The sequence below is a fragment of the Colletotrichum truncatum genome (genome assembly GCF_014235925.2).
Source record: "Colletotrichum truncatum strain CMES1059 chromosome Unknown Contig_0001, whole genome shotgun sequence".
NCBI lineage: Eukaryota > Fungi > Ascomycota > Sordariomycetes > Glomerellales > Glomerellaceae > Colletotrichum > Colletotrichum truncatum.
Genome location: NW_027222398.1, coordinates 10332415 through 10471432, shown reverse-complemented (window position 1 = coordinate 10471432; position 139018 = coordinate 10332415). Strand labels below are relative to the sequence as shown.

Genomic DNA, 139018 nt, shown 5'->3' with positions numbered 1-139018 from the left:
GGGTGACCTACGCAACAAGCTGCCTGACTGCTCAGCGTGTGGAAAAGGGAAGACAAGACGAATTGTTCGACGTGCCCCACGCGAGTCTATAGCGTGGGCAAAACCAGGATCAAGAGTGGCGTTCGACTTTCACTCGATTAGCCCTCAAGGATACGGAGGCTATATGTCTACGGTAATACTCTCTGACCGACTAACAGGATACTCGTGGGACTACTACCTTAAGGACCGTACAACAGAGACGCTCCTCGAGGTATTCGATCTCTTCATGGCCATGATGAAGACGCAATATAATATACAGGTCAAAGTCTTCGAATGTGACCGCGAGGTTGCAACGATTCATCAGCAAGTCGCCACTCACCTTCAATCTCAAGGGGTGGTCCTCGAACCCTCTGCGCCCAATACGCAGGCCCAGAACGGAGGCGCCGAGCGAATCGCAGCAGTTATCAAGGAGAAGGCTAGGACCCTTCGCGAGGCAGGCAAGTTCCCTGAGATGCTGTGGCCCGAAATCGTTGCCGCCGCGACGTATTTATACAACAGGACGCCGTCAGCGGCGCGCGGCTGGAAAACGCCCTTCGAACGGTTCCATAATCAGTTTCGCGGCCCAGATCTCGGGAAGCCTCATCAAGCCCACCTTCGAGCGTACGGCTGCAAAGTGTATGCGCTCACAACAGACGCACAGCTGGGCAGGAATAAGTCGAGAAAGCTTCAACCGAGAGGATGGATAGGCTACCTCATTGGGTACAGTACTAGCAACTCCTACCGCGTGTGGAATCCGCTTACTGCCCGCGTTATCACAACGCGAGACGTTGTGTTCAGGGAAACCGAGTTCTTTAATGGAGATATCAACGAGCTGCGGGATGACCTCAAAGACCTCGACGTAAACGAGCTCAACGCTCTTCTCGCGCGACTAGAGGTCTCGCCCACAGGGATAACATCTCCAGAGTACGCACACACCGCAGACGAAGAAGTCGATGAAGTCCAGTACATTGAAGACGAAGAGGCACAAGAATACACCGCACCGCCGTCGCCTAAGTACGTGGAGTCACGATTCGAACTCAATACACCACCGCGGACGCCACCCACCTCGTTCTTCGCAGGCCTTAAGGAGGCACTCGGAGTGAAGGGGTAGAGGAAGAGACGTGCTTCGATCGCTCCTGAGGCGGTTCATGCACGCGAATCGATCCACGAAGAGTTTCCAATTACCACTCCGCGTACCTCCTGGCAAGCCGCTTTCCTCGGCAGCACCAGAACGGGTAGAAAACGAGTGAAGATGAAGCAAAAGGCGAAGAACGCCGATACCAGCCTGGAAGCGGTAGTATGTTGGAACAACAGACTCGAAGGTCTCACCGTAGCCGGACGTGGTAATGGTATAAACCCTGCCCCTGGGCCCAGGAGGAGTCTTAGAAACCCTGGGTGTGAGCGTGCCTTCGACCTCCGTCAGGGAAGAAACCACGTTTATTCGAGGGTAAAGGAAGACCTTCCCTCTGGGCTAAGCTCCCACAACGGTAGGCCCGTGTCAGGTGACGGGGGGCCCGCGGTTGAGACCGTGGCCTCTAGCGTTCCGGGAGAGGACCGTCCTCTGCCCCAGCGAAAAAGCCAAGCAGGCGTACTACCCCCAGTGCCTTAGAAACATGCCGATCTATACGGCCACCCCTACGAGAGGGGATTCCGAGAAGCGGAAGAGAAGCACCTCGCGAGCCACGATGAGATGGATACATACGTCGTCGTGGACCGTAGAGAAGCCGCCGGGCACCAGATTCTGGGTTGCCGGTGGGTATACGTCTATAAAACGGACGAGAAGGGAGCACTCCAGAAACTCAAGGCAAGGATCGTTGTTCGAGGAGATCAACAGGCTAAAAACGCTTTCAAGGATACATACGCTGCGACCCTCGCTGGACAATCGTTCCGAACCCTTATTGCCACCGCGGCCCAGCAAGATCTTACCTTACTGCAGTACGACGCAGTTAATGCCTTTGTCCACGCTCCGATCGACGAGACAGTATATATGGAGTTTCCACCGGGCCATGAGCAGCAGGGGAAGGTCCTGCGGCTGAAGAAGGCTCTATACGGCCTTCGCAGGTCCCCTCTACTGTGGCAACGGCATCTAGAGAACGGTCTGAAAGCAATGGGGATGGAACGCGTCGCAGGCGAGAATTGCTGCTGGCGGAAGGGACGCGTGCTCTTCTTCTTCTATGTCGACGACTGTGTTCTCGCGTTTCCCCCTGAGTGTAGAAACGCTGCTGAGCGCCTCATTAACGGGCTCAAAGAGAAGTACTACCTGGAAGGCGGAGACCCTCTTCACTGGTTTCTAGGAATCGAGGTCACGCGCGACCGAGCCAAGAAGAAAATCTGGCTATCTCAGGCAGCATACGCACAGAAGATCGCACGGTTGATTGGTCAAGGCACACATAAAGGATCACAGAGGAAGAACACTCGATTTACGACACCTATGACGAACGAGGAGCTACTGCCCGCCGAGGAGCACGCCTCAAAGAGCGAAATAACGGCATACCAACGAAAGATTGGATCGATCCTATACTTGGCGGTGATGACGCGCCCCGATATCGCCTTTGCTGCAAGCCGTCTGGCGAGGTTTAACCAGAATCCCTCTCAGAAGCATCATCGCGCTGCAGATCGAGTATTGCAGTACATCTTGGACACCTGCTTCCTTAGTCTCGAGTACGATGGCAACAACAAGAGTTTCGAAGTCGCATCAGACGCCAGCTTCGCAGATAACTCGCTAGATCGAAAGAGCTCTCAGGCGTACGCACTACGGCTTGCTGGAGGATTGATCGGATGGAGAGCGAACAAACAAGACACAGTCACAACATCAACGACAGAAGCAGAGCTTCTCGCCCTCTCACAAGCAGCACGCGAAGCTATATTCGTTAGCCGTCTGTTGAGTGCTCTTAATACGACGATTCCAAGCGGCGGAATAACGATCCAGTGCGACAACCTCCAGACGATTCGAATAGTAACTGAGGAACTCGTGACTCTAAAGACGAGGCTTCGTCACGTTGATATACACAACCACTGGTTGAGACAGGAGGTTGAGAACGGCACCATCAACGTCGTCCACACACCAACGAAAGACCTTGTTGCGGACGGACTCACGAAGAGCCTCGCAAGGCAACCGTTTGAAGACTTCATAAAACAGCTCAACTTGGTGAAGAAGGAGACGGAACCACTACGCGAAGAGAGGGACCCTCTCGCAGAGACCGCATGGAGCGGAGGGATCTTTGAAGGAGGAGAGGAATAAGGAAGAAGTCGGTTGGCCTGCCACCCCTAAGGGTAGCCTCCGCTGCTGCGTATGAAGCGCGCAGGAGCGCCCTAGGACCGAGGTCTCGAGCCGCGAAGGCTAAAGGGGTGTGTCAAAAAGGGTGGTAGGCCAGGGGCGCTGGAAGCGATGCACACGCAGAGCGCCTAGGATGCCAGGAAGGCGCTAGGAGGAATGTTTGGCCGAGGACCGCGCTAGGTGCGCTTAGTCACAGGGAACACGCCGGAAGAAGGCGCGTAAGGGATACGGACAGGTCTTAGGAAAAGAAGAAGCACAATACACATCACGATTGACCCCTGAATGTGCGCCTACGAATATTCGAACAACAACATCCGCCAGGTTAGCTTCGACTGCATCAAAAAGGACCCGTAAGGAAATAGCATAAGCTCTTGTATCTATCAGGTAAGTTATTCTTATAAAATATAAAAAGATTATTAGATAACTAACGCAATCTCTTTATTTAGTACTTATGCTGCACGAAGTAGAGTAATGTATAGTAGCTTGGTATTCTCTTATAAATAGTAGAACAACTTTTTAAGTAAGAGAAAAAGAAAGACATATAAGATATCCTATGCTTTTAGAAAAACAATACTTAGTTTAATAACTCTCCCGTTAGCTTAATAAATACGCTCCTAAAGATATAATAAATCTTAACTATCGATTCTAGAATGGAAAGCTTTATATCTAGAGTATTACTAGGAATTATTTCTTATTCATCTGGACCGGCTACCTGATTGCTTTCATAGATTCCTTCACTATTAACGGTGCTTTATCCTAGACTATGACCGTCTGATTATAAGTGCCCCCACTGATCTCTTTAACATGACTTTTGACCTATTTTTATGTGATTCCGCTAGCATTATGCTCTTTCATATATCTATTTCAGGAATTCTCAAATGAAATATATGTTAGTAGTCTTGTCGGGTATGTAAGGTAGTTTAGTTTGCTTATTTTCTCTTTGCACTTGTTTTGCTATCTCCTTTTACATTGTTCTTCTACTACCTAAGCAAATAAAAACATCACTCTAGTTCTACCCTACCATATGTTAGGATCATTAAAGCTATTCTATCTGCATGATGATAATGCTATAGCAGGTGCAAAATTTGGCTTTATTTGTAGTGGCCCCTATGCCTTACAACCTCGACGCACTTTGAATACTTCTCACTCTGAAACGTTCTTATACCATTGTAGCCATCAATATACACTAGCTTTGACTTTTCACATACACAACGATATGCATTATGCATTGATCTGACAGTTACTCGTAAACTTCGTCACAGCTGAACCAAGTGTTTTGGTACTGCTGACATCCATTTCCACTAGGACCAGCAATCTGCTTCCAGTATCCACACTTTCCATTGTTTCCTCTGTCCCAGGTAACAGAACATACACTGCCCATTCCTGCCCCTCCCTGTACCTTCATATGTCCATGAATCACACCTGTACCGTACGCAAAATCGCCGGTAAGATACTGGCGAGGTGCTTTCGCATCCTTTCCAGGGACCCACCTGAGAAGTTTGTCAGTACAATGAAGAAAATAGCCACTCAAAAATGTTGGGATGTACATTTTGCAGTTGCAGTGATCAAGTGATATACAGCGCTTGTCGATGGTGCCATCCCCATTACGCTTGCATCTGGACAGTGGGTTTGCTAATGTTGAGGTGGTTATAGCAAGAAAGATAATAGAGTTCTTCAGATTCATCGTGAATAGGACCGCGAGGTAATACCCATATGTCAATTTAATGAGCTGCGAGATATGTTTGACTGCTATTCCTTTTTTCTTACAATCGACTACACTCCTTTATATGAAATCATTGACTTGCGATGGTAATAGTTTCGGAAATGACCGATATTAAGATTTTCCACCACATCTTTTTTACTTTTGACAATCTTAATTGCTCTGTTATAGTTTGCAGTAGAGAATGCATAATAATGCTAACAGTAAGCTAGTCACAGCGTCACTACCCGTATACGCTGTCTCTGGTACTATGAAAAAAAGCAAGTGCAAAGACGCAAAAATTACAACAGATGAGGTCTCGGGGTTGCGCTACTTATCGTCCCAGATCAGAGTCATTCAGCGGGAACTATTTTTAAAAACTTCTTCCGATAGAATTCGGGCTCTCCAAATATAATGTACTCCACCTCTCAAACTATTAGATACTGTGTGCATTTGTAATGATTGATCAGATGCCGGAGTCGTCTTGAAACGGCCACACTTTGGGATTCTTTTCATGGTTTTCCTCACAAGCCTTCCACGTTGTATTGCCTGAAGTATTCAATGGACCAGGCCATAAGTTTTTGCATTGGCTTTGCCATGCACGCCAATTATCGCATGTTTTATTTGCTGCAGCAATTGCATCGTCGGTGTGAAACGGCCAGATTTTGTCAGCATCTTCCTGACGTTCATTAATCTGAATTCCCAACCCAAAGGATGCGTGGCGGGCAATATGGCAATGTAGTAGCCACATGCCTGGGTTATCTGTTTTAAAAGCGATAACGACGTAACCATCTCTTGGTAGTAGGACGACGTCTCGTCGTGGAGGGTTGTCCCACTTGAGATTGAGATTACTGACATTGTATGTCTTGTTCTCGGCCTGTTCTAGAACGGCAAAATCGTGTCCGTGGAGATGAATCTGTTGAGAATGAGTTAGAAGTTAATCTAATCGGTTAAAATTTAATAGATTAACTTGCTGGATGTGCGCCGATTGAGTCGCCCTTTCGGTTACCAGTGAATGCGAGAAAAACCTGTATCTCATCATAAACAATACAACCCTTTTAAGCAGCAGAAGAATTATTACCCAGTCCAAATCATGCCCGTTTTCAGGTGTCATAACCCATGACTTTGGCCAATCGCCAGAGTAGTCGGATAGATGCAAAAAGCTTGGATCGCTGTAGTTAATCTGCAACGGAGTAAAGCCATCATTTGCGTTTGGCTCGAAGGAGAATCTCGCAAGTGGGAAATTATCAGGCTTCAAGTCTTTGTTGAGCTGAACACCAAAGATCTCGGGATCGGCTCCAGCTCCATCATTATGGCTTCCCTTTGGACGATTGATATACCAGGGAAGTTTTGGTTTCAAAGAAGTATAAGTCTCATCCGAGCAGCGCAACGAGATACCATTCCATGGTTGACTAGTCGGCGCAGTATCACTTAAGTGATTGTATCGGAGAATACCTGTTCTCTCATAGCCTTGGCGCCCTGGCTTTGTTCCACAGTTCTTAGGAATCCAAGTGCGGATCCAAAAGTTGCCATCTGATGGTATGGGATTTGTTTGGCCAGCTGACGGATCCGCCTCGACGATGACGTTGTATCTCTGTCCTATACCTACAAGCACAGACGTGTTAAAGTATGGTTCAATTGGCACAAAGTCAGATGAGATTATTTGAAGCCAATGATTGTCAATCGAAAAAACGAACGTTGAGTCGAATGAAGTGTTGATAAGACGCAAGAGGTAGCGTTTCGATCTTCCAGGGCGGGATATTTCCTTGGCCTGAAAATGTATTTCCCACAAGGCTGGAAGCTCTAGCCCTGGCGTCACTTCATAGCCAAACTTCCTAACATCCCCTCTGCCATTTAGTAGGATAGTCGTGTTAGTTTCGGCCGGGGTTGGTGATGCCATGGACTCAAAAGAGCTTATATGAGCTAGACTAATGTTAGCAGCATTCCTGGCGTCAATGCCACGTGGTAGTCAAAGTAGACCAGGGGCGTTGAAAGGCGAGAAATTTTGGTGCTGTTACTTACTCCAATCTGTCATAATCAGCGGTATTTTAGCTTCATCATAATTGCCGGAATGCGGTCCATGAATGGTCTCAAGTCTTGTTAGTCTAGACGATTGGCTGACACTTGATGAAAGAAGACAATCACTTACAAGAGCACCTTGTAGGCCGTCTGCATACTGAACAGAATAGTGGCTGTGATACCAAGATGTTCCGTATTGGACTGCTTTCCATATATAGGTAAATCTGTCACCCTCAACATTGGGCCAGCTGGAATCAAGGCGGCTTTTTGGCGCAATTGGGCATTGTGTGATACCGTTTACTCCGTCCATATGCATCGTCTTGTGTTGTCGAATACCATGCCAGTGAATGCTGGTGCCATTCCATGTCATGTTATTAATGACTGTGACATTTACTGTCTATATTAACAGTTAGTTTGGGCCTCCTAATTTCAATGTGCTTATAACCTACATCTCCCCAGCATGCTTGCAGCCAGGGGCCTGGGTAGGTGTCGTTAAAAAGCTTCGCTGCCTTTAAGTACTGACCATCACCGTTATACCAGCCATCTCCGACAACCAGGGTATAATTTCTAGTTATACCAGTTGGGGCTTCTACTTCGTAATTGGTGTGGATGTTGTATTCGCTCCCATCCTCCACATTACGGAGCCAGCACTCGCGGTTGTTAGGATCTGAGCATGGGACGTACTTTTTCATAGCTGGATACTCGCACACGAAGTCATCCCCATTGGAACCTGATGGCGGCTTGAATGGCAACGGTGCGATATTTGTATGACTTGGGATGGTCTGAATAAAGTCTGTTTTGCCACCAAGGGGAACTTGATCTGCGGGAGGCTCAAATGAGGGCGATAAGTTGAGCCACGCAATAAGCCTGGCCCAAAAACTTCCTCTGTAGTACATTTTGCCGTGGCTGGTTTTTAGGATAGAATTGTATGGCAATAGCGTTTTTCCATCGACAAATATGAGAGCTCGAGTTAAATAAGAGAGCTTGCCCCCTATTTTGAACGCTTATCGGTCGTAGAGTATTTGTCAGTATAGAATACAATTATTCATTTCACTGTTTGGAAAGCTTGAGATTATATACTCTGGTATTAGTTCATAAGCAAAGTCATTTTGCTGGTATCTAAAATAATGACTATACCGGATGCATCACAGTAATCGGGTAGCATGCCGAGGAACACGCCGATTGATTACGCTGTTGTCTGCAATCACTCAACATGGATCAGAAATTATTTGCTTTGTGCGCCAATTAACCAATGATTTGTTCCTATTCTGAGTCGGGCGCTCGTTGAGGACTGCTGAACCAGCGTTTCTACTCCAGCTGAACATTTAAGAAACTGCGAGTGCCACGGTAGCGTTCTGGGGCGAGCATTCAGCTTACAACGAGACGCCACAGCGGGGCTCCCCTATATACCTCCTTACTTTCTAGTGCGTCACATGTCCTGGTTAGCAAGCCAATTGCGACACTCATGTAGCCCAACAACGCTTTTTTTTTTCCCTCTCAGCAGACTTAAGCTTTCGCAGAAACACATTTTGAAAGTGATACGAGGCGCAAAAGCCAGAGCCGTACCTTTATGCCTCTTTCGGAACGTTGTTTTAGATACTAATTAGAACTTTCGATGTACATTGCGGTCACTTCGGGTCATACTTATCATGGTTATATTCACCTAACCCTCCTGCTTTCGTCGAAGCACTAGTCATGTGTCTAGGGTACCTTTATAGGGACCTAAGGAGAGGTTGTTAATGCCGAATTGAATTGGAAACTGGTTCCTCGGAAAAAGTGTATATACGCGGTTCTTAACTCCGTATTCCATCACTTTTTGGCTGGTAAAGAGCGTTCATCGAGACTAAATGTTTCGTGAAGTAATCCGTACAGGCCGAGAGCTATGAGATTCCTACACCGTTCTAGGAATGGCTGGCATCTTTTTTATGACAATATATACATAAATGACATTCTATAGGTGACGGCTATTAGTTGGGCTAGTTGCGTAATCGTGTTAGAATTCAACAAAATAAAACCTCAATCACTCGTCATGCGTGGCAGTTGAACAGTATCTGTGCCCTCAACACGATAGAGTATACTAAAGGTATTGTGTTTTTTGTTTTCTTTTTAAATACAATTAATCACACGAAGTTGAAAGAGCCACTGCAACTTTTCCCATGGAACCCTGAGCCAACTGACCGAGACCACACCTCAATCAAACTAGTTAGGGGAACCAGTATGGGCGCTCGCTAAAGGCTGATGACTTTCCTAACAGGTATGCCTCAAGGCGTTTGTTCATTTTGGGCAAATTCGCCCAGGGCACCGTTTTCTGTCGAGTTAATTAGCGTCTCAGAGGTAGCTTTAACATTTTAAGATAGCAGGGCCTAAACTGAGTGGCTTCCCGTCATCATCCGTGACCTTTGGTTGGCTGTCTAAATGCCGTTGCATGCAGTGGTGATTGGCATTTGAGGCGACGTTCAGACTGGCAATTAACTTGGTACTGAAGGTTATGCGTTTCCATTTGATGCGATTTGTCGCGACTCACGAAATTTACTATTATAGGTAAATGGAATAGCTGTGATCCAATGGTGATTTTCCATACACCACCTGCAATTTAAGATCAATTCAAATTCCGAGCTGGAAAACCCTAACGCATCAAAGTCCGTCGACAGTCGAATTACGTAGCCAGCAGGTGGACGGAGACGGCGCGATAAGACCACGATTGCGCAATGGTGGCTGCGGCTTTGTGTGATGTTCGGAGGTAAGCTAATGTTAGAAACCCCGTAAAGCCGTAAACTAGTAGGCATCGGAGCTTACATGCGTAAATTGACGGCACACTCACAAAGCCACCGTTCGGACATCTTTTTCTCATAGGCTGTTTCTTCACCCTAGTAAGAAAATATTCCAAGCTTGGCCAACAATTACGTCGACGACATGTATAGATCCTTTAACGCGCGGACTTTAGGCAGGAAGTACAACAAACATGCACTCTCAAGAGTTTGTCCTGCGACCACAGCATATAAAGACAGTCGGAACTCACTCACTATTCCAGCTTCCATCTTTATTACAACTCATGATATAAATTAATTAGTTCCTTAACCATTGCATTCATAACAGATGAGTTCTCTGTGGAGCACTTTCTTCCCGTCGAAGCCTAGCTTCACAGAGACGAACTTGCCCGATCAAAGTGGCAAGGTAGTTGCGACCCCAGCCATGTACAACCCACCAGTTGACTGATAAAACATATAGGTGCTTATGATCACCGGCGCTTCTGGAGGCTTGGGAAAAGAGCTTGCGAAGATCCTCTTTCAAAAGAATGCAAAGATTTACATGGCCGCTCGATCAAAGTCAAAGACCACGGCCACCATCGAGGAGATAAAGAAGTTGTATCCACTGTCGAGAGGGACTTTGGAATATCTCTATCTAGACCTAACTGATCTTGGCACCGTCAAAAAGTCTGCTGAAGAATTTCTGGCAAAAGAATCTCGTTTAGATGTTCTTTGGAACAATGCCGGAGTCATGATTCCGCCACAAGGTTCCCAGACAGCACAGGGTTATGAACTTCAACTAGGAGTGAACGTCCTTGGACCATTCCTCTTCACGACTCTCGTCCGACCTGCCTTATCTACTGCGGCCAAGTCAGCCACCAAGGGCTCGGTTCGAGTAGTTTGGGTATCATCAAGCGCCGTGGCTATGGCCCCATCTCCTCCGATCGACTTTAACAACATGGATTATGACCGAGATGAAAGTGCTATGACGAAGTACACAAGAAGCAAGGCCGGTACAGTTCTGCATGCTAATGAATTTGCGAGACGCACTATCGAAGATGGAATCATAAGCATCGTAGGTACTTCTATCCCAACGTTCAAGTGCTCTTACTGATGATCGTGGGTTAGAGCCTTGACCCTGGCCTTTACATGACGGACCTGCAACGCACAATGCCACGATCACAGAAGTTATTTGTGGTACGTAGCTTCGATGTACCGAATTTTCTTCACAACTGATAAGCATTGCAAATTAGAAAGTCTTTGGAGGCGAGCCTATTAATGGCGCCTATACTGAGCTGTTTGCTGGACTTAGCCCGGCGATCACTGAGAAAGATAGCGGGGGATGGGGTAGGCAACTTCACCACATTTCAAAAGAGTTTACTGACACCTAATCTCTAGTTGTTCCTAACGGCCGTTTGAAAAGTGGCCGGGAGGATTTTCGCGATTCGAAACTTGGGAAGCAATATTGGGAATGGACAATGGCGGAGTTGCAACCTTATCTCCAATGATAGACAACGCCTTCCCCAAAGGATACACCCGAGTATTTGTGTTCCTTTTAGACGATGTGTCTCAGTTTAATTGTAACAATAAATCTGGCTATTATTGGGCACTAAGGGTTGTTCTGCCTGGCACACATAAACTTGAGCGCAGGATATTGTAATCGAATCACAGCGTTTTTTTTTTTTTTTTTTAAGCTGGAATTAATTGTATGTGCTTTTCTCCAAGCTGCTAAACTTCGAAAATTCTGCTTATCTCTTTCCGGGGTTCATTCCTGCTTTCTTATTCTATATCATGGCACTTCTTGCAGTTCATAAACCGTGTTTTCCAAGGTAATAATCAATGCGTAAATCAACACAAGATTACCTACTCTTGTTCTAGAAATATACTAAAGAGCCACCTGCTTTAGCGGTAGTGGGCATCAGTGGGTGTATTATGTGCATACCAGGTCCTACAATGCCGCTACCTCGTTGAAAGCCCCCATGTGCTAACAATCAACGCGCCACGGGCGGTGGGCTCAGAATGTCCAATTACCTTCCTTCCCTCAGTTATACTGTTAAGTCAATTGGATATAAGCAATGCCATCTCAACAGCATCATTTGCACTGTGGATTCTGTTTAAAAGGGAATTGAACCTGGGCCACGTAACACATAGCCCTTCAAGCCACTACCTCACGGTTCCATTCTCCCTCAGGAACCTTTTGTTGTTCCTAACAGTTTCCTATTACCCTCACCATAATTACCCGTGCTGTGACCCGACGCACCTACTCCTGCCTGACCAACCACTGCCATGCCGTAGTTTTCAATTGCCCTTTCGGCGAAGACGTGCACAACCTGAACTTCGACGTCACTAAAATGTTCTGCACGTCTTGAAGGTCTGTTGCTGTTTTTCTTGACTTTGAAACCCTACTTACTGGTCCAATTATATATTCTTGACCCTAATCTGCAAGCTACCTTATGTTATGTTGTGACCACCAGAAACGCCTGATTACCTCTGTCAGGTACACAACATTTAGGCGATGGTGGCTACAACAATCTCTCAAAATAGATTCTGCCAAGGAAAGAAGGTAACTTCCAGGCAACTAAGAATTAAACAACAAATCGTCTTCTTCCAAGTTAGCCCGCAGGCCCTAAATGCCAAATTGCGTGAAATAACGTTGAGTATGATAACACGGGCGAGCACATTTGCAGCGAAAAAGCTCAGTAAACATCTCCTTCTATTGAACTTTCCCTCTGGAATCAACCGGCCATATCTCCTGAATAACTCCATTACGGTGCGCGTAATAGACATCATGTAGATTGATCGTCGGGTCAATGTGACTGGGGATCATTTCCACTCGGTCTCCTATCGTGAGGGCCGGAGTTCCTTCTTCCCAGGTCAACGAGCCATGCTCGTCGCCGAGATTTGCATGCTTGTACCTAGGGTCTTTGCACTCCGCTAATCCACAATCTGTCGTCAGCGATTTAAGGCCGGTATCAATTGTGACCTGACGTTCTCCTTGCTTGCTAATAACGGTCGCTAGTAGAGATAAGCTGTTGGAATAAAACGTTCCAACAGCATTGCGGTAGTCCGTGTCCATGAAAATGAACGAACCAGGCTGCAACTCGGTAACTCCGGGCACAGTGGCGCAGAACTCGCCGGTACCTGTCCCTCCTGTAGTGACAACATCTACTGTAAAGCCTTCCCTGCGCAACTGATCGGCCGTATCGGTTAGAGTCCTCATCGATTTGAAGCATTGCTGCATGCGGTCTTCTCGGTCGTGGAGATGCTGAAGATGGCCTTCATAACCTTGGATTCCAATCAAACGCAGATGCGTAAGCGTAGAGATGTGCTTCGCCAGGGCCAGTGCTGGTTCTCCAGGTGCAACGCCCGTGCGATGCAATCCAACATCTAGGTCAATCAACGTGGAAATAGGCTCATCAATGTTAGATTGAGCAAGCGCTTGGTTGATTGCTGTCGCGCCGACTTCGCTGTCTACCACAATTCGGATGCCTCTGTTCTTCCGAAAAAGATCAACAAGTCTCTTCACTTTTTGGGTTCCGATAATTTCGCAAGTGATGAGTATGTCGTCGAAACCAGCTGCCGTTATGGCTTCCGCTTCCGAGACCTTAGCTACGCAGCAACCCGTTGCCCCGGCGGCCACGAGTTTGCGGGCGATAATGGCGCTCTTTGTGGTTTTCAGATGGGGACGAATGTTTCGTCCAGTTGGCAAAAGGGTGTCGAAAAGCTTCTTGATGTTCCCTTCCATAAGGTCAAGATCTACGACCATGGAGGGCGTGTCAAGGCTATCAACTGCATCGCCGACGCGTGGGGAATACATGGCAGACTTGGAAACCGAACAGGAGAATCAAGTTGATGAATGGACGAGTCACAATTCAAGTGATAGGGGATTCGTGACAACTTGTGAGAGTTGTTTGTTGACGGATACTACCTAGGTAGTTGAAGTGAGGGCGGGGATCAAAGTTCTGGGTCTCCGATTCCGACGTCAGCTCCAATCTAATAAAAATTACATAATCGATATACGGGACTCGATCACATGGTAAGATAAGCGATCTGGTGCTAGTTTTACCTTCCGCTTAAAGAAGGAATCGGCATCTCAACCCACTTTAAAGGCCAAGAACAGCATCTAAGGGGGATATCCAGAGGAACAACGATTACACCAATGATACACTCTGTCTTGCGACAGAGGTTCTCTTTACGGTTTCCGGTTTATTAACTCTTAGCTCGTTCACTATAGGCAGTTTCATTACTGGAATTTGGGTTGCTTGCTTAGTGTGCGACTTGTCGCTTTCTCAATCTACCTCGCACTAGGTAGTTGACACGATTCTTGGCATAAAACGCGCTACTTTGGCAATAGTCTAGCCTTCCTACAGATGTGAAGGGCTTGCGTTCTGTTTTTGAATTCAGAACCACATAACGCAGTTGATGAGGCATAATGACTTTCAGCTTCCTATGACTGACCAGATAGCTGTCGGAAACTTCACTCCTTTGCCTGTCTTCAATCATATGTGCAGTTATTGGCAGTTCTGGTAGATACCTTTTCGTGAGGCGGAAGAAGACTAAGCGCGTGTTTTCTTCTGCTTGGCTAATTTCAAAGCTTCCGGTCGGTAAATAAAATGGCAATTGTTTAGTTGGGAGGTCAAGGGGGGTTGAATTGGCAATCATTGATGTTGTTGGCTGGCAATAACTGCTATCTCCTAGTTATGGGGCCACTCAGGTGGTTATAGTCCGGAGTGAGCCATGCAGTGAATTGTCCCAAAACTACCCCATTGGCCCAAAAGATGCGAAATGGAATATACCAGACGCATCTGGAACATATAAGAAGTAGCGCTCCCATGGATCGCCTTCTAGTCGGCTGATTTCAGCGTTGAAATTTCTGATTGACCCAGATATAGAGTTGTTACCGAGCCCTACCATGACAACGTCTTGCGAATCATCAAAGTAGACCTTATAAGAGCCGGGCAAAGAGACTTTCAAGTAGTCACGGTGAACAAGAATGTTACAAAGCCTAGTGCTGGTCCAGACTGAACTGGACTCGCCTTTGGAGGGTGTCTTTGAGTGGATATTCTCCCGCTGTTACATATGATTCCTTCAGCAAGTTCGTGTATAGGTTAGATTTCTCTTCAAGAATATGAAGAGCAACCTCAGCACCGTTGGTGCATGACGGCAGAACACTTTTGGAAGAAGTTACGCTTGAACGAGCTGCTGTGACTGTGCATCCGGAAGTCGGGGATGTTATTTTGATTCTGGTGACCTTGATGCCATCAAAGCATTGACATGCGGAGCAGTATTGAGTGATATTGCGGAAGTTGTTGGTGTAGGTAGGCTTTGTCCTCCTAACGACGGGCGTAGGGGTCTGTCAGGGGCTATGCACGTTTGTAACTTTAATATCAGATTCATCTTCCGGTGTGACTCCCTACTGCTTTGGATATGGGTCTGGATTCGGCTCTGGTGGGGGCTAAGGCTTAGCTTCTAGTTCCTTAGTAGGCTCTGGTCTGTTATTGAGTTTAGTTTTGCTTGTAAATAGTGTGATGTCTTGCTGACCTCAGTGGGATTGTGATTAATGTCGCTATAAAAGCTGTGTAATGAGCAGACCTTGAAGCTAGGGAAGGGTTACCTGTGCCGGCAACTTGGCGACTATAATTATTATTGTAAATTACAGCGAAAGTCAATCCGATTAGTAGCAGGACAGAGCTTATAAACACCGGTAACTCTATCTTTAGTTCTTAATTAAAGATAGAATAGGTAGTTATGAAAGGGGTTAGCTGTACTTCTAATAAACTGAGTTAAAGTATTACAGCCAGCTAGTAATAGTAGGGTTTCTATTAATAGAAGTTAAGGCTATGTTTACTAATAATAGGTCTTGCGTCGTATACTAGTAGGTCGTACTAGTAGATCGAGGGTTAAGATAAGGTAATTAGTCTTATACTAGATAACGAGGTAGAGTAATATTATAAATTATAAGCTAAGCTAAAAGTTATCGGGGATGAATTATAAGTTAATTGTTAAAGAACTATCTAAGAGGCTTTAAGTAAGTACTTAAGTCTTAATCTATATATAAGTCTTTATTCTTTAAGGCTAACTCTTATATTATCGCAAGCCGATATCTTAAAAGTCGGCTACTAATATGCTAAGAGTCGTATTAATAGCTATTTATATAATCTCTACGTAACCTTTCCTTTAGTTAATAGTTCTTCCGTTCTAGTAGTAACTTATTATTTCCTATATATCCTATATATATCTAATAGCATAGTTGCTAGCTTAAGTAGGTTTATTAACCTTCTATTAGGCGTAACGAATAGGTTATAATATTAAGTCTTTTCCGAAAGGTCTTATCCTTAAGGCTTATAAGTAGGTATATTAGTCTTAGGTTAGGGATCTTTAATTATACTTCTTTTAATAATACTAATACTATGTTAGGTTGCGTTGCGAAATCGAAATTAAAGAAGCCTTGTTCGGAATCTCTTTATTAGGTAGTAGATATAGCTTTTACTTATTTTAGTACTTCCGCGGATATGCTTTATACTTATTATTTTCGTATAAAGCGTTCTTATACTTTCGCTAAAAGCGTAAATCGCTATCGTTTATATACTTATAATAAGAAGCCTTACGATAGCTTAATAGTCGCTTTTACTTATATATAGTATCTATCTTAGACTTTCTAATTATTTCTAATTATTATAATATTAAAGCTAAATTTATAATATAAGGAGTAGGATAAGAAAGAGGAGGAAGCTAGTAAGGAGGTTTTATAGATTTACGAATAGCTTGCTTATCTTTAATCGGATATAGCTTTTATTATAAGCTATCTATCTTATATTTATTAGATTTAAAAGAAAGTAACTAAACGTTAAAAAGAGACGTTTATATATAGTATATAAAAGTTAGATAAAGCTAATAGATTAATAGTTGCTTTAGATGCTTATAAGGATTATATAGTTAAAAACTTTCGTTTTATAAGCGTTTTTAATAATCCTTCTTAAGTATCTTTTAGTATTAGTAAGGAGTTTACTAACTTAGGTCTTTTATCTAGTCTTAGTATTTCTAGTTTTAATATTATTAGTAGTTAAGCGTTTAACTTCTTATTCTTTTAACTATTTCCGTTGCTAAGTATTACTTTCGTCGTCTAGGTACTTCGTATCTTTCCGATAGTTATATCTTGCCTTAGTCTATATTTTTCTTCTTCTTAGTATTTATATAGCTTTTCTAAAGCGTTTTTTAAGTATTTTACTAGTTCTTATAAGTTATCTTTATATCTATATCTTTTCTATTTAATAAAATACTTTAGTTAGTAGTCTTCCGTTATATAGTAGTCTAAGATCTTCTTAACCTTATATTTATTTTCGTCGGTATCTACTTTAATATAGTCGCTTATATATAAGCCTTCTAAGGCTAGTTTAAGGAGTAAGATATAAAAGACTAGGTAGTATTTTATAATATCTAATAGTTTTAACTTATAGTTAACTTTAGAAATTTTCTTAGTAATTTCGAAAGGTTTTAGTTTTTTAAAATTAAGTTTATTACTTAGTTACTTTGTTTTAATATTACGTTTAAGGAGGTAAGCGTTATCTCCCTCTTTAAAAGATAGTCTCTTTATCTTTAAACGGTCTACGTATTTCTTTATCTATTATCGTACGAATTCTAAATCTTTTAGTAGGTTTTCTTAGATTTTTTTAAGTTTCTTAATATTTACGATAGCCTTTATTACTACTAAGCCTTATTAAGGTTTTCTATATACTATTATTACAACCTATTTATTATACCTAATAGAGGGTTAATAAACCTACTTAGGCTAGCGGCTATATTACTAGATATATATAAGATATAACGTACATGATAAGCGAGTGAGACAGACAAGCGAGTGAGACAGTAAACCGCGACCGTCGCACCTTGACGCGACCGGCACCTTTTCCTCTACAATAAATCATGGAATCAGCTAGTATTGAAAGAAGGTTACAAATTGCCCTTCAAGCAATGAGAAATGACCCAAAACTTAGTGCTCGGGCCGCAGGTGCACTCTATACAGTCAGTCACGCAACATTAAGCCGGCGACTAAAGGGAATAGTCTCACGACGCGACAGCATGCCTAATTCACGGAATTTATCAGATTTAGAAGAGAAGACAATAGTTGAGTATATTCTCGACCTAGATGCGCGATCATTTCCTCCCCGGCTGAGTGGTGTGGAAGAAATGGCCAATCGACTTCTCGCAGAGCGCGACGCGCCTCCAGTTGGGAAGCGCTGGGCTTCTAATTTCGTCAAGCGACAACCACAGCTTAGGACGCGTTTCTTTCGCAAGTATGACTATAAGAGAGCTCAATGCGAAGATCCAGAGGTGATTCGTGGCTGGTTTTCGCTTGTGAAGAATACAATTGCGAAGTATGGTATTGCTGATGCTGATATCTACAACTTTGATGAGACCGGCTTTATGATGGGCGTTATTGCTTCTGGAATGGTTGTTACAAGTGCTGAAAGGCGTTCAAATACGAAGATGACACAGCCTGGCAATAGGGAATGGGTTACAGTTATCCAGGCTATTAATTCCCAAGGGGAGAGCATCCCGCCATACATCATCGTTGCAGGCCAGTATCACCTCTCAAGCTGGTATACAGAAACCTCTCTTCCGGGCGATTGGGCTATTGCAACGTCTGAAAATGGATGGACAACAAACGAGAGAGGTATTGACTGGATCAGACACTTCGACATTTATACAAAACCACGTACGTCTGGGAAATATCGCCTCCTCGTTGTTGATAGTCATGAAAGTCACCACTCCGCAGCCTTCGAGCTCTTTTGTCAAGAAAACAACATTATTACACTGTGCATGCCGGCTCACTCGTCTCATCTACTTCAACCCTTAGATGTTGGTTGTTTTCAGCCGTTAAAGAATGCCTACGGTCGGCAAATTGAGAATAAGATGCGGCGAGGCACAACCCATATCTCGAAGGAAGATTTCTTTGCAGCATTTCACGAAGCTTTTAAGCAGTCTTTTACGAGGAAAAATATCCAGGGAGGTTTCCGAGGAGCTGGACTTGTCCCTTTGAATGCAGAAAGTGTTCTCTCAAAGCTGGATGTAAAGTTCCGAACGCCAACGCCTGAGGAGGGGGTCCCTCAGACACCAGACCCTTGGATCTCTAGGACGCCGAGCAACCCAAGCGAAGCAAGATCACAGTCTACTTTTATTAAGAGTCGAATCTCACGCTACCGAAGCAGCTCTCCAGCATCAATTTATAGTGCTGTGAGTAAGCTAGCCAGAGGGACAGAAGGACTAGGGCATCGGGTAGCATTACTAGAGTCAGAGGTTCAAATCCTTCGAGAGGAGAATGCAATATTAAGTCGGCGTCGAAGGGCTAAGAAAACACGTCTACAGAAAGGAGGAAGTCTTACTATATCTACTGGAGAGGATATACAGTCGCAAAGAGAGGCAGACACGCAACTACAAGAGGAAACGCGACGGAGTAGTGGTCGCAAAGTGAGGTCTGAGACGACTCATCGTCGGTGTGGCGTATGCGGGAATACAGGCCACAACGCGAGAACATGTCAATTTATTGAGGAAACATCCGAAGAACAGGAATCCGAGTAGTATTAATCAATCTAAGATTTCTTGTTATAGATTTCGATATTATTGTCGCGAAGGTCTGGTTTACTGTCTCACTCGCTTGTCTGTCTCACTCGCTTATCATGTACGTTATAGGAAATAATAGGTTACTACCGGAATAGAAAAACTATTATATAGGTTACGTAATGATAAGAAGGTAAGTATTAATAAAGAATTAGTAAGTACTTATGCTAAGATAAGTAAGCGCTTATAATAAGTAAGGTAAGCGCTTACTAAAGCTACCTAGAATGCTTACTTTAAGATTTATATATAGACTAAGACTTAAGCACTTACTTAAAAGCTTTTAGATAGTTTTTTAGTAATTAACTTATAATTTATCCTTAATAACTTTTAGCTTAGCTTATAGTTTATAATATTACTATACCTTATTACTTAGTATAAGACTAATTACCTTACCCTAACCTTTAATCTACTAGTACGATATACCTATATACAACGTAAGACTTATTATTAGTATCGTAGCCTTAACTTCTATTAATAGAAACCTTACTATTACTAGCTAGCTATAATAACTATAAAGTTAAATCTATAGTTAAGAAAGAAAGGTAATTCCTAAATACTTTCTCCTACTATGCTATTATATACGAATTATACTATAAGTAGTAGTTTAACTTAATTATCTTATTTATAATTAATATAGTATCTTAGATATATTTCTAAAATCTAGTTAATTCTTTCTATTTACTTATCGGTTTATAAGTAGAAAGAGGTATTAAGTTTATACTTCGCTTTTAGTTATAAGATTAGGGATCTTTAGAACTTAGACGTAAAGGTTAATCTTTTATTAAATATAATTTCTTATAATAGTCTATATTAGCTAATAATAAACCTAAGGAAGGTATATACTAAGTCTTTAGCTATACTTAACTTTAAGTAAGGTATAAAGTAAGCGTATTTAGTAAGTCGGTTTATTATAACTAGTATACTATCGTATTTTACCTTAGTAAGGGGTTTTTTTAATTAAGGTAGCTTTATTATAAAGTCTAGTAAAATCGAGTATTATAGTATAAAAGGTATTAGTAAAGGCTATAGTTTTCTATATAGTTTATATCTATTAGGCTTACTTTTAATATAGACTTCGTAGTCTTTAATTACTTTAGCTATATCCTTATAAGTAGTTTGTTTATTAAAGTATTATCTAATTCTCTTCTAAGTCTTAGTAATACCTTAATAGCTATATATAAGTATATTATAAATTTCTATAATCTAGTTGCAAGTTATCCTTCTAATCGTATTAGTCTTAACCTTTTTACTAATTATTAAGAGTTTCTATGCTAATATAAGCCTTCCTTTATATTCTTTAAAAATAACTTAAGTTTCTTCTAAGACTAAGACTATAAGGTTTAGTCGTTAGCTAAAAGCGTTAGCTTTACTATTTTCTAATCCTTTATAATAAATAATCTTAAAGTTAAATTCTAAAAAGAATTCTAACTATCTAACTTATTATTTATTAAGTTTTTTAGATATCGTAAAGTATATTAAGTTTTTATAGTCTATATAAACCTTAACTTAATACTTAGTTTCTAAGAGTTATAGTCTTTATTCTTTAAATACTTCGATAATAGCTATAAGTTCCTTATCGTAGATTTAGTAATTAAGTTCCGGTTTAGAAAGTTTATAAGAGTAAAAGGTATAAAGGTATAGAATACTATCTTCGTCTTATTACCTAAGCTATCTTCTTATAATAAAATCTAAGGTATCGGTTTCTAGCTTAAAAGGCTTTTTAAGATTTAGGATTATAATAACGGGTTTTAAGCTAATATAGTCTTTTACCTTTTAAAACGCTTTTTACTATTTTTCTAACTATTCCTACGGAATATTCTTCTAAGTAAGTTTTATAAAGGGTAATATTATCTTAGAATAGTTTTTAAGAAACCGTTAGTAAAAGTTAATAAATCTTAAGAATACTAGGATGTTTTTAAGGTTTTCCGGTATTAGCTATTTACTAATAGCTTTAACTTTATTTATTAATATCTTAATTTATCTAGGTATAATAGTAAATCTTAAAAATTCGACTTTCTACTTATAAAATAAGCTTTTATTAGGTTTTATAAGTAGTTTTACTACTTTTAATACTTTAAGGATCTAGTAGACGTATTTTCTATATTTTTTAGTATTTTTAAAAATATAAGTATATCGTTAAAGTAGATAATAATAGTCTTATCTAGATATTCTTAGAATACCTAGTTAATTATAGTTTAAAAAATAGTAGGTATATTAGTAAGTCTAAATAGTATAACGAAAGTCTTAAATTATCTTCGTCTTATCTTAAAAGCTATTTTTTATTTATCTTCTTTAGTTATCTAGATAAGGTTATAAGCTTTTTTAAGGTTTAAGGTTATAAACTATTAGGTATTATAAAGTAAATCTCTTAGTTCCGAAATTAGGGGTAATAAGTAGTAGTTTTTAATAGTAATATTATTTAGTTTTCGATAGTCTATATATAGTCGTTTCTTACTATTTTTCTTTAATATAAAGAATACTAAATATCTAGCTAGTAATATCGAAGGTTAGATAAATTCTTTAGCTAAGTTTTTATTTAGCTATTTATTAAAAGCGTTTATTTCTTTTTAGTTAAGGGGGTAGATCTTACTAAAGGTAGGCTTATAACCTTCTTTAAGTTTAATCTTATAATTATATCTACTATATTTTAATAGTTTAGTCTTAAGCTTTAATATAAAAAGCTTGCTATAGATCTTATATTTTATAAGTATCTTCGATAGTAGGTTTTTTATAACTTTATTAGTTACTATTATAGCTAGTATCTTAGTATATATATCTTTCGTTTAGAAGAATAAGCTTAGTCTAGTTTTTTATACTGCTAGTAATCCGCGTAAAGGCTTTATTAAGCGTTACTTAGGGGCTAGATCGTTATAATTTATTAGGCTTCTTCCTTAATCTATCTAGGGGTTATTCTTTCTTAGCTATAGAATTCTAAAGATAACTTTATATTATCTTATCTTAGTAATATTAAAAGTAATAAGCTTAGTATAGTTATAGTAAATTAAAAAGAGTTATACTATTTCTAAATTAATAATACCTTTATTATATTCGACTTACTTCCTTTCTATATTATTTAATAAGTATAAATATTATTTCTTATTTTATAATATTTCTCTTTCTTATATTATTCTTAAGGATATAAAATTTCCTTAGGCTTTTAAGTCTATTAAAGCCTTTATAATATAACCTCCTAGGTTTACTATAATCTTAAGGTATATATTATTTTCTATAGTTATATATAAAGACTTTTCCTTAAAGCTTATCTTTTATCCTTCTAAAAATAGCTTTACTTATTTTTTAATAACTTTTTTCTTTTATATTTATTTCTATATAAGATAGTAAGGTTAGGTATCTCCTTGCTTAGTTACTAAGATATTCTTTATACTTTAGATTTATTTTTATAATATACTTTATAAGTATCTTAGTTATATTCTTCTTATAATATTAACTTATCTAGTTAATATCTTATAAGGTATTTTAGGTTTAGTATAAAAGTAATAATTCCTTTATATTTTTTAAACCTAACTATATCTTATATAAATAGTTCCTTTTCTATATATACCTAAGTAATTAGTTTATTATTTTATTACTTAAGGTAAAACTTATACTTATATTTATTAACTTAGTATTTAAAGTATTTATTAGTAATATATTATACTTAAAATACTTCATAGCATTTTTTGTTTTTAACTTTAAGTAATAGGTAGTTATCTATCTTAGCGATTTCTTTAAAAAATAAGTCTTTATATCTTTCTAAGGTTTTAAAAAAGTATATTTATTAGTTATTGTTATAAGGTTTAACTTCTTAATACTTTAAGACTTTTATAAAATACTTAATCTTATCTTATTATTTAGTATTTTTATTAAAGCTAGTATTATTTATATTAGTAACTTCTTAGTTATTAGCGTCGATATAGTTATTTTCTATCTACGCGTTTTTCTAAGCTACGTCCCGGGGTTTGTTAGAATTATAAAAGGTATCTAAATCTTTAATACTAAAATACTATTATTTAGCGATTTTCTTTAATTTTTCTTCTTATTCCGGATCGTATTTATTAATCTCTTTTTCCTTAATTTCGTTTATTTTCTTAAATTCCTAGTTAATCTTATAGATTTATTTAGGGTCGTCTTAAGCGTTAATCCTTCTTTCGATCTAAGCGTCTAGCGCTCTAGTCTATTATTACTAAGTTAGGTTACTTAGTTTTTCTTAAGCTTATTATTAATAAATATCTTATCTTTACTATAGTTAAGCGATTTATTACTTATTATCTTAATATATTAAGCTTATATTAAGTCGCTAGTTTTAAAATATCTTATTAAGCTACTTAACTACTTTATATCTTAGTTTATTAGTAACTACTAAGGTATAGCTATCCTCCGCGATCTTATTATTTAGTATAAACTAAGTAGTCTTATACTTAAGTATATATTATCTATAAGGGTTTTTTTATAGTTATGTTTATTTATTTTATTTTTTTATAAGGTATTAAGTAACCTTATTATCTAAAATAGTTAATTAGGTTTTTAGTCTTATAGCTTTATTTAGCTATTTAATAACTTATTTATTTTCTTTTTTTAATTATTAAATTTCTCTTAAGGTAAATAAGTTAGGTATTATAACTAGGTTTATTTAAGTATAGTTAGTAAGTTACTAACTATCTTATAATAGTCTAAGGTATTATATAATTATCTTATTTATAAAGGCTTAGTTAAGCTTAGTAATAACCTTCTTTTATTCTTTATAGTTTAAAGGTTATCTATTCTTATTATAAAAGTTAATATCTTATTTATCTACTATTACGAAGGTTTTGCTATCTATTCCGGTAGTATTATATCTAAAGCATCCGGAAGGGTTTTTAAAATATTATCTACTATTTTCTTTAGCTTTTTTATAATCGTCGTAAAGGTTATTAAAATAGTTAGTTTATTTTTCGTTATTATAGTCTTATAGTTTCTATATTACGTTAGCTTATTATAATAGTCTTTAGATCTTCTTAGGTTGTCTATAGTCTCTAGCTATATATTTAGGTTTATTATAGTTATAATACTTAAAGTTCTTTTAGTATTAAGGTTTTTAACTCCCTCGGTTGTCTTTATTAGCGATACTAAGGTTTATAAGTCTATTATAATATCCGTATATAATGCTTTTTTACTAATTTTACTAGTTATAATTCTTATTATGCTAATAGAATTTCTTTTAAGGTTGTTATTAGTATTTCTTAGCTAAATTAATAAGTTATTATCTTTTGCCTTTTTCTCTCCTTTATTTATAAAGTCGATTATTAATCTTAATAATAAGTTTAGTATAGCTAAGAAAGTCTATTAGTTTATCTAACTTTATAATCTTATCCTTAACTTTATTTTTAAGTCTTAAATAGAAGATAAATATCTTAGACTTATTAGTTATATTTAGAATAGTATAAAGGCGTGTTACGACCTGTAAACAAGGATAACAGCCGAACGACCCACTTAGGCGTCAGGCGGCTAGGACAGGACATTTATACTACAGGATCACGGGAACAGCGGGAACTTACTCGGCACGGAAGAACTATAGTATAAGTTACATAACGATAAGATAAGGAAACGATCAGTAGAGCATAAGACGGGATGCTTAGTAATTAGTTAGCATTGCCAACTGATCGCGATCACCTTATACACCTAGGTGATCACCCCTAGGTAGACAAAGAATACTATTCAGGACTTATATATAGTATAACCTAAGCCTAGCTTAAGGTCAGACTTCTATAGCTCTTTAGCAATCAACTTAGTATTCATCCTCAGGATACTCTCAGCTTACCTTCACTACGAATTACTTATTAAGTCTAAGACTAATTACCTTAGCCTCTAAAGACCGATCTACTATCAGTCTACGACCTACAACCTAACCACGACCCTAGTATACTGTTACTATATGTCAATCCCTAGCTTCTGTTAGCAAACCCTACCGTTAGATAGCTAACCGTAATACTTTGATTGCTCTTGTTTAGTAAGTTGACTATTGACGCCTACTAATAGTAAAACGATAAGCATATCTTCTCGAGCCTCTGCTAAATCACCTACCCCGGGAAGCTCCTCTTCCTCTAAGCAGCCTGTCAGAAACCTAGCTAAGGAACTCGAGGGAGCCCCGATGGTAGTAGACTCGGATAACGAAGTAACCCTTAAGAAGGAGACCTATGACAAGCTCCGAGCCTGAGTTAAGAAAGGAGACGACGATATTGCTAAAGTCTAGACTATGTATAACGAAACGGCCGCCGAACTCTAGGGTCTTAAACAGATGATCTAGGAACTCGGTAATAGCCCTTAACGCATCCTAGACCTCGAAAACAAAGTATACCGACTTAGAGAATAGAATAATACCCTCCGGACCGCCGCTAACATCATAACAACCCCTACTAGAGGACGCTAGAAACTTAAGCTTAGCTCTCTAATCACCTACGATAGTACCCCGGGACAACTTAAGCTATACTTAATCTAGATCAAGACCTACTATAATTTCTACTATAGCGACTTTGCTAACTAGACGGAGAAGGTTATCTACGCGGCTACTTATCTTCGTAGACGAGCCCTTAAGTAGTTCGAACCTATCTAGGAAGAATTCCTTAAGTGCGAAACCTTGGACGAATGCTCTATAGAGACGCGCGACATCTATAGCAGCTTTCAAGGATTCGAGGATGCCTTACGATCCCTCTTCTAAGACCCGGACGAAAAGCGCTAAACTAAACGCAAACTAGCATAGCTACGATAGACTAAGTCAGCTAAAGAATATACTGCTACCTTCTAGCAACTTAGCATTTAACTAGACCTTACTAAGGAAACCAAGATCTTTATATTCTACTAAGGACTTAAGGACGATGTTAAGGATGAAATCGTTAAGCTAGACGAACCCGAAGACTTCCTTTAATACGCTAGCATAGCTATCAAGATCGACAACCGACTCTTCGAACGAAGAAAGGAAAAGGGCGAAAAACGACAAGGAGCTAACTCCGGACGTAAGTACTAATAGCAACCTTAACATAAGTTTAACAACTAGCGGAACGATAACAAGCCCCGTAACAACTAGAACAATACCTGCTAGAATACTGCTTATAGACAATATAGCAGACCTATAGACCTTAGCATAATAACTAAGCCTAACGACAAAAAGCTATAAAACCCTAAGTATTATAACTATAATCAGCAAGGATATATCGCTAGAGATTGCAAGCAGCCTAAGAAGCTCCCCTAGAAACTAGTAGCCGAGCGACCCCGACAAGTCAACACAATCGCGAAAGCTTCACACGCATCCCAGTCGTAGACTAGATGCTATAACGACGACTGCCGGATCTATCTCGAAGACAAAGAAATATTAAGACACTATCTAAGAGATAGCAACCCCGGACGATCAGGTTACGACATAACCACCCCGGATACTTACCCTAAGACCCTAGCTATAATACACCGTAGCAATAGCAAGGTTGTAAGAAGACTAGCAGAACAACTTAACGAAATGCTACGGGTCTAACGTTTTAAACCCGTTAACACCTTATATAATCAAGAAACGAAAGAACAAGTCAAGGAAGAATCCGGAGAAGAGCCGGAATACTAACATAACCCCTTGACGGAATAATAACTCCTCGATATAACTACTAACTAGACCTTCGGAGAAGGCGAAAGTTTACCTTACGACTCGGACGAACCTTGCGACGTAGCTCGACAACACGCTTAGGCAGAGATCGCCTATGGTTTTACCCTTAGTATAGACGACTCTAGCTCTGAAGAGGAATCTAACGACTAGGAAGACGAAATCAAGCAACTCCTAAAGTACTAAGAAATCGATATACTCTAAGACGAATAATAGCGCTATTTCTATAGTACCTCGGCAGACTAGCAAGACCGAGACTATACCCCCTAGCTATATACGGAAGATCATCCTGCTTTACGAAGCAACTATCGACAATACCGAACCCTCTTCTAGCCTTAGTATTTCTACGATAAATATAAGGAATATATAGGAGATAAGTATAATTACCGATTCTACCCTAGAAGACCTAACGATAAACCTATTAAGAATGTCTATACTACGTATATTATGATTAGATAGACTATAATAACTTTCGACGGAAGGATCGCTACCTTTCAACCTAGCTTATAGTTCCCTATAAGATGCTAACACGACGACAGTATGAAATAGGACGAATGCTAACGCGACGAATGCTAAGTCTACTACCAAGACAAAGCTCGCGCATAGAGAATCGCAAAAAACAGACCAAGACCCCCTCAGGTTAGAATCCGCGAGAATAGCCTTACTAAGGCAGTATAGGAAGGAAAACGAATTACCTACCTAGGGCGATCAGAACAGTCAAAAAACTAGACTTGCCTACCGACGACGGATTACGACAGGCAATAGGGAAAAGATCTATCTACTAGATATCATAAGGATATAAGAAGAACCTAGAACTTAAAGTTACTATTAATAAGAAAACGATACTCGCGCTAATCGATAGCAAAGCTAAAGCAAATTTCATCGCCCCCCGAGCTATCAATAGACTAGAAGTATAGTAGGGAGGAAAAGAACGACCATACCCTCTATATATAGCAGAAGGAGAAGAATTCAAGTACGAAGGAGGTACTATCTATAATAAGACTATGCCCCTCGAGATAAGCTACCTAGATCGAAAAGAAAGAATCTAATTCGATATCGCCGATATAGGAATATACGACATAGTGCTAGGATTACCCTAGCTACGGATAAACAACCTATAGATAGATTAGAGCAAAGGCTAACTCTATTAGGACTACGACGACTTAGTCCCTGAGCAGCCCTGTCAGAACCAGGCCTTAAACAAGCCGATATAACAAGGAAAGGCAAAACGATATATCTACTACCTTAAAGTAAAAGAAGCTACGTCACGACTATTAATAACGAAGGATCTAGAATAAAAGGATGATCCGCTTCTGTCTATCCTAGAAGAATACAGAGTATACGAGAAACTCTTCGTAGCCGAACTAGAGACCGGACTACCTAAACATACTAGTTTCGACTACGAAATCCCCCTTAAAGAAGGAAAAGAACCACAATTTAACAAAATCTACAGCCTTAATCTAACGGAAATAGAAGCTTTAAACAAATACCTCGAAGAAAACCTTAAGAAAGGGTATATCAGACCCTTAACCTTACTAGCGGGAAGTCTAATCCTGTTTATACTAAAAAAGAACGGGAAGCTACGACTATGCGTCGACTATCGTATACTTAACGAAATAACAATCAAAAACCGCTACCTACTACCGCTTATCGACGAAATAAAGAGACTCTTCTACGGAGCCAACTAGTTTATAGCCTTTAACCTCAAAGGTGCCTACAACCTGATCAGGATGAAGCAAGGAGAAGAATAGAAGACCGCCTTCAGGATACGCAAAGGACATTTTAAATACCTCGTCATGCCCTTCGGTCTTACCAACGCTCCCGCAATATTCTAGAACATAATCAACTTAGTCCTACATAAATACGTCGACATTTATATAGTCGTCTACCTAGACGATATCCTTATATTCTTACTAATACTTGAGAAATACGAAGAAGACGTTTACTACGTCCTACAAGCCCTTTAGAAAGCCAAGCTTCTAGTCGAACCCGAGAAGAGCGAATTCCACACCCAGAAGGTAGAATACCTCGGATTTACTATCACCCCTAGAAAAGTTTAAATATTAGAAAACAAGATCAAAGCTATTAAAGAATAGCCGGTACCTAAGAACCTTAAGGAAGTCTAAGGATTCCTAGGTTTCGTCAACTTCTACCGAAAATTTATTAAAAACTATAGCAAGATTAACGCGGCCCTTACTAACCTTAGCTGCAAAGACACCTCCTTCGTATAGAAGGAACTATAACAAACGGCTTTCTAAAAAATTAAGGACCTTATTAGTAGCAAACTAGTCTTGATGATACTAGACCCTACTAAGCAGTTCGAAGTAGAACCAGACTCCTCGGACTACGCCCTCGGAGCATAACTGTCTTAACGAGACCTAGAAGGACGACTATACCTATACGCCTTCTTCTCTCGCAAACTCTACGGACCCGAACTAAATTACTAAATCCATAACAAAGAACTTATAGCAATTATTAAAGCATTTAAGGAATAGAGACCCGAACTCTTAAGAACGATTTACGAAGTACTTATATATTCAGACTATAAGAATCTCTTATACTTTACGACCTTAAAAGCGTTAAACAAACGACAAATCAGATAGTTAGAATTCCTATTGGAATTCAATTTCCGAATCATCTACCGCAAAGGATCGGATAACGGCAGAGCTAACGCTCTTAGCCGACGACCAGACTATAATATCCTAGTACCTAAAGAAACCTAGATAATTCTTAAAGGAAACAACGACGAAGACCTAGTACTAGCAACCAAACTCTTGATGATAACCGGACGATCTAGTACTAGCCTGCCTAGTAAACTAGATAACGAAGCAATTATAGAGTTTTATGCTCGCCTTGCACATAGTTACTAAGGAATTACGAAAACCTAGAAACGGCTATGATAATAATATAGAGAAAAGGTTACTAGAGAACATATAGCAAAAGCGATTAAGGACTATAAAGTTTGCTTTAAAAGCAAACCTGCTCGATATTAACCTTATAGTATGCTATAACCTTTGCTTATGCTATAAACCGCCTAGCAATCTATATCGCTCGACTTTATCGTCAAGCTACTAAAGTCTTGAAAACCCTTTACGGGAGCATACTATGACAGCGTTCTCGTCATCGTAGATCGACTTACAAAGTATACCTACTTTATCCCGTATAAGGAAGCAAGCAACGCCGAAGAATATATATATATATTTCTTAAATACATTATCGCTAACTACGGGATACCTAAAGAAATTATGTTAGATAGAGACAAGATCTTTACTTCTAAATTTTGGAAATCAATCATGTTATAACTCGGCATCAAATAATCAATGTCTACTATATTCTACCCGCAGACCGACGGATAAACGGAACAAATCAACTAAATCTTCGAAACTTATCTCCGCGCCTATGTTAATTATAACCAAGATAATTAGGTTATATTACTACTAATAGCTTAATTCGCTTATAATAGCGTAATCGGAGAAAGTACTAAGGAATCCCCCTTCTATCTTAACTACGGATTCGAACCTACCGCTTATAGAGAACCCCGAGCAGGACTAGCCGTAGTAAAAGCTATCGCCTTAGTACGATAAATCAAGGATATCTAAGAAAACGCACGCAAAGAACTCGAATTTGTACGACAACGAATAACCTAATTTAGTAATAAACGAAGGATTAAGGGACTAACCTTGAAAGAGGGAGATAGCGCCTATCTTATACGGCGAAACATCAAAACAAAACGACTAAGCGACAAACTCGACTTTAAAAAACTTAGACCTTTTAGAATTTCACGAGTTATTTTACTAGTTAACTATAAGCTCGAACTCCTAGATACTATAAAGTATCACCCGGTATTTTACATCTTACTACTCGAACCAGCCCTATAAGGATTACGAACAAGCGACGTTATCATTATAGAAAATAACAAGCTAGAGTATGAAGTCGAACGTATTATTAACTACCTTAAAAAACCCGAAGGATATTAATACCTTGTTAAATAGAAAGGATATAGACATAAAGATAATACTTAGGAACCTGCGAAGAACCTTACTAACGCAACTAACGAACTTTCCGTCTATTAGTAATAACACCGAGAACGGGAAACTATACTAGCGCTAGTAACGCCTCCTAGTTAAACAAATACTAACAGCTACCGAGGAATTAGATACCTACATAGACACGTCAGACTACTAGCAGAAGCAGACAGACCGCGACAAGGAAAACCGTTTATTCGGTTAGGAATACTAGAATACAACTAGGACCCCCCCGATAAGAAGTTTAGAGTACTAAGATTCTAATCAAGGATTAAATCTAGGTTTATTATACTAAAGCTACCTATCGATTAAACCTCTAATATAGGAGACGCTACCGGCTCCTCCTCTATAACTTCTTAACCTTTTCGGAAAACTATTCTTTTCTACTTACGCAAACGATCTAACTATGCTATAGACTCGTCTAACTCGGCCTGCGCGGCACGCAAAGCAGTAGCTTTCTTTCGCAATACCTCCTCCTTAACTACCTCTACGTCCTCTAAACAAGCCGCTTTATCTAGTAAACGATTAACTATGATAAGTTAGCAGTACGTACGAAACGCAGGGAGCGTAAAAACGTATAAGCATAAATAGCGTCCGCCGCCGTATTACAAGACTACCCTAAGCAAGTATACTCGCTGCAAACCTTACTACCTAGAAGAAGCTTATAACGCTTCCCTGCGGAACGATAGTAAGAACAAGGCATGTCGACGACAAGGCTAAACTTAGCAATACGCAATGCGCGATTACGACGACGAAGAGTAGAGGTAGAACTCGATTTCGATTTTTAAACGCGACCTGACATAGTGTTAGCATCATAAGTAGATCAGGAAGCACGATTGATAGATCCCCAACCTAGGACTAACGACCTACTTATATTAGGTCTTAAGGACAAGACCTTTGGAGAGGGGACCTGATGTTACGACCTGTAAACAAGGATAACAGCCGAACGACCTACTTAGGCGTCAGGCGGCTAGGATAAGACATTTATACTACAGGATCACGGGAACAGCGGGAACTTACTCGGCACGGAAGAACTATAGTATAAGTCACATAACGATAAGATAAGGAAACGATCAGTAGAGCACAGGACGGGACGCTTAGTGATCAGTTAGCATTGCTAACTGTAGGTTTCACAGGGGGTGAAACAGGGGGTGAAACGGAATTCCGTTCGTCAATAACAAATAACAGTAAATTGGTTCTAATCGATGGTTCATGATTGTTGAAAGTGGTGTTGTTGACTAGAAGGTGGGGATATTCCCCCTTGGCCTGTCACGTGGGTCTGGGAGGCTTGGGCCTCTCAGCCTGGCGGGCGTGTGGCTGGAAGTGCCACACGACTCCGTATTCCAACTATCGCAACACTGGAAACTCTCTTTTTATGGTGTTGAAGCGGTTGGAATACGTTGTCCCTATACAGTTCCGTCTCCTCGTCAATTCGGCCTCCTATCCCTACTTTCTCCCGTAGTTACGGTCTTGTTACCCATCCCTCCATACGTATCGTTATCGTGTTGCTATCAACGAATCTCTCGAGGGCTCGATTTGGTTTGCTCTTCGTGAGGGCATCAGCAGGGTTGTCTTCGCCGTTAATCCAACGAATTTCTTGTAGTTCTCGTCTTTCGTACGATTGTCTCAACGCCATGATATCGATCATGAGTCGCTTTTCTTTGGTAGTGCCCAGCTTCACGAGACACTCGTACAGCGAATAGGAATCGGTACAGACAACTGTCTGAATCGTTGGTAGGTTGAGGTGGTCAGTGATTGTCGCCAGGGTTGTGGCGAGGGCGTAGGCCATATCGACGCCAGCGACCATCCCGTAGATCTCTGACGCTAATACGCTGCGGGTGACTCGTTTACTCTTCGTAGAGCTGTAATGAACGAGGTTACCGTGAATCGTGAATTCTCCGTTGTTGCTGTCAGAGGAAGTGTCGTTGGCTAGGATGATCAGAAACCCTAATTGGGAGGAGAGGTCGTGGTTATTAGCGAACGACCCGTCAACGAAAACGAATAGCTTGGCTGTTGTAAGGTCGAGTGGGATAAACGTTATTCCTCGGTTAGGCGATTCTATTTGCCATCGAATCCGTTGATTCAGTGCTTTTATCGCTTCTGGCGAGGGGTCTTGGTGTTGGGCAGCAGTGGATAAATCGAAACAGGCCTCGGGTTGGCAAATTGACGCGATGTACGCCCCTCTGGCGCGTTGTTCGACATATTGCTGTTTTGGGTTGGGTTTAGTAGTCTCAATACATCGTAACTTCTTGGCTTGTCCCTTTTGCCTCAAATTGATCGAATTGTCGGTTGACAGCGCGATTATCCCTCCGTTGAATTGGAGGGGTTCGTCAATTGTGAGGATATTCTTCGCTTTTGCCGTAAAAGCCGCTTTTTCTAACTGTTCGTCTTCTAATTGTGAGAACGCCTTGTCTGACAAACCGAGGGTATCGTCGGTTTGCATGCCGATACAGCCAAAGTGTGGATTTTCGGTAGATGAGATCAATAGGCATGGATCGTACGAAGAAGTAACCATCTGGAGATTCTCTCTGTGATGCTTGTGATACGTTGCCCACCAGTGGGTTCCAGCTTCTGCGATTCCGTACAGAGGCTTCACAACCTCCATAATGGTCCCATTTGGGTACTGGTCTTGAATTTGCTTCGGTGGGTAGGCGAGAATAGTGCGATTGAGCCTTGTGGAGGATTGAACGTAGGCTTGTGTGATATCTCGAAGCCATAGTTGTTTCCCTTCTCGTAGGAGTGACGGGGTAATTGACAGAATTAGCCGTTGACTCGCCCGTTGAATCGTTGGCGATTGGGTCAATATAGCCTTCTTGCTATCGTCGGCGTAACCCTGTATTACAAGTCTCGATTTCTCGTAGGGTTCGGTTGTTTTACCCTTGACTTCGTTGACGATACAAGATCGGAAGATTCGTACGTTCTGGTGCCTTCTCTTATTGAACTGGGTGAATTTGAACACTCCTCTAGCGATGAGGCTGTTGATCTCTTGTTTAGTTGACTGTTCGAACGGTTCGCCTGGTGTAGTAATAACACCTTCTCGTCGTAGTTTGATTGCTAATTCTTCGTCTGCTTGCTCCTTAATCGATAGGAATATTTGTTGATAATCCGGGTCATCGTTGAATTCCTCTGTGAAGTGGGCGATTGGCAGTGGTCTCTTCCGGGGTCTGCCCGGGCGTCTTCTCGGTGGCTCCGGTGCCTCTTGCGGTTCGTCCGGTTCACTGCCTCCGCCGGCGACGATAATTTCGTCGCGTACTACTTCCTGCTGCGGTATCTTAGCTTCGGGTTCTTCTTCTTCTGGCGCGGCGATGGAATTAGGTGGTTGATCGGGATCTTCGTAGTATGGTTTGACTACGGTAGACCGGAAGGTCTTCGGACCACGTGGCGTATCGACAGTACAGGTTTCGCCGTTTATGGCTGCTAAAGTAAACGGTCCGGTCCAGCCCTTCTTTTCGCGCCATACTCGTACTTGCGACCGTAGCGGTAAATTAACAATTGGCCCTGTATCAGGGCCATTGCGGGTGGCGATAGCTTCTGCCACCTGTCGCCTTGCGTGAAGTTCGCGTACTTCGCTCGTCGCCTTCTTAATCGCTTTCGCCCGCCTTGTGACTTCGGGAGATGGCGGCGAATCGTCGGTAATTCGTGGGTACGAGCCGAATACCAAGAGTGTTGGCACTATTCCGTTCGGGCCAGCAGTATCGTTGACTGCTTTGACTGCTGTTTGAAGTGCTGATTCTGGCGTAATTGTTGGGTCTTCTGCTCTGATGATTTCGTACGCCCTCCTTAGAGGTGTATGGTATCGTTCAACTTTCCCAATACTGTTGTGGGCTTCTATGGGAATTTCCTTGATTTCAATTGCCATTCCTCTCGCCGCGTTTCGGAATTCTGTTGAGCGGAAGTTTGTTCCAGCGTCGGTAACTAGCCAGTCTGGGGGTCCCTGATACACATCTATCCAGCAGAGGCGTAGGGCTTCCCAAGTGGCTTTCGCAGAAATGTCCTCAAGGAACCGGGCGGCGTTGAACGCCGTGGCGGTATCGACGACGTGGAGGACCGGTCTGTTACCCTCAAGGTACATCACGTCGGCGATAACCTCGTAGTTGAATTCGTAATCGTCTCGTAACGTGAATTTGAACCGTGATGGCGCTGGTGCGTGCATTTGGCATCGATGGCAGACTTTCGATAGTTGCTCAATTGCCGTAATTTCAACTGGGTGGCCGGCCCTCTGGAGCACCTTGTGTAATCGTTGAACAGATGGGTGTCCGAAGCGACGGTGAACCCGTCGCAATTCAGCGTCTGTGAGGTGGTTCCAGGCGAGTGGTTTCTCCTTATCGAGTAATAACCATGGGTGGCCCCATTTGCGAATAATAGGTACGACCTTATTTCCTTGGATGAGGGTATTCGTAACGTTGTTAAAGTAGACCTTCAATCGGTCCATATCTCCTAGGCACATAAGGAAGGGAGTGTTAGTCTCAATAACGTGAAATTTGACGCTTCCAAACGGCGTTGGCACTTTGGTAGTCCCTATAGACTCCAGTGGTATCCCATCGCCGAATTTCACTGTAACGCCGCCAGCCGCCTCAGTGTTTAACGTAATTCCTTCGTAAATTTGTTGTAGGGCCACGAATTGTGGGTGGCCAGCGGTTGAGAATCCTGCTGCGCCCGAGTCGGGCATGATCCCTTGGAAGTTCTGGGCAGAGTAGCGTCCCTCGAGTGTGAATTGCGAAGGTAGCTCTTTCGGTTCTGGTTGGTTGCGGAAGAGGTCTTCTTTCGTAATAGCATGGCGGGTTGACTGGTCTGCTAGGATCGTGGCGATCCTGTTGCCGTCAATTGCTGTTGTAGTGAAATAGGCGGTGACCTGGAATTGACTGTCGCTGCCGGTCTCTTCCTCTTCGTCACTTTCACTGGTTTGTTCGGTTACGTGGTAGTATTGCTGGGGGTCTTCGGCGGTAGGTTGTAGGTCTAACCCGTCGAAACCCTCGTATTGGACGAGAAATTGGCCATATGCTGGAAGTGACGTATCCTGGGCATATTGGGTGGTTTTGAACTTCTCGTACGCTTTTCGTCTCTCTTCTGTGGTGTGTTTGGTTGACCAGCAGTTAGGTTTTCCACACACGTAGCACTTCTTAGGCGTTGGCGGTAATAGGGGTCTGTCACGGCTTCTTCCTCGTGATGATCGACTTCGTGATGAACGACTGTATCGTGAATAACGCCCTCGACCGTTGAAAGTTCTGTCGGTCCAGTACTGCTCTGGTGGGTTGGCTACTGTGTTGAATTGTTGTTGGTTGAGACGGGTAGCTGTCTCGATCGACGAGATTAATTGGCTGCGAAGTCCCTCGTACGTCTCAGCCGGTACAAATAACGCCATTGCACACTCTGGAATATCTCTACAAGCGTGTAGAAGTTGGGTATGGAGGGATCGGTCGTTGTGATCCTGTTGTGGCAAACCGGGCTGAATCTTGCTTAATTTGTCACATAGTATGTCAAAACACTCCGATTTGGTCTTTCCAGGGTTATCGCGAATGATTTGGGGAAGAGTAGTTGTATTCCACTGCGTAACGTACGCTTGTTGCCTTTCCCTAGTCTCGAAGTGTGATTTCAATTGGTTGATCATGGTCTCGAAGTTGGGCTGTGGGTTGATCACTTTAATCGAGGCGTAGAAGTAGGTTTTGGCTATTCCTTTCAGTATTAGGGGAAGTGCCCTGTTGTATTGGGAGGTGTGAATTCCCAGCATTCTACAGTGATCCACGAATACTGGCATCTTCTTTTCGAGTACATCGTACATATCGCCGCTGTATTTCATATCGTCGGGGTACAGTTTCGCGAATTCTGTTAATTGCTTTCCGATACGGTCTGTTGACTCGTATGGTTGGAAGTCTGTTAACGGAGAGACCGTGGGATGTGGCGGTCGGTACGGTAGTTGCCACTGTTGTTGTTCTTGTGGAGGAGGTGGCTGTAGGGTTGGTTCGACTCTTCCTCCTGTGCTGTTGGCTACTGTTGCCGGTCTCGTGATCTCTTCGTGGAATTCGGGGTCTTTTATCAGAGCCTTCAGGTTGCGATATCTCTTGACGCCTTGTTCGAGTTCTTGGGGTGACCAGTAGTGGAATTCTTCCTTTTTGAGGGCTAATGCCACGTTTTTCGAGATTTTCTTGCCATCCATTTCGACGTAGACGCCGTTACCGATTAAATAGTCTCTGAAGAATCGTAGGATTGGGGGAGGTACGTTCTGGAAGTCTTCTTCTGACCAGTCGGCGAAATCGGGAGAAACTTCGTTCCATAGCTCGAGGCCCGTGAGATTCCTCTTCTCATAGGTCTCAAGTAGGAAACCCATATAGGAACCCAGTTGCTGTGGGCTAGCGTTTGTAAGGTCGATTGCCCAGTTGCCCCATACTGCTGGATCGATCATACTTTCGATTCTCTGTGGGATGGGGACTGTTGATTGGCTTTTGGCAGTGACGCCGCTCGCGGGCGATCCTTCTCGTGAATTTCGCTCCATTCTGACAGTATAAAAGGATTACTTCTGTTCAGAATCTTGAATTCTAATCCTCAACAGCGTCAGCTGCGATTGGTGCAAGATGCAGGCCTGGAAGTGGGAGTCAAAAGACGATTCGGGATATTACGATTCTAAGGGGAAAGAATCGTGAAATCGGGGATTTTCGTCGGTTCGTCGTTTGTTTCCGTCGGCGCCGTTCTCGCTGATGTTCTCGAGGGGTGTGAGGGTATACACAGGTCTCGAATTGGTAGGGAGAGAGTTCTACCGTAGATTCTCTCGTGAATCTCTCTTTCTCGCTTCGGGCTTCGCTCCTCACTGTTGGGAAGTTTAGAATCTAGCGGACAGTTGGCCTTATGACGCCCACAACCACGTGCGTTTCTCCTAAGCCGCAGCCTCGGAGGCGTATACGTATAGCTGTATAGGCGGATTACCGCCGGTAGTCTCCGCTCGCCTTTCGGCGTGTTCTTCTTCTGGTAGGGAGGTCTCTTGTGGCAGGCGCCTCGCGGTTGGCACCTCGTCTGGGGATTTATTGAGAAACTAGCGGGCGCCTCGTGATTGGCACCGCGCGTGGGGGATAGTTGTAGTTGGGGAAGTTGTTGTCCCTTGTGGGATTCGTGAATCTTCGCCCTTGTGGCGTGAAGAGGTTGGAAGACCGTCGATTCGGTAGGTCTCTTCTTCTGGTGATTGAAAACGCGTGATGGAACGCTCTTGCCAGCGATAATTGGCTGCGATTAACCTTATCCCGCCCAGGGTGAGCGTAGCAGTCCCTAGGTTACTCGAATAATCGGATTGCTGGTAGATTCGAGGAAAAGAAGCTTTCTTCTGCTGGTTTCCGTAGATCCCAGTTACTCTCGCTTCTTCTCTCGTTAGCACGAAATCCCTACTTTTACCTGGGCTTGGGTATCCAGTTCAAGAAGTCGTCTCTTCTGGTGTTGACCTTGCTGATCTGCGGTTTGTCCGTAGCAGAGTGGTAATTGTGAAGTTAACCAAATTAATGGCAACTGTGAGGTTTACCACTGGTCAGTGTAGGTTTCACAGGGGGTGAAACAGGGGGTGAAACGGAATTCCGTTCGTCAATAACAAATAACAGTAAATTGGTTCTAATCGATGGTTCATGATTGTTGAAAGTGGTGTTGTTGACTAGAAGGTGGGGATATTCCCCCTTGGCCTGTCACGTGGGTCTGGGAGGCTTGGGCCTCTCAGCCTGGCGGGCGTGTGGCTGGAAGTGCCACACGACTCCGTATTCCAACTATCGCAACACTAACTAATCGCGATTACCTTATACACCTAGGTGATTACCCCTAGGTAGACAAAGAATACTGTTCAGGACTTATATATAGTATAACCTAAGCCTAGCTCAAGGTCAGACTTCCATAGCTCTTCAGCAATCAACTTAGTATTCATCCTCAGGATACTCTCAGCTTACCTTCACTACGAATTACTTGTTAAGTCTAAGACTAATCACCTTAGCCTCTGAAGACCGATCTACTATCAGTCTACGACCTACGACCTAACCACGACCCTAGTGTACTGTTACTATGTGTCAATCCCCAGCTTCTGTTAGCAGACCCTACCGTTGGATAGCTGACCGTAACAAGGCGTTAGAATTTAGCTAAGTAATAAATTACTAACTTAGTTTACTTAAGGTTATTAAGTTCCTTCTCTACTTTACTATGTTTATCTAGATCTTAGAATAAGGATTTAAGTATATACTTAAATCCTTTAAAGCTATTAAAAATATTATAAGTCTCTATATTATAATCTTCTAAGGTTTTATTCTATTAGTAATTATTTAGAAATAGCTTAAACTATTAAAATATTTTTCTATTTAAGAAAGTTAAAATATATAAGACTTTTTTAGACTTATTCTTAAAGTTAAAGTAATAAAAGTTATAATAGTTTTTAAGTTAAATTAAGAATCTTTTAAGTTTGCTAAGAGTATCGTTATACTTACTTAAGGTATTAAAACGAAGTTTTTCTTATCTATCTATAAAGGTTTAAATAATATTAGTAATACCTTATAAGGTATAGTTTTAGTTTAGGAGTTCCTAGTTATATCTTTTAAGGTTCTAAATAATAGCTTAAAATTACTTAAAGATTATAGTATTTAAATTAAATATTTCCTAAAGTCTTTTAACGTTACGGTTATTCTTATAAACCTAACGCTAAAGCTTTTTATTACTATTATCTTCTTCTTCTTTAGATTCTTCTTCTACGTCTTTTATCTCTTCCTCCCCGAGTTCCTAGGCAAGGTTTTTAGCTAATGCCTTCCCCTTAGAAAAGTTAGGAGAAGTAGTAAAAGTCTTAGTAATGCTAAATAAAGATATCTTATCGAAGGTATTATTTATTAGTCTTATAAGGTTAACTTACTAAATAAAAGTAATTAAAGTATTACGGCTAGCTAGTAATAATAAGGTTTCTATTAATAGAAGTTAAGGCTATATTTACTAATAATAAGTCTTACGTTATATATTAATAAGTCGTACTAATAGATCGAAGGTTAAGGTAAAGTAATTAGTTTTATACTAGATAACAAGGTAGAGTAATATTATAAACTATAAGCTAAGTGTGGTGACCGACGTCAGGCACGGGCGGCATCAACTAGGAACAAAACGGCTTGTATTCTCTAAGTGAGCGAGCGGAGCGAAGGACGCTTAAGAATACGGTCGCTGGAGCGAGGTCACGTGACCTCGCGGCCGAGACGCGGCAGAGTGGGTCCGGAGGCCCGGAGCCAGCACGACACACCCCCCCAGACGGCGCGTAGTCGTCTGGAAAACCGCGCCTCGAGGCCATATCGCTACTATCGCCTAGATACAAGATTATGAGGCTATTCAGAGCCTCTTGTGAATATATATATAACAAAAGAGAGGTGTTGTTGTATTCGCCTCGGTCTTTGTGCTCGAAGTGATGTGAATATGGCGAAATTCGCCCTTGCGCGCCGCCTGGCGCAATAATCGCACTTTCCTTTATTCAACCGTCGTACTTGCCTCTTATTATTGCCAGTTGAATTTTCTGAAAATCCTGCCTTCTGATTGGCCCACAACGTGGGTTGCCCATCAGTTATTATTTCCTCTGCCCGTTGACTCTTCTGCAGCGGTTCCGGCCGTGGCCGAAGCGGCTGGTCTCCGTGCTGCCATTGACAGCCTTGTTGGAGGACACTTGCCGGCGGCTGTTCTCCCCGCGTACAACGTCCTGATGGACACGTACGCGGCCTCCCTCCGAGGTCGTTAAAAGAGCCCGCCCTACGGGGCGTAAGTACGCTTGCTTTTGCTCCTTTGGGAGCGTATCATGCTTCCTGGCCAGGGGCCAAGTCAAAATTTAACTTTCGGCCTCCGGGCCAGCATTGCTCGCGCGCACCTGTTTCTCTTCGCTTCTTGTGACTTGTGCCCGAATGTCTTGTAGGTTTAGAAGTGCCCTGAAGTGTTCGAACTTCGCTCGGGAGAGTGCTTTTGTGAGACCGTCTGCTGGCATCTCGTCGGTAGGCATATATACCACGTCGAACGTCTTCTTGGCATACTCTTGGCGTAGCCACATGTTCTGTATATCAACGTGGCGAAGGCGCGTTGAGATGCGTTCCTTGTCGCCTACTACCAGGCGAATCGTTTGGCGATTGTCACAATGGATCTTCCATACGTCTCCGAGGTCTAGTTCAATATCCCGAAATAAGCGTTTGAGAGCGATGGTCTCCTTAGCAGTGTTTTCGAGGCTAAGGAGTTCCGCTTCTGTAGTAGAAGTGGTAACGGTATTCTGTCTCGCGGCTTTCCACTGAATGGGACCGCCGAACAGTGAGATGATGTACCCTTGAGATGAACGCCGCGTCTCTTCGTCGTCTGCGAACGAGGCGTCGCCCGCAATTAGGAGAACTTGGGCACCTGCACCCCCCGAGCTACCGAAGCAGAGCGAAAGGTAGCGAGTGTGATAAAGATATCTAATGACTTGGTTCGCGGCCTTCTGATGTTCGAGAGACGGGTTCGTTAGGAACCTCGAGAGTGTAGCGCAAGCGAAGGCGACGTCGGGGCGAATCATGATCGCAGTGTACAGAATTGAGCCGACCTTCTCTTGGTATTGCTTTACCTGGTCAGGGGTCGCTTCAGCGGTGTTCTTCTGGAGCGGGACGAATGGCAATGGTGTATGCGGCACGATCGAGTCGATAAGGTTGAATTTCTTCGCTACGCGTTCGATATATTGGTCGTGTGCGAGGTTAATTGTTCGCTTCTCACGGTCACGTATCACGCGAATGCCTAGATACCACTCGACAGGGCCTTGGTCCTTGAGTTCATACTCGGCTTTCACCCCGTTTATAACGTTTTGAGCAGCTTCGCGGTGGTCCCTATGGTATAAGACGAGGATATCGTCTACGTAGAAGAGTACCATCACTTTCTTGTCGTTTGAAGTGAAGAGACAGGGGTCTTCGCTTGCAGGCTTGAGTCCCAGGCGCCGCAGCGTTGATGAGAACTCCTTATACCAAAGGAGGGGAGCGTCTCGTAGCCCGTATAAGGCACGGCGGAGCTCGACGTACTTCCCGTTCTGTTTGAAGCCGTCTGGTAGGTAGCAGACGACAGGCGGGTCGTTCGGTCCTCTTGTTGCGTTTAGAAACGCATTGACTACGTCGAATTGGTCTACTTCAAGGTCGAATTCCGCCGCGAGCGCCATCGCTACTCTAAACGTCCTTGCTGCGAGGGTCGCTGCGTAGGTCTGTTCGAGAGGATGCTTCGCCTGGAGGTCGCCGCGGACGCAAATTCGTGCCTTGCAGCGGTCGAGGTAGCCGTCTTGATCAAGCTTGTAAGTGAACACCCACTTTAGAGGAATAGGTTTCGTAGACGCTTCGTGTTCGTCAATGATTTTCCAAGCGTCCATCTCCTCTAATTTACTTATCTCGGCTTGGGCCGCTTCGTAAAACAGGTTTCGGAGGTGGGTCGGCATTTTTTCAACACTTTTCCACGTTCGTGGGGGCTTTATAAGCTCATCTGTGTGTATTTTCACTCGCTGTGGAGTGACCGCTCTGGAGTGCTTCGCTTGGTGTATTGACGCGAAGACGAAGCAATGGAGCGTATAGTGGGCTTGGTTCGCTTCCTCCACAGCCTTCTGCTGATCAGGCATATAGGTATGGAAGAAAGTTTCCCAATTACGTTCCGTTTGTAGGAATGCGAAGTGTTGGGCGAAGCGAGGTGATCGTCTCGGTTTGCCCTGTTGTTGGCCGTAGTCCTTGCGGTTGTACACCCGCTTGGTCTTTATCTCGGGTTCGCGCCCGTTCCCATTATCCGAGTGTGGCCGCACCGGGTGAGTTGGGGAGTCACCCCCGAGATCATTACTCGAGTCGGCCTCCACGGCCGGTTCTCGTGGAGGTTCGTTGTTGGTCTTGACGTATATCACGTCTTCGACCGCCTCAGAGAGGGCTTCGTGCCCCGGGTCGGGAACGCCGGCGTCCATCGCTTCGGAGCTTTGTTGGCCGGTCGTTTGCCCGTCCGTCCCCTCCGGCGCTGCGGCCGGCTCAGGGGTCGGTTCCGGGGTGAGCAGGCCCTCTTCGCGTCGGCTGTTAACCGCGGAGCGTTTTACCGTTGTCTCTTCTGAGATTACGGTCGACGGCGCGAAGGCAGGTGGCAGGGGCTGCTCTTCAAGTGAAAATACGAGTTCGCTTGGTTTTGCGAGTCCGAGGAATTGGAGTCCTGGGTTCGCCGTAGCCGGAGGTTCCGAGATCTCCGTGGAGACTGTCTCGGCCACCTCCGCTTGTAAACTAGCTTTTGCATCGTCCTTCGAGTAGAACTTCGTCTCGTCAAAGGTAACGTTTCGCGTGATAATCACTTGATCAAGCGAGGGTATCCAGACTCTGTATAGGTTGTGAGCGTCCATAACGTAGCCCACCAGATATCCAATATGTCCTCGCGGTTCCACCTTGAAGTTACGTCTGTTCCTATCCGCTTCGCGGTCCTTTTTCAGGGGATAAGCCCTACACCCATACGCGTACGTCCAGCCCCAGTGGGGGCGAAGGTCGCGGGCGAGGCTCGCGCTGTATTGTGGTTGCCACCAGCGAAAATACTGTCGGAACCAGCTCTCTTCGACTTGAATTGGTGAGAGCCAAGCTCTTCGCTTCCGTGGTGACATATTGTACAGGTAGGCGGCTGCCATGACTGCTTCCACCCAGAGAGTAGTTGGCAGGCCCGCTGCGCTGAGCATCTTTATCGCTCGGGTTATTAATTCCTGGCCCGCTCGTTCGCCTCCGCCATTGGGTTCCTTGGTGTAGGGGGGTGTCTCTTCGATTTCAATCCCGTTATGCTGGGCCCAAAGTTGATACTCAGTCATTCCGTTTATCGCAATTACCGCGCGTTCTACGTCTTGTCTCAGCTTGCACAGGGTGACGCCTCGTTGGCGAGCGACCCATCGTTCGAAGTGCCTGAGAGCGTCGAAGACGAAGGTGTGCGATTTACTTACGCGCGGAAACGCGAAAAGACGACCGGTATATTCGTCTTTGATCACTAAGAGCCAGCGGTTCTTGTCAAAGCTTGTCGGGTAGTCGAAGAGATCCCATGAGACCCTATAGTACGGTCGAATTGCTTTCCGTTCAGAGGTTCGCCTCGAAATTAACTGTTTCGCGTGCGCTGTCGCGCAGTATTCGCATTCCAGACGCGTGGGTCCTTTTATCTTTACTCCTCTCACGTTTGACACCATTCGTTCTAGTGCGTCTGGTGCGAGGTGACCCGAACGAAGGTGCCATAACCAGGCGTCATCATACCTATCAGGTGGTTTACGAAGCGAGAGTCGAGCGGGATCCTGTACTGCAAGCACCAAATGGTTCACGATTCCTGCGTTACTCGAGGTAATTCGCTTCTGAGCAATATACTGGGAACCGGTCTTATATTCGAAGAAAGTAATGTTCATCTTCCTAACAAGATGCTTGACTACCACGCTGTTTTTGTACGTTCCCTGGCGAAGTGTGTTATCCAATCCGGAGTACCAGATGCCTGTCTTTCGGAGGAGTGCTTCCGAAACGATGTTAACGTGAAAGTTCTCTACGTATCCAACGTTATGGAGCGTAAGGTCTGCTGTGAGGTCTCCATCAGGGCCATTTAGTGCTTTTGGCAAGATCCACGTTCCCTTTGCTAGGATTGGGTACGAAGCAGTTCCTGAGTCGACTCTCTCGTCGCCGATGCACGTTTTAATAGAAGACGATTCAAGCAAGTCAAGGTTGTTAACAAGGTGCGTAGCTCCGCAGTTGTCGAGAACCGTGCTTCGTGACAGAACATGGGGTCCCGTCAGTGGGGTTGCAAATACGCTTGGTTGGTCGTAGTCCGAGTCGAAGTCGTCCGAAATTTCCCGGAGAAGTTCACGGCTGATCGTTACTGCGTGGATATTTCTCTTCAGTGTCACCTCTGACTCATTCTCCTCTTGCTGCGATTTCGCTTTAGAGCCGGTATTTCCTGACGACCTATTGCGAGGCGGCGCTGGGTTTCGGAAGCTGGGAGGTTCCGTCGCCCAGATCCAGCCTTTCCGAGCTAATTCGGCTCGGAGATCATAGTTCTCGGACTGATTGATACGCTTTCGAATCTCCTTGCACTCGTCCCTCGATAGTTTGTCCTGGGAAGGCTTGATTCGCCCGGTAAGGGCGTACTCCACGCGGGTGCACTCCAGGGGGTTTGCGTTGTGGGGTTTGTTGCAGGGGCACGCTTCGGATTTGCCTTTTCCTTTCGAACCGCTTTTTCCATCTGAGATTGCTTCGCTCGGGCGACCGGCAAGGGTAGCGTACACACCGCTTGTTTTACCCCGATTTTTGTCGTATAGGGTGTCCTCATACAGCAAGTCCTCCAGCATATCCCTGTATTCACTTACAGTAGGGATGCGGTCCCCCTTGCGCTCCATTTTGACAATTTCAGTAAGCTCGGAGGTCGCCCAGGAGGGGGCAAAACGGTGTCCCACCGCTCGAAGAAAAGTTTTCGAAGCGAGCGTTCCCTGGCTTTCCGGTATTCTGAATCGAAGCGCGCGGAGCAGTACTCGATGGAAGTCTCTTAGCCAGGTCTGGGGGTTTACGCTTGTGTTGGCCTTTTCCAGGAGGAGAAGGTACTCTTCGCGAACTGTAGTTTGACTGCTTGATTCGCTTGGAGCGTAGCGTTTCCGAAGGTACTGAATAAGAGCACGGAGTGAACGTTGGTTGTTCGCTAGGATCTCCGATCTCGCAGCGTAGAGGATGTCCTTGTCGACCGTTTCCTTAACCCAACGCTGAATAGAGTCGAAGTCCCGCTCCCGACGAGTTTTGAGGACGTCGCGGCCTGATTTTGAAGCGAGGTAGTTCGTATATCTTTCAAAGGTCCCGGGCGTGTTTTGCGTGAGAGTTGGTTGTGCTACAGGCTCCTGGAGTTCTTCCCCTGTATCGTCACTCGCTTCTGCCCTATGCTGGAGAATCGAATCGTAGGCTTTCCGCTTCCGATCATAGGTTCTACGCTGCTTTTCGTTCTGCTGCGTGATCCATGATTCGATCGAGAGTTCTTCATCGTCCTCTCTTGGGTCTGACGGAGACGTAGTGTCGTCTGGGTCTATGAGATCCCAGACGTCTGCTGCGTCGGCTTCGGCGTAGAGAGCGTCGTACCAAACGGGGAAGTCCCGGCGGCAGGTTAGCCTTGTCGTGCTCGTGAGAACAGATATCTGCGACGACATCTTCGTTGTAGAAGTTGCTGTTTGAAGCGAAATTTGTGAAGACCGTAAGGAGTTGATGGTGTTCCGCCACGAACCCTTCGTCTGGTTAACAGTAGAAAGGGGTGATGTGGTAAGCTGGGCTCATAACTGTGGTGACCGACGTCAGGCACGGGCGGCATCAACTAGGAACAAAACGGCTTGTATTCTCTAAGTGAGCGAGCGGAGCGAAGGACGCTTAAGAATACGGTCGCTGGAGCGAGGTCACGTGACCTCGCGGCCGAGACGCGGCAGAGTGGGTCCGGAGGCCCGGAGCCAGCACGACACTAAGCTAAAAGTTATTAAGGATAAATTATAAGTTAATTACTAAAGAACTATCTAAGAAGCCTTAAGTAAGTACTTAAGTCTTAATCTATATATAAGTCCTTATTCTTTAAGGCTGACTCTTATATTGTTGCAAGCTGATATCTCGAAAGTCGGCTGCCGATATACTAAAAGTCGTATTAATAGCTACTTATATAATCTCTACGTAACCTTTCCTTCGGTCGATAGTTCTTCCGTTCCGGTAGTAACCTATTATTTCCCGTATATCCTGTATATATCTGATAGTGTAGCCGCTGGCCTGAGTAGGTCTGTTAACCCTCTGTTAGGCGTAACGAACGGGTCGTAACATGAAGCTTTGGACGAAGGTTAGGTTGCAGATCGATATTAAATAGTTCGCAGACTGAGCTTCTGCGTGATAAGAAACCGGATTCAACGACAAACTACACAATACAAAGCTCTGGGTAGCAAACTGCTATGTTGCATAAAATGTATTTACCACGCGACATTCTTGCAGCTGAGTTACAAAACTGGGGAACGGAAGCTCTATTTATGGACAATTAAGCAAGTACATCAGCTACTAATATGGGAAATATATAAATAATAGTTTCGGAATTTCAAGGATACGCAAGCCTCATTTGTTTGTTGTATAGAGAATATTACCGTGTTCTAGTCTTAGAAAGGCTTTATATCATTCCAGTACCAGGGTAGCTGAAAATAGAAGCTGACTGGCTTCAAACTGGACGTTGCTGGAAATTGTGATCGTAAATATCGATTTAGTCTTATTCGCAGCCATGCCCGGCTACACTGTACGAAGATTTGAAGTAAAGAATAGAGTCAAGACGAGTCAGGCATCTGAATCTTGGTTATCTGACTCAGATCAGCTTGTTTTAGAATCATGGCTTGGGCGTTGCCAGACTTTCCGAAAAGACAATACTTATCCCATCGACCGCGGCATGACCCCATTTTCGCCAAGGGAGGGGTAAAGCCAATCAAGGCATAAATGGCTGCCAGATTCGTTAACTTATGTACTTAATATTTCAGTACAGAATGCTTCTAGTAAAAATCTAGTGCACCAGAAGTACTCGCCACTTCTCATGGAACCTGTCATTTAGAGGCAAATGTTATGTTTTCTATGTATCTAGTGTAATGCGGAGTAAAAATGGCTCTAAAAGTGGAAACTTGAGGACTTGGCGAAAATGGAGTCAAGCCGCGGTCGATGGGATATAATGGCAACCTATTGAATTATATTATCCTTGTATGGCACTCAATATTCAGTTGTCGACTTAACGTCCCACACCCACTTCTGGGCACCCCCCACATTTGGGCACCCCATTTACACCAAAAACGCCGTTTTTCGAAATTCTATATTAAACTAACTACTATACTTACTAAGAAAAGAAAATATATATAAACTATGTTAAGTATAATTATAGCCATCTAATTTTTTATAAAGGTTTAAATATAATAATAGTTATAATATAGAAGTTTAAAACTAAAAGCTTTAAAATGTTAGTAGATACTAGTAACTTACTAGTATTCCTTAACATTAGAAAAATATATTTTCGCTTATATATACTTATTTAAAAAATCTAGGAAATTAATATTTATACTTATTAAAAGTATATAATTATATCTAAAAGAGATTTAAAAGTATTACTTTAGTAAATATAGTATAATTAAGGGTTAAAATTCTATAATAGAAACTTTTCTTAAGGGAAATTTTAAAATATTATTCTAAGCTTAAAGAATTTTTTACTAAGTATAAGAATATATAAATCTACTATATCTTACTTAAAAATTCTAATCATATTAGTTAAATATCTCTACCTATTTTATATATTAAGATATAGGCTAGGTAAATTAGTATTATAAATGTTAAACCTTGAATTTATAATACTTATTATCAATAATACTAGTATATAGCTACTTAAGTATTATAATTAAGTCTTAATCTATTTAATATATTTATTCTCTTTAATAAGTAAAGTATTTAGTTTAATATAGAATTTCGAAAAACGGCGTTTTTGGTGTAAATGGGGTGCCCAAATGTGGGGGGTGCCCAGAAGTGGGTGTGGGACGTTACCTGCAGCACGGGGGTGGTGAATGGTTATAACCGTGGTAGAAGACTACTCTGTTGAAAGGTGTTGCGAATGTATTCAAAGTAGTCTCAGTCTCGGTTCATCGCATTCCTTGTGTGTGCCTTCGAAAATGCAATGTGCTGTGGCAAATTACTAACTTACTTTGTGACATTACCCAAAACCGTCAACGTATTATTCCACTTCCAAAGAGTAGGAAGCAGGGTCAGGACCAAAAGAACCGAAGAGGTATCGGATTGGGTAGTTTTTTGACAGTACCTGACTAATCTTTCCCACCTCTGCTCATGCAAGATAATGGCGACAAATGATCCGACCCATTGGAGCAGTTTGTCAAAGGCACTGAACATGCTTAAAAAGCGAAAGCCATCTGAGCATGGTGGTGAGTGCAGGCCAGACCTGTTCCATGTAACAGAGGACTTGTGAGACTACAGATGTAGCCTAGGAACGGTATCAAACAAACACTGCAATCAAAATCAACATGGCAGCCGAAATGGAAGAAAGCTTATGGCTTGGACCCTTCCTTTACCAGTAAGGTTTGGCTCATATTCCCTAATGGCTACTATAAAGTGAAGTTAGGGTTAGAAGCTTGGAGGCTCGAATTGAATTATTCTCGCACATCAATTATCAAAGGTGCAAATATCTTCCAAATTAGGCATAAGAGCCAGACGGCAATGCTTTAGTTGTCCAAGGTTTCTACTGTTCAATCACCCAAGTTAGTCCGCTTAGATTTATCATTGGTGTTTTATCACAGAATTTGAGTGGAATGAGCTTCTACATCTGCAAAGTTTCAATATGAGATCTGGCCGACGTAACCATGCGAAAATCGCCCTCATTTGTATTGTTCAGCATGATTTGAGCTCGTTATAAACATTTGTTTTGGGCTTACCGCAAGATGCAGTCCGATACAAGCGTTGTCAGTAAATGCAGATGACAAGATCCATGATAAGTCAAATCAACGTTGTCTATGAGAACTCTTCTCAGATTTATTTTACCTCTCTCGCGTTCAGAGAGACTAATCAGATTGACAAGTCATGAAGCGTTGTCAGCCGCTAATTAGCCCGTTGTAGTAGCTATACATAGACTAATGGTCGAGGTGTGGCACTTCTTGCCCGCATATTATGATCAAGGGGTAGCAGCTTGCGTGTGGGTTGTATTGCATGCTGGAAAGCCTTTGTTGGTTGGATTATGCCTCGAAGCTTGGTTTGAGCCGAGCCCACATTACCTTTAGATAAGATAAGGTATGTAATCTTGTGTCGTACAGGGGTGGTTTCAGAGGTCGTCAGGGGCAACTTCATGGCAACAATGGATCTGGACCGTGCTGATTCACCAATCACACAACGAAGATGAGAAGCGCGTTTTACTTGTTTTTTTTTTCCCTCCCCCCATCCTCGTTCAATAATCCAGACGAGAACTAGCATTCAGCGCCACTCTGATAGAACAAAGCTTCACTCTCTGAAAAATCCAGCATTACACGTCCGCTCCAGACCCAAACCCCCATGTCGTTCCTCCGTAGGGCTCCGCCTGGGAGCACCCGGCCCCGTAACTCGGTCATCATGTCGTCGGTTTCCCCTCAGGCTACCCACTCAACTCACGTTTTGATGCCTCCGCCACCGACGCCACTGTCACATGTTCCTGAGCCTGACGCGGAAATAGGTTAGTCACTGACGCTTCAGTTATTCTCATCTTCGCCCTCCTTCTAGCTGCCACTCATAACAGGCGCTGATTGCTACGCTCTCCATCTGCACGGAGAGCTTTCATAGACTTCCCAAGTGGTGTTATCACGGACCACAACCTCGACCCTGACACCTACCGGGTAACTTTTAATTGGAAACGCATTGGTGTGCGCGAAAAGCAAGTGATTCATGAGGTTCATGCCCAGCTCATCGACCAAGAGAAGGTCTTGGAATACTGGCACCAGGCCTACCTAGTCACCCGCCTGTTGAGGGAACAGACACTACGTTGTGACTTCTATCATGTATTCGAAATACTGGACCATCGCCGCAAAGCAAGCAGATGCTACCTTCTGGTACAATGGGTCGGCTACTCGGATGCGGCGGAAGATACCACTTGGGAGCCACTGAGCAAGATCGACAACATCGCCCCGTTGGACGTGAAGGATTACCTGGTGAAAAAGCGCTTATGGAAGAACCTACGACCGTGGCCCACATGGAAGAGAAAGGCCCAGGAATATGAGGATGCGCTGCAAGCTCAAATGGCAGCACCCAGTTTATTGGATGAAGTCAACCAACGTTTGCGATCCGAATCGACCGCAAGATCGTCTGCCGATCTCGGAGCCGAGAGATGAAGATGAGATTTACTTGGATTTGAAATCTCATTTATCTCGGCTTCAGTAATGGCAACGAAGTACTATTTGGTCAAAACCTAAAGGACATGTGTCACCGTTGGTGATCTTGTCATAGCTACGGCTTCAGAATGCAGGCTGGGAATTACGCGAAAAGGTTGCAGCTAAAAAGCTTCGCTTCATCAGCCCAATCTCTTCTCTCAGAATCAACCGCCATAAGTCGCAAGACACTCTCACTGTGCATCATTTCTAAGATGCAAAATCCGGGATAACGATGGGAAACATTGATAGCGACAGCAGAGACGCCAGTATCGACACCTGGGCGCGTTTGCTTCGCTTCCCTGCGCCCCAAACTCCCGCTGCTGCTGAACGACGCTAACGGTATAGCTGAGGCAACAAAACAATGGGTGTTGGCATGCCAATCACTCATATGGTGCCTTCGTCTCCGTCAAAGGCGATGGGTGCCTGCCCAGAAGCCCAGCATTAAGGGCGTTTAACCAGAGAGGTTGACCAGGGAACACTCTGCGTCTTCGTTTGAATCTTCTAGTGATGTTTAAAGAACCAGCAAACAATAACCCTTGCACAAGCCAAGGGGCGCATGCACACCTCAGCAATCCTCTCCATGGCTTGCTGCGTTCTCGGGAGCCAAACTGATGGCCAAATATCTTCGGGGAATCCTTTTCACGAAGCGCAATTAGAACAGACTAATCTCACCAGTGGTAATAAAAACAATCAAGTGCCATGTATTGAACTGATGGACGTGTGAAGCCACCACAGCAATGAAATTTCTCCCACTTACTTGTTATTTCGTTGAGTCGTTAGAAGTTGAAAATCCAATCTTCGAGAGCAGCTCAACAAACGACGTCATTGTCTTCCGCGGGAGGGGTCAGGGTTAAAATAGATTTTGTGAACATTTGTGTTGCGGAAGAGCATTCATAATTACCTTGCAGGAATTGTGGCTAACAGTATCACGACAGTTTCCAATTTGTCAACATGAGAAACGGTTTATGACTCTTTCCATCTAAGCCAAAAATCGTAAAAGAATCGAAAAGAGGAAGTGAACTCGTACAAGGTCCGATGGTTTGAGTACTATTTCATGAGGCTCATGGTTTCCATCCTAACACCGTTTATACTGGTATTTGCGGCTTAGCATGGATCCACTTCAGGATACCATCCAATGTAGACATGTTGGCGTCTCATGCATGAACCCTATGCTGATAAGATGACCATAATTTTATGCCACTTCAAGCTCCAGCGTCGGGTGGCTTGATTAGAGAAAAGACCAAAATCCTAGGGGGACAATTGAATGCTCATTGAATACAATTATTACAACCCGGGAAAGGATTCCAGATCTCTGTGTTTACTTGAATTAGACTACTGTTATCCAGCTTTGATTTTAGAACCCGTACGCATCAAGTCCATAATGCTTGCAGATCCAAAACCTAGATATCATTAGGATTCTGGAACAAAGTAGTGGTGCAAGAATACATTATTCGGCTAATACCCCAAACTCGATCTCTCTTACAGCGTTCTTATTCCTTCTTCGGACACTGTGTTTACTGAGTACACTTGCAGGACACAGATAATTTAATAGACAGTCGTAAATAATCCGACACAAATGTAATGAATCACCAAAGAAATGAGGATGCTAGCAATGGGAAAACTCTGGCATGGCTTACATCCTAGAAGCCCGGAGCTCACCACGTCGTCGTCAAATGCTCACTCAGGATATGCAAACAGCCTAAGGATATTCTAGAGGTTGACTGTGATCCGAATACACTGCCAAAATGCTTCTTCGTCAAACACTTACAGCCACCACGTCCAATAAGATCCACGCTGTCTCTATATTACCAATCAATAATGATCTCGTAAGTCGGGCCCTCAATTTGCATGGATCTGTTGCACCGAATGGAAGATTATACTGATCAATGGAAACAAGCGGCAGTCTTCTTGAAGTCCCAGTCGCGAGGTTATCGAATTCTTCTGCGACACTTGTTAGAGTGAGGGGGGTGATCAAAGTGAATTCTTGCCAGATCCTTGATGGAGAGGTATAAGAAACCGTCTCAAAATTAAACTTACAGAAACCTGGTGTGAATTTCAACGTGTCTGTTTGGCGACAGCATCTTAGCCGGCTTGCCAATTCTGCATGACGTCTTTGTTCTTTCGCCATGTGACGATCTCACATATACACCTGTGCTGATTTTCTAGAGCAGAAGCAGAAAGACCCCCTCTAAAAGCTCATGGTCTAGAGAGGGGAAACGTCCATGAGTGTCTTGGAGACATGTCCCTGTCAGATACTTTGACCTCATGGTTCTTGGCCGTATCACGCGCTGCAGCTGTCACTTTAACCCTTAGTAGTGGTTTGAACCCTCGCAATTCTCAAAAGATATCGACTAGGTCCTGGATAATTTGCCTATTTTTACAAGGAGTACCTAGGATAGCGACGGACAAGTTGGCCCTCGGTTTCGCATTTCCTCATTGTTGTTTTACAGTGTAGTAGTGGCGGTGCCGAAAAATAAGGTTAGAAGATTCTTCAAAATTCCTTGGCCTGTTGATATTTTTCTATCTATATTGGGAGGTTCCACAAGACCCACATGTCAGCGTTACGGATAGTATACTACTAAAGCAGAGTCATTGAAATTTATACAGATATAGCATGCTGACGCCGCCGATCCCGATCTACAAATTTACGCCGTATTTAGGACTATACTTATTATCACCAGTTTCTGAGAATCGAGGTATTTCTGGCAGTTAATCGATAAAAGTGCTTTTGCAAAGCTGCATTTGATTCGACACTTGTAAGCACTCAGAATTAGGCGAAGACATCATTGATTTTATCTCTTTTTTGTTTTTCTATAAGAAGCTATACTTCTTCAAGGATTTGTGAATGAAGAATAACCAAGTGTCGTGCTAACTAGAATATAACTGTTGCTGACAGTGGGGATCTACACAAGTCTCCAGTTATCTAACTTTATTCGACTTCAGACGGCTTGCACTGGTAAGGGGAAAAGCGCCGATCTTTCTATTTACTTGAATACTTAGTCCTTCAAAATGAAATACTACTTTGTGAGGTATTCAAGAACGACTCACCTGAGTAGAAAGGCCAATTTGTACTTAATAAGATGCCAAATACATAAAGAGCGATGGTGTCCTTCGCAACAAACGATCTTGTACCTTCAATAACATTCCAGCGACAACACTCTTTTTGTCACGTCATTCTTTTTATCAAAACAGTCTTTCTGCTGTGTTCCACTCGTTACCTCTGCTTATCACCTCTTGACCCAGCAATCAAGTCAATTACAAGGTAATTTCACGGTATAGCATGTCTTTAACTATCACTAATAATTTCTTAAGATGAAGGTCTCAATCACCCTTACGGCATTGCTTTCTATGGCTTCGACTATATACGGATGTGATCTTTACAAATTCTGCCATTGCTACGATTCAAATGGAATGCCGAACGACAAGGCCACTCAGAAGGTGTGCCCAGGCAATATAGAGAAAAGAACCGAGTTCGGGGTCACATTTGACGAATGCCACCATCACAAGTGGAGGGGGCTTGGTTATGAGGTATTAGGTAACTGCAAGTTCCGAGAATCTTGCCAATGGGCGGGGGCGACTGGGACGGACTCTAGCTGCAGAGCCAAGGTCGATGATATTTTTGGCACCAGCCGAATTTGAGGCCTTAAAGACACCTTCAATGGCTGAGCGTTGTTTGCTTGAAATGGTAGACATCTGATCAACTTTCAACAAGAAAATTTGAATGTACTTGGGAGCTAGGATGAGTTTCTATCCGGTTTATTAAGTGAATTCTATGCTGTAACCGACTGAAGTAATTGGTGATGTATAAGTTTGGACGTCACATAAGCTCATTAATGCCATGGTGCCTTGTTTGCGCAATGTGCTAGAGTCTTCTAAAGGATTTATCTTCTTTCAATACTTTTAGATTAGTGACAACGGGGTTTCTTTGGGTTAGATGGCATGAGTTACGATGAGACAGCCTGAGATAGCATGTACTAGAGATCCCTGCCAGCCGGCAGGATATGTATAGTGTGCCTCGACGGCTGTAGATTGGAGAATAATTAACGCAATTTGCTGGTTAGAAAGAACTTGTCTAACGTATTCGTCACCGACTTTAATATCTATACCTTTCTTGACATGACAAAACAACAATGCCAAAAGTCGGGTTTCATGGTTCCAGCGTAACAATGCCCCAAGATGCAATATTCTCACAAAAGCAATGTGTATCCATGAACCTAATAATTTACCAGTTTGGAGTGAGAACTGATTATAAAGAAACGGTTATATCATTCGCGGTGTATGTAGAAGGGTCAGGCTCGATTAATACATACGCTGCTCCCAAGAATGTGGCTCTATGAGATGATAGTATTTTACCTATTAACTACTGGGCTTGCGTACATTAACGTTGCATATACACCACAATGCCAGGATACATGCACAATTACCATCACTCTTTGAAAACTGACCAGTCGACATCCAACTGAAACCCTGTTTAATGGTTCGCAATATCAGTCGTGTAGTAATGGGCAGTTATTCTACAAATCCCATTGGACGAACTTGAAGACTGGATAGTTGATAAGTGATAGGATTAGCGTTTTTTTGAAATACTTCTTTTTACTTGAAAGCTGTCAGGCAATACGGGAATCCAAGGCGAGACTGTAGAGGCCAACCTTCAGATTGGGCACTGATCATGTAACGGTGTTTACACTTCGCCTTCGACCTTTAGACAAAACTATCCAATGGATACTTTCGCTTCTTATTGCATATGACTATTTAGATACCCTGTAACTCCATGAAGTAGTCAGAATATTTAAGGAACAGGGATTATTATAAGACAGAAAGGTGTGCCGAATTGATGAACATCCTATGCTAAGGAACAGAGTCAAATATATATAGTTTGACAAAAGTTTGGTCATAAAACTTAGCTATTCTTGCTTTAATATGAGACTATCATCTAGAAGATAGGTTTGGAAAGAAGATTACCGGTTCTTGTTCAATAATATCATACTTGACGAAAGTAATGTTGGCTATTCTAGTGTAAACAAATTCCGACTTGATTTCCAGCTATTGAACTTGATCTATTTGCTTGTTAAACTAGAAACTCGAAGCTTGAAGGTATGCTCTATTCGTCTAACGTGATTAATGCTCCTCTGGATTTCTATGAGCTCAGATGTATCCTAAAACAAGTCAACCAGGCGAAGAGCGTCAAGGTGCCCTACTGATGTTTGCAGTTGGTTTCATTTGGTATAATAGAGGGTCCTTTTTCCATTTTTGCAAGGCCTTAAATATGTTTCTTAGCAACCTTGGACCCTAAAATGAGACGGCTTCCTCTTATTCCGTTTTTCCCTTCCTTCTTTTTGACGATATTCCGCTCCTTTAGTCCTCTTCAATCCCGCTTCATGTGATTTTGTGACCTTTGAACTCTTCTGTTCATGAAATCTATCTGATAGCAGCCCAGTTAGGGCCCCTTTAAGTCTTTCCAAATTTTAATAGGCCTTTGTTTTCTCCTTTTGTCTTTTAAGCCTTGGTGGATCTGTGTCTGGGTTTCTTGTCTCGTCTGAGATGTCTATTTAAAAGTTTTGCATTTGCCAAGCCTCCTGTTCGCTTACATTTATGCGTGTCAAGTACGGCGCTATGAGCAGCACATGTCACAAGGAGTGCAGTGACACAGGGCCCCAGATAGAGTCCGCAGACCTCAACTAATGATGTTACTGATGTGACTCCTAGGTTTCACGAGGGCTAAGCTAGAGTGTTTGCAGGCGAAAGAGTAAACTGGAAAAAAGCATAGGAAGCAATATGGAAACGACTACGAGCCTCCCATGACTCCCGAAGCAGCTGTTCGCACTCTTGGGGCCGGCAAAAAGAGATAAGTAAATACTATCCTAACCCTAATATACGGCTTGAACTATGCAAATGAGGCATTGGCTCCATTATAGGAATTCTCATATTATCTGACCCTGGCTCTCGTTGTTCCCGCTACTGAAGAGGCATTTGATCGTTCATTTGCGTAGCTGTTAAAAAGGTAAGACATGAGAGGTGGTGAACGGAGACCAAAGCGTACAACCCTCAAATGAGTGAAACAGGTGACCGCTTGGTACATGAGGTGGTGATAAGAAAGCAAAATGGTCCAAGTCCCGATAAAGGAAGGCAAATAAAATTGCCATATATTTTCTTTCTCGAGTCTGATAGCAAGAAGGCAAAGTAAATGACCCGAATAGGTAGGAGCTATTGTGAGGAATTTCCCCTCTTATCATACTTTCCCCTTCGAGAGTCAAAATGGTCCTAGCGGCGCTTGCAGCGATGCAGCCCACGGCGGAACGGAACTTCGGGCATTCACAACTAACGCCATAAATCAATACAGAGGGCAATTGCTGCGATACTTAACCTGTGTATACCCAAAAGATGCCTGATTCCAGATTTAGCTGTTTAGTTGTTGCAATTGAGATAGACGAAGCCCCACACGGTGAATTACTCCGGCGAATACGAGTTTAAACAGATTTGCTCATATGTGCCTGTGGTCATTTCGCGCGGCCCTACGGCAGTCCGCAGGGCGCACTGGGTCAAAATTCAAGGTAGTGATAGGAACACCCCATAAGCGTAAACATATGTAATCTCGCGTAAAACGATTTTTGTTTTTGTACATTTCTAGGTGGGTATTTGCCCTTTTAGGAAATAAGGGTTTACTACATAGAACCACAGCCCCCTACGAGGCTCTACAATAATCCGTCGGAGGTTAGATCTTCCGGTTCCGGTTGATTAGGTGCATGGTCTGTGCGCCCAAATCGACAAATAAATAGGAATTCAGTGGGGCCCAGAACTTCTTCCTTTTCCCCACGCCAAGCAGAGTTTAGGTATGTGACCCCTACTGTACAGAAATTTACAGCGCTCTCTACACTGTTTTACAGAGATTCAGTTTTTATCCTTTGTTACACTTCCGTTTTCTTTTGTCTTCTCTATTTTTGATTTTTTTTTCCGATTTTTTGAGCTTTTGTACATTTCTGTACAATCATTTGCTAACTGTTAGCTTTTGTACAGATTCGCACATCCCCGGGCGCCAGGCGTCGCCCCCGTCACATTACGTACAGTTTTCCAGCAAAGCTTCACAACATCCTACAACATCCTACAACATCCTACAACATCCTTACAATCCCGAACGACACTCGACATCACTTTACACTACCGTACATCATGGCTCAGGACATGGAGCTGGCTGCCGAGCTCGTGCCGGATAAGATCGGAGACATAAAGATTCCTACGGAGTTGCCCGCCGAGCTACCCTCTATGTACACTCATGCTCTCGGAACCGGCTACTACCTCACCCGTATGTACACTTCTGTAATTCCCCTACAATATTGTACTAACTTGTTACAGATGGTATTCCTCATGCCAGCAACACTCTCATTAATAACATTCTGGACAATGAGGAAGCGGAGGTATAGTCTCCTTACACCCCCGTACGTACCTTACTCTTTTGCTTACATATTGTATAGGCCCGTAACTTGATCGATGTTCGCTCTGCGGTCAAGAACGGAAGACGTCAGAAAAAAGCGCTTGAGTACAAGCGTGCGCAGAATGCCAACTCTTTCCTTATGCACGTGTACGGAAATGCGCGCGAGGGTAAGGACCAGTGCAAGAACTGCATCAAGGGCAATGGTCCGTACAACACCTGTGTTGTTCTGGACGGCTATGCTAGCTGCGCCAACTGTACATACAATTCCGGCGCCTCCAACTGCAGCTTCGGTAAGTTTCGTCCCAACCTGTACACAACTAAACATGAATCTGATCTATTCTATACAGCCCCGTCCCCCTCGAAGCGACCTGCCGCAGAGATTTACACTTCCGCCCCGAGCAGTAAGAAGTTGTGCGTCTCCCGTGCGGAGTATGACTTTCTCAACGCGGTCCGTGGCGTTAAGCCCAAGCACATACGACTCATTAGAAATGCGTTAGTTTCTGTCGCAGACAAGCTCGCTGATGTTAAGTACGGTACGTTATCGTACATGTCTGGTGCCGTCTGTACATCTTTGCTAACTACAGTTATGTACAGATGAGAACGAAAACATCGAGATCGAGCTTTGTCACGACTAAGCAGGACCTTACAAAATCCTACACGACCGTACAACAACTGGAGATGACGTGAACATGCATTTACACAATGCCACAGATGCCTACCAAGGCGTATGGAATCGGGAATCCGGCGTACAGAAACGATAGGTATACTTACAGGAATGGGAGGATGGATACAGGCGTTTACGGTTGGTAACTTTGGTTTGCGGGTCGGGCACTTCTGTACAGGGTTTGGCACCCCTGTACAGAAGCGTGGGACTGTCCGTACCCTTGCGTTTTTAGGTTTTTTTTAAGATACCCAATTCGTATTTCTTTGCCAACATCTGTATTTTCCCGTTCTCCCTCGTGAATCTCCGTATGGACTATTGCAGCACCTCACCATGGCTGGCCGGCGACGTATCGACCTTACCCCTTTTCAATCTATTATTACTGAAAAGTTCCAGAATGGCTGGACTTATTCTAATATAATTACATATCTTTCCGAATCATTCCAAATTCAGGTCTCTCCGTCAACATTTAAACGTTTCCTACAAAGCTTAAACCTCCGCCGCGAAGTCCGTACAGAATTTTCCAGCGCCTTACTACAACGTATCTTCCAGCTCTTCTTTGATCATAGGCTATCCGATTTAGATATTCTTTTATGCTTACGGACGGAAGGCTTCACAGTCTCACAACGTGGCTTAGAAGATATTCGAAAATGCCACAAACTATGGCGCCGTCAAACCCCCGAGCAGCTTCAAGCAGCATTTCACCAAGCTGTAAACTTCCTTGCCTCTACAACAAGTGATGAAGCACGCGTTACACGAGACTTTGGCCGAGAATTCCTCTTTACATATATGCGCCAACGTGGCCATATTATTAGCCGCTCGGTCTTATATGAAGCATATCGTACAGTTTTTCCCGAGGAAGTTGCAAACCGACTGAAAGAGATCCGATACCGGCGGAAAGGTTGGACTACGCCAGGTCCAAACTTTATATGGTCACTCGATGCATATGATAAACTACTTCCGTTTGGGTTTGAGATATATGCTAGCATCGATGCATACTCCCGTTATATTGTGTGGTTTTACGTTGGGTTTTCTGCACATACGGCCCGTTCTGTATTAGCCCAATATCTATCTACACTTCTATCACGGGGTATTATGCCACAAACTATTCGTTCAGACCGTGGTACAGAAACTATCTTAACTGCTGGTAGTCATTGGTATCTATCACAGGACCGTACAAAGAAGGCCCCTTTACAGCCAGGCCAAGACGTTCCTATTCAGTTCCGTGACTGTTGGATCTTTAGTAAAAGTATCCATAATGTTAAGATTGAAAGCTGGTGGAACCAACTTTGTCAAGCACAGTCTGCAACTTGGAGAGTACGTATTATTTACCTTTATATCTATTTACTTACTAATAGTATTAGGCATATTTCTATCGATTACAAGCGTTAGGTTTATTTTATAACCAATCGCTTTCTGACCGTGTTGCCTTATTATTTATCTTTATGCCACTTATCCGTAAAGACTTTACCTCTTTTGTTCAACTCTGGAATAACCATCGCATTCGCTCACAAAAAAGTCGCCCACATGTTGTTTCTGGTCAACCATGGAAACTTTATCATCATCCAGATCATCAAACCGCACAAGACTTTGCTCAGCCAATCGATCACGTAAAGATTCAAAAACTTCAAAACTTACTTGGAAGTGAAGAACTTAATTTGGATCAATTCCTTCCGCACGAAGTCTTTCAAGTTTGTAAAGGTATTATGGAGCCTATACAAACCTTTCCACCAGTTACAAACTTCTGCGGTACACAATATCCACGTATTGAAGCATATAACTTCCTACGGCAACGTCTTGAAGAATATATTGAGGCTAGGATTCAACCAGAACTTCACTTACTACCAAAACAAAATGGAGGTATTGAATGGGTAAAAGAACAGTTCCGTAGCCGCGGGATTAGTATAGATGAACTTTATACATCACTGTCAGGAAGTGATAGTAGTTCAGAAATAGATGAAACTTGAGTATATAGAGTATACCTAAACGATTGTTTCCTCTTGTCGTACTACTATTTCGTCCTCTTCCTTATCTTCCTGGCTACCCCCCTTAAGAGTTATATCCTCCTGAATAACGTCTGTATGGCCCTGCTGCTCAACTTGCGAGTGCGTACGCTTGCGTGACTTTATTCCTTCTCTCTCCTGCTTTATTACTTCTTGTGCCTTAAGAGAAGGCTTTCGTTCGGTTCGAGTTTGAATTCGAGTTGGAGGTTTAGGCGTAGGCGCTTTCGTAAACATATTGACAGTAGGTAAAGGTGTTGTACTAGTTGTTACCATGTCAAGCGTATGTTGTTTCAGTCGTAACTTCTTTGATACTTGTGGTTCAGTAACAAGCGGATCTACTTGACTTTCGGAAACAAGTGCGATAGTGTAAACGTCTTTGTCAGGGGTAATTGAGGCTTCGCGAAGAAAGGTAAAAAGGTCTTCAGCCTCGTACGCTACCCCACGAAACTCATGCATATCCGTAGGATTCTTTGGAGTAACAGGCATTGCCTTCCAGTTTCGGTCAAGGAATTGCTTCTCAGACGTAAACTTTACTAAGACCTTACTCATCATATCTGTATGTGAAGTAAACTTAGAAGTTAACAAGAACTGTGACTTCCCAATAAACTTTTTAACAGACTGAACCCGAGTGTATGTTCGAATAGAGATTCCATCTATATCCGTAACATAGAAAGATGCAAGCCATAGGTGAATAATAATATCCACAGTTGGGTTCGGAACTGGTTTCTTCTGGGTTTGCTGGATACTAGCTGTACGCTCCTCTGAGCCCTTAATAAGAGCAGTAAGGAGACTATTGTCTGGCTGTGTATCTGGTATATAAAGTGCTTGTTCGATCGGGTTGGTTGTAGTATTGGAAAGTCGTGTACGTGATGAAATCGTAGCCGTTGGAGTTTCGAAGTCGTCAGTATTGGTAAGGTCGATTTCGTCCGGTTCTTGTACTTGGGATAAATCGATTGAACAAAATGCACACGTCTTCCACTTCCATAGCAGTTTTGCTGAGAAGTGGTCCAGGTTAGCCCGCTTGGGGCACCTTAAAGACATATTCGTACAAAATATGGTAAATATTATTGTTGAGAATTGAGAATACACTCCTGTGCGGCCCCGTAAAACTCTGTACATGCACGTATACGAAACATAGAATTCGCTTAAATTTGTGATAATTACATAGTAAAGATAAGAAGCTTAACTATCTATACGGGTGGTGTATGCTTATCTCGTTTATGCATCCTAATTAGGCAATGTTTGAATTTTGACCCAGTGCGCCCTGCGGACTGCCGTACGGCCCCACCACAACACCTTCCTGTTTCAAGCATCAAGGCGAGGATTCTCCATCTACCTATATTACTATCCCCGTCTTTTGTAAGCAAAGGATGTCTTTCTTGCGCAGTGCCAATTGGTGGGCTTATAAAAATGACTCGACTTTTAGTCCGCACTCGGCCTGATAGACTTGATCAAGCTTTCGAGCCTCAACGGCTCAGGAGACCGGGAGATCGGGTCCCTACTCGCACCTACCCGATGTTACCTAGAGTAGTGGCTACCTGCATGCTGAAATTAAGATTTAGAACAAAAATGAAGGAATTAGGTCAATTTGTTCATCTATCTCATCATCGTTATCTCGGAGCACGTCTTCAACACGTTTCATGCCACTCTGCCGACAGCGGACATCATGTTCTGAAGTTGAGACTTCCTGCCTAGTGGTGGTATTTATCATGAACAGGTTTCCGTACCATGTCTGAACTCTTCAGGCGTTCTTTGCTTAGTCTTGCGCCCCCCACACTCTTTTAATCTTATCGTCATGAAATTCGGACTTCATGCCCTGACTGCGGCCACGGTGCTTGCTGCTTCAGGCCTTGCCACTTTGACGCCGCGCGCAGCAAACAAGAATGTTTTGCCTGCCAGCCATGGTTACATCATTGAGCTAGAACCCAACGCTTCCATCAACGGTCGAGGCCTGGAAGGGGATGATGTTGACGTGCACTCTGCATTCCACCGCCGAGCTCAGGATGTGCTGGACTATTCCGTGAGGCACGAATTCAAGGACCCAGAATACTTTTACGGACTCTCCATCAACGCAAAAGAAGACACCGACATTACCACTTTACTCGCATTACCGCAAGTCAAGCAAGTCTGGCCCAATCGCTATTATGAGCGCCCCGCTCCTGTTGTTTCGGGACGATCGCCCAAGGCTCCCAGTGATTCCGTTCCTGTTGGTATCAAACCTATTCATCTGAGAGAGACAGCAAAGGTTGCCACTATCAACGGAACGAGCGATGTTCTTTCCAGTTTAAAGATGACCGGTGCCGACAAAGTCCACGCTCAAGGCTTCACTGGAAAAGGCATCAAAATCGGATTCTTGGACACCGGAGTTGACTACCGCCACCCTGCTCTTGGAGGTGGTTTCGGGGAGGGCTTCAAAGTCGCTGGAGGCTATGACTTTGTTGGAGACGACTTTGCAGGCTGGAATGACCCTGTACCAGACGGCAACCCGTTGACAGTCTGCCTTGACGGAGGCCATGGAACACATGTTGCTGGTATGTGGTTTACAATGCGACGCAAACCCGAATAATCTCCCAAAAGTTGGCTAACTTTTTCAGGAATTATTGCTGCAAGAGACCCCGCCGACACTGGGTTTGGTATTGTTGGAGTCGCACCAGATGCAACCTTGTACGCTTATCGCGTCCTGGGTTGCACTGGAGGTGTAACTGACGACATCCTTATGCAAGGTTTTCAAAAGGCGGCAAGCGACGGCGTCGACCTCATCAGTATGTCGATTGGTGAGACTGCCGTCTGGGAGACAGGTTCACCTTATGTTCCCCTTCTTGCCAAGATCCAATCTCAGGGCATTGGTTTGATCATCGCTGCTGGAAATGAAGGTGACCAAGGCATTTACCTGTCTTCTGCCCCTGCACAAGATGCTAGTGTTATCTCAGTCGGCTCTGTTGGAAACACGGTTTTCACAACAGTGTATAACGCTGTTGGTTCAGATGGATCCACGATTGAGTATGGCCGCATTGTTCCCGTGGACGCCTCGGCTCGTTATAATGTCTTCTATGGAGACGATGATGACGGAAATTGCGTCGACCAGGCATGGACCGACGCAGCTGCGTCTTTCCCGGACAAGGATCGGCTGATTGCTTTAATAAGCTCAAGCAGCAGCTGTGTCTATAACCTTGATGTCCTCACCAACTCGACTGGTATCAAAAACGTTTGGGAATGGATGCCTGACACTGCGGACTTGGAGATTGACTCCCCTGGAGCCAACGGAGACGTTGACGTCGTGAGACTGAGAAAGTCCCAGTCTGATAAGATATTGGCAGGTATTGCAAAAGAGGGCAGGAATTTCACATTGACTTTTGAAGATCAAACGGTCCATGAAATTCAGCAACCCACTGGTAACACCACATCGTGGTTTTCGACTTTCGGACCAACTTTGGAGATGTCGCTGAAACCTCAGGTCTCAGCGCCCGGTGGATCCATCCTCAGTACTTGGGTTACCTCGAATGGATGGGGATACGCCCTCATCTCCGGCACATCAATGGCAACGCCTCAGTATGTATTTTCCAATCACTTTCACAACTGAACTAACTCTTTAAAGCATTGCTGGATGCTATGCTCTCATCAAGCAGAAATATCCCAGTCTGTCACCTAAGGAAATTGCCCGCCGTCTGCAGTCTTCGGCAACTCCACTGAAAGAGTACAAAGGAAACGGTTTGTTAACAACGGTGGCCCAACAAGGATCCGGTCTTGTCAATATCCTGAAGGCTCTTACGTCTGAGACTGTCTTTTCACAGACGGAATTCAATCTTCATGACACACCCAACCCTGCCAAGCAGAATTTCACAATTGAGAACAAGTCGTCCAGCTCCAAGACATACTCAATTGGCCACAAGGGAGCAGCAGAGGTCAATGCTCTGCCTCTTGTGAAAAGCCTCGATGCCAATGATATGTTCTACTGGAACCCCAATTCAAACGCTGTCTATGCCGACGTGGTGTTCTCCTCTGAGTCGCTTACGATTCCTGCAGGTGGCAAGGCAACTGTAGAATTCACGGTCACTCCACCTAGTCTTGATTCAACTCTGTTGCCTGTATACAGCGGGCATATCACCGTAAACGACGGCAGCGACGAATTTGACCTTCCATACCTCGGCATTCCATACACTCGAAACAGTGCGTCTAACATATACACGGGTAACGTCAAAAACCTTGATGCTCGGCTTAATCCTCCTGTGGGGGTTTCTCCCCTTCCGTTTTTAACTGCCGGTGACACTGGCACTCGCAACATCGACAAGATGGAATTCACCTTTCCCGCCAAGAAGGTTGGAGAGAACCAAACTCAACCTGCGGACAACGATCCGAACTTTGTCTTTTTCATTGATCAACCTTCTGCATATGTCCGTCTGGATGCCGTGCCCGTTGACCTGGCGTCCAACCCTGCCTACAACTTCACACCCTCGACTTTAGGCTATATTCCCAGGGAACTTTCGAACTCGACTGGTTTTGCTAACACCACTACAATTCACCCGCCTCTAGACCTTGACTCTTTGGACAACTTTGCAGGAGTTAAGAGCTACGGTTTGGTCGCCTCCTTGTACGGAGGTGATAAGCCAAAGTACACCAACTCTATCAACTTCCGTGGTTACAGTCTCTACAGCGTTGAGTGGACGTGGGCAGAAGTTGAACTTGCTAACGGCACTTTGTATTCACTGCCGAACGCGGATTACCGTGTGCTTATTCGAGCGCTTAGATGGGGAGGAGATATCCACGATTCGAGCAACTACGACAGCTGGCTGAGTCCTATTATCACGGTTAACATCACCGACCCTGGTTACCCCAACCCTTGGCATTCGATTTAAACTTACTACTGTCGACATCATAGAGACAGGTGTTCAAGTTAGAGAATGGGTTTCCCGATAAGCGCATGCACAAGGTCTCAACTTATGTTCCATGTCTCGTAACACATGTACCTAGGCTTTCTACATTCATTACTAAATCTTTCATTTTTCAAACTCTTACCCTTCATTGTGCTTATTTGTTCTTGGTATCGTTTCACCGGACAGAGAAACTCTTCAAAATCATTGGAATCAGAACATGTTCAGCCTTTGAAATGCCATGTTTGAACTAGTCGCGGGTTGTGATGAATTAGCTGAACTGAAACGAGAGAACAGATCAAGAAATAGTTAAACGGAGTAAACGGCTCTTGTATCGAGAAGCGGAAGTGTCAGGTGAATACAATAACCCGCCCTAATTCATGTTCTTCAGGAGGAAGCATTTGAGCTAAGGTCAAGACATGTCGAGATATCTAACTGCCAACATATGGAAACAGTATAGCAAAGTCATGCAGAATGTGCATGTGCAATTCCCCAGCAGCTAACTGTATATTTCCAGAAAAAAGCCTCGTACTTGAGCACACATTCGTACCCTGATGTTGAAGATTTTGCTTGTTCAAGAAGGACGACTTTGCTGGTTAAGGTATGTCAGGTTGGCAGTCCTTTCAATTGAGATTAATTACCCAAGAAATCACCGATAAAGAAAAGGGGCCAATGTTATACTCTCAATGTGACGGACTCTCCAACCTCTTTTTTGAATTGGCCTTGTCATATTTCCGTAAATCCATAGTTCCGAAGGCTATGTGTCACACGGACCACTGCATATATCGGGGCATGCATTCAACCCATGCACCCGGCTATTGTTTCCCATATAAAACTAACGGGGATGTCATTTTGTGCATGAAAACCTTCAAATCGGTAATTACCGAATAGACGGTTATATAATCAACCCAATAACCCCTAGACAGTCTCTAATGAATGGAAGCATCTTTTTTTACCCCATAAGTGGTGGGCAAATTGACTGCGTGACACTATGCTAGTACTCTGCCAAGCCTTCTTCCCCCGCAAGATAATTGAATTTGCGGGGCGACCCTGAACTAACCAATAGAAAAGCAAGACACCATGCTTAAAGCTGAGCTCGCAATCGGTTGAAGTTCGGTTGGAAGAAGCACAGATCAATCTGTCCCTTTTATTTACGTCCTTCACGCGTCAAGGTTCAGCTGCCTTCTTGCGTCCATGACATGCTGCAATTCGCATCGTCTCCAAAATGTTGTCTTTTTTGAGATCGCCTCTTCCGCCGCGTACCAACAATGCTGCCAACAATCCTGTGCTGTATGAGAGAGGCAAGTCATCTGTCACATTCTCCGCGCCTGGTTCGGAGTACATTATGACACACCGGATTCCGCCGACAAGCCGTGAGAACGGGGTTTCTATAATTCAACCACCATTCCACTATCATATCTACCAAGACGAGTTTTTCCGTATTCAGTCGGGCAAAGGAAACTTCTATCGAGGGGTGGAACCCAAGCCATTCACCACACTCTCGAACGCACCTGGCCACCCAACAACAGCTTCCGTTAAAGCTGGAACTTATCATCGCTTCGAAAATGCAACCGACACAGAAGACCTTGTGGTAGACATCCACCTGACACCAGAGTCATATGAAAACGAACAGCGGTTCTTTCGAAACTTTTTTGGATACTTGGACGACTGCAAGAGTGCTGGAACCGAGCCCAGCATCTTTCAGCTATTCGTTTTCCTGCATAGTGCAGACACGCCTTTAGCTGTACCAATTCCATGGCAATTCCTTGGCCGAGTTGTCAGTAGGATACTCCTCATCACTGTCGCCTTCTGGGGACGTTGGGTACTTGGGTATAGGCAAACCTATCCAGAGTACTATGATTCAGAGAAGACCAAGTGATGTGTCATCTGGGAATAAAACCGTCAAATGTTTACCTTGTAAACGATATCGAACCGTTCGAGAACCAACGGCATGATGAAGGGCGTCAAACAGATGGCGTGGTGTGGCCAAGGATTACTCAGTGTGCTCGCACTGCTTCCTGATGATGCGCATCAAGCTTTCACTTAATTGCCCTGAAAAAGTAGTCTGTCATCAAATGTATACTTTCATACAGGGCATTTTCTTTCGTCTTATGTAGAAACCATTCTTGAACCGAATATCAGGATGTCACCCAGCAGCGCCAGACGTACTCATTCACAACACCATAAGTTTTCGACATTGGATATTAAAGAAGAAAACTGGCTAAATTATACCGCTCAATGTGAGACATAGCATGATTCCAAGTCTTGACCTCCCTATATTCCATAATATTTACTGTATCAAACTCGCAGATTTAGGACAGGTTTAGATAGTCGAAGTATAACATAGACAACAAAAACAAGTCAGAACATAGTTACACGTAGCTTCTCTCTTGTCTATTCCATAAAGCCAACCTGGCACTTTCTGTGAATTTCTCATGATTTGGACTTGTAAGCAACCTTCAAGCCTTCGAAGGGTTTCCCAACCATAGCCTGCCACAGATCCAGCATGTAGAGTCTCCTTGGTGCCCAAAGTCCATCTCCTGCCTTTGGAAATACTTTGGCTGCGTGTTTAACATATGTGGAAGTCAGGTTCATTATGGGCCTGGACTTCATACCTTCGGCGCTTTTAATGTAAGGAGTCACAGATGTGACGCCTTGCAATTTCATATCGCGCCAAAGTCGCACGAGGTAGGTGCCAGTTGCTTCAGCACCCAAGGTCCATGAAGCATTTGCGTAACCGAATACATAAGCCAAGTTGGGAACATCCTGAAGCATGCAGCCTTTGAATCCAAATTTCAGGTTTGGGTCTATGTGAACACCATCCACCGAAATGGATATTGCCCCTCCAAACCGAATCCGTAGGCCTGTCGCAGTGATGATTATGTCTGGCTTGAGAGTTTTACCGGACTTCAGGAAGATATGTTCGTTTGTAACATTATCAATGATATCTGTGACAATGTCGGCCTTCCCAGATCGTAGAGCTGCAAAAAAGTCGGCGTCCGGGCATACACAAAGGCGCTGCTGCCAAGGATTATATCGTGGCCTGAAATTTGGATCCACAGGTATAGAAGGCGGTAGTTCCTTAGCAGCACGACCAAGCAAGACTCGACGAGCTGATCTTGGAAAGAGCACGCAGTAGTAGTAAAACAGATACCCCATCAGCATGTACTGGAGCCGAAGAATACGGCTCGAAATTCCCTTTGGCAGGGCAGAGGCCATAAGTCTGCTTAGGAGTCCTTTTCTCTTTGGTAGCCCGATGATGTAGGTTGGACTTCTCTGAAGTATTGTTGTGCTCTGAGCGTCAGTCGCAATGTTAGGAAGCAGTGTCACTGCAGTGGCACCACTTCCCACAATGACTACATTTTTGTTTCTGTAGTCCAAATCCTTCGGCCAAAATTGTGGGTGGACCACAGGGCCTGAAAAAGTCTCAATTCCAGGTATTTGGGATGCCAGGGGCTGTTCGTAATCATAGTAGCCTGTACCTAAGACGATAAACCGGGCCTTGAAGGTCTTCGTTTTCTCACCGCCCACGGTTGCCTGCAGTCTCCATAGGTTCTCTGTCGATTTCCAGTCTGCAGAAGTGACCTGGTGATGGAATCTGATGTTCTTGTCGATACCTTGGGTAGAAATAGACTCATGAAGATAAGACTTGATTGCCGGACCACTTGCCAACGGATTATCACCCTTCCACGGATTCCAGGAGAATCCAAAGGTGTATATGTCTGAGTCTGATCGTATGCCTGGGTAGCGGAAAAGATCCCAAGTCCCCCCGATGTCGCCCCGCCCCTCTAAGATAGCATACGAAGCATTCTGCGGTCCTTGACTTTGCAAGTAGTACGCCGTGTTGATACCAGATATACCGGCCCCAATGATAATGACGTCAAAAGCGTCTTCAACAGATGAGTAAATAGTTGGGTCCATAGTGAAGAGATCAACAAATCATACAATGCATTCAAGCAGGCCTATCTCATTTCAATGAACGAGGTCCTTGGGCCGTTCTTATAGTGGGATCTCGCTGCACGCGGCCTTCCGCTGTTGGGATGCGTTACAGAACGAAAGGTCCGAGCGAAAGCTCGCTCCTGGACTGGAACTACCTTGTAATCTATTGTCCGCATGCTCCAACGACCGCATTATGAGATGGTCCCCTGACTGAAAAATTGTTTTCTGGATGCACAGCTCTTTCGTACTCATCCGAGACAGAAAACGGACTTTCTGTCTCCGCGTCCGCTACAGTGCCCTACGACTGTACGATAGTAGACTTCGAACTTTATAGCCTGCAATCTCAGTTGAACAGTTTACATGCCTATCTCGAATTTCTCGCCCTCACTCGCCTTTTGCTTGCCAACAAAATTTTTCTTGGTCGTTAACGTAAACAAACTCTTTCTCAACCAGACATATGCAGTGCAAAATCTTCATTCAGTAAGAGTTGTGGAGCTCATCAGGATGTGATATTCGCGTGGTCTCTACTACCCGAGATTTCATGAATATCATCTAGGATATTCCTATGCCAAGTCTCCCGCACGGTGTAGCAGTTAAACAAAGTTTCTTGCGATGCGAATGCGATCACTAAACTGCAGAAGCCAATTTCTGAACATAGCCTCGGACATGCAGGCCAGCGGCCGAGGTAACTGATGGCGCCAAAGTGACCACATTCGGCTAGAAAAAAAACATCTGGTTTTCGTCCCATCTCTCGATATCGCTTATGTTTCTTCGAATCATAACCCATTGCGGGCAAAAGAAGTCAAAGCATTACCTTATAGAAGTAAGAGAGTTCGGAAGGACAGATGTGCCTCGGCTAGTTTTGGTTTCAAATCAATTTTGGAATGAGAGCGGAATAAACCAATTGTCCGTTGGTGTCCCGTCGCAACGACGACGACAGTTGCAGTATAACTCCCCTCTTGGTTCTATCGCTATGGAGCCGGGCAGCTTTGTGAGGTTAAGATTCTTCGCCTCAAGATATATATTTGTACAGCTTTAAATTGTAGCTGATTATATTGGAAGAATAAGTATAAGTCGCGTTCGATACGCATTCCAAAAGTGCTCTAACCGATGCGCAGTCCAAGGTAAATTATCGGGGCTCTGGATAGGTGTGCCCAGCTGTTACGGAGTCTGTCGTGTACGTCACACAATCACCGTCAAGCTGCCATTTTTCCTACCGTGTACCTATCTGATAAAGCGTCTAATGCTTCAAAGAATGTTAACCAGGTGAGAGGGGGTTGTGTTTTGGGTTATATTTAACCTACTTACTAAGCGTCTATCCGATGAGATTCCACGGCTCTACCAGCCCATTAGACGTTGCCAATGTCTTTGCGAATCGAGATTTTCTAGATCGCATCGAAATCTTGGGTTTGACCCAACCTTGTGGGAATTCTCAAAATGACAATGCTTTTCGTTCCTCTGATTCATGAAATTACCTGGAGGGGCAATAAGTTAGACTGACATTGTAAGTGACATGAGTCAGTAAGCCAACAACTTCAACAAGGGAGATCTGTTGGAAAGGAAACACTCAAAATTTATGATAAATTAGGAACTATTGTCTTCTTGATATCTGTCGCAATCCTGTGCTCAATGAAAAACTCAACAAGAATGATCAACCAAGTTCGACATATTATCAATGACTTTCGCGTCCCTGTAATGAGTATCAAAAGGTGCATATGCGAAAAGGTGAAAGTGCATCTGCGTGCTTGTGGTAGCACAGTTATTATTCTCCAGCTGCGGAAGTTCGTTTTTGGGCTGATCGGAGTACCACGGTACAAACACACCATATCTACGTCATGGTAACTCCACCGTTAGTAGAGTCTCTGGATATCGCATTATGATTGGTAAAGGCCAGCAGCTAATTACAGGGTGCAAAAGGCTAAGCCCTCCTGTGCAGGCGGAAGCGAATCCTGGTGTAATGCAAGAGCATTGCCTTAATCGGTGTTAAGGCTGAGTGCTGTTGTATAGGTGGATGCGAATCCTAGCCGGAAATACACGCTCGGATTGGACAATAAGCAGTCAAAGCCCCTTTATTCCAGCTGTGCGTCGCAGCCAAGATCCCACGCGAATAAAAAAAATACGAAAGAAGGATACTACGGCCGATAGGCTCTACTTGAAAAGGGAAGGGGTTGTTGGCTTAATTGAGCTTTTTGCATACAGTTGTCTGATAAATTCTGTAGCCCGCCCCCTTCTCTGATATATGGCAGCTCCGTGCCTTTTCCATTTCCTGTAATTCACGTAAACTTCTTCGAGAGGTGTACCATCCAAAATGGGGGTTACTCGCCAAATTGTGCTACAATTCGCACTTGCAAATATCGTCTTTGCAGCGTGTTACACCCATAATGGCACCGACCGCAACTCGATATCGCCTGACAAGGGAAACAATTATTCGCCCTGCTTACAGAACGAGCATAGTATGTGCTGCAGGCTAAAAAATGACCCCTACACGGATACTTGTCGACAGGACGGACTTTGTTGGAATGCACAGCGTGGTCAACTTTGGAGGGAAAGCTGCACCGATCCTACATGGCAGTCGCCGAATTGCCTCAAATTATGTGTCGATCCAATACCAGGTAAGTAGCCTGCTAGCATTGCCGCATGTTGTACTTCGTTAGGCTTTACATGAGAAGGAACAAGCTAAAAAGAAATGTTGTTCGTTTCCAGGAAATATCGATGGCTCTGGCACCCAGTGGCTCATGAGTGAGAATGATGTGCAAGTCACTGAATGCACAAACGGAAGCTTCTGCTGCGGTGCCGATAAAGACGCGCAGACATGCTGTAATGAAGGTCGAGGCTTATGGATTGTCAATGGGCAGGTCACAAATTCCACAGCATCAGCATCTCCATCTACCCCACCAACGACATCTCCAGCATCGTCATCATCACCATCAACAATGCCGACTTCATCGTCAACCCCGGAAGCCACGACGTCCAACGACACGGCGAAAACGATTGGAGGCGCGGTTGGCGGTACTCTGGGTGGCATTGCTGTCCTGAGTCTTGTGGCGTTCTACCTTTATCGCCGACGAAGGACAAGATCCAACGCAAATCAAGGGGAAAGCGCGAATACGGCATACAGTCAGCTTGACTCTAAAACCCATCACAGTCCGCAGCCCTACGAGTTGCAAACACAAAACCTTCCTGAGTTACAAACACAAACACGTTATGAGCTGCATGGACAGGACCATTATGAGTTAGACGGAAGCAGGAGGTCATGAGTATCATGGAAGGTTTTTCAAAAATACCAAGATGAAGTCTAGGGAGAGAGAAAAGTAGGTAATGGCAGCATTATCTGGAAGCCCAAACGGACAGGAAATTAATATTAAGGCTCTATCTAATAGACCGGGTTTTCCTTTTGTTTATTCTTAGGTAGGAGGCTGAAAGGGTAGGCTGGTTGCGAGCGAAGCCACTTCAACTCCCGTTGATCCCATTGCCGTTATGCTCTAGTTGAGGGGATTATTCCTATACATCATCGGTGTGATATTTCGCAGCGAACCAATAAGGATTTGCGATTCTTGATTTCAATGGCGTGCAGAAAATGACCAAATCCCGAACTCCTTGCTTAGCTCAGTCATCAAAGGTGGTAACGGAACGACTTATTCTCCTTGTCCGTAAGATCATCTAGGCCCTGGGAATATTCCGCAGGACCATTTTCCCTTTCACGCTTGTTATTTTCCCTAGCCAGAATGAAGCGAAGCAGTTCCGAGCTCGCAAAACAAACAACAAAACACACCAAAATGCCAATAAAACTAGGGTCATAACGAGGAGCATACGAACTGTAGGGCCTCGTCAGCTGAATGAAGGATACCCGATTAGTTATAAATTGTAAGACGTCACTTACGCGTCGAACATGAGGGGACCGATTATATTGCCGATTGAGTAAGCAATGAAGGTGGCTGCAGCGTATACTGCTTTCTTGGTGTGTCCTGCCACGTTGGAGGTGCCGAGGCCAATACACTGTGTCCAAGCTGATGAAAAAAAGTTTAAAAGATAGAAGCCAATAATACGAGCCGCTCTCATTGAAGAGGGAAGTTGCCACCTATTACAATTTTAGTACAGTGATTCCAGTACGTTTCTAATTAGGCCTGTCTCTTACATTAGACAACAGCCTAGGATGACAGGGAGACAAGCGACCGTGATGATGTGAAAACGGGCATTCGGAACTCGCTGGCCTAAATAACCCGATCCTAGAATGCAGATGAAAGCAAGGGCTCCAATAGGAAGGTTGAGGAGGAGGGACTGAAACACAGTGAATCCCATGCCATTAAAAACGATGGGGGCAAATGTCGACACAGCACCTGCACCAGTGCACGAAACCATGGATAGAATACAAATTCCCCATAATTGGATATCTGTGAAGGCTTCAAGGACTTGGTAGCCCTTAAAGGTTTTGTTCTCTGCGCCTGCGTTGTTTAAGCGAACACGCTCAAGGATCATCTCTCGCTCCTCGTTAGTAAATCCTTTAGCTAATTCAGGTGTGTCCGGGAACAGCCACCAGAGAGCCACGCCCCATAGAAGTGTCTAAGTCATCAAGTCAACGTCAAGCAGAGAGAAATGGAATAGTAGGAACTAACCGCACCGCCGGCGATGAAGTACATATACTGCCAGGGTTGAAGCATGCCTCCGTTGATATGCCCAAGACCGTAATTTATAAGAGGCGATACCAGAAGTGAGCCGCCGCTAAAAGAATACCACCAGCTTGAACGGGAGACTTGCTCGGCGTGTGTGTACCATAAGCCCACGATTAGCATGAATATCGGAGAGACTCCAGCTTCAATAAGTCCAAGAAAGAAGCGATTAACGAGGAAGTGCTCAAAGGTTTTACACGCTGGGGTAGACAGAACAACAATGCCCCAAAGAAGACAAATGGCTGTAATGACCCAACGGGTTGGGAAACGCTGGGCGAGGAGAGAAATAGGGTAGGTTCCAGCAATATAGCCAAAGTAGAAAATAAGAGACGCCCAAGAATATCTGAGGCCGTTCATCATATCGAGGTCTTTTCGCATTCCGAAAATAGCAGCTTGACTAAGAAGGGCTTTGTCGTAGTACTGTAGAGCATATGTGAAGCAGAGCTGTACGGTACAGAAGACAGTAAGCTTTGGCTCCGTAGTATGTAGAGGGTTGTCAAGCTTCTTAGAACGAACTCACCACAGGCATAACGCGTTTATCGATACGTCTAAGAAGCTTCTTGCTGGTCTCAATGTCGATGCGGAGCTCGCCTTCCATTCTGAGAGACGGAGCTTTCATATCAGCGCATTCGACTTCAGCCTTCTGTTCTTTGGACTCCATAGCTTTGAATGGACTTAAAGTTCCGTTTGATTATGCTTCTTTCTAGAAACTCTTGGATACTTTTACAAAATATTTGAAATAGGTAGTTGGGTATTTCAATGTTTAAGAGATGGGTAATGTCGCTTGTTAAAGATCAACCCCAGATGCATGATATCGCCCCTCCCACCCTGACCCCGCGCCTGTGGACGCTCCCCAGAAATCCTGGTTGGCTCGGCTCGTGATTACGGCAGTCTGTTGGGAATACCAGGTCAAAATTTCTACAGCTATTTAATTAGGTGACCTGAGCTAGATAAACAGATCCGACTTGTATAAACGGCCAGCATTATTAGTCTTACAACATCATCGTTATAGAATTAAGCAAAACTTGCAAAAGTAATGTAGACATATGTCTATATTTATACCCTACGGAGACAGAGGGAGAGAGAGAATAGCAACGTCGCTTATTAAAAGTTTGCCCTAGATACATATTAGGGCTCCCCCACCCCCACACTAACCCCGCGTTTGCGCGTTCCCCAGACAGTCCTTATTCGCTCGGCTCGTAATCATGGTAGTCCATAGTGAACAACACATGAAGACTAATAATTCGACTCCATCATCCTTTTATCCGCACTAGCACAAGAAAACAGTTGCTTCAATGTGCCACATTGAATAATTCACAGCTGTAAGCTTACTCGTGTGGGATCATAAGCCTGAGGGAAAATTTTGCCTTGATCGTTATCACGTTGATTAGCCATAGTGAGTTAACAAGTCTGCAGTAAGTGTCGGGTCGGTGAAACGGTCACTTACATGTGTGTTAAGGAAGGATATGGTTTTGTTCCGAACTGTGAAGCAGTGAGGCTAGGATTGATGAATCTATCCTGGTCAGTGGGTATACTCTATATCCTCATACAAGCTGGATTCAAACATTGGGTAAAGTAAAGTGTTAATGTGAAACTAGATGGCACACAGTTGAGTTGTTTCCAGTTTACCGCGATGCTGTCATTGGAGCCAGTCAAATTCGCAGCGATTGCCTCTATTAAAACCCGTTACAACTCAGCTAACACGGCTTTCATTCTGCAGGTTGAGGACATTTCCTTCGCATTACTTACGTGCTTCTGTTTTCTAATGTTGTATACGCACGCTGTTCGTCTTCCAGCTCCGATTGTTTAGTCCTGTCTTTTTATCACGCCACTAAACTTAGTACTTCTTCTTCAATTACATCTTCGCCATTCATCCTGCTTCCTGGAACTTTTGCAATCCTAAAGGTTGTTGTTGCCGTAATGCGTAGACTGAACTCCATTAAGGCCCCTTCTTGAACACGACAGCGGATCAGATTGTTGTTACAGGCACCTACTCTTTCCATATGCATACCTTTTCTAGCTCTAACGCCATGGCCAATGTCATGCCCAAACCTCTATTAGCTTACAGGAGGGCTTCTATGCTGTTCAGAATTCAAATGAATTATTGGCCCCCTGAATATTTACTCTGTACTATGCCAGGGAGCATGACTTTACCAAATCCGTCATCTCGCGCCTCAATACACTACTCCCCAGAATATTGCTATTATATCGGAAAGTACGTTACTCCAGACGCAGTCCGAAGTTGACCACCCTTGAAACAACTTTGAGTGGTTTTGTAAGGACACTGACGAGCGTGAGTCTGACATTTTCGAGTTTCCAACAAACACCTGCTCCCCCAAATTCTAGTTAGTACTGAGCTTCCCTACAACAGTAACCGGATAATGCACTGCAGTAAGGCTTTAGCGGTAGCTCTCATAATGTTCTCAGAGTATGAAATGTCTCCCCAGCTTCGTTACGCCATTCTAGTTCGACTGGAAAGCTAAGTTGTACCAGATGGCTAGAAGGAAGGTACTCCTTTCAACCTGTCCTGCAGCAGTGAAACCAACAATACCCATTACTTCCATGCCGATTTGATCAATTACTGGCTTGAAGTTGACGCTGAAAATATGCTTATCTCCGATGGCAGTGGCTGCAACGATTGCATCGACCCGTCGGTGGCATACTCGGCAATTACCCTGCTGCCGCCACATGCACTACATCTGATAAGGGGCTGGGAAAACGCATAGACGATGTCTTTCTGATTCATAATAACCGGGGACTGTGGAGGTCATTTCTCCTACGCCACGAGTTTCTTTGTCACGCTTACCAACTCGTCCACTTCTTTACAACGGCAACCAGCACCCGCCGCAGACCCTAATTTAGTATCATGAGTTTTTCTGTCGGTGCATTTGAGCGCAGTGTTGAATAGAATTGAGGACACAGCCGTTGCTGAGGATGGCTTTTTAGAGCACTACTTGTTGCAATTTAGACGCCTAGGGGGGGGGGGGGTTGATTCAAACTAGAAAACGTGGTTGTAGTCACACTGAGCAAAAGACTTGTCTTGGTGCTCCCTACCAACAAAGTAGTTGTCAAGCAAGAGACTGGGGCTTAGTTTGAATTTTCGGATATCTTCCAACCGCAATGCTTCCAGACATCTAGTGCGATTTACCTCGAAAATAAAAGGACCGAAGTCATGCAATCCTTAGGGAAACATGGGCTAGCATTCCCTCAAGTCTGTAAGCTAAAGTGCTTGTACCACAAAAACTACCTGCATTGCCCCCTGCCCCCTTAGCCCAAATGCGAATTTGAAGCAGACAATACAACCAGACCCACAAGTTATGGGAATTGTGATGACTCATCATTGGTGGATGGTTGGCTTATTGGACCAAGCGTCATTGTTTTCTAAGGGCATCAAGGTTGCCAAGATTACTATGTCTTAATGATCTCAGGAAATTGTCGATAAAGTAGTGCAAGACGGGCTAACTACAGTTACTCGCGCACTTCGGACGTCTTAAAAGTCCGGGGAGCTGCTTTTTTGTATGAAAAGAAAGAGCTCGCCTCCCGTGGCCGTGCTAATCGCCGATGTTGGTGTGTCGATCGGCGCGTGGTTCGTCAGCACCATCTGGCGGCTCCGTGGATCTATGACGAAAGCATACCGTCTTATTTACCTAGATGAAGCTTCTCGATTAAAATACCATCACTCCACTTGGTACCAGTTTTACAGCCCAACGTCGAGCTGACGCGACCGACTATGTCGCTAGTCGCTGGCTACACGTCGTCATAGACTTGAATTGGCTGGTCTAACAGAACACCCTAAGCCGCTTCCTGCAGCCTCTCATGCTGTTCGAGACGAACAAGGATAGGATGACCCAGAGCTATGGAACCTCCATATTTAGTATGTAAATCAAATGAAATCAATTTTTTTCTCCGCGGCTCTACTCTTTCCTCTCTAATCATTTCAACCTTTACGACCATGTCGACTGCGTTGTATTGAAGCAACCTGAAAGTTCATAGTTTGTTTGGGCTTTCTACTGGTGTCCCATAGTGACGGCCGTAATTTTCGCCGTCGCACTGCCGTCTTATTCACGCCTTGAGGCTTAAGGGATTGTGCAGTTACGTCATATATAGCCAATATGGATGAGAAGCCAACACCGCGGGATAGCGACATCCCAGGAGGCTTCCCTGAAACACCAAGTCTTGCACCCGCGAGCGGCCGTGTTACCCCCATGGGGTTTTCTGCCTCAAACGGCGATACCTACAACTCTGAAGCCCCTGGTTTTAGTTCTACACAAAGTCGTGTCTCGAACTTTCAGACCACAACCACTTCGACTGTACGCCGTAACTCATCATCTACTACTTTCACGGCCTCCGGCAATAGCAATGGCAACGGCAATGACGACGGCACAATCGCTGCGACCAGTCGTAAAGGCTCGAGTGGCACAAGTGGGACTCTACCGAAGCAACGAGAAGTTGATGATCGATCAACGTCGACGTCAACGTATTCAAATGAAGAGTTACCAGCAAACGATAACGCCCATTTTGCACCCCTCAAGACCAACACGAGCAATGTGACGAAGCCTGGAACCCAAAGACGAAGCAATACCCTCACGGAGGATGAGCTCTTCCGGGCCCTTTCTAGACGACGCACGAATGCGACTGATAAATCCGATGCAGACCAGGAGGAGGAGAGTCAAGAGGTCGAACGTCTCATGTCGAGAATCTTCGGTCGTGCCCGTCAAGAACAGAGCGAAGAGGAGAAGACAAGACATAGTGGTGTCGTATTCCGCGACCTCACCGTTAAAGGAGTCGGCCTTGGTGCGAGTCTTCAACCCACGGTGGGCGACATATTTCTTGGGTTCCCGAGAAAGCTTAAGCTCCTCTTCAAACGTGGACCTAAAGCTGCTTTTGCCAAGCCTCCTGTTCGAGAGCTCATAAGCCACTTTGATGGCTGTGTACGGCCCGGGGAGCTCCTCCTTGTACTGGGGCGTCCTGGGTCAGGATGCAGTACATTTCTCAAAGCATTTTGCAACCAGCGGGCAGGGTTTGAGGCAGTCGAAGGTGAAGTAACTTATGGCGGTGTAGGCTCTGAGGAAATGAGCAAGAAGTTCCGCGGAGAGATCATCTATAACCCTGAAGATGATTTGCATTACCCGACCTTGACCGTAGAGAGAACTCTCAAGTTCGCGCTTCAGACTCGCACGCCCGGAAAGGAATCGAGGCTCGAAGGCGAAAGTCGTCAGGACTACATTCGGGAGTTTATGCGAGTCGCTACAAAACTTTTTTGGATTGAGCACACACTCGGCACTAAGGTCGGTAATGAATTTGTTCGAGGTGTTTCTGGTGGTGAGAGGAAGCGTGTTAGCATCGCTGAGGCCATGGTCACTCGTGCCTCTGTTCAGGGATGGGACAACTCCAGCAAAGGACTCGATGCCAGCACCGCAGTCGAGTATGTACGCTCCATCCGTGCCATGACCAACATGGCTGAGACATCGACTGCCGTTTCTCTTTACCAGGCTGGCGAATCCCTTTACGATCTCGTCGACAAGGTTTTGCTCATTGACTCGGGCAAATGCCTTTACTATGGCCCTTCCGAGGCAGCGAAGCAGTATTTCATCGATCTAGGCTTCAAGTGCCCTGATCGATGGACAACGGCCGACTTCTTGACTTCCGTAACAGATGAGCACGAACGACACATTCGCGAGGGATGGGAAAATCGTATCCCTAGGACCCCCGAGGAATTTGATTCAGCATACAGGAACAGTGAGGCATACCGTAAAAACCTTCAGGATATCGAAGATTTTGAGGCCCAGCTTTCACAGCAAATTGAACAGCGCCGCCAAAACGAGTCTGAAAAGACTAAGAGCAAGAATTACGAGATTCCCTTCCATAAGCAAGTCGTTGCTTGCACAAAACGCCAATTCATGGTAATGGCTGGTGACCGCGCTTCCCTCTTTGGTAAATGGGGTGGTTTGGTTTTCCAGGGCCTCATCGTTGGCAGTTTGTTCTTCAACCTCCCCAACACCGCTGCCGGTGCATTCCCTCGCGGAGGCACCCTGTTCTTCCTCCTACTTTTTAACGCTTTGCTTGCGCTGGCGGAACAAACAGCAGCATTTGAGTCAAAACCTATCCTGCTCAAGCACAAATCTTTCTCTTTCTACAGGCCTGCAGCATTCGCCATAGCTCAGACTGCGGTTGATGTACCACTGGTGTTTATCCAAGTCGTCCTGTTCAACGTCATTATCTACTGGATGTCAAATCTTGCGCGAACAGCGTCTCAATTCTTTATCGCCACTCTTATTCTTTGGCTTGTCACTATGGTCACTTACGCATTCTTCCGTGCGATATCTGCTTGGTGCAAGACTCTTGATGATGCCACTCGATTTACCGGTGTAGCTGTTCAGATCTTGGTTGTCTACACAGGCTACCTGATTCCACCGGATTCAATGCGACCCTGGTTCGGATGGCTGCGGTGGATCAATTGGATTCAGTACGGATTTGAGTGTCTCATGTCGAACGAATTCTACAACCTCGAGATCGAATGCGTACCGCCTTATTTGATTCCTCAAGGCCCGAATGCCACTCCGGAATACCAAGGCTGTGCTCTTGCTGGTAGTCCACTGGGGCAGACGATTGTCCCCGGCTCAAGCTATATCGAGGCATCGTTCACATACAGTCGATCTCACCTCTGGCGTAACTTTGGCTTCCTCTGGGCCTTTTTTATCTTCTTTGTGGTTCTCACTGCCTTGGGTATGGAACACATGAAGCCGAACACAGGCGGCGGTGCTATTACGGTTTTCAAGCGCGGCCAGGTCCCGAAGAAGGTGGAAAACAATATCGCGACGGGTGGTCGAGAGAAGAAGGCGGACGAAGAGTCCGGCGCTGTCAACAGCTCGCAGACCGTTTCAGACGATACTGCAGCGAATGAGAAGAGCGGCGATGACACGGTGAATCAGGTGGCTCGCAACGAAACGGTGTTCACGTTCCGCAACGTAAACTACACGATTCCATTTGAGAATGGCCAACGTAATTTGTTATCCGACGTGCAGGGATACGTAAGACCCGGAAAACTGACTGCTCTCATGGGTGCTTCTGGTAAGTGGAAACCCATCCCCTCTTTGGCACAACTATTCTAATATAATCCAGGTGCCGGCAAGACGACGTTGCTGAACGCTCTGGCTCAACGCCTAACATTTGGAAAAGTCACTGGCGATTTCTTAGTGGATGGTCGTCCACTGCCAAAATCATTCCAAAGAGCGACAGGTTTCGCCGAACAGATGGATATCCATGAGCCAACAGCAACTGTGCGGGAGGCCCTTCAGTTTTCAGCGCTCCTGAGGCAGCCACGGGAGGTATCCAAGAAGGAGAAGTACGAGTATTGTGAAACCATCATCGACCTCCTCGAGATGCGCGACATCGCCGGAGCAACAATCGGAAAGGTGGGCGAGGGTCTCAACGCCGAGCAGCGAAAGAGACTTACCATTGGAGTGGAGTTGGCATCCAAGCCCGAACTGCTCATGTTCCTGGACGAGCCTACTTCTGGTCTTGACTCGGGCGCCGCTTTCAACATCGTTCGGTTCCTTCGCAAACTAGCCGATGCCGGTCAGGCCGTCCTTTGCACCATTCACCAGCCATCTGCAGTCCTGTTTGAGAATTTTGACGAGCTTCTCCTGCTCAAGTCCGGCGGCCGAGTCGCCTATCACGGTCCACTGGGCCATGACAGCCAAGAACTAATCCAGTACTTTGAGTCCAACGGCGCCCACAAATGTCCTCCTAACAGTAACCCTGCCGAGTATATGCTTGAAGCGATCGGAGCTGGCGACCCCAATTACCATGGCAAGGACTGGGCGGATGTTTGGGCGCAATCGAAGAACAGGGAGGCGAGGTCTCGAGAAATCGATGAGATGCTGGCTAAAAGACGGGATGTCGAGCCCTCCAAGAGCCTCAAGGACGATCGCGAGTACGCCATGCCGCTGTCCGTTCAGACTATGGCGGTGGTGAAGCGGTCCTTCGTCGCGTACTGGCGTACACCCAATTACATCGTCGGCAAGTTCATGCTTCATATCCTCACGGGTCTGTTCAACTGCTTTACCTTCTACAAGATCGGCTTCGCATCCATCGACTACCAAAACCGGCTCTTCTCCATCTTCATGACACTCACCATCAGCCCCCCTCTCATTCAGCAACTCCAGCCGGTGTTCCTGCACTCGCGTCAAATCTTCCAGTGGCGCGAGAACAATGCCAAGATCTACAGTTGGTTCGCCTGGACAACGGCCGCTGTGCTCGCGGAAATTCCCTACGCCATTGTTGCCGGCGGCATCTACTTCAACTGCTGGTGGTGGGGAGTCTTTGGATGGCGCGCCGCCAGCTTCACTTCCGGTTTCGCTTTTCTCCTAGTGATACTTTTCGAGCTCTACTACGTCAGCTTTGGTCAAGCCATCGCAGCATTCGCCCCGAATGAGCTGCTTGCCTCGCTACTGGTCCCCATCTTCTTCCTCTTCGTCGTCAGCTTCTGCGGAGTCGTCGTGCCGCCGATGCAGCTGCCTACCTTCTGGAGAAGCTGGATGTATTGGCTGACGCCGTTTCACTACCTGCTGGAGGCGTTCCTTGGTGCCGCCATCCACAAGCAGCCCGTTGAATGTGAGGCCGGCGAGTTCGCTAGGTTCCAGCCGCCGCCTGACCAGTCATGCGACGAGTATGTGCAGCCGTATATCGCTCAGGCTGGCGGATATGTCCGGACCGGGGAAGGCGGCATCTGTGAATTCTGCCAATACGCCACCGGCGATGAGTTTGGCGCGGGCTTCAGTGTTTACTACCGGAACATCTGGCGGGACTTTGGCATCTTTTGCGGGTTTATTCTCTTCAACTATTTTGTTGTTTACCTCGGTACTTGGTTGCGGTTCAAAGGGAAGAATCCTCTAAAAGGCATCATGGCGAAGAAGAAGGGAGGCGGATAGATACGATCAGTAATGCTTGGCTTTTGGTGTTGTTTGGATCGAATTAATTGCTTGTTTTTGAGGGGATTTTAGCGTGTCGTATGTCGATTCCGAGACCAAACACCAAGAAGTCAACTGAAATAGATTATAAATAAATTGACATCACAAAGAGTTCGATTTGCGACGAGACACCAAACGAAATAAAAATTGTAACGCTACGTTTCAACAAAGAATCTATGAGCAACAAGATAATGGGTCTAAGGAAGGGTATATGCATCCGACCACTTAATTCTTGAACGCGCCGTTTGTCAATTCATCCTCCAAATCGTAGTAAACCTGGAACTCGCAGTAGCATATCTCAGGGTCACTTTCCACGTCAAAATTGAACTGCGCCTCCTCGTCCGTGATGAGAACCTTGGGCAGCCCGTTGGCCGCGGCCGCCTCAGCAAGCAGCTGCACATGGCATTGACGTTCCATGGAAGTGTACAGGAACGCCGCCTCGTCCACCGTCTGGCCAACAGTCAAAATGCCATGATTCCGCAGGATGCACGCCTTGCCCTTGGGCCCGAGAGCCTCGGCAATCAGCTCTCCCTCTTCGGGGCCGAGGACGACGCCGCCATAGCTGTTGTAGACAGTGTGGGCGTCGCCGCGGAACTTGCAGGCGTCCTGGGTGAGCATTTCCAGACGACGTCCGAAGACGGACCACGCCTTGCCGTAGAGACTATGGCAATGGCACACTGCGTGGACGTCAGGACGCGCCTTGTGCACGGCGGCGTGGATCTGGAATCCGGCCGTGTTGGGCGGTCTGGTGCGGTTGCCGCCGATGACGGCACCGTCAAGGTCGACGAGGATCATGTCGCTGGCCTTGAGGAGGCCAAAGTGACGGCCGAGAGGGTTCGTCCAGAAGGCGTTGGGGAATTCGGGGTCTCTGACGGAGATGTGGCCGCTCATGCCCTCGACGTAGCCCTCGCGCTGCCAGTGGCGGAAGGCGGCGGCCATGTGCTCGAGTTGCCATTGGCGCTGGGCGGAGAAGTTGGGGAACTTGGGGATACCGGCTAGCACGACGTCGCCGTGGGACATGGCCTGTAGGGGCGTCTTGTTGTCGAGTTCATGGCCGTGCTTGGAGTGCGATGCCTCCTTTGGTGCGACGGCAGTTCCGCCGACGGCAGGGGCTGTGGCCTCGATGGTGGCGGAAGGAGCCATTGAGAATATTGTAATACTACAAGCCGATGACCGGAGTTATAAAGAAACGACTGCTTTGACAAAGCAGAACAGCTGTTTCTTTTGGTGTGGAACGGGGCTTATGGTTTAGTGGAGGGGCAATTGTGTTTGGATCTTGAGTAAACGGACTGTTATTTTCAACAACTGGTGGTATAAGGATGAGGTTGAAGTTAGTGAATAGGTGGGAAAAGGGTCTATTGATAACGCCGCCACTTACGAAAGGCGTAAATGTCATACGCGCATCCTGAACCAAGACGTCTAGTCGGAGCGGGGTTGCGGGGGTTAGATAAGCTATGACCGGGATGTGCTCCTCAAAGAGAACCGGAAACCGGATACCGGCCCGGTCCAGTGTTCGGCCTGGCGGTTAAGGGCCAGGCTGCGGTAGCAGCGGCCTCGGAAGCCAGACTTGAGTTCCGCCAGCGCATTAACAGCCTCTTCTTGTCAGGGCCATACATCACTCAGGAACAGATTGTAACACCCTTATGAGGATGCCAAGTGTAATAGACGAAAGGAGACATGGTATGATGAAATAAAACATCGCGAGGAGGGTATGTTACAATAGCGAGCCCATGCAAATTCCGCCTGCCCGTCATAAACCAAGGAAATTCTCTTTTACAGCGACCGCCCTTGTCGTCAGGCGAATACTTTTGTTTACCCATGCTGCGCAGCATCCGGCTCCTCGACATCGCGCCGCTTGCAGTCGCTTTCATGCAGAATCGAGACCGTCCAGGTGCTTCGTAACTCGAGCCAGATCATGTACCGAGCTCCCCATTAGTTCGTCATTAAAAAGCAGCCAACCTGCCAACGGTTTTCGCAGCGCAAGGAAACAACAAACATCCCCTTCACCGCTTAAGCTGCGCGGCCTTATCCAAGCACTGAATAATCTAGACAAGGGGTCAGTCAACGCAAAAACATCAACAATCAGCGGACACATACCTCATCACCCCAAACGCCCTGGTTGCTGAGATAACGTCCCATGCCCCTCACCAACTCCAATTGCTCCTCAACAGTCAAACCTGTTACGGCCATCTCCATGACGCTGCCGAGGTTGACCTTGTTAATGGCAATGAAGGAATGGTAGTACATGTAGGTGAAGAAACCCATGATAAACTGGCAATCCATGCGGTCAGTCATACCACCGTGGCCGGGAATAGAATCGCCAAAGTCCTTGATCTTAAAGGTGCGCTTCAGCCCGGAAGCGAAGAAGCCACCGAAAGGAGCGATAAGCGAAGCAAAGGTCGCCAGAACCAGGGTGTGGAACTGAACAGGGGCCACCGTCAAGGAGAGGCTCTGTTGCATGTTGGGCGGCAAGAAGAACAGAGGAGGAAGGGTATAGGTCTTTGGGTTGAAGACGGGGTTTCGTGTGCACTCGAGGCCGGTGAAGATGTTTGCGCCGAGATCCTTGGCACGTCAGCAGGCAGGTCTCTATCAGAATGCAACACGAGAGGATACTTACAGTAACGGGGCAGAGGAAGAAATCGGAGCGCATCAGCAGGCTGGTAAGAAGCATGCCGAAGATGATGGTCATAATCCAAGCGCCAACGAAACCCTCGACCGTCTTCTTGGGGGAGAGCTTGATCAGCTGAGTGCGGCCAAAGGTGATTCCCACAATGTAGGCCCAGATATCGTTCGTAATAACCATAGCGGCAGGGAGGAAGAACCAGATCATGCCCTCGAAGACGTTGTTCATGATGAAGTGGGCTTGGACGACAATAAGGTATAGCGCCATATGCGTCCAGGCGAACTGAGTGAACTGGAACTTGTAGTGACCAGCCTGGAGGGAGGTGACGAAAAAGACGAAGCCTGAAATAGTCAGATAATCTCCCGAGGCAACCGCAGAGAGAGCAGTGGAAACTTACCGAAGATATACAGGATGAAACTAATGAAGCGATGGTGGGTGGCCAAGGGAAGTAGGACCTTGTCGACCAACACAATGTGCTTAAAGTAGTAAATAACGGTTTCGCCGTACAGGAAGTACATGGTGGTAGCCAGCCAGTACCAGTTGAGGCTCTTGGAGGAGCGCAACTGACGAGCGCGGCTGGGGACATTGGCAATGGCAATGACCTCCTTGAACGAGATGATTTGGATAGCGGTGATGATGCAGATAATGTAGATATGGCCCATGAAGAGGGCAGTGAAAAAGCCGGCGAACATGACAAAGGTCCAGAATGTACGGGTTAGGAAGTTGGCCTTCTTCTTCTCGTACTCGGCTCGCTTCTCCTCTTCGGGTGATTGAGGTTGCTGTTGAAGAGGCACATGGTTAGTATGACGGCAACGACGCTTATTTGGCAATATGGGAATGAAGAGCGCCGGACCACAGAGTGGTGGTTGGAAGCTGGAAAGGGCGTCAGGGGCGATGGGCAGCAGAAGCTTACCTCGGCGATATTTTGCAGGGCAGCGCCAGACTTGCCCTTTGATTGGGAACCATCTTCGCTGACGTCGCTGAAGCTAGAGCGGCGTCCATCCGCACCGACATGGCCGTTTGCCTTGTGGGGAAACTTGACTCCCCTCCGTGTGCGAGCCATCATGTCTTTCTGTGCCAGGTATGATCGAGGGGTGGAAGGCGGTAGGCGTCGACCGTGTTCTTATGAGATGGTGGCCCCCAAAGATTTGAGGAAATCAGCGACGAGGTTTTTGTCAAGGGTAGTTCGCGGGACAGGTCGCTTCTCGTCGCAAAGCGGGTGGTTCGGATGCGGCAAGGGTCAGAAGCGGAGGGTCGGCGCAAATTGGGCCGTTGGGGCGCTGGGGCGGCGCGGTCAGAAATAGCGGGATCGTGGAGAAGGGGACCCAGGTAAGGGAAAGGACGGGTTAACAGTCGACAAGCGAGACTTGATCTAGGTCTGAATGACGACGAAGGCGGACGCGGGCTTTGCGTTGCGGGCCAAGACAGACGTTTGACGGGGGGAGAAGAAGACGGGTTTTGACGACGTGGATGTTTTGTTGAACCGAGCGGGTGAGGTAAGGCAAAAAAGAGACACCAGGCAAGACAGCTGGCGCAGCCACAAGGTGGATATACACGGGGGGCCGGGTCTTTGTGGATTTTTCTGAATGCCAAGCGGGCGGAACACAACAACGGGGACAGGAAGAAGAACTGGGGAGATGCGCTTTTCTCGCTTGGTTTAATTTTAATTGGCGCTTATGCTGGCTCGGTAGGTTGTGCTGTGCTGGCAGCGGATTAAAACAAGAATAAAATAGTGCTAAAATGATTAGGGAAAAGAGGACCAAAATAAAAAATAAAAAAATAAAAGCTGGAGCTGCTGCTGCTGATGCTGCTGCTGTTACAATACCAGGGCAGCTGGTCGTGGTGGATGATGACGCTGTAATTAGCGCAGAGAAGCTACGTCAGGCTTGTGGCTTGGCGGGGACATGCCCTGGAGCAAGGAGAATATGTAATCTGAAGCGAAAGCTCGGGGCACTATTACCACCATCACTCCAGTGATTGGCAGAAGACTTTTTTGGTAGTGTAGGTGAGCGGGGATTATATAAGCTGGGTTGAGATAATGCACGTGGCGCCATCTGTCGGTCAATCCGTCCGCCCGCCATAGCACGCAAACTCCGGAGAGTAGCCCGGGCTGCGGAATGGTCATGTAGTCCGCTCCGCTGCTTTCTGATCTCCTCTGTATATAGTAAATTACAGCAGAGTGGTATGTCATCCAGATTAACCACGAAGCAATCTCTCGCATTCTTGTTACTTCCCGTCGACCCATCCCGTCTTTTGAATCCCCCGTCCATATCCTTTACACACGCGGGAAACACGAACGCCGGCTGAATGTCTGGGGATTACATGGGGACGCTTCGTGGCCCTGTCCTGGCTTGCGTGCACGGTTACATGGTACATACGGATACGCGCATCTTTTTAAGGGCTCGACTCCCCTGTAATCCTTCCATTGTAGGAGAGCATCCCTTGTCTACCGAAAATGTTGAGTTGATCAGCTCCCCAGTCTCAGAGGTTGATAGGCTGGAGGAAGACCCATCAATACAGGACAATTGCCCCTAATACTGTCGGAAACCACAGGGGGAGCAGCAAGAAAAAATCTGTGTGATTATCCGCAAGTCCAACCAGGATTTCAGACACGGCGTTTTGGCGTAACTCGTGCTCATGAGGCCCCCAAAGATTGGGCAACAGCAGAATCGCCGGGTGAGCCGAGACTATGCACTTTGCGCCAGTTGACATCATCACATGCCGGCTGTAGCTTCAATGACCAACTGGAAATGGTCTGACCTGCTGTTTATCTGCTAAGGCGTGAGCTACCATTCGCTTTTTCTCCTGCAGCTAAAGTTACTGGCTAGAACGGAGGCACTACCTATCGCATCCGGGCCGTAGATATGTGGCAGTGCATCTGCTTGTGATTGTGGCTGCCAGTTTCTGTGCGCCACAGTGCTCTATGGCGGTGCATCACTAAAGTTGTGGCTCAGCGCGGCCTCTTCCTTTCTCCACCAGCGCGCGTCGTCGCGTCTCTTGTCCCGCGTTGCAGCTCCCCGCCGAAAGCAAGCGCCCCCCCCCTACAAGCTACCGATAAGAAAGATAAGGGAAAACGGCGTTTGTTGCCTGCGCTGGTGCTTGCCACTATTCAGACTGTAGAGTCAACAAACTACAACTACCCCTTTTAATTTTCGACAATGCGTTGTCTGACGCTCCCTTCGAAGCCATGGACGAATACTCAGATGATGAATTTGATCAGCTGAACGACACTACTCTCCAAGAGCTCGAGGATAATGCCATTCGCCTCACTCAAGCCCAGCCCAAGTTCAACGACTCTCAACTTCACGATTGGTCACAGGTCGAGAACTACAATGACCTGGAGTTCGAAGACGACGACCTCGACGATACCGAGGTGACAAACGAGCTTCTTCCTGTCATTACCAGGCCCCTTCCCGAGAAGACGGTACCTCAACATCACACGCATCTACCCGGACGACCTTCCCTACAACCACAACCACAACGATGGAATCCACCCCCTGCACCCGCGAATCCACCACCTCTCTCTTCTCGTCCTCGATACCCTCCGCCAGTCCCGTCTTTTGCACCTCCCGCTGCCTCTCAGCGCTTTCAGCCTCCCGTCGGTGCTCCCTATCGTCCTCAACCAACCCAATTTGGGAGGCCCCCGCTTCCTTCGTCGACTCGATACAATCCCCCGCTATCCCAGGCTCAACCAACACTGCCTGCTGGTAACGATGTTGTTGCTGCTCTACAACAACGGCTCAAGGCGCTTGAGGCCGAGCTCAACTCCACTCGCGGAGAGGTTGCCATCATCCGTTCGAATTCCACCAAGGCCCAACAAGACCACACCGCTGAAATCGCACGCCTTAAGAAGCAGAATGCAGAGCAGGCGGCCAAACAAGAGAGGGCAGTTGAGGCTGCTGTGGCTGCTGAGAGGCAGGCCACCACGGAGCTTCAGTTTCTTCAGCGTGATATGAAAGACGCAGTGAGCCGGCCACGTCGGAAGGATACAGCACAGGAAATCTCGGTGTCGGGGACAACCACGCCAAAGAAGACGAACAAGACTTGGGGCATGGCCGACGGGTTTGATGACATGGACATCGCACCAAGCCCTTCCAAGGCGAGGGGAAAGACGCGTGATGCTGGTCCAGTTGCCGTTCCCATGTCAGAAAGAACGCCCACGAAAGGCAAGCGAAAGCGACCTACCGTTGACAGCCCAGTCATGGCCCTAGAGACCCATGCGGAAGATGCGATCATGGTTGACGATTCGGCCACTATTGCGCCACCTGTTCAATACCCAGGCCCGGGGCCAAATGTATTGCCTTTCGAGGTAAATCTAGCCATTTACGGCGTGGCTTTTCGTGATGAGAACATTAGCTGACGATGTTGCAGTTCCTCCAAGTAATTCTTGATCATGGCTCGCTACATGGGGAGCCGCCGACGTTTGACATCTTGTCTCGGTACACATTCCCCTCAGATCCGGCAACATCTTTCGCCTCCCTCATATTCCGAGAGCTGCCTCTGATGGGCAATCCGCTGAACCCGGTGCAGCTTCTGGTGGACTTTTCCCGCCTCATAATTCGCATGTGGAACCAGTGTTTAAATGAAAACTTTCTACGTCCAATTTGGGACCTCACCTCCCTGCTCTCTTTTACCCTTCAGTTGCAAACCATGTCAGTGGTGCCTCAAATCATCAACGAACTGGTCCCTACGGCGCAACAGTCTATTTACTTGGTTGCTGAAGCACGCTTTCTGAGTGTCGATGGCGGCATCTCACCTGATCCCGCAATAGACGCCTTACAGCAACATGTTGATACCACCTACATCTTGTCGTTACTCTACGCCTCTGCCGCCGCTTGCGCCACCACCTTGACGGAGACTGAAAACGGCACCCAAACTCGACAGACTGACTTCTGGCAACTGATTAGTTTCGATCTTGTTCTTGTATTGCTGACACCCAAGCAGCGGCTAGACGATATCCTTGGTATGCTCAACATGCTCTGCACATCTGCTCTCGCCAGCTCCGTTGGCCCCATTGTCTCCGGCAAGGAGCCTGATTTGCTAGCAAAAATGATCATCGACAAGGTGTCACTGAATCTCGTTGACCTCCCACGTGCAGCCGTCACCACTAGCGAGAAACATGCCGTGAGGTTCGCCGTTATACAGACGCTCATGGCCTTTGCGCGCACGCCGTACGGCGCACGACAAATCGCGGTTCATATCAGTGTCATACCGCGCTTAGTCACGGCGCTCAGCGAACTAGTAGATGCACTTTACGACCTTTCGAATCCTGTGGCAGGCAGGAACGTTAGCGGCTCCTCATCCTCGCGCAAGGACGGGGCCGTGGTCGTAGCCCCGGATGATCCCCGCGATGATGCCGAAGATTGGGATGATGATCGTAGTAGTCCGTCACTGTTAATATCGCAAATCGTTCTCCTGCTCCACACGTTGGCAACAGACCCCAATACAGCCAACGTCGCCAACATTCTCTCGAAATTGTCCATGTCACACGGTGGCTCGCAACGATACATCCTGTCACTCTCACGGCTAAATTTCGCCGAGGAAGACCTGATCTACGAGGCCGGCATTGACGCAGACACAGTTGACAGAGCTCACGAACTACTGGAAATTGGGGTTACTCCGGATGAGGGCGACAGCGTAGCCGAGTCATTTGGTGTGTGAGCCATCGGATCGCAATCTCATCGAGTCGGGTAGCCGTACCAGCATGTACAGACGAAAGCGACCATCCGATACGGCCTCGTCTGTTCCTGCGCGCACAGCATCTGAACTTCGGACCAGGCACTGACACGACTGGTCACTTACCAATACCATGGGCTTGCCACCACCAACGGATGCGGATGCAGATGCGGCACAGTCGCCATTGTCCTATAGGCCCCTCTGCATGGAAACGAGAGGGTTGTCAAGAGCTTCTGGCCCTTTTTGAAAATGCGCCGGCCTAATGCAGGCGTTTAGCGGCTGTGACTGTGATAGCGAGTGTGATAGACGCGCTGGGCGATGCCGAAACCAATGAATCATGTCGTGGCTTGAAGGGCAAAATCTCGGGGTGGGACTATCTGCATAGTCATGCTGCAGAGCCTGCATTCCCATTTCCCATAGGTCTCATGACCGCCAGTCAGAAATTAGCAAGGCGACGAGGCAATACTGAATTGAGGGGAAGATTCGGCCGAAAAGTCAGGGCCAACGTGTTGACGATGACTTCCCCGCGGGCCAGCATCCTCAGGGTCTGCATTACTATGTTTTCTCCTTGACGACTCAACTCAATGTCTCACTATGCAAAATTGCACAGACCCTCATGCGCTAAAGGTCTAGCAGGTCGTCGTGGTTGATCCCAAAGCTCGACTCTTGAGGTCGAAACGCACTGATTAGCCTCGTTAATCTGGTTGGTGCCGGCCGCCATGAGCAACTGGAGGCACTAGTTATGCAAAGCATTCGACCTAAGCATTAGCGCCTACGGGTGACGGCCCCATTCCCAGCGCGCCCCTGAGATGAACAACAGCTCAGGGCAGCCACTTCCGGTCGTTCGCCCTGAGTTCCTCAATCCTGATTGGGCTTGTCAAGTCCGAGCCCGATTCGTCCGGCGTGGTCCCCAAGGGGCTGAGCCGGAGTCAAAGCTACGGCGCGACATCAACACCACGTTGACTTTTGCTCGACTCAAGATGGGTCGAAGTCAAATGCAGCCAAGTCCATAAGCCAAGAAAGGCACCCAAAGATGGCATGTCCAATTTTCTTTCTTTCCAAGGTAAGCGTTGGCCTCGGCCGTTAAGCTTTCGAGGTCGCACATGGCCGGGTCAAGGACGAGGGGGGAAGCCACAGGTGTGTGTATCTGAAAGGCTGCCAGGCATCCCATGGGTGGTGCATATGTACTTGCTTCATAGAAGAGGGGATGCATTGGATGACCAGACCACTTCTCGCCTGGACTTGCATATATCATACGTTTGGGCCGCTGTGCCCCCTCTCCCCTCTCCCCTCTCCTCTTGGGAGTGATATGAAAGAAGAAGAGTTCCCATCTCTGCGCCCCATCGACCCTTTCCTGTGTTCATGTCCCTCATCAACAACGCCGCCATGCACATCCTCTTCCTCTGTACTGCGCACAACTCCTTGTCGCAACGCCTGTACTTGGCGTTGTCCAAGACGCACACTATCACAATCGAATATGCCCAGTCGGATGCAGCAATGATTGAGGCTGCCAGACTGGCCAAGCCCAACCTAATCATCTGCCCTTTCCTTACAGTCCGAGTCCCCCGCGAAGTTTACGACAACTATCTCACGCTCATCATTCATCCTGGACCCCCAGGCGATGCTGGTCCAAGTGCCTTGGACTGGGTGCTCATGGGCGATGATGGCTCTGTCGCTGACGCCGAGACACTCGTCCAAAACAACGCATGGAGTGAGTTCGGCCGGCCGTATTGGGGTGTAACCGTTCTGCAGGCCGTTGAGGAATTCGATGCCGGACCAGTATGGGCTTTCGAACAGTTTCCTCTACAAATCGATTCCCCGACCGTCACCAAATCAAGTCTTTATCGTGGTCCTGTCACGCGGGCCGCACTCACAGCCACCCTCGCCGCCATTGAGAGGATTCAGACAGCATCCATCCGAGCCGCCTCCCCTTACACGCCTCCACCCTCTCCAGGGAGTGACAAGTTCTCCCCGCACCTTGTCAACCCCCTTCTTGAGGCAAACCCCACCTACCGCAACGCCTCGGTGACACTGCAGAAAGCCTTCCTCGGCGGCGTCACACATCACCGGCCGCTTCTCAAGGCTGCGCAACGCGACTTCGACATTCAGTCGCATACGGCGCGAGAAATTTCCCGAAGGATTCGATCATCCGACTCCCAGCCTGGCTGTCTGACCAAGCTTTTTGGTCCCAGCCTCTACGTATACGGAGGGTCCATTGAAGAGTGTGAGGAGCTCACAGCTCAAGCACGTCCCGGAGATGTCATCGCCTGCCGGGACGACGCCGTGTGCATCGCAACCTGCGACGAAAAGGGTATTTGGATTTCACACATCCGTCGCCTCAAGAAAAAGACCGACGCCATGTTGTGGCCCAAAGTTCCTGCCGTGGCCGGGCTCAACGAGCTGGGAATCATAGACGGCAATCTCGTCGTAGAGAACCGCATCTCCAGAGCGACCATCGACTGGTCTCAATCCCCTCACAACACGAAGCAGGACATCTGGGTGGACTTCCAAACATTCTCCGGGGCCAGGAGAGTGGCATTCCTCTACTTTGACTTTTACAACGGCGCCATGAGCACAGAACAGTGCTCCCGCATGATTGACGCCCTAGACTTCATCTCATCCAGTCATGTCGTGGAGCGGCCACTTAGCGCAGTGGTACTGATGGGTGGCGACTCGTACTTCAGCAACGGAATTGCGCTCAACGTTATCGAGGCGGCTGCGGACCCCGCTCTCGAATCCTGGCTGAACATCAACCGCATCGATGACGTGGTGCACTACCTGCTGCACGACTTCCCGTCGCGAAATATCCTCACGGTCGCCGGCGTCAGAGGCAACTGCGCCGCCGGCGGTGTCGCCCTAGCCGCTGCATGCGACGTCGTTATTTCGGGGTCAGAGGTTGTGCTCAACCCAGCCTACCGTGCCATTGGCTTGCATGGTTCCGAATACCACTCCCTGTCCTACCCCGGACGGTGTGGTTCGGATGGCGCCACCAGGCTGCTGCGCGACATGCTACCCCTGTCACCGGCTGACGCGCGGGCCATGGGTCTCGTCGACCACACGCTGCCCGGCACAGGTGCGCTGCTCGACAGCCGCATTCGAAAGCACGTCAAATCGCTTCTGTTCGCCAGAAACCCGGCTCCGGGAGCTTGGAAGAGCAACGTCGATGTCTCTCCTGCCGGTCTCGCCTGCGCCCGCGCCCAGGAACTCGGTGAGATGTCCAAGGATTTCTGGAGTGCGAGGTCGCAAAGATACCACCTCCGCCGCAGGGACTTTGTCCGCAAGGTCAAGGTGGACAAGACACCCCTGCGTTTCGCAAACCATCGCAGAGGGTTGGGCGAGTTGGACGAGGAGGAGTCGGACGACTTTGACGACGTCGTTATCTTTGAGCGCAAGGCCAGGGCTGCTCTCTTGGCTGACAAACTCAAGGAGTACGTCGAGAGCATGACGTCGGCATCGACTCCTCGCAAAGATACAAGTCAGATGAGCGCTCCGGCCCATTCGAGGACCGCAAGCGAGAGTGTTAGCAAACGGGATTTGAGGCCTGTATTTTCATGTTATTACGATGTTACAGCATAGTGAGACGATTCTACGGTGTTTTTCTTTTCTTTTCTTTTTACTTCTCCCCCTCTCCGGTTTCTTTTTTCAGGTTTCCTTTCTATTTCCCTCGCTGCACAAGCGACATGCATAAAATAGTCGCGTCATACCCACAAAAGGAAAACAGGTTCCTTTGTAAGCTGCTCAGGTCGATCATATTTAGTTTAGGGCTTTGGTTCTTCCATACCAGATTGTCAGTATCTTTAATCATGAAAACTTTTACTCCGTACTTTTTTGTCCAATACGATATCACAATAAGTGTTCTCCAAGTGAAGTTTAAGTTTTTTTTAATTTAGTGGCTTTCATGCAGCATGTCAGGGCGGTTGAGCTGCCGTGTTTGTGGTGCCCGAGATGGTCGGCGACATGTCAAACCTTAGACGTCCAGTTGTCGTAGACTGTACCTCTTGACTGTCGCGCAAACCTTTTTGGCCCCGTCAGTTCCTAGTGGAAAAAGCCATCGCTAAAGTAGTGGCGTTCGCTTTCGTGTCCCGGAAACTAGTTGAACTCACACGTTGTGTCGACTGTCTCTCAAGGCCTAAGAAACTCTGTTTTCTGAGGCACCGTCTAGTTTTCCCCTATCGATGACTTACCTGGGATTATAGTTCCGTACTACTGGCATACGCGCCGAATTTTAGGTCGTTGTGATGACACCTCTCGCAACTCGGCCCCCAGACTCGGAGATGTGGATCACGATTCGGCGTGGTGGGGCCGGACATTGGGCACGACGACAAGGGGTGACAAAGAGGGAAGGATGAGGGAAAGGGAATATCATCGAAGGATGCCCGGGGTATGATCATCTACCGCTTTTTCTTCATCCCTGTTTCTTTTCTAATTTTGCCCAGCGAGGCATTTTGTTTGGGCGAACGAATGGTCTAAAAATAAGAGCGATGTGGTGGAAAAGCTGTAGGTACCCACGGGCAGCGTGGCCGCCACAATCCGTGAGCTTTTAGGGGCTTGCACTAATGGCCTGAGGTGAGACACCGAGCGCATTGTTCGTCTACAGACGGCTCCGGCATGATATCAGGCCATTTTATCACACTTTTAAGTCCCACGGCGACGTCACCTACGCAAGAGGGAGATCGCTCGTGGCTTTGGCTTTGAACGGACCGCGTGTTGGCTGTTTGGGGCTAGTGATACCATTCTTTCTTGCAAGGCGAACGACTTCGATCATCGGGCTTTGCGGATGTCCATCTTGCGCAATGAGACGGGCCACTGAGGTCCCAATTGTGAAAGGTATATCCAAGAGACGGCGACTCGGCCGAGCTAACGGGGTTTGTATACATAGGATGAAGCACCAACTACGGTCATAAATCCTGCTGGCGCTGGTTACTGCCTATCCGCAGATCGCATTCCTTTTTTTGCCTGTACTTCGACGATGAAATTAGAGTAAGACTGTCTGGTAGTGCTAGCTGAGCCGCTGTATCAGCGATTGATCGCCAGAAAATCTTTGCAAATATCGTTACTGTGTCTCGGGAAGCGCAGCTTGTTATTTTCTTTTCTGCTTTTCTTTTTCTTCGCCCTATTAATATTGGGTTGGAGCCTGCACAAACTCCTCTATGCTATAAACCTGTTTCTCCACTACAGTATTTACCTCCATATCTAATTGGATGTTATGGCGGGCAATGAAGAAATCAGACCATATCAAGTCAGCCAGTACCCAGCAGCGATCCTCACGTTGAGACAACATGCAGGAAGCCGACATAGCACATATATGCATGCAAGTTAGCAGGCAACCCCCGGCCCGGAGATCATTCTCGCCGTTAGAATGCATAAGGTCGGAGAAACATCAGGGCTGAAAGGCAGGAAAAGGATTCGAGGAGTTGGTAATCACACGATTTCACATGATTACTCGAAACAGCATCATTAATTCGCATTACTGCTTGATCACCTTTGGATAATTCTCCATCATCAGTTTTCTCCACTTTCAGCTGCCAGGTCCGGGAACAATAGCGAGTATACCCATACCGTAGGCTTTCTTATTGCCTCGAAAATCAAGGCCGCCAACGGCCCATTAGGCAGAGCCAATTTTTAAAATAAACTCGGCATTACTAAATGCTAAACTAGCTGTTTTCCACATATACTAGTTAATCCCCTTCATAAATGGCCATATTTAAGTATGGTATAGTTTCTTTTCAGAATATGCAACGACAGTTGGTAAGACAACCTTTTCTCTTGCTTTATCATGCAGATCATTCATCGAGAGGTTAAGTTGTAGGCTACGCCTGTCGTATTGGTCTTGGTAAGCGGCACAAGGCTGCACACCACAAGACGGTCAAATGACCCGCCATTTGAAGATTCAAGTCGGACGTCCGAGTGAACCCTGGCATGCAGGAGATCTGCAGCGCCATTGTCTCCAGCGCCTCCCACTAGCTGTTTTGTAGCGCGTAAAAAAGACGAGAAATCAAAGGACTCAGTTACTTAAAAAGCCTGCATTAATTGCTTTTCCGAGCTGATCTCACCAGAGTCATCCACAACAAGCTGGATGCCTGTAAGTTTGCCATGCCCGGAAAAATAACCATAGGTTACAAACCAGACCAAGAACGAAGCGTGACATTGTGCAGAATCACAATTTAGACGTATTGAAACCAAAGAAAACGAATACCAAGCTGTTGGAAGTGACATTAAGTTCATGTTGAAACTGACACGCCCAGGCTTATGATCTTCCCGGCAATACAAGCCAACAAATTCACGAGTCTTTTGTCACATATGCGACAGCTTTTTCGCTGGCCAATTTTTTTTTGCTTGAGAACACTATTAGCAGAATCAGGTCACACCTTGTTACGTGTTCGAAAGTGTTGCCCGTTACCCCTAACAAAGGAACAAAGGTGTTGTTTCCTGGCAAATATAGCAACCTTTGGAGCGGTGCCTACTTATAGTCAGACTTCATACTCATTCTCAACATCCTGAAAGCCCAGTAACTGTTTCAGGCACTGTCCACCTCCCAGTGCAAGTTGTGTTTGTGCCGCTTGATGTGAGAAGATTAATGTCCTTGAATGTGATGTTTCCACAGGGATGTCGTTGGCTGCAAGTAAGGCTGACCCGATTCGAAGTTCCAGATAGCGTGCCTGTAAAGTTGGCAAAGGTAACGTGTGAAACTTCCATGTTACTAGTCCCAGCAAACGAGCCATTGTTTCCGTTGTTCTGGTGAATAGACGGTGCGTTGTTGACCCTCTCGTAATGGACATTTGAAAACAGAATGTTGCGAACACGGCCCCAACCCCTGCCGCGCGGCTGTCCAGCATTTTCATAGTGGCTTTGAGGTGCAAGCTCCCCAATCCAAGTTTTGATGTAGACACCGAAGCGCATGTCGATTGATGTTCGTTTCAGCTAGGTAAGGCGTCAGCCAGATTTCCAAATAGTTGATACTCATGTTTACTCACTAGCAAATTGTTCATGACGACATCTTCCACACTCGAATCCTCGAGATATTGTCCTAAACTTCCGATGGCGATCCCATTGCCTCCATGGCAGGTGACATCCTCCAAGTGAATGTTGTAGGATCGAGGCTTGATGGCCACGCAGTCATCTCCACCCGTGTACTCGAAACCTTTGACACGGATGTTGCGCGCGTCCATGGTATCTATACTCTCTAGTATTAGATTTGCCTAAGGTGGTCGCATCAACCACTTACCAAACCCGTCTGTATTCTGCACCCAGTTGTACCTAGCCGGGGCTTTCGTCGCAGTAGCATTGCTGCTGATATTCTCAAAGTACATGTTCGTCCCGTTCATAATGTTATACGCCCAGAACTGGGGTTGTCTGATGTAAAAGTTTTTGACTGTGACATCGCTGACATTCCAGAACACGAAAGGCTGAAGAAGCTGGTCAAATCGAAAAACGGTATGGTCACATTGAGGAAATATACTTACCATTGGGCGGCCCTCAATAGTCTCTCCAGCTTCGGCCGTATACCAGGCGTCACCATTGCCATGGATACCACCTGTTCCAAAACCATCAATGTAGATACCGTCTCCACTGAGAATAAAACCAGCACGGTGGTTCTGGAACTCAATGAAATATGAGTTGGAGCGCCAGTAGGTAAGATTATCCGAGAACTGTTGGGATATAAGTAAAAAATCGACCATCTAGGCAATAGTTTGTATGCCATGCATTGGGGTGTTTTACCGTCCACTCTCCTCGCCATTGAATCCTCACATCGTTAACACGCGGATTCAACTTCTGATCAATCCAGTAATTTTGGTCTTTGGGGAAGACTATGTTTCCTGATTTGCCACACTTATCAAATGCCGCCAAAATATTCTCAACGTCGCTTTTCTTGTCTCCGTTTGCCGTAACCGTACACTGAGGTCGACCATCAACAGTCGAGACTTGTACAGAGCCAGCCAGTACGGTGATGGAAAGTCCAAGGAAAACCAAGGCAAGAGATTTCATTGCTGAGTATGCCATTTTTATGTTTCGGTACTCTGACAGATGACGGCGGCAACGTTGTGAGGAAGAGAAGAGCAACAGGGGCTTTTATCTTTTCCATCCTGTGACCGTGGTACGTTACGACCTGTGGTAATTATTCACTCCGGCAGGCAGTCAGGCCAGAGGCGACGCGATTGTTACCCAATTTGTGATGGCTCGTGAATCTCATGTTGATCGCCAATCTACCCGATCAGTCGATAGAGGTACCCCCATGACCTAGATGGTAGGAGGAGAGATTCTCCATGCGGAGTTAGTGACAGTAATTGTCGCTGTCTTTTCTCGCGAACATTGCCCGATTGGAAATCCAAGGCAACTGAATATGGTGGTCATTACCACATTGGGGCCTTGTCTGCAGATGTAAGTTCAGATACTTTATGGAGTGTGCCGTCAAGTTCGCCCTCGCGGAATGTCGTTCTTGATATGCACCAATCTCAGTGCAATCGGTTGATTATAAAACCCCAATTAGTTTGGTGTCACGTAGCCAAACTACTCCGAATGCTACCTATCTCTGGTAGAGCTGTTGTATGTCAAAGGTGAGATCCTCCACAATCCCCGCAATTACCCCGGTCGTCCTCAACTCGGTCCAAGAATATCGCCATTTCGGGACATCTCCTGGCGATAGCAATCCTAATTCAATGTTACACGATCGTTTGAGCTTCGGATCAGGTGACTGGCCTCCTATAGACGCACTGAAAAAAGGAGCGAGCATGCCAGTAGTACAAATATATGTATGTTGATTTCGTCTGTTGAATTGACTGCAATTACATCACGTTGGAAAGTTCTGTGATAATGATATTGTCTTCCCTGTTCTCCACCCTGTGCTTCGCAGCTTCCTCAGCATGTTGGCGTGATACAATCTGCAATGGCCCTCTGGACGCCGCTTCCAAGGGTGAAAGGAAAGCGAATAATTTTGCTCCTAACACCTCAATCATCAACCTGAAGTCTATCCTTACTTTGCCGGCTGGAGAGCTGGTGTCGGATTATAAGAGCGGCAGTGTTCTATAAGGCAACAACTCCGCTTTGGTGTTTGACTTTGCCGTTGAAGTTGGTGGAATAGTCAGTGTAAATCACACAGTGATTGAGTCATCCGCGACTTTGGGCCTTGCTTTCACAAAGAGCAAGCTATGGATAGGTCAAAACTGTGACAACTCTAATGGAGGGAGTATTGCAGATGGCAACTTTCTCCATACGATTACAACTTCCGGCGCGGGCAGGTACATCATGCCCAATGACAAGGATCGTGGAGGATTCCGCTACCTCACCCTGTTCCAAACCGAAAACTCAGTATTGAACATCACAGATGTGACCTTGGAGATTGGATTTCAGCCCACTTGCGAGAACCTGAGAGCTTACAAGGGATACTTTCATTCAAATGATCAGGACCTCAACGAGATCTGGTATTCCGGTGCAAACACTCTGCAAACGAACTGTATCGCCAGGGATACCGGCCGCCGCCTAGTATGCAGTGTTGCAGGCTGGGGTAGTAGCGTTGTTCTAGGAACCGGTGATACATTTCTTGTTGACAGAGCAAAGCGAGATCGCTGGTTCTGGCCTGTTGACATGGGCGTTGCTGTCCCTGCCGCCTTTGTGAGTACAGGTGAAATGGAGAGCACTAGAAACTCTCTCCAATCCATGTTCGATGCCCAGGTATGGATATGTCTAGTGCGCGACTCTTTCCAAATTTGGATAGCTGACTATCAATTTCAAGTCTGACAATGGAGAGCTTCCCTATTCTGGACAGCCTAGAAATAGCAAAGGCAGCGATAGTACGTTCTTCAGGAGCCGCAACTATATAATATCTTAGCTAACGCACCATAGTGTACCACATGTGGTCCTTAGTTGGAACTTATAACTACGTCTGGTATACGGGTGACATTAACTGGCTCAAGAGCATCTGGCCCATGTATCAGAAGGCATTGGACTTTACTTACAACAAAGTAACGGGATCAGGCCTTCTCCACGTTGACCGCGACGATGACTGGGGCCGCTATGTCAATCAAATAAATGGCAGTGCGCCAAACATGCTGTAAGACAAGCGAAAGCACTTTATGAAACCTTTGCTAACCAGTGAAATCCAAGTCTGTACCGGACCTTGATAAGTGGAGCTCGATTGGCCAACTATCTTGGCAGTGACCTGGGATCTACGGATTCAGCGCAGGCCAAGACTTTATCGCAAAATAACCTTACTCATTTCTGGGACGAAACTAAAGGCGCTTTCACTGACACACCCGGAAAAACTGGACTTTGGCCCCAAGATTCAAACAGCATGGCTGTTGTTTTCGGTGTTGTGGAAGCTGGAAGCAGCTATGCTCAGGCCGTAGCAACATATCTGACACGGAACTGGACGCCCATTGGGTCCAAGTCGCCTGGGCTTCCCAGAAACATATTTCCATTTACCTCTAGCATCGAGATAGAAGCACACTTCAAAGCCGGCCGAGGAGATAGGGCGGATGAACTCATTAGGTCTTGCTGTGGTTGGTACCTAAACAACCCCAACGGTACTCAGTCCACTGTTATTGAAGGGTATCTTCAGGATGGATCGTTCGGGTACCGTGACACACGCGGATACCGTAATGACAAGTCCTATATCTCTCATTCACACGGCTGGAGCGCTGGACCTACGAGTGCTCTGGCAGAATACCTGGTGGGACTGCAAGTTGAGGTTCCTGCTGGGTTGGAATGGCGCTTGAAGCCTGTCTTTGCAGGAGTCACCGAAGCACAAGCTGGGTTCACGACATTGAGGGGCAAGTTCCAAGCAAAATGGTCAATTAAAGATGGCCAGGCTACTGTCGCATGGGACTTTCCCCTCAGCACGAAAGGCTGGATTGGAATCCCTGGCATTGAACCTTTTAGAACCAAGGGTAAGGAATATCGGAAGGTCAATTTATAAGGAGGAGCCAGCTAAAACTGTTGGATTTAATTCATTAAATCATTCCGACATACCAACGTTGTAAAGCTGGGCCGTTGTGAACCAATTCATCTGCGACTCTCTAGTAGTAAAGCGTGAACGTCCATTGCTTTCGAGGTCGACATCACGTGTCGACCATAGCAAAACCGTTCGACCGGGACTCCCGGACATCACGAGTCGCATTATCTCATACGTCTTGGTGGCCCGTCCACATTTCAGCTCAATCTGTCTGCTACGCGGGGTCGCAGCGCTGACGCAGCAGGAAGTAGGTGTAATTACACACTCGTTGCACACAGAGCGCCGAGAGGACCCGGGCCAAGAGCTTTAAAATTTTCCTAAAGATGGTGTACAGCAACCCGAGAGCTCTCTCTCTCCTGTGACGTCTCATCCCTCACCTCAATCACTGACATTTCTCGCTCGAATATGACCACCAAGCACGAAATTGATGTCGAGGGCGACCTCATACTCACTCTAAGCCGTATAAGCTTTGACGAGGCCGAAGACGGTGATGAGACGCTGCAAAATGACGAATTAAAAGTATCGTCAAAAGTTCTGCAACTGAACTCGCCCGTTTTTAAAGCCATGCTAGGCGGGAAATTTAAAGAAGGCACCGAACTCGCTGAGAAATCGGCCAGTTCAGCACCTTACGAGTTGGAGCTGCCAGATGACGACGTTGACGCTATGTCAATCCTCTGCCAAATCCTGCATAACGTCTACGTCCCCGAAAGTCCGAGGCCTTTATCGTTAGAGAAGCTTGCGTACATATGCGACAAGTACGAGTGCATAAACGCCCTGAAATACTGCGGCATCGTGTGGATCAGAGACTGGCTTTCGCAGTTCGACGACGAGGTGCCGCACATGAGCGACTTTTGCCATCTGTTGATTTTTGCCTATGTGATCGACCTTCCGGTAGAGTTCTCAGAAATCTCGTGGCGCATATTTCTATATCACGAGGGACCTTTTTCAACGGCATCAGACCAAGTCAAGATGCTGGTGGACCATCCTCTTTTGAGACACGACATTATCAGTAGGTTTAGATCCTTGGAGAATGAAGTCGACGATACTTACTTGTCATCTTCAGGTTGCCTTGAAACTAAAAGACATGAAGCCTGCAACTCGTTCTATAAGGGGGTCATGAACCCCATGATGTGGGATTGGGACACATCGGACAACGTGTGCTCGAGAGCATCAAAGGCTCTCGGATATTACGTTGAAACGCTGCACAAGTCTGACATTCTACCGAGGGATATTGACTTTTCAAAGCACAAATTTTGCAACCTCTTAGATACGGCCGTTAGCCTCCCCAAAATCACGATGAAGGACTTTCCTTGTATGAGGGAAGTTGGTGTTTGCCAATGCCGGTCGAATCGATATTTTAGCCGTAATCTGGGTGGCGAAATTGAGAAGGAAGCGAGGAAGATCATTCAGCAGAGGCGGGTATTTAATTGTCTGGATTGTTTAAAGTCACAAGGCGTCTCAGGAAAGGAGGAGTCGTGTAGAGTGCCTCATTTCTAGACGGCTTTGCACATGTCCTTAATGAAGAAAACCATTGTTGAGATAGCGGACACATATGCTAGCGAAGAAAATATCATATCTTCAGCGGTCACACCCTCCACCAGTAAAACTGCTCTATCGATGTGTCAATTGATGTGTTGCGAAAAGCATAATAGGTTAAAAGGAGTAGACGTGACCAACATCGAGCTAGTTTATGGAAAACAAATTCATCGCTTTTGATTTATACTATCTATAACCTGCGCTGTCGTGCAAACTCATTATAAACATGCGGCAAAAATCGTGAGGCAAATAGTCGTGCGAGAAATGAATATTGCATGAGCGCCTCTCGCTCCCATACAGGAAACCAAACGCCTTCTCTATGCATCAACTCCCATATGTTGTGTAAAAAGGATTTATCCCTTGCTCTTACATTCAAGGGTTCGTAGCATCGTGAACACTGTGCTCGTACTCGGTCAATTTTAACGCCTCCTGCACATCCGTCACGAAATGAGATTCGCCGCCGACCAGATCGATAATGCCGGACTGGCGCATGAGTCTCCAAATATGATGTCGCGGGTTGGAAGGGCCGCGGCTGAAAAACACTCTAACGCCGCGCTCTCTATAACTGCGAACAATCTCTTCCAAAACTTGCGTACCAGAACCGTCTAGTGAAGTGACTCCATGAATGTCGAAGATAACGTTCTTGTTATGATGTTCTCCTCGCAGCCTTGGAAGTGCGGGATGAGCCATGCTTGTACCGTACAGCTCCAGGCGCCGAAGACGTGCCTTTAGCTCGCCTGTGTTGGCAAATGTCAGGGGCTCGGGGATCTTGACAATGAGGCAGCCCTCAACGAATTCCAAGCGATCAGGGTTCAACTCTGCGTTCTCAAAACGGTGAGTGCCGGGAATGCGACCGAGAATTTGGATGCGCGGGCGAGTCGAGTGTTTGATAACTTGAAGCAAAGAAAGGCCAACACCGATAGCCATGCCCAAGGTGAGCGAGTAGAAAATGGTAGAAACAAAGATGATGATCATCAAGCCCAGTTCAGTCCAGCCGCGAATACGCAGGAAAAACGCAATGTCGTGTGGCGCCTCTTCGAGCAAGGACCAAGCGACAACGGTGATCATGGAAGACAAAACGGGTTTCTGGTAAGATCAGTATGTATTGCTAGCTTCCAGGGACGGGAAACTCACGGGAAGATAGTAGAAGTAGGGCAGCAAAAACAGAACAGCAAGCAGACTAATGAGACTGAGAAAGATGGAGCTCATAGGTGTCTTTCCGCCAGTCTGCTTGTTCAACTTGCTTCTTCCGTAACCACCAAAAGCAGGCAGACTCATAAAGCATGCACCCACAATGTTGGCAGCTCCCAAAGCAACGAGTTCTCGGTTGGGGCTTAGCTGAATGCCATGCAAGCTATCTGAGCTGCTGAGACTCTTTGCGGCAACTGACGACTCGAAGAAGCCAAGCAGGGCGATCAAGAATGAAGTTCCCATGGCCTCGCGGATGTGTTGCATGTGCGATGTTTGAAATGGCCACCGGAAAGTGAAGACATGGCCGGAGGCAGCCTTGACCGGTCCGAGGATTTCGACGCCCTTACTTGACCAATCGAAGTGCCAGGAGAGTACGGCAGCAATGACAACGACAAAGAATCGGTCAGGGATGTACGCAACTCCGGGATACTTTGGCTGCATGTGTTTCTTCAACTCGCGCATGACCATCATGATTGTAAAGCTGACTCCAGCGACAATAAAAGTGAGCTTGTGAACATGGTCGAAAGAGCTAAAGATGAAATGCAACTTGTCCATGCTGCTACCATGACCTACGCCAGTTTCCGCTGCGTACTTGGCAAGGCCAAGCTCGGGAATGGCCTGGTCAACTGCAATAACAAAGCCAATGGCGGATATGAAACCTCGCAGGAATGGGCGGCTGAGCACGCTGTCGAGGAAACCCAAACGAGCCAGACCAGCGAGGAAAACTGTGGCTCCTGCCATGCCCGCAACAACACCGCAAATCTTGGCTTGCAGTTCGGCATTGTATTCTTCGCCCTTGTCTTGGTCGATGCTGCCTCTGACCACGGAACCGACCAGCAGAGACCCAGCAGCCTCGGGCCCAACCACCATCTGCGGCGCGCTACCGAAGATGGCGTACACGAAAGGATTGAAGACGAAGGCGTACAAACCGTTGATGGGAGGCACGTGGGCAAGATTATCGGCGAGCGAAAGAGCCATGGGAAGATACAGAGACGCAAGTGTTAACGCCGCGACAAGGTCGCCCTTCAGGTATGACCATTTGTATTGGGGCAACCAGGTAAGCAGTGGGATGTAATAGGAAAGATACCTGCAATCATTTTATCGTCAGTCAAGTCCAGTTGACGTTGGGTATTAGTATCAAAGGATAGCTTACATCCAAAGGGTGTCCTGGAAACCAGCCTGTTCTGCTAGGGTCCTTGACGTAGTCATCTTCTTGCTCTTGATGCTCCTGATGAAGCGCTTTCTCCAATGGTCATCGCCCGTAATAGTGGTGAGCATGGAATCAAGGATGGGAATCGAGGACGCCGAAGACGAAGGCCTGTCGAAGTCGGCGCTCCTGGCGCTGGCGGTAGGGCTCGCAGGTCGCGGGGAGAAGGTACCATTAGCATAGCTTCCCGGATTGTCAATGAGGACATTCTGCAAGAGACTCGTCGACTCGGTCGGGGGGAACGTATGCGGTCGGGGGAGGCTAGACCCGGCGCGAGGGGCCTCTCGGCCCTCGGTCTCGTTGGGGAGGGGCGTGGCCAGTGGTGTCACATCCTCGCGAGTGGTCAGGTATTCAGACTCGCCGCCAGCGGAGCCAGCGACAGAGCCAGGAGATTGAACAGGCGGCGAACCCATGGTATAGCTTTGGCGTAGCCCACTGGGGGTCGCCGGGATGTGCTGTTGCGAAGAAGGACTGCGATTTGGCTGAGGACGGCCTCCCGACATTGTCATAGCCTGGACGACAGCAACAAAAGGAACACGTCGTTATGGGAAAGCTGTGGAAGACATGCGGGTGACGACGGTCGGATTGGCGGGGTGACGAGGCTGGGCAACACAATTCCACTCGGCTCGTTCGAAGAGGTTTCTCTCGAGATGACGAAAAAGACCAAGTAGCGATTTCCGGGAGGTTGATGCAAACGTATAAAGGGCCAGCGTCGAACTGAAAAGATGACGAAGCACGGAAGAGCGGGCGGTGATGTATGTCAAGACTAAACACACGGGAGGCGGCGAACAAGACGGAAGAGACGGTGATACAGTTGACGAATGGCTTGTATCAGTTCAGTGGTGGGATGTCAGGCAGGACCATGGTAAGCGAATTTGTCACGGACTTTGCTGACTCGTCATCCCAGGGCAGGCGATGGCGACAGAAATTCAAACCCTTAATGGCATGGGTGTTGGACAAGTTGGATCTGATCGAACCGACAAGGCCAGCGACTACGGTAGCGACTGGGAGCCGGGCTGGGCCCAGGCGGTCGGCGAATGTTTTTTCTGCAAGGATAATCATTCCGCTCTCGCTCAGGGATCGGAGTGACATCAATGCGTTAGGCCTAAATTATGTGTCAGCGGAACTCGATTCGACGATATGGCGTGGGACGAGCGACGGGGATGGCTGGCTGCTGTTACGTACTGATTGCCTGTCCCTTCCGGGTTAGGATTATGACGGGGTTGTCGGCAAAACCCTTCTGCACCGAACACGAGCGCTAATCTGGATAGGGCACACCGCCTTCGCAAAGGATTAGATAATGCACTCGAGCCACTGTACCCCGCTCCCCGGCCCCTCTCCGACCACGTCTGCCACTCCACCATTGTCGGTGCACCGCGGTTGCCCACGGGAAACTGCATTTCCCCAAAGCACCTTCCCATTCCAGCCATCGACTAGTGATCTAAACGATAAGTCGACTCACGTGACCTATCCCGTGAGTCCGTGTTCAGCTCGTGCCATGTCCCCAGCATTCTCCCAGGGTAATCTTACATAGCAGGACACAGCTGTGCCCCATTCTAGATGACTGGCAGTCGACTGCAGGGTATAAAATCATCTCAGGTGGGATGACTCACCCTATCAAAGCTCATATAATTCATCGCATGATGGACGCCACGGTCACATTAGTTCCAGCAATGTCAGACGCGGGTTGATCAGTCGGCTTCTTGTTTCTTATATCACAAGGACATCTTCACCCTTCGTGGGCCTACCTAGCTCAACGTGGGTTTCAAATATCTCATATATCTCACCCATCGCTAGTTGAATATACTCGGCATCAGCCACTGCATTCTAAACATGTCGTCATCGGTGCTGCGTGGCGCCTCTCGTCTGACAAAGACAACGCATGTTTTTGCCGTGCACACAATTCCGCTCAAGTGCGACGTCTACGCCGCCGAAGACTACCCAGCCACCTCCCCGATTTTTCTATACTTTCATCCCGGTGGGCTGGTTTGCGGCTCCAGGTCATGCGTGCCACCCTGGCTAGTACAGGTGAATACTCTGTGTGGCATTTCCTAATTCATTCTGATTATATGTCAGGTCTGCTACAAAAATAAATGGCCACTCGTCAGCGCAAGCTACCGTATGCTTCCGCAGGCGAAGGCGTCCGGCTTGCTTGATGATGCCCGGGCAGCTTATAAGTTCGCGACGCAATGGGGGGTCAAATCCAACGGCCCCTCTACCGAACGTAAAGCTATTGTTGGCGGTGGAAGTGCTGGTTCGTTACCTTACTAAACTTGGCAGCAATTTCTTGGTAGATGATCTGGATGCTGACTGACCGAGACAGGTTTCTTCATGGCCTCCCTGACCGCTCACCATCTTACCCCGCCCCCCATTGCGTTGATGTCAATCACGGGCATCACCACCTTCCGCCATCACTTTTTCAACTCCTCTGTATTGCTGACACCGGAGCCTATTGTCGAAGCACAAATGGCACACCACTTATCGGCACCAGAGTCTGTAGGAACCACCTCGGCCAATGATCCGCGCGTCTTTGACCTCGACAAGCTACTGCCCGATGGTGCCAAAAACACCAAATTCAACCCCCCCATTGTCCCCATTTCCGAGGATGGAAATGCCGACGAGTTTCCCCGAGGCTGTTTATACGACTACTACTTGTACAGGAACGAATTTGTTGACCTTGTTGGAGACATTGATCCTGGTTACGAGTGGGCCAAATCCGGTGACTCAAAAGACCGGATTGGAGCATGGCCGCCCACGACCATCATTCAAGGCGATGCAGACCCTGATGTTGATCTGGCTGTCAGTACCCACATGGTTGACTGCTTAGGGGAAGACAAAGTCAAGCTTTTCCTCGCCAAAGGTCAAGACCATCTCTTTGAAGCAACGAGATTCCTCGAGGACAATGTCGACGGAATGGATGCAGTCAGGCAGGCCGTCGCCAACCTGGAGTCTGATGTCGTCCGGGCCCTATAGTATCCTAAAGCCATGATTCGATCCGGGTGAAGCCGAACCAAATGAACCAACTGCATACTCGAGGCGCAGTTGAACCAACCGAGGGGCCAGCCAGGCACGAAATCCCTTTGAGGAAGTTGGATAATAACCCCTCTATGCGGTCGCTTGTTGGACCCCAACATGGGGGTCAAAATTGCAATTGAGATGCTTCATCTGGCGGACTTTGCATTGCGTCTAACTCATTATCCACGGCCGGCATGAGGGCATGACGCGGCAGGTTCTTCTACAGGAAGGTCTTGAAATGGACCCCATAAAATGCGCGATGCTGGGGGATGAAGCCAATTCAAGTGCAAAAGGAGCTAAATCTCGACCTCGTTGTATGCCTCCCCCATAGAGGAAGCATTATAAGATAATCACAAAAGTCGTATCATAAAAAGCCTTATAACATTCAAATGAGCCCTCAATGGACCATGAAATCATATAACTGACAAGGTTTCCTGGCATCCACAACCCAAGCATCATTAAAAACCTCCAAATCACAAACGAGAACACCCGGTCCACAGATCCAACGTGATCATGCACAACAGTCCCATTCGTCACTGGGTGAAGATATAGGAGCAGCCCGCAGATCGTAACCCCCAAAACCGAACCAACATAACCCCTCAACCCGCCGTGATTGGTCCCCCCTCCCCTCGCGGCGCACCAACAAGTCACCCCCAAGCTGGGCGCTTCCGGTGCCAATCCCCGCTCCTTTCGGGGGCTGTTTCTCGTCACATCACATTCCGGACCATCACTCCCAAACTTTGGCCCCAGGGGGGAGGGAGGGGGGAGCCAACAAACATCGCGACGAGCTCATTCACCGAACCATCACAAAATTCTCATTAACATCTGGGGGCCGTAAAATTTTCCCCAGCGAATCACCTATCCTGCCTCAACTCACATAGTCCTGCATGAGCCCGCACAATCTCCGTCAGCCCCTGGAGGTGGAGCGAGGGAGAATCGTAGACGTTGCGGCCATTGGCGAAGTGCTACATTGCCTGGATGACATGACATGCACAGTGATTCACACAGCAATATCAGTCTTCTTATGCTCACAGTGTGATTGATAGTCCTCCCTCATTCATCGTCACAAAAAGGCCCTCAAGCACATAAATACAAGGCCGACACGCCCTTCCAAAGATGTCTCTTCTTCGCAAGCTACTCACCATCAGATCCTGGCAATCTGGGAATACCAAAGCTCAGGGGGCAAGCAGTCTTCACAACAGCTTATGCCTCGTGGAAACCCTCTACTCGTTACAATATAAATCACAAAATGTCCGCACTCAGTAAACTCCTCACGTGGGTCGTCGCCCTGGCCGTCGTCTCCGTCGTCACCGCATCTGGGAACAATATCCCGGAAATGGTCCCCCGAACTTTGACCAGTGCAGACGGAACCATCTCGACGATCCTCGTCAACCGCAAGCTCCAGTACACACGGGGCTCGGAGGGAACGCGGCCAGTCCGCCTGACGAAGCGCTTCCCGTTCTCCGCCGGCAGGGACGAGTGGTGCGGCGAGGTAGCCCAGGACCCCGCCACGAACTACTCGCCGTCGGCGCCTTCGGCCGCGGACTGCAAGGCCATCGTCAGATCCCTGGACAACGAGAACGGCTTCTGGACGCTGCAGCCCGGCGACTTTGGTAGCGACGGCTGGGCTCACATTGTGAGCTCGGGCACGTGCAGCTTCGCGGTGAGGCATACCGACCCCGGCAGCGCGGGGAACCAGGTGATAATCGGCACGAACGACGTTCGATTCTACACGAACAGGTACGCGGTGCTGGAGAAGGACGGGAAGCTGGGGTTGCAAGCGATGGTTCAGTGCTACAACGATCAGAGGATGCTGAGCATAATTTGGGGATTAGTTCACAGCTGAAGGGGGCTGTTTCTCAATAAGACCAAGACGCTGTGCTGGAGTGACGGACCTGGAAAGCCATCACTCACTGGCACGGTAGCTACATCGAGACACTAAACCAGATGGCCAAAAATAAATAAAATAAAAATCATACGCTCATTTTCATTCTCTTAATTTCTCATACAATGGCCCAACAGAGACATTACACCACCTCGTTGACGAAAAGTCCTGCCATTCCCTGGCCTGTACCAATGCACATGCTAGTCAAAAGAATCTTCTTCTTCGTTCTGCGGAGCTCACTCAAACCGGTAACGATCTGTCTTGCGCCCGTGGCGCCGAGAGGGTGACCCAGAGCGACGGCACCGCCGCGGGGGTTCATCTTGGCCCAGTCAACGCCGAGCTTGTCACGGCAGTAGACGGCCATGCTGGAGAAAGCCTCGTTGATCTCGACAACGTCAATGTCGGCCAGGGACAGGTTGTACTGCGCCAAGAGCTTGGGAATGGCGACAGACGGGCCGATACCCATGATGCGGGGTGCCAGGCCGGCGACGGTGGAGCCAACGTACTTGGCCAGGATGGGCTGGCCGAGCTTGACGGCGGTAGAACGCTTCATGAGCAGAACAGCGGCGGCTGAAAATATATCAGTATGGAAATCCCAGCGGCTAAAAGTTGACATGACGGCAGAACTCACCTCCATCGGTAACCTGGCTGGAGTTGCCTCCCGTGCTGGTAGGACCCCATTGAGGGAACGCAGCGCGAATCTTGCCCAGGCTCTCGGCAGTGGTACCAGGTCGGATACCCTCGTCCTTGGTAAGTGTGACCTCCTTCTTCTCTCCGTCCGGTCCAACAATCTTGGTCTTGATGGGCACAATCTCGTCGTCAAACAGACCAGCATTCTGTGCCCTCTCGGCCCTCTGGAAACTTTCAGCTGCATACTTGTCCATCTCGTCACGGCTAATGTTGAAGTCGCGCGACACGTTCTCCGAGGTCCAACCCATGGGCTGCATGCAGTCGGCAGACTCCTGCGATTGGCTAACGACGTCCTCGTCGAAGGGCTTGTCAAGGGCATCGCCGCCGACGCTCATGCTCTCGGCGCCGAGGGCGATACCGACCTCGATCGAGCCGCTGGCAATAGAATTGGCGATATCGGCGGTGGCCAGAAGGCCAGAGGAGCAAAATCGGTTCACGGCAGAGGCGCCGGCGGTGTTGGGGAAGCCTGCAGCGAGGGCGGCGGCGCGAAGCTTGTATGCGGCCTTGCCATCGGAGACCTGGGAGCAAGACAGTCAGCGGGAATTGCAACAGACAGTGGGTTTCAAGGACGGGTTGTTACGCACATTTCCCATGCACACATCCTCTACCAAGGCAGGGTCAATCTTGGATCGCTCGCGAACCTCCTTGAGTAAGGCATAGACCATGTACTCAAGGCTGGTATCCTTGAAACCACCCTTCTTGGCCTTGGTCAAAGGAGTTCGAATGGCTAATGTGATGACGATGTCGTCGGGGTTCTTGGATTGACTGTGCAGAACGTATTGTCAGTTTCGTTTCTGGTGGTCAGGGACAGCTGTGTTGAAACGCCGAAAGATATCCGGTACTTGTCAGTGGCAAATCACATGGCAGTACCAACGTACATTTGGTTGATGGCGCTACCTGGGGCCAGGTGCTTCACAATGGAACCAATTCGCTCGAGGGCCATGATTGCTGATGATGGGAAAGATGATACGGTTCAAGGACGAAGGGATGCGACAAATGGTAGAGGAAATGGAGAAGAAAGGAGAGTGAACAACTAAGAAATAAGCTCGAGAGTTTCGTTGTCGGTCATGAGAGGAGGGGGGGAGACCGGTAAAGTAGACAATGGCTTGCGTCGGGGTTGCCTTGGCTGCCGGCAATGGTGTCGGGTTCGGGCCTCCAGGTCTGCCCCAGCCCCTAACGTAGAGTTCCATGGCCCATCCAGTGGTTGTGGGGGAGGCAACTGGACCGAGGCATCTCGGCCAACAAATCGGCCCAGTAACAATGCAGTGCACTGAGTAATGGGGGGGTTCCGTGGAGTCTGGGGTACAGTAGCGCCGTCGGCGATGAATGTTAGTGCAGACCACAGAAGGACACCTATTTTCTTAACAACAATCATTCGTGGTACCCGAACCCCATCTTCTCCCAAGGTTCTTGTCCATCGGTTCATCTGCCTCGTCGGTTCCCGGTCATGCCGACCTGACAGCCCTGTCATTTTGCGCTACCTAGATGATTTGCTGTTGGCCCATCAGATGACATCTTGGGTCAGATCTGAGTTCACGACCACGTTGGCTCCCAAAGCCAAAAGATGGAAAATACAGAGCAAATATCAGAATGAAATAAAAATAAAGTGGCCCAGCCCAAGTGATTACAATTGTCTCAAGTCTCGATACAGAAGGCCGCAGTGATGATTGGGGAAAAGCTTGGACATGGAACAACTATTTGAGGGTAATCCGTTACTTTTGTTCATTCATTCTCATCTTCTAACAAGATTCGTGACATCTATCCAATCCCTTTGGGACCAGTGCTTGATACTCTGTCAAGCTATATCGTGTGCTCGATTCATTCGTCTATGACCCAATCCAAACAGAAAAAACATTAGAAATATGTAAATGCTTTTGGGGATCATTCTTCCCCTATATCCGTCTATATGGTAGGTGTTTATGTCCTCAAGAATGGGGCTGGTTCCCATATCAGCTTCCAACTTGGCATCGCGATCAAGCTGACACCACATGAGGTGCCGCCAAGCTCACAACGCTTCATTACTTTAAAAGCCAAGAGCAATAGCTGCAGAAACGACAGTTGCTGTCATTGCAACAAGAAGTGGCGCTTTCTCCCGCACACCAGCGCTCATATTACCGGACTGGGGTTTCACTCCGGTGCTGCTGAAACCCAGGTACCAGGAACCAATGTCTGTCAGCTTGCCGTCATTGTTGAGGAATGATGCGTTGGGACCGACGTTGCTCGTCTTGGAGCGGAAAGCACCAAAGTAAGTGTAGCGTTCAATGTAATCGATACGGTCAAAGTACTCGGCGCTCATCGTGTAGTACTCCTGGGTGGCTGCGAGTTCCTGGTGGGCATAGGCGTATTCAGTAACCCAAATCTTGGCGTCCGGAAAGCTGTAATATCTGTCAGCAAAACTTGTCCATGGCGTAGGCACATCACACAGGACAGGAAACGTACTTGGCTCTACGTTCGCCAATATGGCTGGCCAGACCGCCAAAGTTGTCGTACCAATGCACGGGAAGGAAGTCATAAGTGCAGTTCTTCTTCTCTCCATCCTTACTAATCAGCTGGGAACAGTTGCCCAAGAACTGGTGCAACCACGGCAGACCACCAGGAGCACCAGTGCAAGCGGGCAGACCGAGCTTGATACCCATCTCTCCTAAAGGAATGAAGTTGGCAACCCAGGCCTTGGCGGCAATGGCAGGTGCAATATCGCTACCGCCGTACTGTGTCGGACCATCGGGCTCGTTGAAGCCTAGAACATGGGTAATGTTGATTTTCTTGTCCTGAATCAGACCCTTTACGGCTTTCAAAAAGGTAGTGTCTTCTGGGTTGGACGAGACACCCCACATCATGGGCACGAACTCGAACTCGGACTGTGGCTTGGAAGAGTAGGCCGGGCTGGGAATCTCCTGGTAGTTGTAGTACCAGGTTAGGTCAGAACCGGTCTGAACCCAGATTTTGTTGTCCTCGGGCCAGTTGGCATTGGGAGTGAAGACAAGGCCGCGTTTTGAAGACCTTGTCTGGGCGGCCACGAGGGGCAAGAGGGCCAGGAAGAATGTGGAGAGCATCATGGGCGGTTGCTGTGGGCGGATGAGACGGGGTACCGGCAACTGGGGGCGGATCGGGTCGGATCGAATTCGAGGGTCCTCCTGGTCAAATCCGGAGACGTCGATCACGGCGACGGGGTTCCGGTTCTCGCAGGATGCTGCGACGAAGGTGCTGTGAAATGTCTCTGTGCGATACTACACGGCTGATAAGATGAAGGCAGGATCCCAGATTTGGTATTCGGCGATTCGGCGACAGGTATTCGGCGATTCGGCGACAGGTATTCAAACTGGCGACAATGGAACGACTGTGGACCGTGGGCGACAAACTTGGTCGAGGCACAAAAGCAATAAGAAAAACGAGCGACTAGGATAGAGATGAATGCTTAAAGAAGCATGCCCTCACGTCCAAAGCGAATGAATTGGCAAGATGGAAACGGACCAAAATGGGAGGCAAAGGAGCACGTAAGAGGGGGGAAGCAGAAGGAGGAAACAAAAGAATAATGTTTGTTTAATGTCTCAGGCAAGGGACAGGACAGGACGGGATAATCTTAGCTTGGCTGTTCCTCATCGCGCCAGGAGGAGGCAAAGGGGAGCGAAGGGGACCCATCCAGTTGGTTATGACTGGCGTTGGCGCTGGCGCTGGCGTTGGTGCTGGTGCTGGTGCTATCGCTGATGCCGCTGGTGTAGGCTGTGCTGCAAATTGGTAGCGAGGTGGCTCTCAACTAGGGAGGTGCGGCAGCCATCCTTCCCGGTTTGGGTAGCAGCAGCTCAGCCCGGCAGCATTCAAAATTGCTGAAAATTCGCTTGCTTTCCAGCCAATGGGTAATCAGTAGTGCCAATAAACACCCAGTTTTTGCCAAGATGGCTGGGCGTTCGCTGTGGCCGGACTTGCAGATACCTGCCTTGGGTACTCCGTGCCTGGCTCACCACTCACCTACACATGTGGCAGTACTTTGTTCCAAGAAACGGTACCTCGATTAGACGGCCGCCTTTGTTCACCGGTCTTGGCACTGCCACCTGAACTGATTGCATCGTGGGATGGTGTTCTTCCAAGGCTTGGACAGACATACTTGGCAATCTCAGCATGTCTGATCAACGAGGTAAGGGATGGCACAATGCCAAGCCAACCATCCCTCTGATGACTTTGTTTATGGTATATGCTTCTAAAAATCTAATATGAAATTGCATGTGGTTATTCACTGCCTGTAAAAGTTGATCAGCGAACATGTTGTTTGATGGACATGAGGAAGAAAACCCATCGAGTATTGAAAAAAAAGAAAAAAAGGCAACCTAATGAAAGACGCGATGTTCTTGCCTCGTGGAATACGACGTGGGACGTGGGATGGGGCGGTGGCCCCTGCGTCGCTCGCCGAGCGCCACTCAATCAAAACCTCTTGTGGGTCTGGTGGATCTGGACCCGCAGGTTAAACTTAATCAAGCGTGGTCTTCCCTTGCCCTCCCGGATCCGGCTCCGTCGGCTGCAAAGCTCCTTCTCTGGTCTCCAGCCTTCCTGCTATGTCTCCTTGATTGAGCACCAAATATGGAGTACCTGCACTATTGAATGCGCCAGGAACACCAGGATGGTACGTACTATTGCCGTCTTTCCTTCTTTCCCATCAATTTGCAACATAAGAAATGGAAAAGTGAAGGAGAGGGTAAAGGAAACAATGTGGACAGCCCCGGACCGTCATTCTTGCCTGTCGTCTCACTCTCCCTTTTGGCCCCCCCTGAGAGCCGCATACACCTCATCCGAACACGATGTGCAGCTTCACACCTTTTACTCCCTAGAATCGTCCCTACCGTTGCAACGGCTTTTTCTTCAGCGCAAAATCTAGAGCAAGGGATGAGTCGTTTCGAGACTCTGTTGGCATTTACTTGCTGTTGGTCGTCTATTCCCTTACCACCTACAAGCCCACGTACCTCTTACAGAACCACATCTCATACATTGACTGCTGCATGCATACGAAGTATCAGCTTCCGATAAGGACTAGTTGACGAACAACTAATCAAGACAGCTGTCACAACAACCATGCTACTGGCACTCTTATCGACCGTTCTTACTCACCTTGTCCCCAAAACCCCATCTAACATACCACCACTATGGCTGATTCTGGCAACACATGTCGCTGATAGCGATGATAAACTTGGCAAAAGTTACTCGTTCATGCTCTTTCTCGGAGATGTCACGCCCTGGCGAATCGCCTTGTTCCCAATCGCAGGCCTCCTTCCATCGTTTGTTCTCAGTGCCCTCCCCATTATCAAGGGATCCCCCTGGCTCTTTCTAGTGCTAACAACCAAGGATGCTTCAAACAAGAGGTCCTGGGTATCCAATTCTTTCCTTTATATTGCAGCTCTGCTTCTTTTTCTTCCATACAGCTTAAAGTCCTTGTCCGGCTCTCAGAAATGATGTCTTATATTTGACACCTATCTTTGATCCCACCCTTACTTGTTCCTTTCCCCTACACTATCGCCCAGCATTTTTCAGCATCTCGCGCCAGAACAAGTGAAGAATATCTTCAGTGCCTCGTAGTGGAAGTCTTTGCAGTTCTTGACGTCTTCAAACGCCCTACACCTGTCTGGGTTTTAGGCAGTTACGAATCCACACTATGATTTCTGGTATAGGGGAGTAAAGTCGTACCAGCAAACCCGGAAATTCTATTCAAAATCTCAGATCTAGATCCTTGAGTTTACTTGTGTTACCAGATCCATGCCTGGAACATCGAATTCAACCTTGACAAAGCGGAGAGCCGTGACTTGGACCATCCAGGCCAATAAGCCTTCTACCCAACAGAAAAAGAGGCCAGTGTGTTGCAGGCGTTTAAACAGAATAGACTGCGTGTTAAGACGGTTAGGGCGCCTGAGGACGACGGGGTATCCGCTGTACATCTCGCATGATCCAGCGGAAGCTTTTAGTCCTAGGTGTTTCGCGTTCTCAGTTAGGAATCCCATGAACCAGATGTCGCAATATGCTAGCAGGCAAAGCTTGCTAGCGAAACCCAGATAACAACCCTCCCAATCATGGGTGATTCGTCATACAATTGTGGATGAGGCAGCGCAAGATGTTTGGATTTTTCTGATCCTTGTGATTGAGGAAAGGGAACATGAACGATAAAAAAGCCCGCCTTTTTGGGTGTATTAAGTGACCTTGTCGCCGAGGAGACAAGGTATTGGGGTACATAGAACGTCTGCGACAAGATGGCCTTGGCCTTAACGGACAACTCAATTCCATTCGTCTTCCCATTGCTAATGCCTTTACTTGGGAAACAATCCCTCGGCAGCACCTGTCACTCGTTTTCTGATGACAGGTTTGGTTGCGTATCGACAGTTCTTTCCCCCTCCGCTGTCGCGTTAACCTGGGACGCCGAATTCACAAAGGCTTTTGCTGAGCGGCTGGATATCGCGAAGAGACATTAGAAACAGTTATGACAGGATCCCTTCTTCTGTCGAGAATGCATGCGAAGTCACTTCCTTCAGCAGTATGGCCATGTTACGGAATGTATCGCCCCTATCGGTTATTAGCGTTTACCACATCAAAAACACTGACATCGACGACAAAAAGGCCTTGGTCAATGATCTTGTCAGACGAGTTGTCCAAAAGGCAATATCTCAAATAAAAACAAGGCAATGTCTTGTCGACGAGTTCGCGACATTGCGCAACGTGGCTGAAAGTCAAGGGGTTCTCCTCGATGAGCAAGATGAGATACCCAACCTGCAAGGGGCAGTGAGAAGCGCCTCGGTTGATCTGAGATTTGACGCCCGCTGGATCGCCGAGCGCCATGTCAGACACCTTATCCACCACGGTGGTCTCGCCGCAAACAAGTCTGTCAGGTACCACTTCCTCCCTAAAACTCGGTGGATAAATATGATTTCCCAGACACTTGCGGATGGATGGTTCTTGCCGGAAACAACCGTACTACAACCCGATTTCATGAAATTACCCTAAGCATCGAGCTTGATCATACCCAAGGCAATGAAGATGAAGACAACTTCCCGTCATCACTCCAAACCGTAAAAGTCGGCCTGAAAAACGCGTACACAACGGGATGCATTGGCATGCCCATGTCGGTGCAGACAGTTCGCCGACCGAAAAACGCGCTTCACATATTGCTCTTACCATGTGCGTAGTTAAGTCAAGATCTTTTAACATAACACTAATTTTAACCGCCTCATTCTAACTTACAGTATAGTCTTCCGGATCGGGCTGTCTAACTAGAAGCCTTACACGAGGATATGAAACTAAGGTTTAAGAGCTAAGCACATTGCTGTCCTGGCATACCTTAGCATAGCTTTTGCCGAGCTGTTAGCATCGAGGACTCTAAAAGAAGGGTAATAGAAACAATAGCAAAGAAAGAAGCATCCCTCTTCGTCAGGAACAGATGAATTTAACATGTTCCTCTTCTCATTCTTATATTCCATTTCCCCACGAGATGCGTTTTCGCTATACGCAGGTTCAAGGGACTGTAGGGCCTTGTGCCACAATAATTTCCTTGGTTGGGCTCTGGGTTGGGTAATATCGGGAGACCCCAACCACCGGAATTACAGGCGGGCTGCTTTCAAGCAAAAAAAATGACCCGCGCATCAGCTTTAACACCTCATAGCCCTGTCCCAGTAATTATCGTATGTATCAACGCCTGTTTGCGCCTTGCATACGCACTTCCTTCTGTGCTTTCTTTGTAAATCACATATCTATCTCCTAAGATCAATCTTTCGTATTCCACAAAACGGCCCTTTCTCTACGATAACTTCTTAACCCAGGCAAACATCTACAACTACCTTCCTACAAACATGGAGCGCGACACCTACAGTGCCCGCACGCTCGAATAGCTCCCTACCCATCCCAGCCAATACGGTATGCAGGCCTTCCGACATACCTGCCTTAATATGATCAGCACTGGCATTCACAAATGGGGTTTCGTTATTTACCGCTGCACATACGAAGACGATGAACTCTGGAACCGCTACCTGGCGCAGCTCAAGAGCTTTTATCACGCCGACCTACTTGAAAAGCGACGCGCCGAGCTGCTGGAGCAGTATCTAAGCTGGGATATTATCGAGGACCGTGCTACTCTCGAAAATGCCTCAAGGCTTGAAGTTAGGAAACACTTTAATCGATGGGTTACGGAGCAGAATGTCCCTACGCTCCCAGCCAAGGCCTTACAAACATGCTCCCCATCCAGCTACCCCGCTTCAAATACTGTGTATACGTCGACAAGGATTGCCTTAATACCCTCCTTCAGTTCCAGGAGGCAAACGACGGTACAGCATTATTTGCAGAGCTCCTACCGCCGATGGTTTTCGCTCTCATTGATCGAACCTGGACACTGGATGGCACTAATGATAGTGATATTCGCGATGACGAGACTGAGCACGAAGAGGATGAAAGCGAAGAGAATGAAAGCGAAGAGGACGAGGAAGAAGAAGATGAAGATAAAGGTGGCTATCCCTTATTGACGATAGCGATCACAAGTATGTTGGGTGGATGTACTGCAATGCTATTTATGTGGGGACTCTATATGATTCCCTTCAACAAGGGGTTTTAGGCGGCCACGTATCCTACCACCGCCCACCGTCCATCTACCCTGAGGACTCAAGATCAATGCCTACTTCTCAGTGAGCAGGCACCACCTCAGTCAAAATTGTAGTATGGGGATTGAATGGTTGTTAAGTAGCAAGATGGACACCCGACTAAGCTCCGATACTGCCAGATCTACGGCTTCTTCTTGTGTGGCGGCACCTTTGTGTCTCCTCTTTAATTTCTTAGCATTGCTATCATGGCGGTAATGGCAGATGTGTTTGGTGGTGCCTGGCGGGAGAAGGGAAGCAAATCGGCGTTCCATCTCGTCTATCATGAAGCCCACCCAATTGCGGTTCTCTCAGCTGCGTGCTCATACCAAGCCTCACTAACCTCCATGATAAGTACTTCGAGGGTCGCAAACTCTGTGACCAACGACGCAAGAGTTCGACTTGCGTCAAACAGATTCTTTCGGTTGTCCTGGACTATGGGTAACATGTCAGGATGATTTAGATAGTTCCATACCGCGATTAGTTATAAAAGACATGCTAACATCAAACTTGCGCTGATATCTCTGGCCTTGATGTTGGCAAGAACATTCTCAAGTGATCCTCTGGAAATATCCGTTCTACGCAGTCATATTACCTGCCAACGTCCCCACTCGCCAGCGTTCCGCTTTCACTTATCGAAAATGTCGTTTATTTCGAAGATATTTCCCTTCATACAATTCAGTTTCCTGCCGCAGAGAAGAATAGGCTTTGATTTTCAGAAGAAATAACCTGTTCAAATAATCAGCCTTGTGTTTTAAAGACGTTTTTACTGTTGCCTAACTTCAGGAGGGGTCAGGGTAGTTGACATGCTCACATCTGCGTTGTGCTCCGCGCCGAGCCATTCTCCTATCTGTGCGTTCGACGCACTGGATTGCGTTCAGTCACAAGACTGTCAGGATTGTTGCAGCCAACGGCTTGCCTGTACAGCATCACATGGAGAAGGTGGCGCGGTGAAGAACATCGAAGTCGTTGAGACTAATACCTCTGACGCAAACCTCGTCCTCAAGGTAAGGGTTGCTTATCGGTCTTGAAGCTTTGGTGGTTAAACGACCCCCTACCCATGCGTCGAACCCTTTTTATCTCGTTGTGATAGCTTTTTTATGGCAGGGCCGGATTCGCTGACAATGAGAACATTCTTGCACCCTACCTTGATCCTGATATTCCCATCCCGGGTCTGTAGGATCTATAGTCCAAGTGTTTTTGTATTTATTCTATAGATCTTGTCAGTAAACTTTACTGCGTTGATCAAAAAAGGTGTTATTGGTTTCCACGTGAAGCTCCAAAGCCACCTGCTATTACTATGTACACTTGATAACTCATGTGTTCAAGGACTAATATCCCAGCGTTATGCATTGCACCTTCCTCTCTTGCACTACCACGGCAAAAAAATGCGCGACAGTGGCGACAGTGGCGACATGGGAAGCCTTGCTAGAGTAAGAATTACAGGAGTGTTGATCTCTAGTTGTAAAGATGGTCATAACCAACCTAAGTAACCTTGCCGTTTAATGCAATCTGGGCTAGGAATTAATGTTAGTCACGCCATATCGCTGCAGATACATCGCGTCCTTGAGGCCACTCCCTTTTTGACTCAAACGCCCACGAAAATGGTTGTATCACTTTGACACAAGCCAATTCAACCTCAATGACTTATGTTCCTTGAATGATCTCATATTTAGTTTGCTTTTCGAGCATCTTCAGAAGTAGGATTGACAGGACTCTCATGGTTGATGCTCCTAAGCTTCAGACCCAGACCATCGTTGTCATCCCGTAAAGCCACCTGCTGCTGTTTGCTCGCCACGTCCATCCAAGCCAAGTGGGTGGAATCGCCTCCCTGCTCCCGCATTGGCTGATCGAACCCGTGATAAAGAAACGGCAACAGAGACGTCTTCCATGTAGGCAAATTCCGCGTTCGCCAAATGGCGAACAAGAGAAGATAGATACTCATGGCAAGCATACCGCCAAGATACAAGACAAACACCCATTTAACAACGTAGTACTGGTCGGTGCCCACTTCTCCTGATGCACGGTTTGGGGAAGCAATCCGAATTTTGTCTCCCATGTATATTGATACGTTAGACAGTAGGTCCTTCAATGTCTTATGTAAAGGAGTCTCTGCCGAGCTTTCAACGTTTCTTCTCCATGCCCATAGGAACATGTCCAAAGCTAAGTTGGTTGAATAATGGCTCTTGGTACCGTTTGGCAGTCCTTCTTCATAGACATAACCTCCAAGAAACCGTTTCATAAACTGACGAAGTCCCTCGTGAGCGACAGAAGACGCCTTATATCGACAACTATTGCTGGAATTCCTCGTATCGCCATTGTTCTCGTTTTTATTATCGTTGTCGTTGTTATTGTTATGGTTGTTGCATGGTCCTTCCAAGACGATATCTTCGCCGCCGATATCTGATGGTTCCACCGCTGCTGTATGGTTTTTAAAGCGCTGCACTGCTGTAATGTTGGCAGACCCAGAGACATTGAGGGCGTTGTAGATGATTTCGGCACTCGATCGCACTTGCCAAAATATAATGCATTCTACGGCTTCTATTTGTCGCTCTAGGTTGTATTGAACGATAGCTGCCAAGTGAACGATTAACCCCGGGTTGTTAGCGAAGGACGTGCTGAATGTGCTATTTTCTGGTAACTTGTGGCTTGGCTTCATATGAACTGAAGCGGGAACAAAGGAAGCTGAGCCGTTCGAATGATTTGCAAGAACACGATTGCTGATGTTGGCTTGGTTGGAATAGACAAAGCCTTCAGAATCGATAGCGGGATGTACACCTTGGCATTCATATCCAATATTCAGCGAAGTGACATTGTGCCATCGGCAAATACCCGTGGAACAGGTGATTGGCATGGTGAGAGATTTTTCGGTTTGGCCCGGTGCAAAATTGGAAGACCATGCAGCGATAATAGCCGCCTGCATTCCAGGTTCCGCTGTCGGAAGGTTAGAGTCAGTTCCATTATAAAAGTCACTGTATGGAAAGATTGAATTCGGGAAACGACGACTTTTAGTATGCCAAGAGATGTCTTGACCTTGAGTGATTGTGTTCTGGGTCGACGAAGACAAATACAAGGAAGCAAGAAAGAAGACGCAACCCAGTGACATGTTTAGTGAATGACTGAGCATCTTCGAATTAGTGATGACGTCTTGCGACTGCCGGCCGAAAGCAACTTATTCAACTCACAATCTGTAATTTGAAAAAAGAAGTCTAACAGATCCAGCTATTCCGCGAGATGCAGCATCAAATGCTTGTAAGTTGGCCACCGGTTTGGGCGAGTGCTGCAGGAAGTGGTGCCATTTGAGCTGACCCATTGCCGCAGCGACAAGGTATGTCATGCATAGCTTCATGGCCGTGTTTAACTGCGCAACTACAGATTGTAGTGTCTTGAACGGCGAGTGGGCGGATTCGAACCAGTAATGATCGTCCATAATCATGTGATCGTAATGTTTCAAAAGCCACAAGTAGATGCTGAAAAGGATAAGACTGATAGCCATAGTGACCAACTCTAAAGTCCACCATCCGTTGGCAAACCTGGTAACTGTTGAAATCCTCCTATCTACCTGCTGATAGGAGGTGCCTGAAGGAGATGATGAGCGAGCTTTGGGTGACATGGCTGGCTTGTTGACACCAGGCTCTAATTTCTTGACAGCCTCTGGAAAAGGCGTTGGCTTTTCGCCTACCCCGGAACTCATATCGCCGTCTTTAATCTATGTCATCCAAATTGATGTCTATGTGTAGAACGGGAAATGGAGGACATAACAAGATATGATTCCCTGAAGCTTCATCCAAGTTTGAAATGATATCAATGCAAAACAGCTGACTTGGCCGTGTCTGCTAGATTGCTCTGAAACTCGCGGTCAAAGGTATGCATGGAAGCAAAGATCCTGATCTGTCCGTAGTTAGTTATAGATAATTAATATCAGAAGACTTCAGCCACTGACTCAGATAATCATTAAGCAAGATGTGTACAACTACTTTAAGAATAGAGGCTTACCCTTACTCTAACTTAGTTATTTGAACAGTATAACGATTTGCAGTTCAAAGGCTTCTATCCTGATTCTTAGTATTTGACTACCAGCATGCCTCGTCGGAGATGCCAGGATTTATAGTGAAAAACTAATAACAGCTTCGAATTAATCCTTTTGCGGCGTGTCTCAGCCCATGTCTTAGAAACTAACATTACATAAGACCAGCTTACATAGCACTCTAAAGATTGGGGTTAGAAACTTACCCAAAATCAGCTATTTTTTGAATGTATGTGAGCAGTAAATGCTAATTACTGACAACTAATCTGGAGAAGATCAGGACCAAAGAGGCGATGATCATAATGCGCTATCAGGTGAAAGGACTCAAGAAAGGCCTTGTACTTAACCGCACAAGAATAGAGGCTACACCAATCGCACATTCTATGACCTAAATGCTCTGCAACCCTCATCACAGTGCTGCTTGCGGTAATGGTGGCTACCACTGAATCAAATTTAAAGATCTATGTTCTGGGAAAGGCACAAACAGGGTGCATTAACAGAAGCCTGGGAAAGGAACACAACTATTAGCTAGATACGAAGCTTGGCTCCGCTGAGGCGCTCCCTAATCTAGTTGGTAACTTGGGAACAGCGGCGGACCAATGCCTTGGTTCAACGCTAGCAAGATTGAGCTTAGACTGACGTGTTCAGCCAGGATGGGAATAACGCGACCGCCTATAAGTTGGAGTAGTTGATCTGAAAAAGAAAAAAAAGAAAAAAAGCGACCCGCAATGTGTTCACCGAGAACGGTTTTGACAGTCATATGTATTAGCAATGTAGACTGCAAGGAGAGCGGTTACAAACTAGTTGCCTTCCTATACTATGGCATCTTAATCAAAATATTACCAGTTGCCATTTCAAAGTTAAGTATGCATACCATTGTAAAGATGAGTTTGTCAATCATAACTAATTATGCCGAGAATATGAGGATTTTGGGGCATATAATGCCGACAAAACCCGTTTCCTAATTGTCACTACATATCGGTTTAATCTGAAAGTATAATAGTCCCTGAGCTAAATTATTACTAGTCTGATGTTGAGTCTTCCACCCTCCACGTTTGCTCTACTGCGATAGATATGTGTAACTGCTGTGACTTGGAGAGTACTGTTTGGATGAATGTTGTGAAAAGTTGTCTAGCAGCTGGCCTTTCCAACTATGACATTGAAGTTCTCAGTATCAAACTGCTGGCCTCTGAAGTACCACCAACCCGGTTCGGGGTAGGAGCATCCACGAATGGGGCACTGGCCGGCCCAGACATATTCCTTGCATTGGGAAAAGATGCTGTAGACATAGTCGGGGATGTTGCCGCACCGACGGTTGACTTGCACTGTCTTGTCGTTGCAAAGCCAGATACCGGCACCGTTGGAGCAGGACACACGAGCGCACACGCGGGGGCCAGGGGGAACGGCACAGTTGGCGTTGGCGATACTGTAGAGGTAGTTAATCTCCCCTTTCCATTTCTGCCCAGGAGGAGCAGTCAAATACTCCATGAACAGGGCCCGCCGAATTGATTCTGAAGCATATTGGAAGGAAGAAAAGCTGTCCTCAGTTTCAACTCCGACACAAATCTACGTGTGCCTGTAGATATTTCTTACATGCTACATCCCCTCTGTCATTGGGATAATTGTCAGAGAACCTGGGGTATGTTCTCGAGTGCTTTAAAAGTGAGTTCTTTGGCATTTGACAGATATCCTTGGTGGGCGTCATGTTACTACAGCTGATTGATATCTAATGTCACAAATATGGCCGACCGATATGGCTGCGTCTGATGTCAACCTCAGGTCAAGTGGAGCTCTGGCTGGGCTGTCCTGTCAGTCGTCAACTAGAGCTATAAATAACTGTAGTGTCATAGTTAACATTTTAACTGTGAGCCAGGGCTTTCGTGACTTTCATTGGGAGAGAATTCTAAACAATGAATCATGTTGTTGAAAAATGGCGTCTTAGGTTAACACTTAAAGGGCTGACCCCTGAGAAGGTATATGATTCCTATGGTGTGATTGATAGGAGATAGTGATATAACAAATGATATATCGTAACCGTATTATAACAACTAGTAACAGAAAAGGGCTGCATCAAGTTGTGATCGACAGCATTTGTAGTTTCTACCCGGACATTTCTCTTTTCCATCATCGTAGTTACAATATCCGTGGTCTCCTGGCAGATAGTATTTGCCACACTGTTCTAGTCAGACATCTACTGAGAGTGAAAATTTGTTTTTATTTTACTTACATCGACATCCACGCAATTATCTGGAGGGGCCTTGCAGTACTGTGCTAAAGCTGTAGTAGCGAAAATGAAAGTTAAGAACCTCATTGTGGTACGTCTAGATGCTTGTTACGCGATGGGCAGGATTGAATGATTAGAAATGAATAGAGAGAAAACTGGCTTAGGACAGACTATTGAAAAGGGCTCTCAAAGGTGGTATTTATGTCCAGTTCTTGCTCAAACTAAGTACTATCTGCTCTGACTTATATACTAGTATTGCAACAGAAATGCAAATAAAGTGTCCGTGAAGTATTATATTAAGTCTTTAATTTATTAAAGTTTGGTCTAATGTAAGGAAACGCCAAAGGACATGACTCGCATCAGAGTGAACATCGTGATGAAGGCACAGTCGGTGCGAGCCGCAATATTGCCTTATTGGCAATTGCGGGCAACCTGCTTGTTACGTCAGAGTTCCCTAAGGAATACTTCGTAGATACTAGGCAGTCAATGTTCAGGCGGCCGGGCGCTAAGCAAATATGACGATGGGACCGTTGGAAGAAACGGCGCAGGAACCGAAATGGACCTGAATCAAGATATGAACGACATTGACTGTAGCAGGAACGGACACAGCGGGCGACACGAAGCGAAAGTATATTGAGAGTGGTGGAAGTCAAGATAGCAGAGCGATACTCTGAAAGCCTTTATAGTTGCTCTGCGACACCCACAAAGAATTCCAATGATTGAGAGAGCGCTCGAGCAGCAGATGGAGGTATTAAAGAGACAGGAAGAGATAACACGCGAATTCAGTGTCAAGATAGAAGAAAATGCGTAGGAGAGGAACGAACACCCTGAAAATTCCCTTCAAGATCAAGCTGGCACGCAAACATATTGAGACTTGCAACAAACGCAATATGCTGCCTGTCTCTGTCCTACGCCGACGTCGCGATCAGCCACTCTTCTCAACCAACACATTTGGCAACTTTCATCGTTCAAAACGACGCTTTCTAGTTTCTCTAGCACGAAAAACATGTCTCATACCGAAGGCGAAGTAATTGATCACGCAGTACCCCAACCCGAATGACATCTGTGGATCAGATACTGCCGAGAGAAGAGATGCGAAATAGGCATTTTAAGGTGGGAACCAAGCATCTCAGGAACTTAGTCTCCGTCAGCATTGCCGCAGAAACGAATAAGGGGTATACGATGGAGAAGCAAGTGGCTAAGACAAACCTGGGACGAGGTGTCCAGGTCCTAGGCAGCGACATTTACCTTCATCAAGAATACCGACGAAAGTGACCAGACAATAGTAGCGTACACCTGTGTGCGGAAAAACGACGCCCACATTGCAAAGATAGCACGGCTCACCGTTGTCTTCGGATGGAACAAGCTAGAAAGAAGCCAGGCAGGGGTGCAGTGGCTGCCAAGTTGCCCGCTGACCAAGCGTGTCGCAAAGATTCCCTGCCACGGCCTAGGGAACTCAGCTACAAGTATAGTAGTGACGTTCCCTTTTACAACAAGCATAAACTACCATGTAGTTCACACAAGGGTTGTTGCATGGCTGTAACTGGAATGTATACGCGGCCTTGGGTATGGAAGTAATGCAAAGAGGAGGGACCTATTGCGACAGAGTTTGTAGAGTTGTGAAAAGTTTGAGTTGAAAAAGGAAAAAGGTTAAAATTAGTAGTTTGCATGAAATAGTAAAAGTCAGCCGATTCGGCAAATTGGAAACTCTATTCTTAGCACGTTTTCCACTCTTGGGCAGTGCGCGTGGATGAGTGTTCCCGATTAGATGCCTCGCTTGCCTAATTTTGAGACGGCATGCCCAAGTACAATGTGCCTGATTGAGGGCCGGTCCGTCTTTAAACCTTCCGATATCAGATAAAAGATCATACAAAAAGAATCTGCCTGGCATATCAGTAACCCAAGGTACCCTTGCGTGCTGATATGTGGCCAACGCCTCTATCGTGAGCACTCTTGATCGGAATGCCAACAATGACCATTCCTGGCTTTATTCTCTTACATCGATTGTGGAACCAAGTTCTGTCTACTTGATTCGTATATAAGTACTACGCCGAGCAGTTGCAAGTTACGCCTTCAGCGAAAGCTCAGTCCCGCAAACAGCATTAATCACTACGACTATATCAAGTCTTCGTAAGGAAATGATAAAATTGGTATTTCGCTGGAACGTTTTTGTTATTGCTAGACCACTCGTTTCTCTCTTATGTCTTTGATTTAAAATGGAGCGACTATAGTAGGCCCTAGACCTAATGTTTCTCTGCCGAGCTGCTCGGGAATTTTCAGGGATTATACCCAGTGCACTGGAGGTTTTCATGTACTTCGTAGCAAGAATCATGAATAAGAGCATCACCCCTCATACACACTTTTTTTGAGATCGTTAACTGAGTAGCGAACAGCTTTTATTGTTTCTTTCGCATATGTCTTACGATGCAACTAGTTAATTAGAGACATCATTTTTCTTGGTTTTCCGGTCCATGGTTGCGAAGTGGCACTCTGTCTCCTAGGTGCGCTACCTACCTATAATTTGGGTGGTTTGTGCGAGTAGGGTGTGTTGTTGTTTTTTATTTATTGGCAGCCGCGGCCTTAGCACCTGTTTGAATAGGAAAGACAGTTTATCTTAATTATAATTATTTATGTCTGGAAATGAACTTGCCCTAAACCCTAGAAAACGAAAAGGGGGAGTGTTTGATTATATAGATGCCGAATACTGGTGCATCTAACTACATACCTAAACAGGTGATGTCAAGCAAGAAACTACTATATACATAGGCGGGTAAGAATGATCTCATCTGGTAGTTTTGTTTTTTCTCGTCGACTTACAACCTGCGAGGATCTATCGCGGGAAGGAAAGCCGAATGTTCTAGGGCAATTTTCGACACTTGATAGAAGCCTCTACATAGCCATGTTATCCGCCCTGCTGCTTCCCAGAATATCTATATGTCTCCATGGGTTCTATAGAAAGATCTTGGCCAGTCATGGAGACTGTAACGCCTGGTAGTCCTCCGTGTTTCAAAGTGTTCGCTTCTTGTCTCATTGCTTCTGATCCGTGATCATTTAAGCTGTTGACTCTTTCCCCCTCTACAGGTTCACTCACCGACGATAGAGCTGTGCGACCCACGCGGGAGAACAGGGACCGCATCGCACGTGTTTTGGCATGGGCTGGGGAACTGATCCATACTTCTTCTCCCTTGACCTCGTCCCCACAAGGGACATGGCCATCTCCCAGCAGCGTGGGCTGCATGTTTAAGTAAATCGTTCCCAGCTTTTGGCTGGGATTTCGAAGACTTGGTGAAAGAATCCTATGTATTTCGGGCTTTCTTGTTATACCACTCCCAGCCTTTGCGATGGATATTGTCTTGCGCGGAACGGTTAAGGCCGTTCATATCGCGGAAATAGTAAATATTAAGATAGACGTTGTTCGTTGCGGTCTTATTACCCAACCAACTGCTTATCGATTATAAGCCGAACTCCGTGGCGCGGGCTTTGAGCTTTTCGTGCATGGCTCTAAAGTAATTGCTGAGTTTCATGAGAAGCCGGTCCAGCTAGTCAGAATTGAAACCCAAAAGTGGTTCGATTTCGGTGGAGAGTTAACCTTACATTTGAACTACTGACATACTGATGACGGTGAGTGCGCTCGTTTGATGGGGCAAAAACAGAAGTAAGGGACATCCTACAACAATGAGATTGAAGTCTGGGATAGAGTAAATGGTGTAAACGGTCAACTAATAACTCATACTGTTTTAACAAGACTCGGTAGCCGTAATACAAGGACATTAGCTCATTTTTGAGGAATCTTCGCAAACAATAAAAGCCCGGAATCCTCTTCATCACAGAAAGAGAGGTCAAACCCCTCCATTTCCGACGAAAAGGTAAGCTCATCGTGCAGGAGCACTGCCACTCAAGCATACCACTTTCTGCCTGTCTTCTCTCCCTCGGTCTCAGGATGCATTGAAACATCCAAGAGATTGTGAGCGTGGGTCGAAGGTCGACTTGTCACTCTGTAGTCTTTAGCTTCCGACTCTGAAGCGATTGGCCTAAGATGAACAAGATTTATGACATTTAGCGTTTTACATCACGGAGGCTTTGCAACTCCGACTAGCTTAGAATGCTAAATTGATTAGTTGCGACATATTGGTTTCCAAACTAGATGATTACTATCCCAGAGTTTACCTTCTCCATGACGTTTGCGACAGTTCGACAGGCCGATAGTCAATTGCTTATCCTCGGCTGAGATATGTTCACTAATCCTACAAAACTTAATATATGCACGCCGACTACCTCCAAAAATATCTTTTACAAAGTAGATGAATCCATCGAAACGCTCATTCAAGCCTCAAGCGATGTGGTGTCTTCCATTGTTGTTGTTCAGCCGCAAACGAAACGCCGGCCTAGTTCTTTAGTCGAATCCGCCATGTCATCGCTCTACTCAAATATCGTAGAATGCCAGAGCATGCGCACATAAATCCAGTTCGAAGAAAGAATGTCATTTTCTCGAAAAAGAAAAGAAAAAAGTTACTTTAAGCAACGAGAACAACCTAAAGGCATAAGAGACAAACCTATGCATTTGCATCTGTCTCATCGCAGTTACCGCTAGTTTCCGCTAGAGAATCAGCCATAACGTGGACAGCGAGCTGAAATGCTGTTGAAACCACGCCATAAGCACCCCCGCTAAGCCAATTTCAGCTGGGAATATGCACACAGTCGCCATAATATGGTCGCAAAGGACCATGTCATACGTCGTACGACAAATCGTTTCCAATCGCCTCTGTTAAGCCAATTGCTGTGTTTCCAAGGGTTAATATACATCTGTGGCTTCGTCGCTAAAGACTAAAACACACATTTTATAAGGACATAACGTCTACGTCCTAAGGTGTTTAGTAGGAGTGCATAGGTTGGAGCAAAGTTTAACGGATCGTCGTATTGAAAACATTTGTAACGCATCATTTTCAGACTGTTGACTTTGGTCACACAGTGTTTCTCCTGGTCGTGGAGCCGCCCTATCAATGCTTGTTTGGCTGCCAAAGAAGGCATATGCTGTGATTCCAACCTAAATTGAGAGATATCCAAGGGCCAGATTAGTAGTTGTGTGATGTTCTAGTGAATTTAGCAGTAGCATTGAGAAATTAGAGCCACTGCAGTGCCGGGTCTGAGGCTGTTTCCGCTCGTGTCGAACATTACGAAACCTTTAGAGGAAACCAGCCCAATCAAGGGAAAATGAGCGTTTTTTTTTCTAGGCGTTCTATTTCAACTTTGACTACTTAAAGCGCTTTGCACGACATTTGAAGGCTTATGATTACTTGATTGCCCTAAGGTCAAATTGCGTCCTGAAAAAGACCCTGTAGAATTGAACAGCGAGGTAGAATAACCGGAATTTCGGTTCCTAATCCCTACTTAAGTTCTTGTTCAGAGCAGCGGATGCTCCAAAACGAGCTTGCCAAACCGTCCCAAAACAGCAATCTTATGAATCTGTTCCAAAGCGTCTTCAGCACGGCCTTTGAATACCTCCACAGAAGGCATGACGAATCCGTTACCGTAATTCTCAACACTCCATAGCAACGCCGCCCTCATCCTCTTAAAATCCTCTGGCCGGGCTGGCACCGTCACGGTAGGCTTTCCAGGGAAATTCATCTTGGACTCTCTGTCGGCACACGCGAAAATGAACTTGAAACGTTTGTCGGGCTGCGGAATAACGGATATGAAGGTCGCCTTGTCCGATTCCTCAACACATGCTGCCATCTGCGCTGCCGAGCTTGGCTCCTGCTCCGTGCCGGGATAGCCGGCGCAATCGGCCGCATAAGCGATTGGGCCTGCTTTTAGCTCTCCCACTACAGCCTTTATTTGTCCAGCAACATCGGAGCTGTTGTAGTCAAAGCAGTAGGTCGCGCCCAGCTTCTTGAGAAGTTCATGTCGTTTGGGGGACGCAGTGACGAGGATGGGATGTGCGCCACTTGCACGTGCAAGTTGAATCATGGCGATGCCGACACTAGTCGCCCCGCCCCAAACGAGGAGCGGACCAGACCTGAATCCTTCGATGTGTTTTCCGCTGGGGAGGGAGTAACCGGTTTTGCTGTAAATTCCATCGGCAGCGGTCATCAAGATGGTTGTCAGAGAAGCGGCCTCGACCGAGGTCATATTCTTGGGTACTTTGAAAGTGAGTTCTTCGGGATTAGACAGATACTCTTGGTGGGCGCCATGTTTCCATAGCTGTCCCACACCGAAAGGCGTAAAGCCGGCAACGAGATCGCCGATTTTGTACTCCGAATTTTCGTTGGCCTTGACCACATGACCGCAAAAATCATATCCAAGGATAGTAGAGTTGATCCCTAGGAGAGGGGCGTGTTTAACGTCGGCTGGGTTGACGCCTGAGTACAGCACCTTGACGATCAATTCGCCTTCTACCAGCTCTGGAACTGGGACGAAACGAAGAACTTTGAATTCGTTGTTTTGGTCCACAAAGAGAGCCGGTGCAGTGGAAGTGGTTGGCAAACTCATTGTTAATTCGTTAATGAAGACGGGGCTGGAGAGTAAGGATAAATAATGGAAGATCAAGATAATGTCTAATGAAGTCTATAGTCTCTTAGAAGCAATCTACAAAACACAGCTTAGGCATTCCTTAAATATGTTTTGTAGACCTTCTAAGACTGTAACGACTTCTATAACTTCTCCGCCGCTTCGGCGTCCGATAGCCCCATATACGCAGGGATTCGGACATCTCTGAGTCCGCCTTTCACTCAAGACAATCCGCTTTAGGGGAATCCCTGAGTAGGTGCAATCGCTGTTTCCCAGTGCTTATTGAAAATCTAGTAAAAAAAAAAAAAAAAGAGAAAAAAAGCCACATTTGATTATGGCTGTTAAGGTGGCAGCTCTGATGATGAGTAGTAATGAAGAAGTGGCGCACGATAGCTTGGTGCATTGCTAGGTATGTAATGGGCTCCGGGCCGGAAGCAAATAGATACCAAACATTTGTTGGCTTTGGTAATAAATATCATGCTAACAACCGAATCCCATTTTAAACTTTCTAATGCGCACTATTGCTGTAGTTGGAATTCCGGGTTGAAGTGGCTCTATGACCGCCCAGTTGCCGGTTTGCCGGCGACCCAGGCCTCAGTAAAGTGAATGACCACCCCGCAACCGATAACTGAAAATATTATATCTCTCCCATTCACTTCAATACACTCTTCTACAGATTGTTCTTCAACGGCCAATGTGTTGATTTACTGTACTGAATCGCTCTACTTACGCCCCTTTGAGTATCTTACGAAAGTAACATGCCCTCTAGTCAAGCAAGTTCTCAAAGCGCTCAAGGTTTCACCGCCAATTTCGGACGGCATATTACTGGCTCCAACAGTGGGTGCCTGCATGTCCCTTAGTATGGAATAGACCGTCACAAAATTTTTGCGTCTATCACCAGCACTAGATCAACTTGAGAAGTGGCTTGACTCTGATTGGGATATTCCATCAGTTGCCAACCTACGTGATTTTGGATTATACTCAGTCTAACTCAGAACATGTGCTTTCCTGATACTCTATGCGAAGAACTTGCAGACAATGAATCATATTGGCCTATTCCTCCCTTGGCGAAAAATAGCGTCTTAGTCGGCACTCGGGTGGTTAACCGTTGCAGGTTTATAATGTTTTTATATGGCGCACTTGATAGGAGCTAATGATAGAACAGATAATGCGTTGTAGATCTTATTATAATGTCTAGTAGCAATAAGGGGCTGCATCAAGCTGTGATCGGCAGCATGTCAGGCGAGTACCGGGGCATTTAGGTTTTCCGTCGTCGCGGAAACAAAGCCCGTGAGGTCCTGGGGGATACCAATCGTTGCACTATTCTCGTTAGGCGTCTGCTGGGAATGAACATTTTATTTTACTCACGTTAAGCACCTGGCAGCCTGACGGAGGGGGCTTACAGTACTGCGCCAAGGTTGTGGTAGCGAATATGATAGTGATAAGCCTCATTGTAGTACGTCTCGAAGTTTGTTATTGGCGGGCAGGATTTGTAGGTATACGATGGGTGAAATAGGGGAATTTGTGATGCGTTACTCAAAAGGGTTCGATAATGATGGGTTTTTATGGTCTTGTCCAGTTCAACTTATAGACTAAGTATTAGTTGCTTTAAGTTACCGACTGAAATTAAAACATAAACTCAAATAGATTGTCTGAGGAGTATTAAATGAAGTGTTCAATGTACATCGGTTTCGCATCTTGTAAAAAACTTGTGAAGGGCATGACTCGTTGATATTACGTTGAACACCGTTATGCCAGTACAGCCGGTACAAGTCGCATTGTTACTGGGTAACGGCAGGCAAGCCTATTGAGCAAGGCTTCCCTTAAGAAAGCTTCGTAAACGTCTAGACAGACAATGTTCATCCGGCCGTTCGCAAAGCAAACTAACATGGAGTCTGATCTGCAATGTGCTACCTTATCTCTTCTCGGCGCTGACATTGCGTGATCAGCTTGCCGACTCAACTACGCATCATCTAAATGCTATCATCGTTTAAGACGACACTGTCTAGCTTTTCTGACAACTGATACAGCACGGGTAATGCGCCTCACGCCGATGCGCATCGGCGTCGCCTGCAAGATTGAGGAGGGGAATACGATAGTGAAGCAAGTGGCTGAAACAAACTTGGCATGGGGTGCTGGGTCATCTACGATGGCATCTTCCTATTAGAGCGGTTAACATCTATCGATTAGAATGCTTGATGATAGCGGAAATATCCAGATTAGTAGTGGAAACCTTTGCGCGGGAGAACGACGCCCAAATTGCGAAGATCGGATGGCTCCGTTGTGAAAGTTAAAATGTAATATATTAGCACAAGCTAGAAACTTGGCTAGGAGGCACAGGCTACTGTATTGCTGGCTGACCATGCCGTCGCAAACCTTCACTGTTGCAGCCTCCTTCCATAGAAACGGCGTCCCCCTCTACAGCCAGCATAAGTTTGGACTTAATTCACACCTAGGTTGTATGACTTGAAGTGAAATGAATCTTCGGACCTGCATGTGAATGGAATGCATAAGGGGAAGCATCAGGGCCAAAAAATAGAAGAATATAAAAGTATGACTAGTTTTTGTTAAATTCTGACTCAAACAGAGTTTTCTCCTTTAAACTAACATGGACTATCATGAACCGCCGGTCAGGCGGTGCACCTATATTGTGAAACTCTATTGCAAATTTTCAGGTTTAGGATAGTGCGCATGATCAAGCGTTCTTGAATGTTCGCTCGCCCTTCTTGACGTTACACACTTAGGTCTTTATGCTGGACTAAGTTTCGACGCTGCTTTGAATTAGTGAAGGAAGGTTCTGGTTTGGTATCTAATGACGTTAGACACTCTTGCTTTTGCTAATATGTACCCAGTGCCTACTGCCTGAGCACTCCCTCACGGCAATGTCAACACTAATGGATCCGAGCTAATCTTTCAAGTGCGAGTGTCAAAAGTAGCTCCACCTTCTTGATTCGTACATAGCTAGATGCAAATCAAGTATTTGGCGAAGGCTAATAACCTATGAAGAGAATTGGCTACCAGGCCTTAACACCAAACCTTAAGAATGTAGTAAGCGGGGGTAAATAGAATGATACACATTCAGTTGGTACTTGATTGCGCAAGTGTGCGGTGGACAAAGGTGGGAAGCAAATGCTTAAAAAGAAGATTAGGCTCAGGGCAGGGGTCCACTCGACCACGTGTGAGCACGGCTTGTGGGGCGAAGACATGAAGCCATCACGACCTCTATATAAATATTTCAAAAAGTTTGAAGTTAAAGCTACACCATCGCGACCTAATTGGAAGGCAAGCAAGTGTTATAGACCTGGCCTTAGTACACAAGATTATGACGTGATTAAAGATTGTATAAACCAGAGAACGGACTCGCCGATACCAATACATGCTGTACCATTGCTTGATTGGTTGGGAGACCGTGTGAGCTACAACCAGCCGGGAGGGCAGTGAAATTCGTGATGCTGCCGACAGTAGCAGTAGCTAATGCTAGCCAGAAGATCGCCTTGGACGCCATGGCAAACGCCTGCAAAGCCTATGGAATGAGGTGCAAGAGCCCAAAGTATCCAGCAAACTTCGAACGACCTCTTTCTTCTTAACGCCTAAGGCTGTCTTGGCAAGCACCAGAACATTTCGAGACCCCCAGTATATGACTGAGAATCTGTCGAACGGAGCAAATATTGTGATAGTCGAAATTACGAGTTGAAGTGGCTCCTAAGTGGCCATCCAAGTGACGAGTAGACCGGAAGGGATATATCTTCCCAACCACTTCAACCCGTACCCTACGAGAAATTCTAACACATACACAAGAATAGGAGACAACTTTACCCCCATGTTAGGGATCCCACCTAACGGAAACCCCCCGTGAGCCCAGCAACAAGCCCACAATGCTCACGATATTTCCTGACCCGTGTCGTTTGATTCACTCCCCAGTGGGTTGTTATAACGCCCTGCACGCTTATTAGATCCCTAGTTTCCACTCTACGATCTTGTTGCCTAAATTTTCGAGAGGAGGGCCGGGCCGTCTCGGGGCACGAGTATTAACGCTGCTGTGCCGCAGATGAAAGTAACGCCTTGTTGGAAAGTGGCATGGGGATGGAGTTGCATCCTCGCCAAGACTGTTCATCTCCCAATGGTTCAAACTAACACCCTCATATAAGCCCACCATCCGTGCCTGCAGCCTGCATTCGGTCACCTAGCTGGATAGGGGGGGGGGGGGGATCAGCGTATAATGTGTGGATTCTGGAGGTTGCAGCTGGTAATCGACCCAAAGCTTGCAGCTTGCGAAGGCCGCTGAGCCCTGGAAGACAACCCACCCACGAGAGATATCTGCTGAGATTCACTTCTTCGGCTGGACTTGGCAAAAAGAGGAGTTCCTTACCGTAATGGACTTTCTTAATCACGTTCAAGGTGATATTACTACGCAAGGCTTCCGTACCCTACCCGCGCCTCCTCTACCTAGAATACGAATCCGCAAAGCGGTGGCAAGACCCAGCTACTCTAGAAGCAGACCCCGAATGGCCACTGGAAGTACTATCAAAGAGGCAACCACCATGCTGGTGCTTTTATTGAGTCAGGATCTTATTGAACATGATTTCGCCCATTTGCAGAGTTCTATTCTGGCTGTACCGCCAGCTAGGACTGGCTACCTAGGAAGAAGATAAGCTAGTAGCGCTAGAACTATAGCATACACTCCTATGCCTGTTTCCGAAGAAAAAGATCGACGGATAGTAACGGGCAACTAAGCCTTTACCTGGAGAAGTCTCTTGAGCCAAGAGCTCATAACCGAACTCTAGAGGAACATGGAGGAAGACTGCCAGAAGAACGGGTTTCGATTGAATCTGGGCAACCAGGTTTAAGTTTGCGGTGAGTCTGAGGAGAGTCTAGAATCGGGATCGAGACGAACCTGCACGGCTTAGCTGGCTAAGGGAACATGAAAACCAGGCAGAAGATGGAAAAAAAGGGGAGGATGCTGCGTCCCTCCCTAGTGACTTAGTTTACGAGAAGAATGTGAGATGGTGATGCAAAACAAGTCCAAACCCACCCTTACGGATGTTACACCCCGGGGCCATCAAAAGGTGTTGAGTAAAAGACAGGGGATGTCCCACACGTCCCAAGGAGGCAGTAGCAGAGATGGAAACCCAAGTCCCAATATTTCCAATGGCCCCTTGCGGAGGAGCGAATTATAACCTACGTTCTAAGACCCAGGACAGCTAGCTGCATTATCTTGGCAATAGCAGTGGTATAGTCTGATATGGTAAGGGGACATAGAAATTCTCCTGCTTCCCTTGCGCCCAGCAATCACGTATACGGAGAAGATGATGCTTACCGGGTATCCGCATTGCCGTGCCGAAAAATTTATCCGTCAAAGCCACCCAGCGATTGATTGATCCTATCAGCGAGGGCCGGAGTGTGCCGGAGACCCAGAGCCAGACACATGGGAAGCCACATGCAGGGCACCGAGGGAATGG

The 139018-nt window shown here is 46.3% G+C and overlaps 34 protein-coding genes across 34 annotated transcripts; 18 read left to right on the top strand and 16 right to left on the bottom strand.

The window, feature by feature from the left end:
- Nucleotides 1-4535: 4535 nt before the first annotated feature.
- On the bottom strand, nt 4536-4979 carry CTRU02_202932 (uncharacterized protein; the record flags this gene model as incomplete). The annotated part of the gene is made up of 2 exons (XM_070204113.1): nt 4536-4785; nt 4843-4979. 2 exons carry the CDS (start codon nt 4977-4979, stop codon nt 4536-4538), a joined length of 387 nt encoding a protein of 128 aa, XP_070062695.1.
- A 481-nt stretch (nt 4980-5460) lies between these two features.
- On the bottom strand, nt 5461-7909 carry CTRU02_202931 (Lcc2; the record flags this gene model as incomplete). Its single annotated transcript, XM_070204112.1, has 5 exons — nt 5461-5910; nt 6076-6917; nt 7017-7083; nt 7144-7410; nt 7463-7909. 5 exons carry the CDS (start codon nt 7907-7909, stop codon nt 5461-5463), a joined length of 2073 nt encoding a protein of 690 aa, XP_070062694.1.
- Nucleotides 7910-10109: 2200 nt separating this feature from the next.
- Nucleotides 10110-11268, top strand: CTRU02_202930 (short-chain dehydrogenase; the record flags this gene model as incomplete). The annotated part of the gene is made up of 5 exons (XM_070204111.1): nt 10110-10187; nt 10242-10835; nt 10889-10957; nt 11014-11107; nt 11159-11268. 5 exons carry the CDS (start codon nt 10110-10112, stop codon nt 11266-11268), a joined length of 945 nt encoding a protein of 314 aa, XP_070062693.1.
- A 1205-nt stretch (nt 11269-12473) lies between these two features.
- CTRU02_202929 (metal-activated pyridoxal enzyme) lies at nt 12474-13577 on the bottom strand (the record flags this gene model as incomplete). Its single annotated transcript, XM_070204110.1, has 1 exon — nt 12474-13577. One exon carries the CDS (start codon nt 13575-13577, stop codon nt 12474-12476), a length of 1104 nt encoding a protein of 367 aa, XP_070062692.1.
- A 4106-nt stretch (nt 13578-17683) lies between these two features.
- On the top strand, nt 17684-19339 carry CTRU02_202928 (transposase; the record flags this gene model as incomplete). The annotated part of the gene is made up of 1 exon (XM_070204109.1): nt 17684-19339. One exon carries the CDS (start codon nt 17684-17686, stop codon nt 19337-19339), a length of 1656 nt encoding a protein of 551 aa, XP_070062691.1.
- A 13147-nt stretch (nt 19340-32486) lies between these two features.
- Nucleotides 32487-37514, bottom strand: CTRU02_202927 (uncharacterized protein; the record flags this gene model as incomplete). Its single annotated transcript, XM_036731258.2, has 1 exon — nt 32487-37514. The coding sequence occupies one exon, from the start codon at nt 37512-37514 to the stop codon at nt 32487-32489; it is 5028 nt and encodes a 1675-aa protein (XP_036577127.2).
- A 7318-nt stretch (nt 37515-44832) lies between these two features.
- CTRU02_202926 (reverse transcriptase domain protein) lies at nt 44833-46157 on the bottom strand (the record flags this gene model as incomplete). The annotated part of the gene is made up of 2 exons (XM_070204108.1): nt 44833-44848; nt 44935-46157. The coding sequence occupies 2 exons, from the start codon at nt 46155-46157 to the stop codon at nt 44833-44835; spliced, it is 1239 nt and encodes a 412-aa protein (XP_070062690.1).
- Nucleotides 46158-50049: 3892 nt separating this feature from the next.
- On the top strand, nt 50050-50858 carry CTRU02_202925 (uncharacterized protein; the record flags this gene model as incomplete). The annotated part of the gene is made up of 2 exons (XM_036731256.1): nt 50050-50206; nt 50314-50858. 2 exons carry the CDS (start codon nt 50050-50052, stop codon nt 50856-50858), a joined length of 702 nt encoding a protein of 233 aa, XP_036577125.1.
- Nucleotides 50859-54209: 3351 nt separating this feature from the next.
- Nucleotides 54210-54536, top strand: CTRU02_202924 (uncharacterized protein; the record flags this gene model as incomplete). Its single annotated transcript, XM_036731255.1, has 1 exon — nt 54210-54536. The coding sequence occupies one exon, from the start codon at nt 54210-54212 to the stop codon at nt 54534-54536; it is 327 nt and encodes a 108-aa protein (XP_036577124.1).
- Nucleotides 54537-58064: 3528 nt separating this feature from the next.
- On the top strand, nt 58065-58961 carry CTRU02_202922 (uncharacterized protein; the record flags this gene model as incomplete). Its single annotated transcript, XM_036731254.1, has 5 exons — nt 58065-58197; nt 58248-58309; nt 58367-58616; nt 58674-58859; nt 58921-58961. 5 exons carry the CDS (start codon nt 58065-58067, stop codon nt 58959-58961), a joined length of 672 nt encoding a protein of 223 aa, XP_036577123.1.
- A 2008-nt stretch (nt 58962-60969) lies between these two features.
- On the bottom strand, nt 60970-62031 carry CTRU02_202923 (uncharacterized protein; the record flags this gene model as incomplete). The annotated part of the gene is made up of 1 exon (XM_036731253.2): nt 60970-62031. One exon carries the CDS (start codon nt 62029-62031, stop codon nt 60970-60972), a length of 1062 nt encoding a protein of 353 aa, XP_036577121.1.
- A 754-nt stretch (nt 62032-62785) lies between these two features.
- Nucleotides 62786-65843, top strand: CTRU02_202921 (subtilisin-like protease; the record flags this gene model as incomplete). The annotated part of the gene is made up of 3 exons (XM_036731251.1): nt 62786-63521; nt 63585-64539; nt 64586-65843. 3 exons carry the CDS (start codon nt 62786-62788, stop codon nt 65841-65843), a joined length of 2949 nt encoding a protein of 982 aa, XP_036577120.1.
- Nucleotides 65844-67083: 1240 nt separating this feature from the next.
- Nucleotides 67084-67737, top strand: CTRU02_202920 (uncharacterized protein; the record flags this gene model as incomplete). Its single annotated transcript, XM_036731250.1, has 1 exon — nt 67084-67737. One exon carries the CDS (start codon nt 67084-67086, stop codon nt 67735-67737), a length of 654 nt encoding a protein of 217 aa, XP_036577119.1.
- A 554-nt stretch (nt 67738-68291) lies between these two features.
- Nucleotides 68292-69779, bottom strand: CTRU02_202919 (flavin-binding monooxygenase; the record flags this gene model as incomplete). The annotated part of the gene is made up of 1 exon (XM_036731249.1): nt 68292-69779. The coding sequence occupies one exon, from the start codon at nt 69777-69779 to the stop codon at nt 68292-68294; it is 1488 nt and encodes a 495-aa protein (XP_036577118.1).
- A 2326-nt stretch (nt 69780-72105) lies between these two features.
- On the top strand, nt 72106-73054 carry CTRU02_202918 (uncharacterized protein; the record flags this gene model as incomplete). Its single annotated transcript, XM_036731248.1, has 2 exons — nt 72106-72409; nt 72501-73054. The coding sequence occupies 2 exons, from the start codon at nt 72106-72108 to the stop codon at nt 73052-73054; spliced, it is 858 nt and encodes a 285-aa protein (XP_036577117.1).
- Nucleotides 73055-73410: 356 nt separating this feature from the next.
- Nucleotides 73411-75125, bottom strand: CTRU02_202917 (uncharacterized protein; the record flags this gene model as incomplete). Its single annotated transcript, XM_036731247.1, has 5 exons — nt 73411-73612; nt 73678-73875; nt 73933-74357; nt 74411-74908; nt 74985-75125. 5 exons carry the CDS (start codon nt 75123-75125, stop codon nt 73411-73413), a joined length of 1464 nt encoding a protein of 487 aa, XP_036577116.1.
- A 3451-nt stretch (nt 75126-78576) lies between these two features.
- On the top strand, nt 78577-83397 carry CTRU02_202916 (ABC transporter; the record flags this gene model as incomplete). Its single annotated transcript, XM_036731246.1, has 2 exons — nt 78577-81535; nt 81587-83397. 2 exons carry the CDS (start codon nt 78577-78579, stop codon nt 83395-83397), a joined length of 4770 nt encoding a protein of 1589 aa, XP_036577115.1.
- A 264-nt stretch (nt 83398-83661) lies between these two features.
- CTRU02_202915 (phosphatidate cytidylyltransferase) lies at nt 83662-84579 on the bottom strand (the record flags this gene model as incomplete). The annotated part of the gene is made up of 1 exon (XM_036731245.1): nt 83662-84579. The coding sequence occupies one exon, from the start codon at nt 84577-84579 to the stop codon at nt 83662-83664; it is 918 nt and encodes a 305-aa protein (XP_036577114.1).
- Nucleotides 84580-85439: 860 nt separating this feature from the next.
- CTRU02_202914 (phosphatidate cytidylyltransferase) lies at nt 85440-87122 on the bottom strand (the record flags this gene model as incomplete). Its single annotated transcript, XM_036731244.2, has 5 exons — nt 85440-85481; nt 85534-85998; nt 86054-86400; nt 86457-86841; nt 86973-87122. The coding sequence occupies 5 exons, from the start codon at nt 87120-87122 to the stop codon at nt 85440-85442; spliced, it is 1389 nt and encodes a 462-aa protein (XP_036577113.2).
- Nucleotide 87123: 1 nt separating this feature from the next.
- On the top strand, nt 87124-87363 carry CTRU02_202913 (uncharacterized protein; the record flags this gene model as incomplete). Its single annotated transcript, XM_070204107.1, has 1 exon — nt 87124-87363. The coding sequence occupies one exon, from the start codon at nt 87124-87126 to the stop codon at nt 87361-87363; it is 240 nt and encodes a 79-aa protein (XP_070062689.1).
- Nucleotides 87364-89246: 1883 nt separating this feature from the next.
- CTRU02_202912 (DNA repair protein rad26) lies at nt 89247-91720 on the top strand (the record flags this gene model as incomplete). Its single annotated transcript, XM_036731243.1, has 2 exons — nt 89247-90368; nt 90431-91720. The coding sequence occupies 2 exons, from the start codon at nt 89247-89249 to the stop codon at nt 91718-91720; spliced, it is 2412 nt and encodes an 803-aa protein (XP_036577112.1).
- A 1377-nt stretch (nt 91721-93097) lies between these two features.
- CTRU02_202911 (formyl transferase domain protein) lies at nt 93098-95311 on the top strand (the record flags this gene model as incomplete). The annotated part of the gene is made up of 1 exon (XM_036731242.1): nt 93098-95311. The coding sequence occupies one exon, from the start codon at nt 93098-93100 to the stop codon at nt 95309-95311; it is 2214 nt and encodes a 737-aa protein (XP_036577111.1).
- A 2913-nt stretch (nt 95312-98224) lies between these two features.
- CTRU02_202910 (extracellular exo-polygalacturonase) lies at nt 98225-99736 on the bottom strand (the record flags this gene model as incomplete). The annotated part of the gene is made up of 5 exons (XM_036731241.1): nt 98225-98656; nt 98710-98909; nt 98961-99141; nt 99199-99384; nt 99455-99736. 5 exons carry the CDS (start codon nt 99734-99736, stop codon nt 98225-98227), a joined length of 1281 nt encoding a protein of 426 aa, XP_036577110.1.
- A 1242-nt stretch (nt 99737-100978) lies between these two features.
- On the top strand, nt 100979-102647 carry CTRU02_202909 (bacterial alpha-l-rhamnosidase domain-containing protein; the record flags this gene model as incomplete). Its single annotated transcript, XM_036731240.1, has 4 exons — nt 100979-101404; nt 101466-101523; nt 101576-101783; nt 101837-102647. The coding sequence occupies 4 exons, from the start codon at nt 100979-100981 to the stop codon at nt 102645-102647; spliced, it is 1503 nt and encodes a 500-aa protein (XP_036577109.1).
- A 441-nt stretch (nt 102648-103088) lies between these two features.
- CTRU02_202908 (uncharacterized protein) lies at nt 103089-104180 on the top strand (the record flags this gene model as incomplete). Its single annotated transcript, XM_036731239.1, has 1 exon — nt 103089-104180. The coding sequence occupies one exon, from the start codon at nt 103089-103091 to the stop codon at nt 104178-104180; it is 1092 nt and encodes a 363-aa protein (XP_036577108.1).
- A 411-nt stretch (nt 104181-104591) lies between these two features.
- On the bottom strand, nt 104592-107120 carry CTRU02_202907 (sulfate transporter; the record flags this gene model as incomplete). The annotated part of the gene is made up of 3 exons (XM_036731238.2): nt 104592-105305; nt 105354-106497; nt 106564-107120. 3 exons carry the CDS (start codon nt 107118-107120, stop codon nt 104592-104594), a joined length of 2415 nt encoding a protein of 804 aa, XP_036577107.2.
- A 250-nt stretch (nt 107121-107370) lies between these two features.
- CTRU02_202906 (uncharacterized protein) lies at nt 107371-107706 on the top strand (the record flags this gene model as incomplete). The annotated part of the gene is made up of 2 exons (XM_070204106.1): nt 107371-107482; nt 107525-107706. 2 exons carry the CDS (start codon nt 107371-107373, stop codon nt 107704-107706), a joined length of 294 nt encoding a protein of 97 aa, XP_070062688.1.
- A 744-nt stretch (nt 107707-108450) lies between these two features.
- CTRU02_202905 (endomembrane protein 70-like protein) lies at nt 108451-109590 on the top strand (the record flags this gene model as incomplete). The annotated part of the gene is made up of 3 exons (XM_036731237.1): nt 108451-108645; nt 108694-108871; nt 108941-109590. The coding sequence occupies 3 exons, from the start codon at nt 108451-108453 to the stop codon at nt 109588-109590; spliced, it is 1023 nt and encodes a 340-aa protein (XP_036577106.1).
- A 1291-nt stretch (nt 109591-110881) lies between these two features.
- Nucleotides 110882-111478, top strand: CTRU02_202904 (uncharacterized protein; the record flags this gene model as incomplete). Its single annotated transcript, XM_036731236.1, has 1 exon — nt 110882-111478. The coding sequence occupies one exon, from the start codon at nt 110882-110884 to the stop codon at nt 111476-111478; it is 597 nt and encodes a 198-aa protein (XP_036577105.1).
- Nucleotides 111479-111659: 181 nt separating this feature from the next.
- CTRU02_202903 (3-ketoacyl-ketothiolase) lies at nt 111660-113150 on the bottom strand (the record flags this gene model as incomplete). Its single annotated transcript, XM_036731235.1, has 4 exons — nt 111660-112087; nt 112149-112725; nt 112792-112972; nt 113086-113150. 4 exons carry the CDS (start codon nt 113148-113150, stop codon nt 111660-111662), a joined length of 1251 nt encoding a protein of 416 aa, XP_036577104.1.
- Nucleotides 113151-114230: 1080 nt separating this feature from the next.
- Nucleotides 114231-115260, bottom strand: CTRU02_202902 (f5 8 type c domain protein; the record flags this gene model as incomplete). The annotated part of the gene is made up of 2 exons (XM_036731234.2): nt 114231-114582; nt 114647-115260. 2 exons carry the CDS (start codon nt 115258-115260, stop codon nt 114231-114233), a joined length of 966 nt encoding a protein of 321 aa, XP_036577103.2.
- A 4830-nt stretch (nt 115261-120090) lies between these two features.
- CTRU02_202901 (uncharacterized protein) lies at nt 120091-120690 on the top strand (the record flags this gene model as incomplete). Its single annotated transcript, XM_036731232.1, has 1 exon — nt 120091-120690. The coding sequence occupies one exon, from the start codon at nt 120091-120093 to the stop codon at nt 120688-120690; it is 600 nt and encodes a 199-aa protein (XP_036577101.1).
- A 5269-nt stretch (nt 120691-125959) lies between these two features.
- On the bottom strand, nt 125960-126316 carry CTRU02_202900 (uncharacterized protein; the record flags this gene model as incomplete). Its single annotated transcript, XM_036731231.1, has 1 exon — nt 125960-126316. One exon carries the CDS (start codon nt 126314-126316, stop codon nt 125960-125962), a length of 357 nt encoding a protein of 118 aa, XP_036577100.1.
- A 6136-nt stretch (nt 126317-132452) lies between these two features.
- Nucleotides 132453-133541, bottom strand: CTRU02_202899 (uncharacterized protein; the record flags this gene model as incomplete). Its single annotated transcript, XM_036731228.1, has 1 exon — nt 132453-133541. One exon carries the CDS (start codon nt 133539-133541, stop codon nt 132453-132455), a length of 1089 nt encoding a protein of 362 aa, XP_036577097.1.
- Between the last annotated feature and the right edge of the window lie 5477 nt (nt 133542-139018).